This window comes from Notolepis coatsorum (assembly GCF_963971535.1).
Source record: "Notolepis coatsorum genome assembly, chromosome: 5".
Taxonomy (NCBI): Eukaryota; Metazoa; Chordata; class Actinopteri; order Aulopiformes; family Paralepididae; genus Notolepis; species Notolepis coatsorum.
In genome coordinates this window covers 143,093,507-143,197,989 of record NC_140169.1, presented here as the reverse complement: position 1 = coordinate 143,197,989, position 104,483 = coordinate 143,093,507, and the positions used below count along the sequence as shown (strand labels likewise).

The window sequence follows — 104,483 nt, the reverse complement described above, 5'->3', positions numbered from 1 at the left end:
CACATGAAAACTCATACTGGAGAGACACCATTTAGTTGTTCAGTTTGTGGAAAAGGATTCTCTGAGAAAGGACATTTGAAGACCCACATGATGACTCACACAGGAGAGAAACCATTTAGTTGTTCGGTTTGTGGAAAAGGGTTCATTGATAAACGGAATTTGGAGACCCACATGAGAAGTCATACAGGAGAGAGACCATTTAGTTGTTCGGTTTGTGGAAAAGGGTTCAGAACCAGAGGAAATTTGAAGAGCCACATGATTACTCATACTGGAGAGACACCATTTAGTTGTTCAGTTTGTGGAAAAGGATTCTCTGAGAAGGGACATTTGAAGACCCACATGATGACTCACACAGGAGAGAAACCATTTAGTTGTTCGGTTTGTGGAAAAGGGTTCATTGATAAATGGCATTTGAAGACCCACATGATGACTCACACAGGAGAGAAACCATCTAGTTGTTCGGTTTGTGGAAAAGGGTTCCTTGATAAATGGCAGTTGAAGACCCACATGATTACTCACACAGGAGAGAAACCATTTAGTTGTTCAGTTTGTGGAAAAGGGTTCAGACATAAAGTGGATCTGAAAAGACACATGAACAGTGGAAAACATTTAGTTATGGACTGAAAATACTGATATTGTAAGATATATGAGGTCATACAGGAGAAAAGCCATTTATTTGTAGAGATTGTGGGAAAGGATTTAAACAAAAGTCTCATCTGAAGAGACACGAGAAGTCATACTGGAGAGAAAACAGTTAGTTGTTCAGTCTGTGGAAAACTGTTCAGAGATGAAGGGGATCTGAAAAGACGCATGAGCAGTGGAAAACATGTAGATCCACAGAGAGCTTGACACCTCACCTTGAAGCTCATGGGTTATGGACTGAAAATACTCTTATTGATATTGTAAGATCTATGAGAGGTCATATAGGAGAGAACGCATTTATTTGTACAGATTGTGGAAAAGGATTTAAACAAGTCTCATTTGAGGAGAGAAACCATTTAGTTCAGTTTGTGGAAAATATTTCAGACACAAAAGAAACTTGGCGATCCACATGGGACATCATGCAGGAAAAACTGTTGTCAGTTTTGTGGCAGACTATTTAGTCAAAAAGGTACCTATAAAAGACTGGTAACTAATTTCAGTGAGAACCCCTGCTTGTCATAACTATTTTCATATTTTTCACACCAATTTCTATTTTCTGAGTCTTTAGTTTATAATAGAAGTCTTTGGTTAAAAGCCCATGACTTGATTAAAGGAGTACTTCACAGATCGTTCTGTTGTGAGCAGGACATGTGATAAACAGACATGTAACTCACCAACGTGTTCGTTGTCTCAGAGAGGAACTTCTCTGGGTGCCTGTGAGCTCTCGAGACACAGAACACGTTACTGAGTCACATGACTGATCATCACATGTCCTCCTCACGACAGAACCACAGGACTGAGGTTGAAAACTGGCAAAGTGTCTTTTTAAGGAACATCGTTCTCCTACACAAGAGCAGTAGATGTCAGGTAAACTGGCTCCCCCTTGTGGTTGATCATTTATTTACAGATCTACAGCCAGATCTACTGGATTATGCTTCAAGACCCACAAGTTAGTTCTAAAGTTCAGAATGTACCTGTTTTAACTGATTCTTCTTTATTTTCTAACAGGTGTTTCATCTTGTATATTTTAAATCTGCGGGCGTATCTTGACATAATTGTAAATAATGATTTCTGAGACTTAAATAAAGGTTTGAATGAGTGAATGAGAATCCTGTAATCAGAAGCCGACTTATTTTTCATATTCATCTCCCCATGTGAACTCCATTGTTACATTGCAGTCGACAGCAAAAGTGAAAACTAAGCTCTGTCTCAATACCTTCTCTTTTGACTATATTGTTTATTCCCATGTGATTAACTGAACTCCAGGTCTGAGTGGGAGGAGCAAGGCCTGCAGACTTAGAGTTGTATTTCTTTAAAAGCCATCAGCAGTTCCTTTTCCACGGATAGGTTAGACAGCAGTTCCCCATGAAATTAGAAGTATGAATCTACACTCAGTTTGATTTTCATTTTGAGGCACACTCTGATTGACCGCCTGACCCAAGAGGGCCTTGATGAATGAATTCCACTACAATTTCGGCTGTCATTTTGAGAAATATATATATATATTTCTAAATCTATTTTTCGAATAAGATTCTGATTGTTTGGGGCCTATTAAGGAAGGTGTGGCTTAATGCCTGATCGGTTTGAATCCGAATGGCATGATTATCTAATTCTGCAGTTATTTTGAGAACTTTTTTTTAAATCGATCTTTCAAATAAAATTCGTATTGGTTGGGGCCCTGAATTAGGCAGGGCCCTAAGTTCAGTGCTTGATCTGCCTAGTGGGCAGGACGGCCCTGGCTTTACCTGCTCATTTAGTCCGCGGTGAAGTGACCTGAAACCTTAACCTGGTTACCCAGCCAAGCGTAGCAGGCAGTGGTTTCATCAGGGAGGTCAGAGTCAACAATAACATGATAAAGAACTATAATAATTATAATATATAATTTACAGGAAGATTATATACGGTATGGATCTACAAAGTACATTTGACTCACCATTGTGTCCTGTATAATAGGGTTGGATGGTGCTCCATAGCAGAGAGCTGCATTGGCATCTGTTTCTACATAAAGCCATAATTGGAGATTGCCCAATTTATCTCACTTCTCTGCTGGAGTGGACGTCTGGACCCTATAGGACACGTTCCATTGACTGGCTCTCACACTTAAAGCACCTAGAGTTTGTACTGAACTTGGGAGATCTGCTTAATTAGCGTCTGTGCTCCTGACACATCATACAACAAACTCTAAGGCTCAATACTTTGGTCAGTTTAAATCCTTGATCACCAACTGTGGGAGCAAAATTCTAGGGTGAAATTAGTATCTGTATTTATTATCGTCTTTGTGCTTTGTGTTTATTAATGTCATTGTCATAATTAATTCCAATATGGAGACTTACCCGGTCTACTCCCCATGTTCCCCCTAACCACTCCTATAACATGGCAGGTAGTTTCAGTTCAGGTTGGCCCCAGGACACTTTTTTAACTGCTGCTGTGACCCATTGTCACCTCCATTTTATATTGTAAACGCTGAACCGGAACGTGCAATGTTACTCAGTCACTGTGCCTTGTATATATCTTTTATCCTTTTTAAAAAAATATCTATTTACCTTTTTTTTGCACTCGCTTTAAATTGTAAATTTTCTTTTAAGTATTGTGTGATTTTGTTTGAAGGGCGGACTAGCAAAGTAAGATTTTCATTGTACGGCAAACTGCCTGTTTAACTGTGCACATGACCATAAAACAATCTTGATTCTTGAAGGTGGAGCAGTACTGTATCGTTTTTGACTGCACTTAATTTCTAGTTTGTTAATTTGCCAAAACCTTTTTTGTTTTGTTTTATAGTTAGTAAATCCTGTTTATTTTATCCCTAGGATTGCCTTTACACCAACCATTCCACCATAATCTGTAGGGGTGTAACGATGCGACCTCACAACGATTAATTTCGATTATGATTATTCAGGCAACGATTCAATGCATCATGAAATCTCTTCATTTGACCACGATTCGATTCGATACATTTTCTATCAGTTAATTCCCCAAAAAAAATTGAATATACAAATATGGCTATGGGGGAACTGATTCACTCAGCATGAATGGACTATCGGTCAATAAAAACAATACACGCAAAGAAAACCATAAATGTTTTATTGATTTTCTTCCAATTAATTTAGATTATAATCTATTCTAACATTTTCAAATCGATGCAGTTGAATCGTCACATTAGAATCGATGCATTTTGATTAATCGATGCAACGCTACACCCCTAGTTATAACGGCACACTAGTCAACGGTTGCTCTTATTTGGGGAAATTGTCTAGAACAAAAAGGAGCTACATCTGTCAGGGTCGAGGAACAACTGATTTCTATTTCTTCTACTTCCCATGAACCGCGTGACTTACCATTTAGTGTTTATTTGACAGTGTGGTTTAGCACCAGCAGCGTTACAAAGTTGAGCCAGACACGACCGGAGCCAACTGAGTCAAAGAATAACACCTCAGGTAAGCCACGCCCACTTCCGGTTTCTATTTTACACTTTTCAAAACAAAAAACATAATTGAACAGAGATTCCATTCGCTGTAACTCAAACAGAGCACAACTAACTTTTTTCTTTTACTTGGCAAAAGGAAAAAAAACAGCATTTGAGCACAGATTTTATTTGGTTTTATTCATAAATAAAACGCCAAATGGCTGTTTTTACACTTCTTGTTGGAGAACAACATTGAAAAATCTATTGGACGTTTAATATTTGGCAAACGAGAGACATGGGTTTGATTGATGTGAACTCAACATAGATTGGACACACCCATACACCACCAACAGTCATTTCCTCCAAATCCTCCCAGCGTAAAGGCCCAATCGGTGATCCAAACATAAAGGAGTGGAGCCCCACCATCCAAAAATAAATAGAAATGGAGACAATTTCATGACGTAGTTGCCTTAGCTCTTGATACAAGGACTAACAAAATTGTGCATTTTTAAATATATTTGCAGCTGTACAAAGTTGTTTACCTTGGTAAAGTTAGCAAACACTTGTTCAAACTGTATGCAAATTTACCCCACATTTATACAGTCAACTCAGTTAAATACAGCTATAGCCCACTGCACTTCCGTGTTACATTGAGCTCATGGAGGAGAGAGCGGTGGGGAGAAAGTTTATGAATGTGGATGAGAGCCTTGACATTAAGTGGTTCTAGTTATGGCTGTGGGGGTGCTGGAGACATCATCCAATAGACCTTTATACGCCCGAGTCTCCAGGAAAACGGAGAGACCAATCCCCAAGTCGATCAGCACTTTTCTGCACCTACTCCCGAACTCTGCATGCGCAGATTGATAAACCTAGATCTGTGGACAATCCAGAGAGACTCCGTGGGCAATCTGCGCACGCAGAGTTTGGGAGTAGCCAGGTGCTGAAAAGTGACTATAGCTCGGCCCGAGAAAGTGCAGAACGACTTGGGATTGGTCGCTCCGTGTTCAGGAGATTCAGGCGTATACAAGTCTATTGGATCATGTCTCCAGCACCCCTTAATGCCAAGGCTCTCATCCACATTCATATACATTTTCTCCTCTATGATTTCAGAATACCGGAAGTGTTGTGGTGGTCTTATTTCAGGCGATCCTCTCGATAGCCTTTGTTGTGAGAACCTTCACGTCTATCAACACATTTCTTGTCATTGGAGGCTTGGTGATCATCAGCAGGACATCCCATCGTGCCCGTGGCCCCGTATTCAGTGCCCTGTCTGGGGGAGAGATGGACTCGCTCTGCCCCCTCTTCAGTGCCCTGTCTGGGGGAGAGATGGACTCGCTCTGCCCCCTCTTCAGTGCCCTGTCTGGGGGAGAGATGGACTTGCTTTGCCCCCTCCTCGCAGACGCCCTCTTCATTGCCTTGGCTGCTGCTCGTCATCTGTGAATGAGATTACAAGATATGTGTTCCGATACTGCTGCACGTTAGCCTAGCTTAGCGCAATGAATGGAAGCGGACATGGCCGGTTAGCCTTCGGGAGAGGTGTTAGTTGGACAATGCCTAGGCTAACCGGCCATGTCCGCTTCCATGCATTGTGCTAAGCTAGGCTAACATGCAGCCAGATTGCACAGAGAGAAAACTGGTATCTATCTTATTGTCTCTCTCTGGAGAAGACGGTAAGCTAATTTCCCAAAATGTTGGCGTGTTCTTTTAAGAGTTACTTTTATCCAAAGCGACTTACAAGTTCTGTACAACAAGTCAGCAGGAAGGGTACAACTCTGGCAGCTAAGGGTCAGTATGATTGTTTGTCAAACAGTGTTGAACTTGGGTGCTACAATCTTGAGTGCATAGTAGTAAATATATATTAGCATAGTAGGTAGTAATATAGGCAAGGTAGATTCCTTAGTAGAATGGTGCATGATAGTAAAAGGCAGTGCGACGGTTCTCCGAGTTAAACATCTGCTGCTTTTGGGGGACTGTGAATGGTACATTAATTAGCGATATTTCTTGTCTACTGTGAGAGACCAGTTCATTGACCAGTGTAGCAGCAGTGCAGAGATGTTCCATGTTAGTCTATATAACCTATTGTCAATGTCATAATTTGTCAAGTATACTATTATAAACTTATTGTTTGTGTCTTGTAAGCCCATATGGGCTGAGCATACACCTGTATGTAAGACACAAAAATAAAAAAAAACATCAAATCAAAATCCATCAAATGTTTCACAGAGAGCCTCGCCCTTCTAACCAATCAGAGGAGCTCAAAGGGAATTCCATTGGGAGGAGCACTTCAAGCGGTTGAATCCACGCGGTCCTCCTTCAATTCAGTTCAGCAATTAGAACCATATTGTAGACTAACCACTAAACAACCAATACTTGTTGCGCTTATTCCAAAGAAATTCCATACTGTGAGTCAGTGTGTCTGATATTTGAGCAAAATTCGAAGCAAAGCAAAGCTGTCACAAAAACAAAACTACTAACCTTCGTACAGTCTTTTACTATCATGCACTTTGCTACTAAGTAATCTACCATGCCTAATGACTACCTACTATGCTAATGTGTCTATACTACTCATTACTGTAGCACTCAAGTTTGACACCGTTTGGCAAACAATCTTATTTACCCTTAGCTGCCAGAGTTGTACCCTTCCCTTCCTGGTGACTTGTTGTACAGAACTTGTAAGTCGTTATGGATAAAAGAGTCAGACTAAATGTAAATGTAGTAGTAGTAGTAGTAGTAGTAGACCAGTGTTTTAATACTCGAGTCAGAGTCCTGGACTGATTTTCAGGACTTGTGACTCGACTTGGACTTGAGCACTGATGACTCAGACTTGGACTCGAGGATTGACTGCATTCGGACTCTGAATGCGCAGACTTGGACTTAATTGATTTCAGTCCGTTAGGGACATCTGCTATTGTAGGGCCGGCCCTGATAATCTGTGTAATAGTCTGTGAGGTTCCAGCGGAAACCTAATATCAAACCTAATATCAAACCTAATATCATAGGACGCTGGCTTCAGTAGTTTTGTTGATCATGTACATGTACGCTACCTTGTTGTCACGGCGATAATGATCTATGGCTTACTGGTATTTGGCAGCATCCAACCCAAGCAGGCCAGCCAGTTTGCGTGTTGCTTAATGACAGCGGAAGAGTGCAAGGGCGCTTCCGCATTCTTCGCCGCGCATGCGCATGAGGTCCTCGCTTAGTTCAGACGCCCTATTCAACACTGTGAATCCCAAACTCGAAACTCTGTTAAGCTCCAGAGAGAGAGGCTGAAAACCGCCAGTTCTTGCCCGACGGATGGGAGCCGAATCGGGATCCGAGTTTTCTGATGAATAGCCCCAAAACATGGAGGTCGCGATTCGCGAACGGCGCCGGCTTCGCTGACCAGAGCTCTCTCAGATTCAAAATTGCAGCAGCCTGGAACATACATGTTTCGGAACCAATGTGTAACTAGACAGTTACAATATAACATTTATATTAATTAACCCAGTTAATGCCTTAAGAGAAAGAGTCTGGTGGTCAATTACTACGGACATGTTGTGTCTTACTAATAATAACTAATTCCGCGGTCAATATAAGTCTCTGTGATACTTTCTGAATATGATTTGAGAATGGGCAGGGTTATATTAGAAGAAAGACAGTGTAAACAATATAATTAACTCTGAATATAATAATGACGAAAAATAAACAGGATACACAACACAACAAGGTGCACTACCCTGTTTATTTTTCGTCATTATTAATCTAGGTGGTGCGTGACATGAAAAGGCTAATGGTGGTAAAAAAAAAATTACAATAAAATGTCATACAAATCTTAGTCAAACCTTTAGTATTATGGATATTAAACATGCTGGCAGAGTATTGTCGTGAACATTTTAATTAAATAAAGAAATTCCCTATCCATAGTCGCCGTGGGAAGAGATAAAATAAAAAATTAAATCTGTGCACGGAGACCAGCAACAATTTTTTCTAACAGAAACCCATTGGGGGGTGCGCGAGCTAGGTCGGGAGGTGACAGGGGGTGCACGGCCAAAAAAGTTTGGGAACCGCTGGTCTAGGTTGATTGTCAGCTGTTAAAAGTAGACTGTGTTGTTTCTTAAAGGAACATGCCAACATTATGGGGAAATGTGCTTATTATTGTCTTCTCCAGAGTAAATGGTAAATGGTGCATTTATATAGTGCTTTTATCCAAAGCGCTTTACAATTTGTTCCTTACATTTTTTTACCCATTCACTCACACATTCACACACTGATGGTGGAGGCAACCATGCAAGGTGCCAACCTGCTCATCTGGAGCAATTAGGGGTTAAGTGTCTTGCTCAAGGAGACACGCTGCCGGGAGGAGAGGGAATCTAACTAATAATAATAATAACTTGTATTTGTAGTGCACTTTTTGTTCACTAGGATCCCAAAGTGCTACAGGGTTAAAACATAGTTACAAAAATAAATAAAAATTAATTAATTAATAATAATAATAATAATCAAATAAAATACAGAATAAAAATAGAACAGTTAAAAATATAGTATAAACAGAAAATTAAGAACAACAGCACAAGAAAAAGCAATCAAAGGCCTTTCGAAATAAGTAGGTTTTCAGGCCTGCTTTAAGAGAGACAGGTTAGTGTGGATTTAGTTTTTTTTTTTTCTTGGTGTGCGAAGGTAACACCAGGTGGCGGTAATGCACATTTAAAAGTTGATTGCCAACCGCTGTTATCAAAAGAAGAAGAAGAAGAAGAAGAAGAAGAAGAAGAAGAAGAAGAAGAAGAAGAAGAAGAAGAAGAAGAAGAAGAAGAAGAAGAAGAAGAAGAAGAAGAAGAAGAAGAAGAAGAAGAAGAAGACGACCAGCTCGGGCGCACACGTGACGTCAAACTAGTGCGCGTAAAAACATAGCACGCTGTCGCTGTGTGGTTTTAGCTTCGAAGCTAACTAGCTAGTAGCTCCGTTGATGCTTTGAAAAAGTCTTGAAAGTACAAATACTGAGCCAACGATCGACTGAGATGCAGCTGCTGAGAAAGAACCACAGAAGAGCATGAAGGAGATTGACCAACAGCTGGATGGTATGAAGCCTGAGATGAAGACACACACAACAGGTTTGTGATCTCAAGTTAATAATATGACCCAAGAACAACAAGGCGAGTCACTAGGACGGTGAAATATGCCGCCAGAAAGAAAAAGGAAAATGGACATAGGGACGTTTTTTAGTCAAAGGGCAGCAGAGACAAGTGATACAGGGACACAGGTAAGGTCTTACAATGGCTTAGTGATTATAACAGTGCAGTTCAGCATTCAGTAACCCATACATTTTGTGAACGTGTTTTTGTGATACTACATACATTCTGTTGAACACACACCTCAAAACCGTACCTAATGAAAATGGGCTCAATTGCAAGAAAATAATAGACAGTGATATTACATTTGATTCAGCATAATTTGTATGCAAAATATTGTGGTTCCCTGCTTTAGTCTGTTGACACATTGCTATACTAAATGCTTTTGTAGTCCTGTGTAGCTCAATGAAACGGATAACTTGTAAAAAAAAAAAGGCATCCACCAAATTGCATATTATAGAGTAGCTAAATCTGTAATGTTTTGTTTTGTTTCTAAGGAAATTTAAGTTGAACCAGGTCCACCTGCCTGTCATATAAGTGAATTGTACTATAGAAACAACTCACCAAAAGTGACTATTGCACAACTGATTTGACAACAAAAACAAAAAAAATCCACCAAGGGGGAAACCCCCCCTTCACCCCCACCCTCCCTCCTTGCCATACCTTGGCTTTTACTGAAACGACGCCTCAGGCCTTGGTTACACTGGGGGGAAACAGCAACGTTGTATTTTCGAATGATTACGTTTGCATGTCCAAGTTAAAAGGAAACACCGTTTTGGCCACTGACTCAGAGTCCTGGATGTCGTTGGACCATGTTCAGGGGTTGCCACTATATGGTCTCAAAAGCGCTTGAATTAAAATCGTTGGGTATTTGGTAACATTTTAATGACTTAGTTAACCAAGTCTTCTTTGAGGGATTAGAACAAAACAAGCTGGCTACTTAATTTGTATTGGCCTGTAGCTCACATCACCAAGCTGATGGTGAGCCCTCCATTGTTTTTGCATTGAAAACCCACAACAATTTCTGTCACAGGTAGGATAGGCAGTGTAACGGCACATTTTCTCCTTCCAATGTCCAGTTTTATCTTGCACGTTACTTCACAGGTAGGGTATGGGAGTGATCCTACGCAGTAGACACAGCGACAAACACAGATGGATGTCCAGTCGTGATTCCAGGTTTAGGTGTATTTATTGCGTTGAAGTTGCAGTTGCACATTACATTTATAATGCCAGTGTGGGTTCTGTAGTGATTCTCTGTTATTCTGTATTTCTTTGATATCTCTGTCTGCTTCTGGCTGCTGGTAAGAACGGTGTGGCTCCTCACTACCTGTGTCCTCCCTAATCACTGCACCTGACCCTCTAAATACATAACCAGTGCTGTCAAATCTAAAGCCCGCCACCAGGTGTCCAATAATAATATTACAAATAATAAATAATATGCCACCATCATAATGGCTCCTACAGGTAGTAATAATAATAGAACATAGAACAAAGTGCAACTAGTAAATAAATAGTGATAGCAGTAGTGAGTGGCAGGATTCAATCAGACCGTAGTAATAGTGATGGTGGTATACATGATCCAGAGTCTATGCAGTGTTTATTATTAAGAGTCCGATAGTCCTAACAGTGTGTGTTATTAAGAGTCAGATAGTCCTAACAGTGTGTGTTATTAAGAGTCAGATAGTCCTAACAGTGTGTGTTATTAAGAGTCAGATAGTCCTAACAGTGTGTGTGTTATTAAGAGTCAGATAGTCCTAACAGTGTGTGTTAAAGAGTCAGATAGTCCTAACAGTGTGTGTTATTAAGAGTGTGTGTGTTATTAAGAGTCAGATAGTCCTAACAGTGTGTGTTATTAAGAGTCAGATAGTCCTAACAGTGTGTGTTATTAAGAGTCAGATAGTCCTAACAGTGTGTGTGTTATTAAGAGTCAGATAGTCCTAACAGTGTGTGTTAAAGAGTCAGATAGTCCTAACAGTGTGTGTTATTAAGAGTGTGTGTGTTATTAAGAGTCAGATAGTCCTAACAGTGTGTGTTATTAAGAGTCAGATAGTCCTAACAGTGTGTGTTATTAAGAGTCAGACAGTCGGTACAGCAGGGCTCGAAATTAACAAAAAGTTAGTTCAAAAAGTTGGGAGCACCAGCAAAAATATAGGAGCACCCACCAAAATGTAAGGAGCACCAACAATATATATGTCATATTTTCTTTGATAAAAAAAAACGACAATATAACTACTGTAATGCAGTAAAACAGTGAAAGTAGCCTTAAACTATAGTATAGTGTACTGTAGACCTATAGTGTAGCGGTGTAGCCTATAGTTTAGACTAGGCATGTACCGGTATGACATTTTGAGGGTACAATAACCTTGGGCAAAAATACCACGGTATTCGGTACATAAAAAAAATCCCCCATTGAACAAAACTTATTACAGTGCACAATAAGCTTTTCTGTAAGTGTTATTTATGAATGTGTGAAGAAGAGTGTCTGTATTACACACAGAGGAAACTGTCTGACTACTTTAAAACTAAGTACAGAATATAAAATACTTCCAAATAAACATTCATGATTATGAATATGTAGGCTACATGTCAAAAGGGCATTTTGCTAATGTAATCTACTTGCAACGATGTGTGATATAGCCTAGTACTATTCTTACTGGATTCAACTTTGGATTCATCTTTTATGGTGGCTCAACATTATTCACACACGGAACTATGTGTTGGGGATAAGGGTTCCGCACGGACCATATTGTTTGTTACATTGCTGTCGGCAAACTAGCTCAGAGTGTCAACAGAGTGTTGACGTTGAGTTGATGTTAGCTGCCCAAATCCACAACAGCCAGGCAGCCAACCGTACAAAATACAGTCTCAGCCAATCACATCGATTTGTATTTTGTACAGTTAGTTAGCTCCACTCCATTGCGAATTAAAGCCAGCCAGCACAGCCCGTATTAGCTAGCTACAGTTGCTAGGTAGCCAACCGAAGAACGGTAGCTAGCTATTAACGTTATTAACGTTAGCCACAGCTGCAAAAACGAATTTCAATGATGTTATGAACTATCAGTAGCTAGCCAGCTAGATAACGTTAGACAACGCCTCGTGTATTAAACTAAAGTGAATAGTTTACTGGGCCATTGTTTAATGCTTCAGTGATGTTAAAAGAGGACCTGCACGCTTGCTATCTTCGGTGCGAACGAGACTGGTCTGTCACAAGACGGGTCTGTGAGGGGGAGGGCACTGCGAGCAGCGCGTGTGAGCATGTGTGTGCGTCAACTTAACCAATCTAAAATCAGCATTAAATGTAAGAACGTCAAGCTCACGTTTGATTGGTTAGAATGGTCACTGTCAACTCACTGGCACATACTGAGTGACAAACTAGCGAATGTACTTGCACGAATGCTCCCAATTATATTTTGAGGTCGCACAGATACAATTTCGGTCGCAATTTCAAGCCCTGTAACAGGTTATTAAGAGTCAGACAGTCCTAACTGTGTTTATTGACATTCCCGGCCATTGGGATCCGTCTAATCTCACTCTGAGGCCAGCTTTTCATAACAACGTTTCACTGTGCGTGAGGTTGTTTGTAGAGCTAAATCTATATTTTATATTATTGCTATGTGTCCATTGTCATTGTCAATTGACAGTATAAACCGTCCCTTCAATATGCCATAAAGAAATAATTTTTTCATCAATACGTTCCCATTTTATAGCGTCGTGAATATGAACTATATACCAGATTGGTCTAGGGTAATTCCTGCAAAGCTAGTTATAGGGCGCTAAGCTAATGACATTAAATCGATTGGCGTTTCGGCCCAAGCTACAGTTAAAAATAAAAATGCATATGATCGGTATCATGGTCCACCATGAATGCATGAAGGGGGGAGGGGGCGGGGGCGGGGGAAGTCATTTCTGATTATTGATTACCAATAACGGAATTCGTTATTACAACATGCGCTGATCGGGGGGTTGACTATGAGAACAAGGCCCGATCAGGCTGAAATTTACGTCAAATCGCTCTTACCTGTGGCCGGTTGGATTCCAAAAAAATTTCCCAGTTATTGATCGTCATCTGGTAGATCGATATATGTCCATTGGCTGATGCTATATTCCTTTACTGCATACTGAATTCGGTGTCGCAATAAGTATTCCAGGCGATCGGTTGAAGCCATAGCTTCAGGCTAACAGAAAAATTTACCCGGAATGAAAAAAAAGTTACACCAGGTCTGAAACAAGGATTACTCCATTCTCGAGACAGCACCACTACCAGGATCTGGCCGGTATTGCACTTTTCCGAATCCCAAAGGCATTTTCCAGCCAACATACAGCTCTGTGACATTGAGTAGGATATTAAAATGGAATAAAAGCAAAAATGAGTCAATAACGTGTATATATATGTGGTTGGCCCTTTAAGCATGGAGCCCAATAACGTATACATACGTGGTTGGCCGGGACAGTGTTAAGAGTCAGACAGTCCTAACAGTGTTTGTTATTAAGAGTCAGACAGTCCATCCTAACAGTGTTTGTTATTAAGAGTCAGACAGTTCTAATAGTTCTCAAGTTCACCAGCCGTTAGCTCTCCAGCATTTGGCAGCAGTAAGTGCCCAGGGTTAATTTAACAGACAGTATTTGGGGGAATTAGAACATTGTATTACAAACACAATGACCAGAGATCCACCTCTGCTTCTGCACCAGCAGGTGGGGGAAGCAAAAGCTGAGCATTGGTGCGCAAATTTCAGCACCACATAGAAAATGGACAGCTCCCCTGCACGCACACTAAGCGCACTAAGCACACTAAGCACTAAGCACACACTAAGCACTAAGCACACTAAGCATAAGCACTAAGCACACACACACTAAGCACACACTAAGCACACACTAAGCGCACACACACACTAAGCACACTCAGGTGCAACCAGAAGGCAAACTACACCTGCCCTAATATTTATTTGACTTGCCCTGGGCAATCGGGCAACTATTAGTGTCAATGGCAGATGTTCATCTGTAGTCTTGTCCTGTGTCTGAGTTTAGTGTTGGTCTGTTGCTGCATCCAGGCAAATTGCTTGTAGGTACTGTATACCACGTCATTAAATTAGGCAAGATAGAAAAATCAATGTTGATGAATTCATTAATGATCTAATTTCAGTTAACTGGGACCGATATCAAATCATCTCAAATGTTCATGAAGCCTGGGAATTCCTTCACACGGAACTAACCAGAATTATCGACAAACATGCTCCATTCAAAACTATCAAAGTCAAGGGTAGTCACCTTCCATGGATAACTTCAGACCTCATCAGCACCTTCAGGCAGAGAGATAAGGCATGGGTCACATATCGTAGGACTAAGGATCATGCAAACTGGGAAACATACAGACAGCTTAGAAATAAAAGTAAAATATTGACTCGGAATGCAAAATCAAATTATTATAAAGAATCTCTCAACTCTGATTTTAAAAACACTAAATAATTTTGGAAAAAAATTAAAACTATAACTAATTCATCTGATAAAAATATTCAATGTAATCCATTAAAAGTTAATAACACCATATTGCATAATCCTCTTCTTGTAGCTCAAGCCTTTAACCAACACTTCTCTTCAGTCTGTACTCCCACAATACCGGATCCTTATGTCATCTGTAACAATGCACCACCTTGCAACAGCTCCTTCTCGTTCACGAAAATCTCACCTATTGATGTTCTGAATGCCATAAAAGACCTCAAAGTGTGTAGTGGCCCAGGCCTAGATGGTTTAGAATAGGGATGCCCCGATCGATCGGCCACCGATCGTTATCGGCCGATACTCAGTATAAATATGCAATCTGTGAATTCCGATAATGAGTCATATTTGCCGATAGCGGAAACCGATCAAGCGAAGCTCTCACTCGCTGTCTGTCTCAGACACACAGGACCTGCAAACTGTCGCTGCTCCTCCTCCCTAGCCCCACCCGCCCCTGTGTAGAGTTTGTAAACACTGAGGACTGAGAGGAGGCTCCCCTGCTCGAGTCTGTAGTGCATTCGACCTGAGCTAACGTTAGCTACCTAGCTATCGTTACTGTTTAAACAAAATTACCCAGTCAACTATTCACGTTTAGTAGGCATTGTCTAACGGTATTTAGCCGGCTAGCTACCGATAGCTCCTGATATCAACAAATGATCCAGAAAGTCTAGTAGTCCATGTTCATACCTCCGTTAGCTTGCGTTAGCTTGCGTTAGCTGACGTTAGTTTACTGTTCAAAACGAAATGTCCCATTGAACTAGTTCTGTCTTAACGTCATCTAGCCGGCTAGCAGTAGCTACAGATAGCTCTTGATATCAATGTCTTATAACATTGATTTAATGCGTATTCGAGCTGAGGGCTTGCTGAATGTGAAATGACCAAAGAACCATAACGTTACCAATAGGGTCCCGCTGCAGCGCCGGAGAATCCTTTTTGGAGCTGGAGGCTACTAGAGTACACACAGACAGTGGAGCTGTTTGCAGATAGCGAGCATTTTGACTTAAACGTGGTGGCGATGTCTCGCAGATAATACAAGTACAAGTCTAATTATATAATATATATATTTTATATAAAAAAAAACTTTTTATATAAAATAATTTTTAATTTCTTTTTAATCAAAAACAATCGGTATCGGATCGGTATCGGCCGATATGGCTCACGACGATCGGTGATCGGTATCGGTGGCAAAAAACGTGATCGGGGCATCCCTAGTTTAGAAAGCAAATTTCTTAAACTTGCTCCTCACATTTTGATGTACCCCCTATGTGATCTCTATAATCTGTCTTTATTATCACATGAAATACCATCTATCTGGAAGCACTCAAAAATCACTCCTCTCCACAAAGCAGGCAATGTACTAGATCCCAATAATTACAGACCAATAGCAATTATCTGTTCCATAGCAAAAGTCTTTGAAAAGTTAATTTATAAACAACTGTCTAATTATCTCAGCAACAACAATATTTTATCACCTTCGCAATCTGGTTTTCGCTCCAATCATTCCACAACTACTACTTTATTAAAACTCACTAATGATATATTTTCTTCATCTGGTAATGGTAATCTCACTGGTGCAATATTTATTGATTTAACAAAAGCCTTTGATTTGGTCAACCATTATCTCCTATTAGACAAACTGTACGCTATTGGCCTCTCACGCAATGCACTACTTTGGTTTCATTCATATCTGCACAACAGAAAACAATGTGTTGCTATACAGGATGGTAGATCTGAATTGGCAGTACAGGAATGTGGGGTGCCACAAGGCTCAACATTAGGCCCGCTCTTGTTCTCAATATTTATTAATGATCTCCCCTCAATTTTCACAGGTTGTAATACTCAACTCTATGCCGACGACACAGTGATATTTATATACATCTCAAATTACCTTACCTCAAATTCAGTCAACACTGCAATAAAATTTCAATAAACTCGAATCATGGCTCTCGGCTAATAAACTTTTAATCAACAAAACTAAAACTAATACTATGCTCTTTGGGACCACCCGTAATCTTGCATCCAAAACCATTAATCAACCATTTAATATCACTTGTCTGGACGGTACACAACTGCATAGAGTTGATCACATTAAATACCTTGGTCTATGGCTTGATTCATAACTCTCATATAAATATCACATTGATAATATTGTTAGAAAAGTCAACTTTAGTGCTGGTGTTCTCTACCGCAACAGAAAATGTTTCACACTCCCTGTCAGAAAGAAACTGGTTCAGCAACTAATTTTACCCATCATGGATTACGCTGACGTAGTTTACCAAACTGCATCTAAAACCAACCTTCTTCCACTAAACACACTATTCAAGTTCAAGTTCAAGTTCAAGTTCTTTAATAGTTGTCATACAGAAGTACAGAATACTTTCATACAAAATGCTTCTTACTGTTACGCTCCAGAGACTGTGCTAGACAAGATAGTATCAAATAACATAATAACATAATATAGCATGAATTTAGAAGAAGAAAATTAGGTCACAGTGTTCGGTATAGACATATGTACAATGTTCTGAGTTACCATATAATATACAATACACAGTACTATGCAGTGTACTAATGTACAGTACTATCTAGTGCAAAGCAGAAATGGGATGAGGTACAATTTTAGGTACAATTTACAGTAAGGTGTACGAGTTGTAGTGCAATCCTTCATCCATAAATATAAAGTGTGGGGAGTGGGTGCTACAGTGTGTTTGTTTAAAGTGGGTGTGTGCTATAAAGTGTGTGGAGTGGGTGCTACAGTGTGTTTGTTTAAAGTGAGTGTGTGCGTGTGGATGTGTGTGCTATGTGCGTTTGGTGGTTGTTGTTGTGTAGTGTTCATTCATTGTTCGTTTAGCAGCCTGATGGCCTGGGGATAGAAGCTACTTCTGAGTCTTTCTGTGCTCGCCTTGAGACTCCGGTATCGCTTGCCTGACCGCAGCAGTTCAAAGAGGCAGTTGTTCGGGTGACTGGAGTCTTTAATGATTCTCTTAGCCTTGCCCTTGCAACGCTTGTAGTAAATGTTCTGGAGGGTGGGGAGCCCCCCTCCAATTGTGCGTTCGGCTGAACGTGTCACTCTTTGTAGTCTGCTTCGGTCTTTTGCAGTGCTATTCCCAAACCAGGAGGTGATGTTGCCGGTCAAGATGCTCTCTATTGTACATGAGTAGAAGTTCTTAAGGATCTTCTGGCTGACTTGGAACTTCCTTAGGCGCCTGAGGAAGTAGAGGCGTTGTCGTGCCTTCTTCACCACACTGTTAATGTGTGTGGTCCATGTCAAGTCCTCGGATATGTAGGCTCCGAGGTACTTGAAGCTGTTGACTCTCTCAACCGGTGCCCCGTCGATGCTGAGGGGGCTGTAGTCCTTGACCCCCGACCTCCTGAAGTCCACAATCATCTCCTTTGTTTTGCTGACGTTCAGGGAGAGGCTGTTTTCCTGGCACCATCCCGCCAGGACCTTGACCTCTTCCAGGTAGGCCCTCTCGTCGTTGGCAGAGATCAGGCCCACCACCACTGTGTCGTCAGCAAATTTGACGATTGTATTGCTACTCCGCTGAGCCACACAGTCGTGTGTGTACAGGGAGTAGAGGAGGGGACTCAGAACACAGCCCTGGGGGGCCCCTATGTTGAGGGTGATGGATGAGGAGGTGCAGTTGCCTGCTCTCACCACCTGGGGTCTGCCAGTCAGGAAGTCCAAGACCCACTGGCAGAGGTCATAGCCCAAGCCCAGGTCCCTGAGCTTGGCTATGAGTATGGAGGGGACTATGGTATTGAATGCCGAGCTGTAGTCGATGAATAGTATTCTCACATAGTTCCCCTGCCTCTTGTCCAGGTGTGATGCTGCTGTGTGCAGCACATGGGATATGGCGTCCTCCGTGGACCTGTTGGGGCGGTATGCAAATTGCAGGGGGTCCATGTTGATGGGGAGGGAGGAGCAGATGTAGCCCTTTACTAGCTTCTCAAAGCACTTCATGGCTATGGAGGTGAGAGCTACAGGGCGGTAGTCGTTGAGGCAAGCAGGCTTGGATTTTTTGGGTACAGGGATAATAGTGGACTTCTTCAGGCAGGTGGGGATGACAGCCTGTTCTAAGGACAGGTTAAATATGTCAGTGAATACTGGGGCCAGTTGGTCGGCACAGACTTTTAGGACGCGGCCGGGGATGCCGTCCGGACCTGCTGCCTTCCTGATATTCACTTTTTTAAAGGTCCGCCTCACCTCATGCTCTGTTACCCTGAACACTGCGCCTCCATCAGCAGCCGACCCCCCCCCCCCCCATTGCCGAGGCTTGTGAGCTGGTGTTGTTATTACCAGCATCAAACCTCGCATAGAAGGTATTGAGGTCGTTTGCTAAGGAGATGTCACTGTTCAGTTTGAGGGAGGCGCCTTTGTAGTCTGTCATCGTTTTGAGCCCTTGCCACATAGCTCTAGAGTCAGCTTGTTCAAACTGGAGTTCAATTTTATCCCTGTAGCGCCGTTTGGCCTCTGACACTGTCCTCCTTACGTTGTGTCGCGCCACCTTTTATCCCTGTAGCGCCGTTTGGCCTCTGACACTGTCCTCCTTACGTTGTGTCGCGCCACCTTGTGGTCATTCATGTTGCCTGTATTCAACCGTCTATGCAGATTTGCTCTTGGCTGCCCATATTTGACACACCACTGCACCATGTATGAAAATCTTAATTTGCCAGCTCCCACAGTAAGACGACAGCAGCACTGGTTACAGTTCATTTTTAAATGTATTCACTTCAATTATCCACAATATCTCAAACAGTATATGGACCATTTCACCTCTAGACATCAACTGAGACACTGTGCACAGCTATTTTTTAAAGTTCCAACAAATGTTACTACCTCAGTTGGCAAAAAATCATTCATGTTCAAAGGTCCATCTGACTGGAATAATCTCCCAGTTCATATTCGAGCTATAACATCCTCACAACTGTTTAAAACTGCGCTGTCCTCTCACCTTGAGATTACTTGTTCATGTTTCCACCAATAATAGTATAACAGATCTTTGAAGCAATCACTTAAATATGTGCTCTGTGTTTTGTTGTTTGTTTGTCTTATGTTCCTCTTGTTTGATGTTGTTTGAACCTGTTTATTATTAATTTTATCTTGTTTTGTGTTTGCTTCTTTTGTTTTGTTATGTTTAATACATAATAATTTATGTATTTTGTAAACTGTGGACCCCCTTGAAAACGAGATGGTTCATCTCAAGGGGTAATTCCAAATAAAGAATTTCAATATATAAGTGTTTCTGATTCTGAAATACACTTTTCCTCTCTAGACCCCCCACAGCTCTCTGTAGAGGAGGTTCCCTCTGAGCAGCGGGAGAGGAGCCCCAGTCTGAGCCAGGCGGAGCCGGTGTTCCTACAGATTAAAGAGGAACAGGAGGAACTCTGGACCAGTCAGGAGGGAGAGCAGCTCCAAGGTCTGCAGGAGGCTGATATCATCAAGTTCACTTTCAACCCTGTCTCTGTGAAGAGTGAACATGATGAAGAGAAACCTCAGTCCTCACGGTTGAACCAAACCCAGGACCCAGAGGCCCTGCAGATTAAAGAGGAACAGGAGGAACTAATTGAAGATCTAGAGGAAGCTGATGGCTCCAAGATGACCTCACACCCTGTGAAATATGAACATGATGGTGAGAATACTCTGTCCTCACAGCTCAGCCCAACCCAGGACCCAGAGCTCCTACGGATTAAAGATGAACTACATCAAGGGCTGGAAGAAGCTGATCTCTCCAAGACCACAGTTCACCCAGTGAAGTGTGAAGATGACCGAGAGAACGCTCAGCCCTTCCAGCCTCTTCAAACCCAGAGGGAGAGAAACAGAGAGGCTTACTCTTTACCCAGCACGTCAACTGAACAGATGAAAACAGAACCCGATGGAGAGGACTGTGGACTATCGGAACCAGCCAGTAACCTAGACCCAGCTGGTGATTTAGAACCAACTAGAGATGACCAGCTTCACTCTTCAGACTATTCTGGAACTGAGACTGAGGACAGTGATGAGTGGGAGACTGGTGAACCTCATCCAGGTTTACTGACATTGAGGAAGACACAGAGCAACAAAGGACAGAGTTTGTCTAACAGCAACAAGTTCAAGAGTTCGGTGGTTTCGTCCCATGAGGTGAAATTATCAAACAATATTCTATCTGAAAGTTTTACCTGTAAAGTGTGTGGGATATGTTTTTCTAGTAATAATTCTTTAGGGTCCCATATTAGAGTCCATCCTAGTGATTGTGGTTTTTGTGGAAAACATTTAGATCCCACAGAGAGCTTGAAACTTCACTTAACTTCACAAACTCACACAACATGTATTGTTTGTGGCAGGACATGTAGTACTAAAGGACATTTGAAGATCCACATGATGACTCACACAGGAGAGAAACCATTTAGTTGTTCGGTCTGTGGAAAAGGGTTCAGAACCAGAGAAAATTTGAAGAGCCACATGAGAAGTCATACAGGAGAGACATAAAGTGGATCTGAAAGGACACATGAACAGTGGAAAACATTTAGTTATGGACTGAAAATACTGATATTGTAAGATCTATGAGGTCATACAGGAGAAAAGCCATTTATTTGTAGAGATTGTGGGAAAGGATTTAAACAAAAGTCTCATCTGAAGAGACACGAGAAGTCATACTAGAGAGAAACCATTTAGTTCAGTTTGTGGAAAATATTTCACACAAAAGAAACTTGGCGATCCACATGAGACATCATGCAGGAAAAACTGTTGTCGGTATTGTGGCAGACTATTTAGTCAAAAAGGTACCTATAAAAGACTATGGTAACTAATTTGAGTTAGAACCCCTACTTGTCATAACTATTTTCATATTTTTCACACCAATTTCTATTTTCTGAGTCTTTAGTTTATAATAGAAGTCTTTGGTTAAAAGCCCATGACTTGATTAAAGGAGTACTTCACAGATCGTTCTGTTGTGAGCAGGACATGTGATAAACAGACATGTAACTCACCAACGTGTTCGTTGTCTCAGAGAGGAACTTCTCTGGGTGCCTGTGAGCTCTCGAGACACAGAACACGTTACTGAGTCACATGACTGATCATCACATGTCCTCCTCACGACAGAACCACAGGACTGAGGTTGAAAACTGGCAAAGTGTCTTTTTAAGGAACATCGTTCTCCTACACAAGAGCAGTAGATGTCAGGTAAACTGGCTCCCCCTTGTGGTTGATCATTTATTTACAGATCTACAGCCAGATCTACTGGATTATGCTTCAAGACCCACAAGTTAGTTCTAAAGTTCAGAATGTACCTGTTTTAACTGATTCTTCTTTATTTTCTATCAGGTGTTTCATCTTGTTTATTTTAAATCTGCGGGCGTATCTTGACATAATTGTAAATAATGATTTCTGAGACTTAAATAACGGTCTGAATGAATCCTGTAATCAGAAGCCGACTTATTTTGCCTCATATTCATCTTCTCATGTGAACTCCATTGTTACATTGCAGTCGACAGCAAAAGTGAAAACTAAGCTCTCTGTCTCAATACCTTCTCTTTTGACTATATTGTTTATTCCCATGTGATTAACTGAACTCCAGGTCTGAGTGGGAGGAGCAAGGCCTGCAGACTTAGAGTTGTATTTCTTTAAAAGCCATTGGCAGTTAATTTTCCACGGATAGGTTAGACAGCAGTTCCCCATGAAATTAGAAGTATGAATCTACACTCAGTTTGATTTTCATTTTGAGGCACCCTCTGATTGACCGTCTGACCCAAGAGGGCCTTGATGAATGAATTCCACTACAATTTCGGCTGTCATTTTGAGAAATATATATATATATTTCTAAATCTATTTTAAATCTATTTTAAATCTTAATCGATTGTTTGGGGCCTATTAAGGAAGGTGTGGCTTAATGCCTGATCGGTTTGAATCCGAATGGCATGATTATCTAATTCTGCAGTTATTTTGAGAACTTTATTTAAAATCGATCTTTCAAATAAAATTCTGATTGGTTGGGGCCCTAAATTAGGCAGGGCCCTAAGTTCAGTGCTTGATCTGCCTAGTGGGCAGGACGGCCCTGGCTTTACCTGCTCATTCAGTCCGCGGTGAAGTAACCTGAAACCTTAATCTGGTTACCCAGCCGAGCGTAGCAGGCAGTGGTTTCATCAGGGAGGTCAGAGTCAACAATAACATGATAAAGAACTATAATAATATATAATTTACAGGAAGATTATATACGGTATGGATTTACAAAGTACATTTGACTCACCATTGTGTCCTGTATAATAGGGTTGGATGGTGCTCCCTAGCAGAGAGCTGCATTGGCATCTGTTTCTACATAAAGCCATAATTGGAGATTGCCCAATTTATCTCACTTCTCTGCTGGAGTGGACGTCTGGACCCTATAGGACACGTTCCATTGACTGGCTCTCACACTTAAAGCACCTAGAGTTTGTACTGAACTTGGGAGATCTGCTTAATTAGCGTCTGTGCTCCTGACACATCATACAACAAACTCTAAGGCTCAATACTTTGGTCAGTTTAAATCCTTGATCACCAACTGTAGGAGCAAAATGTTAGGATGAAATTAGTATCTGTATTTATTATCGTCTTTGTGCTTTGTGTTTATTAATATATGTCTGTCATAATTCATTCCAATATGGAGACTTACCCGTTTATTTTTACTGAATGAAGCACATTCTCAGGAGGCTCATACAGCCAGAACCAAGCATTTCACTGTAATGTACATGTACCTTATATACCGATGTGACAAATAAAAAGCAAACTTGCTGAACAGAAGTCTCGGGAGAACCAGTAACGACAGCACTTACTTCCCGGAGACTGTCGCTCATCCTTCAAACAGGTGTCCCGCTCCGTCTCACATCCGAACTGTAACATGTGTTCCTGTGAATGAATGAATGAATGAATGAATGAATAAAAACTTTATTTAAGAGATTGCAGAATGGGTACAATACGTACAGCTCAATACACACAATTGTTAAGGGGATGCAGACCTGAGAAAGACTTTTGTCTTGTTTAGATCAGGGTCCCCCATTTTCAATTCATAGTGACATTTATGACATACACAACATATATGACATCATGACATTTATGGCATAGGGACATACATGATATACAGGTATATAGTACTGTTACATTTGTGACATATACGATATGCAAATATACAGTACTGTTACCCATAGATCCTGACAGAGTATATACATATGATGGGGAGGGGACTGTACATTAGGAGGGGGTGGGTGGGTGGGAGAGAAGTATACATACGGTGGGGAGGAGACTGGCTATTAGGAGGGGGTGGGGGGTTTGGACATTTACGGTGGCCAGTTTCAAATTGCAGCCTCCCGTAGGTGCTCTTTAAGAGCGGTTTTGAATGTGGGTAGGGATTCACATTCCTTTACAGCTTTTGGTAGGGCGTTCTACATTGATGTGGCATAATTGCGAAACGTGTTTAGTCCCTTGTTTGAGCATAATCTGGGTTTAACATGATTTGTTGAGCTTCCTCTGGTGTTGTGGTTGTGGTATTCACTGACCTTTGGGAAGTATTTTGACATGTACATGGGTATCTTAGTCGTATAGTGTATCTTGTAGACCAGGCCCATTGCAAGTTGCTGTACTCTGTTGTCTACTCTAAGCCATCCTAGGTAGTCAAAGTGGGCAGGGGTGAGGTGGGTTCTAGGGGTAAGGTCAAGTAGAAGTCTGACCAGTTTGTTTTGTGATGTTTGTAATCTTGTTTTTAGCGCCTTTGAGCCTTGAGGTGCTTTGGTACCATGAGTTGCAAGCATAGTCGTAGTACCCTTGAATGAGTGCTCCTGCCAGAGTCTTCAGGGTATTCTTGATTACCAGAGAGGAGATCCGGTACAAGAATCTAGTTCGTTGGTTGACTTTTTTTATTACCTTGGATGCCATTTTGTCACAAGAAAGATTTGCCTCTAGGATGGAACCTAGGTATGTAATTTCATCTTTCCTTGTGACAATATTGTCTCCCACTGTAACTGAGAAGCCGTCGGTCTTGCTGAGTTTGTTATTTGATCCGAAGAGAATGGACTCTGTTTTACCCAGGTGTAATGATAGTTTGTTGTCAGTGAGCCAGGTGCAGATTCTGCCAAGTTAGTTCTGAGCTGAGGGTTTTTTCAACCTGTAACTTGTTCTTGTCAGAGACTAGCAGGGCTGAGTCGTCCGCGAACAAGAACAAGTTGCAGTCACAAGCTGACGACATGTCATTTATTTGCATAAATTCAAATTCACTCTGCTTGATTAAGAAGAAATAAATAATCAGAATGCAGGATGTAGACGAGTCATGAGTGTTGAAACCGACAACAGACACAGTAGCGTAAAGGTGCAACATGGGCAATGTAGGAGCCACTCGTCTGGGAGGTTTATCGCTGAACAGCCATCGCTTTCATTCTTGAGGCCTGAGGGGTTGGACTTTGCATTGTGTTGAATGTCTAGGTTGATTGCCAGCTGTTAAAAGTAGACTGTGTTGTTTCTTAAAGGAACATGCCAACATTATTGGGAAATGTGCTTATTATTGTCTTCTCCAGAGTAAATGGTAAATGGTGCATTTATATAGTGCTTTTATCCAAAGCGCTTTACAATTTGTTCCTTACATTTTTTTACCCATTCACTCACACATTCACACACTGATGGTGGAGGCAACCATGCAAGGTGCCAACCTGCTCATCTGGAGCAATTAGGGGTTAAGTGTCTTGCTCAAGGAGACACGCTGCCGGGAGGAGAGGGAATCTAACTAATAATAATAATAATAAATTGTATTTGTAGTGCACTTTTTGTTCACTAGGATCCCAAAGTGCGACAGGGTTAAAACATAGTTAAAACAAAATAAAATAATAATTATTAATAATAATCAAATAAAATACAGAATAAAAATAGAACAGTTACAAATATAGTATAAACAGAAAATTAAGAACAACAGCACAAGAAAAAGCAATCAAAGGCCTTTCGAAATAAGTAGGTTTTCAGGCCTGCTTTAAGAGAGACAGATTAGTGTGGATTTAGTTGTTGTTTTTTTCTTGGTGTGCGAAGGTACCACCAGGTGGCGGTAATGCACATTTAAAAGTTGATTGCCAACCGCTGTTATACAAAACTGAAGAAGAAGAAGACCAGCTCGGGCGCACACGTGACGTCGAACTAGTGCGCGTAAAAACATAGCACGCTGTCGCTGTGTGGTTTTAGCTTCGAAGCTAACTAGCTAGTAGCTCCGTTGATGCTTTGAAAAAGTCTTGAAAGTACAAATACTGAGCCAACGATCGACTGAGATGCAGCTGCTGAGAAAGAACCACAGAAGAGCATGAAGGAGATTGAGCAACAGCTGGATGGTCTGAAGCCTGAGATGAAGACACACACAACAGGTTTGTGATCTCAAGTTAATAATATGACCCAAGAACAACGAGACGAGTCACCAGGACGGTGACTAACTCAAATGAAATATGCCGCCAGAAAGAAAAAGGAAAATGGACATAGGGACGTTTTTTAGTCAAAGGGCAGCAGAGACAAGTGATACAGGGACACAGGTAAGGTCTTACAATGGCTTAGTGATTATAACAGTGCAGTTCAGCATTCAGTAACCCATACATTTTGTGAACGTGTTTTTGTGATACTACATACATTCTGTTGAACACACCTCAAAACCGTACCTAATGAAAATGGGCTCAATTGCAAGAAAATAATAGACAGTGATATTACATTCAGCATAATTTGTATGCAAAATATTGTGGTTCCCTGCTTTAGTCTGTTGACACATTGCTATACTAAATGCTTTTGTAGTCCTGTGTAGCTCAATGAAACGGATAACTTGTAAAAAAAAAAAAAAAAAAAAGGCATCCACCAAATTGCATATTATAGAGTAGCTAAATCTGTAATGTTTTGTTTTGTTTCTAAGGAAATTTAAGTTTAACCAGGTCCACCTGCCTGTCATATAAGTGAATTGTACTATAGAAACAACTCACCAAAAGTGACTATTGCACAACTGATTTGACAACAAAAACAAAAAAATCCGCCAAGGGGGAAACCCCCCCTTCACCCCCATCCTCCCTCCTTGCAGTACCTTGGCTTTTACTGAAACGACGCCTCAGGCCTTGGTTACACTGGGGGGAAACAGCAACGTTGTATTTTCTAATGATTACGTTTGCATGTCCAAGTTAAAAGGAAACACCGTTTTGGCCACTGACTCAGGCTGAGGTTACACCTTTCGTATCATCTTCGTATTGTTTTCTTATACGCATCGCCGCGTATCGCCGCAACGTCATGCGCCTCGAGTCACACTTTCGTTTTTTTTTCGTTTTTGTCAGCCAAGCACACTGATGTAGTACACTGCCAAAGCAGTAGGTGGCAGTAGGTGGCAAACATGAAGGCAATTTCAACCAATCAGAACGAATGTGCCAATACACTTCCTGGTGGAAGCTCCACCAAAGAAATGTCAATAAGGCAGCCTATGCCGCGCCACCATCTTGTTTACTCAATGCAGCAATAATTTTCCAGCAAAGCCTAATAAAAGTGCAATAAACAAAACGGATACATTCACTGTGTGTTCTGCTTGTCATTTGTTGATGAAACAAAACTAACATCAACACAAGTGACCACCAAGAGCGGATAGTTTTAGTCTAAAAAACGCTCGGTAGCATTGTTAGCTGCATGCTAACGTCAATGGAGTATGCCATTATAACAATATAGCATTGTGGCTAGAAGCTAACGTTAGCTCACGCTACTTAGCCAGCAACAAAACTGATGATATCGCGAGCTATCAGTAGTTAGATAACATTAGAGACAACGCTGTGTGTATTAAACAAAGGTGAATAGATGACTGGGCCATTTTGTTTAATGCTTGTTAAGTTGAAAGAGGAACTCTGAGCTAACAGGGTCTGAATCCTGATAGCTCACGTTAGCCAGCTGCTCATGCTATCGGTAATGCTAGCAGAATGAATGGATGTAAACTTTATTTAACATATTGCATATGGGTACAATACAATACGGCTCAATACAAACAATTGTTAAGGGAATGCAGACTGTTGTAGCTTGGACTGGGGTCCTTATAACAATAACTTGACAACACATGGTAGCTGAAGCTATTTGGGACACGGAGCTCTGTCCCAAACACACACACTGTTGTCATTGTCACCGGAAGGGCACGCAGATGGTATCTACTGCGCATGGGCGTTTTCGCAACAACGGCTAGCGTGCTGACTACACGCTGTTGTCGACTCGTTTTTTTTGCGTATCTCCAAACGCAAACACAATTTTGCGTTTCAGCCGTATCCACAAAAAAACGCCAAAAAACGCGTTTCTGTGTAGATAGGACATCATACGTCGTCAAAAACGTATAAAAAAACGCCAGGAATACACTAGTCTAACCATAGCCTCAGAGTCCTGGATGTCGTTGGACCATGTTCAGGGGTTGCCACTATATGGTCTCAAAAGTGCTTGAATTAAAATCGTTGGGTATTTGGTAACATTTTAATTACTTAGTTAACCACGTCTTCTTTGAGGGATTAGAACAAAACAAGCTGGCTACTTAATTTGTATTGGCCTGTAGGGCTGGGCGATATAACGATAACGATAAATATCGCGATATATTTTAATAATCGATATCGAATATCGGAGAAAAAAATCGAAAAATCGTTTTTTTTTTTTTTTTTTACCTGTAACAGGGCAGTTTTAAAACCAGAGACAGTGGACAGACTTGTCTTTCTTGCCTGCAACTTAACGTAATGGCTTTGCTTGTCCAAATGACAATACTGACCAAATTCAGATTTCTTTTTCTCTTGTCCATTTATTTTGTTTGCTTTCTAATTTAAAATACATTTTGAAACCGTCTGTACACAGTAGGCTATGTGTGCTAGCAGAACTAGACTCCAGTGACGAGTCACAGTGCACATATGCGGTGGTTTGTCCACCAAAAAAGCGCCAAAAGATCGAAAATAAACTAGCAGAGCCAGAACTGTTCAACTCCTCTGGAGCCACAGCCAGCAGAGAAGCCGGTTTACTTTAGCTTTTAAACCAGCTGCAGCCTGAGAACTGGAGTGTGAGGGGATGTAACACTAAAGATGGCGGCAATGACAAAGAATTGCTGCAAAATAAACATACATCTGTTGTTAAAAAAAAAACAGTACTGTAATGCAGTAAAACAGTGAAAGTAGCCTTAAACTATAGTATAGTGTACTGTAGACCTATAGTGTAGCGGTAGCCTATAGTTTAGACTAGGCATGTGCCGGTATGACATTTTGAGGGTACAATAACCTTGGGCAAAAATACCACGGTATTCGGTACATAAAAAAAATCCCCCATTGAACAAAACTTATTACAGTGCACAATAAGCTTTTCTGTAAGTGTTATTTATGAATGTGTGAAGAAGAGTGTCTGTATTACACACAGAGGAAACTGTCTGACCACTTTAAAACTAAGTACAGAATATAAAATACTTCCAAATAAACATTCATGATTATGAATATGTAGGCTACACATGTCAAAAGGGCATTTTGCTAATGTAATCTACTTGCAACGATGTGTGATATAGCCTAGTACTATTCTTACTGGATTCAACTTTGGATTCATCTTTTGTGGTGGCTCAACATTATTCACACACGGAACTATGTGTTGGGGATAAGGGTTCCGCACGGACCATATTGTTTGTTACATTGCTGTCGGCAAACTAGCTCAGTGTCAACAGAGTGTTGACGTTGAGTTGATGTTAGCTGCCCGAATCCACAACAGCCAGGCAGCCAACCGTACAAAATACAGTCTCAGCCAATCACATCGATTTGTACAGTTAGTTAGCTCCACTCCATTGCGAATTAAAGCCAGCCAGCACAGCCCGTATTAGCTAGCTACAGTTGCTAGGTAGCCAACCGAAGAACGGTAGCTAGCTATTAGCGTTATTAACGTTAGCCACAGCTGCAAAAACGAATTTCAATGATGTTATGAGCTATCAGTAGCTAGCCAGCTAGATAACGTTAGACAAGGCCTCGTGTATTAAACTAAAGTGAATAGTTTATTGGGCTATTGTTTAATGCTTCAGTGATGTTAAAAGAGGACCTGCACGCTTGCTATCTTCGGTGCGAATGAGACTGGTCTGTGACAAGACGGGTCTGTGAGGGGGAGGGCACTGCGAGCAGCGCATGTGACCATGTTTGCATAATGTTTGCATAATTTTTTCATCAATACGTTCCCATTTTATAGCGTCGTGAATATGAACTATATACCAGATTGGTCTAGGGTAATTCCTGCAAAGCTAGTTATAGGGCGCTAAGCTAATGACATTAAATCGATTGGCGTTTCGGCCCAAGCTACAGTTAAAAATAAAAATGCATATGATCGGTATCATGGTCCACCATGAATGCATGGAGGGGGCGGGGGAAGTCATTTCTGATTATTGATTACCAATAACGGAATTCGTTATTACAACATGCGCTGATCGGGGGTTTGGCTATGAGAACAAGGCCCGATCAGGCTGAAATGTACGTCAAATCGCTCTTACCTGTGGCCGGTTGGATTCCAAAAATAATTTCCCAGTTATTGATCGTCATCTGGTAGATCGATATATGTCCATTGGCTGATGCTATATTCCTTTACTGCATACTGAATTCGGCGTCGCAATAAGTATTCCAGGCGATCGGTTGAAGCCATAGCTTCAGGCTAACAGAAAAATGTACCCGGAATGAAAAGAAAGTGACACCAGGTCTGAAACAAGGATTACTCCATTCTCGAGACAGCGCCACTACCAGGATCTGGCCGGTATTGCACTTTTCCGAATCCCAAAGGCATTTTCCAGCCAACATACAGCTCTGTGACATTGAGTAGGATATTAAAATGGAATAAAAGCAAAAATTAGTCAATAACGTGTATATATATGTGGTTGGCCCTTTAAGCATGGAGCCCAATAACGTATACATACGTGGTTGGCCGGGACAGTGTTAAGAGTCAGACAGTCCTAACAGTGTTTGTTATTAAGAGTCAGACAGTCCATCCTAACAGTGTTTGTTATTAAGAGTCAGACAGTTCTAACAGTTCTCAAGTTCACCAGCCGTTAGCTCTCCAGCATTTGGCAGCAGTAAGTGCCCAGGGTTAATTTAACAGACAGTATTTGGGGGAATTAGAACATTGTATTACAAACACAATGACCAGAGATCCACCTCTGCTTCTGCACCAGCAGGTGGGGGAAGCAAAAGCTGAGCATTGGTGCGCAAATTTCAGCACCACATAGAAAATGGACAGCTCCCCTGCACGCACACTAAGCGCACTAAGCACTAAGCACTAAGCACACTAAGCACTAAGCACACACTAAGCACACACACACTAAGCACTAAGCACACACACACTAAGCGCACACACACACTAAGCACACTCGGGTGCAACCAGAAGTAGGGATGGGTACCGAATTCGGTACTTTTGAGGTACCGAACCGAAACACGTCGGTACTACCGAGTATCGAATCAAGTGAGAAACCGAAAAAAAAATAAAAAAACGTTATTATTATTTTTTTACTTTACTTTACTTTTTTTTTTTTTTTTTTTTTTTACTTTTTTCTTTTCATGTCAACGTTCACACGCACAATATATGCTTACCTAGGATTTGACTTGATTCAACAACAAAGCAGTCGGAGCAATGACAAGCCGAAAACTGTTGAAATTGTAGTTATTTGAAGTTTGGATTTCTTGAGACTAAAGTACCGAAAAAAGGTACCGTTGGGTACCGGTATCGATTCACAGGTACCGGTATCGGTTCAAATGTGAAAGGTACCCATCTCTAACCAGAAGGCAAACTACACCTGCCCTAATATTTATTTGACTTGCCCTGTGTCGCATACTAAAGTCTATTGACTATATAAAACTTTTAATTACTGAATAGAGAGCCTATTAGGATGCTAGATCCTAATGTGAACCAGGTTAACTGTGTCCTGGCTGTAGAACCAGGTTAACTGTGTCCTGGCTGTTAGTAGAAACACTATGCTTATGGCAGATCAATCAGCATGGATTGTCTGTAAACTTTAATACATGGCAGTTTGGTTTGTTAGAACAGACTGTCTTCACTTGCTTATGGCAGATCAATCAGCATGGATTGTCTGTAAACTTTCACTTGCTTATGGCAGATCAATCAGCATGGATTGTCTGTAAACTTTATGCATTGTTGTCAATTGCCATATCTTGCTATGCTCGCTCATGCCTGTATTTTTTATGTCCGTTCTATTTTATAATTTTTATTTTATTTTATTTGTATTTTACTATTTTTAAACTGAATCATTTTAAACTATTTTTACTATTTGTGTTACTGAAAACTGTAAGCGGAGAGCCTATTGGGATGCTAGATCCTAATGTGAAACACTGTGATTCTACCTGTCTATCTTTTTATGCTCGCTTATGCCTGTATTTTTTACTGTTGTGAAGCACTTTGAACTGCAACCTCTGTATGAAAAGTGCTATACAAATAAAGTTATTATTATTATTATTATTATATAAAATATAAGCTGAAGCGGGCTGTATATGAAAACCAGCCCGCTCCAGTAGTGCACTAAGCACGGTCCCGGGCAGGTAAGAAAATAAACACAAGGCGCTTTTCAAAATAGTAAATTATATTTATTATCCTGTGGCAGGAATTCAAACCTATGTAACAAAGGGAAAAAACAACCCACAAACAATTAACAAACAGGGAGAAGGGTAATGGGAGAACAAACAAGGTAAGTATAATACAAAGTAAACTAAATAAGCGCCCACAGACGCTAACCAACCAGCCAGAGGTTGGTAATGAGAAACCCCCAGCAAAAGGTACCAAAGGTACAAGTCCACACTCAGTGGAAATAGGCCTAAAGCCAACAAGAGAATGCTCACTCCAATGGAGAAGTGGCGCAGAGGCCAACAATATCTATATACATATACTTAGTACTTAGTCCACACGAAGCAGTAGATAAGCACAGTATCGTTCCACAACAGTGGCAAACAATGGCAACCCCACTCCACTCTGGTCACTGGCAATTGACAGAATGAGGCGCCCCGATGTGTGTCATCTCCCATTCTATTATCCACCCATCTCCACTGCCTGTCTGAAGGTGCATCAATGGGGTGCAACCAATCCAATCAGGGAGATGAGTGGCATCTGCGAAACAGAAACAGGAGATTAGGAGATGACACAACATCACACATAGAAAACTACACATTACATATACTCACCTGATGTTACATGGTGTTAAAATATATGGCAATAATGATAATGAACTACCCACGTACGTGACACCTGGGCAATCGGGCAACTATTAATGTCAATGGCAGATGTTAATCTGTAGTCTTGTCCTGTGTCTGAGTTTAGTGTTGGTCTGTTGCTGCATCCAGGCAAATTGCTTGTAGGTACTGTATACCACGGCATTAAGTGTTTCTGATTCTGAAATACACTTTTCCTCTCTAGACCCCCCACAGCTCTCTGTAGATGAGGTTCCCTCTGAGCAGCGGGAGAGGAGCCCCAGTCTGAGCCAGGCGGAGCCGGTGTTCCTACAGATTAAAGAGGAACAGGAGGAACTCTGGACCAGTCAGGAGGGAGAGCAGCTCCAAGGTCTGCAGGAGGCTGATATCATAAGGTTCACATTCAATCCTGTCTCTGTGAAGAGTGAACATGATGAAGAGAAACCTCAGTCCTCATGGTTGAACCAAACCCAGGACCCAGAGGCCCTACAGATTAAAGAGGAACAGGAGGAACTAATTGAAGATCTAGAGGACGCTGATGGCTCCAAGATGACCTCACACCCTGTGAAATATGAACATGATGGTGAGAATACTCTGTCCTCACAGCTCAGCCAAACCCAGGACCCAGAGCTCCTACAGATTAAAGAGGAACAGGAGGAACTAATTGAAGATCTAGAGGAAGCTGATGACTCCAAGATGACCTCACACCCTGTGAAATATGAACATGATGGTGAGAATACTCTGTCCTCACAGCTCAGCCAAACCCAGGACCCAGAGCTCCTACAGATTAAAGAGGAACAGGAGGAACTAATTGAAGATCTAGAGGACGCTGATGACTCCAAGATGACCTCACACCCTGTGAAATATGAACATGATGGTGAGAATACTCTGTCCTCACAGCTCAGCCCAACCCAGGACCCAGAGCTCCTACGGATTAAAGTTGAACTACATCAAGGGCTGGAAGAAGCTGATCTATCCAAGACCACAGTTCACCCAGTGAAGTGTGAAGATGACCGAGAGAACGCTCAGCCCTTCCAGCCTCTTCAAACCCAGAGGGAGAGAAACAGAGAGGCTTACTCTTTACCCAGCACGTCAACTGAACAGATGAAAACAGAACCCGATGGAGAGGACTGTGGACTATCGGAACCAGCCAGTAACCTAGACCCAGCTGGTGATTTAGAACCAACTAGAGATGGCCAGCTTCACTCTTCAGACTATTCTGGAGCCGAGACTGAGGACAGTGATGAGTGGGAGCCTGGTGAACCTCATCCAGGTTTACTGACATTGAAGAAGACACAGAGCAACAAAGGACAGAGTTTGTCTAACAGCAACAAGTTCAAGAGTTCGGTGGTTTCGTCCCATGAGGTGAAATTATCAAACAATATTCTATCTGAAAGTTTTACCTGTAAAGTGTGTGGGATATGTTTTTCTAGTAAGAATTCTTTAGGGTCCCATATTAAAGTCCATCCTAGTGATTGTGGTCTTTGTGGAAAACATTTAGATCCCACAGAGAGCTTGAAACTTCACTTAACTTCACATGTATTCTCATGTATTGTTTGTGGCAGGACATTTAGTACTACCTCACATTTGGTCATACATATGAGAAGTCATACAGGAGAGAAACCATTTAGTTGTTCGGTTTGTGGAAAAGGGTTCAGCACCATAGGAAATTTGAAGAACCACATGATTACTCACACACAAGAGAGTTGTTCAGTTTGTGGAAAAGGATTCTCTGTGAAAGGACATTTGAAGAGCCACATGATGACTCACACAGGAGAGAAACCATTTAGTTGTTCGGTCTGTGGAAAAGGGTTCAGAACCAGAGGAAATTTGAAGACCCACATGATTACTCACACAGGAGAGAAACCATTTAGTTGTTCGGTTTGTGGAAAAGGGTTCAGACATAAAGTGAATCTGAAAAGACACATGAACAGTGGAAAACATTTAGTTATGGACTGAAAATACTGATATTGTAAGATCTATGAGGTCAGGAGAAAGGCCATTTATTTGTAGAGATTGTGGGAAAGGATTTAAACAAAAGTCTCATCTGAAGAGACACGAGAAGTCATACTGGAGAGAAAACAGTTAGTTGTTCAGTCTGTGGAAAACTGTTCAGAGATGAAGGGGATCTGAAAAGACGCATGAGCAGTGGAAAACATTTAGATCCACAGAGAGCTTGAAACCTCACCTTGAAGCTCACGGGTTATGGACTGAAAATACTCTTATTGATATTGTAAGATCTATGAGAAGTCATACTGGAGAGAAACCATTTAGTTCAGTTTGTGGAAAATATTTCACACAAAAGAAACTTGGCGATCCACATGGGACATCATGCAGGAAAAACTGTTTGTCAGTTTTGTGGCAGACTATTTAGTCAAAAAGGTACCTATAAAAGACTATGGTAACTAATTTGAGTGAGAACCCCTGCTTGTCATAACTATTTTCATATTTTTCACACCAGAGTCTTTAGTTTATAATAGAAGTATTTGGTTAAAAGCCCATGACTTGATTAAAGGAGTACTTCACAGATCGTTCTGTTGTGAGCAGGACATGTGATAAACGGACATGTAAATCACCAACGTGTTCGTTGTCTCAGAGAGGAACTTCTCTGGGTGCCTGTGAGCTCTCGAGACACAGAACATGTTACTGAGTCACATGACTGATCATCACATGTCCTCCTCACGACAGAACCACAGGACTGAGGTTGAAAACTGGCAAAGTGTCTTTTTAAGGAACATCGTTCTCCTACACAAGAGCAGTAGATGTCAGGTAAACTGGCTCCCCCTTGTGGTTGATCATTTATTTACAGATCTACAGCCAGATCTACTGGATTATGCTTCAAGACCCACAGGTTAGTTCTAAAGTTCAGAATGTACCTGTTTTAACTGATTCTTCTTTATTTTCTAACAGGTGTTTCATCTTGTATATTTTAAATCTGCGGGCGTATCTTGACATAATTGTAAATAATGATTTCTGAGACTTAAATAAAGGTTTGAATGAGAATCCTGTAATCAGAAGCCGACTTATTTTTCCTCATATTCATCTCCCCATGTGAACTCCATTGTTGCATTGCAGTCGACAGCAAAAGTGAAAACTAAGCTCTGTCTCAATACCTTCTCTTTTGACTCTATATTGTTTATTCCCATGTGATTAACTGAACTCCAGGTCTGAGTGGGAGGAGCAAGGCCTGCAGACTTAGAGTTGTATTTCTTTAAAAGCCATCAGCAGTTCCTTTTCCACGGATAGGTTAGACAGCAGTTCCCCATGAAATTAGAAGTATGAATCTACACTCAGTTTGATTTTCATTTTGAGGCACACTCTGATTGACCGCCTGACCCAAGAGGGCCTTGATGAATGAATTCCACTACAATTTCGGCTGTCATTTTGAGAAATATATATTTCTAAATCTATTTTTCGAATAAGATTGATTGTTTGGGGCCTATTAAGGAAGGTGTGGCTTAATGCCTGATCGGTTTGAATCCGAATGGCATGATTATCTAATTCTGCAGTTATTTTGAGAACTTTTTTTTAAATCGATCTTTCAAATAAAATTCTTATTGGTTGGGGCCCTGAATTAGGCAGGGCCCTAAGTTCAGTGCTTGATCTGCCTAGTGGGCAGGACGGCCCTGGCTTTACCTGCTCATTTAGTCCGCGGTGAAGTGACCTGAAACCTTAACCTGGTTACCCAGCCAAGCGTAGCAGGCAGTGGTTTCATCAGGGAGGTCAGAGTCAACAATAACATGATAAAGAACTATAATAATTATAATATATAATTTACAGGAAGATTATATACGGTATGGATTTACAAAGTACATTTGACTCACCATTGTGTCCTGTATAATAGGGTTGGATGGTGCTCCCTAGCAGAGAGCTGCATTGGCATCCGTTTCTACATAAAGCCATAATTGGAGATTGCCCAATTTATCTCACTTGTCTGCTGGAGTGGACGTCTGGACCCTATAGGACACGTTCCATTGACTGGCTCTCACACTTAAAGCACCTAGAGTTTGTACTGAACTTGGGAGATCTGGTTAATTAGCGTCTGTGCTCCTGACACATCATACAACAAACTCTAAGGCTCAATACTTTGGTCAGTTTAAATCCTTGATCACCAACTGTAGGAGCAAAATTCTAGGGTGAAATTAGTATCTGTATTGCCTGTTTTTATTATCCATCTGTATTTATTATCGTCTGTTTATTAATATGTCATTGTCATAATTAATTCCAATATGGAGACTTACCCGGTCTACTCCCCATGTTCCCCCTAACCACTCCTATAACATGGCAGGTAGTTTCAGTTCAGGTTGTCCCCAGGACACTTTTTTAACTGCTGCTGTGACCCATTGTCACCTCCATTTTATATTGTAAACGCTGAATCGGAATGTTACTCACAGTCACTGTGCCTTGTATATATCTTATATCCTTTTAAAAAAAAGATCTATTTACCTTTTTTTTGCACTCGCTTTAAATTGTAAATTTTCTTTTAAGTATTGTGTGATTTTGTTTGAAGGGCGGACTAGCAAAGTAAGATTTTCATTGTACGGCAAACTGCCTGTTTAACTGTGCACATGACCATAAAACAATCTTGATTCTTGAAGGTGGAGCAGTACCGTATCGTTTTTGACTGCACTTAATTTCTAGTTTGTTAATTTGCCAAAACCTTTTTTGTTTTGTTTTATAGTTAGTAAATCCTGTTTATTTTATCCGTAGGATTGCCTTTACACCAACCATTCCACCATAATCTGTAGGGGTGTAACGATGCGACCTCACAACGATTAATTTCGATTACGATTATTCAGGCAACGATTCAATGCATCATGAAACCTCTTCATTTGACCACGATTCGATTCGATACATTTTCTATCAGTTAATTCCCCAAAAAAATTTGAATACACAAATATGGCTGGGGGAACTGATTCACTCAGCATGAATGGACTATCGGTCAATAAAAACAATACACACAAAAAAATACATTTTATTTTATTCCGATTAATTTCAATAACATTTTCAAATCGATGCAGTTGAATAGTCACATTAGAATCGATGCATCGCTACACCCCTAGTTATAACGGCACACTAGTCAACGGTTGCTTTTATTTGGGGAAATTATCTAGAACAAAAAGGAGCTACATCTGTCAGGGTCGAGGAACAACTGATTTCTATTTCTTCTACTTCCCATGAACCGTGTGACTTACCATTTAGTGTTTATTTGACAGTGTGGTTTAGCACCAGCAGCGTTACAAAGTTGATCCAGACACGACCGGAGCCAACCGAGTCAAAGAATAACACCTCAGGTAAGCCACGCCCACTTCCGGTTTCTATTTTACACTTTTCAAAACAAAAAACATAATTGAACAGAGATTCCATTCGCTGTAACTCAAACAGAGCACAACTAACCTTTCTTTTACTTGGCAAAAGGAAAAAAAACAGCATTTGAGCACAGATTTTATTTGGTTTTATTCATAAATAAAACACCAAATGGCTGTTTTTACACTTCTTGTTGGAGAACATTGAAAAATCGATTGGACGTTTAATATTTGGCAAACGAGAGACATGGGTTTGATTGATGTGAACTCAACATAGATTGGACACACCCATACACCACCAACAGTCATTTCCTCCAAATCCTCCCAGCGTAGAGGCCCAATCGGTGATCCAAACATAAAGGAGTGGAGCCCCACCATCCAAAAATAAATAGAAATGGAGACAATTTCATGACGTAGTTGCCTTAGCTCTTGATACAAGGACTAACAAAATTGTGCATTTTTAAATATATTTGCAGCTGTACAAAGTTGTTTACCTTGGTAAAGTTAGCAAACACTTGTTCAAACTGTATGCAAATTTACCCCACATTTATACAGTCAACTCAGTTAAATACAGCTATAGCCCACTGCACTTCCGTGTTACATTGAGCTCACGGAGGAGAGAGCGGTGGGGAGAAAGTTTATGAATGTGGATGAGAGCCTTGACATTAAGTGGTTCTAGTTATGGCTGTGGGGGTGCTGGATGAATGAATGAAAACTTTATTTAACAGATTGCAGAATGGGTACAATACAGTACGGCTCAATACATACAATTGTTAAGGGGATGCAGACCTGAGAAAGACGTTTGTCTTGTTTCCATCAGGGTCCCCCATGGAGACATGATCCAATAGACCTTTATACGCCCAAGTCTCCAGGAAAACGGAGAGACCAATCCCAAGTCGATCAGCACTTTTCTGCACCTACTCCCGAACTCTGCATGCGCAGATTGATAAACCTAGATCTGTGGACAATCCAGAGAGACTCCGTGGGCAATCTGCGCACGCAGAGTTTGGGAGTAGCCAGGTGCGGAAAAGTGACTATAGCTCGGCCCGAGAAAGTGCAGAACGACTTGGGATTGGTCGCTCCGTGTTCAGGAGATTCAGGCGTATACAAGTCTATTGGATGGATCATGTCTCCAGCACCCCTTAATGTCAAGGCTCTCATCCACATTCATATACATTTTCTCCTCTATGATTTCAGAATACCGGAAGTGTTGTGGTGGTCTATTATTTCAGGCGATCCTCTGCATCCTCCCGATAGCCTTTGTTGTGAGAACCTTCACTTCTATCAACACATTTCTTGTCATTGGAGGCTTGGTGACATCCCATCGTCAGCAGGACATCCCATCGTGCCCGTGGCCCCGTATTCTGTGCCCTGTCTGGGGGAGAGATGGACTCGCTCTGCCCCCTCTTCAGTGCCCTGTCTGGGGGAGAGATGGACTTGCTTTGCCCCCTCCTCGCAGACGCCCTCTTCACTGCCTTGGCTGCTGCTCGTCATCTGTGAATGAGATTACAAGATATGTGTTCCGATACTGCTGCACGTTAGCCTAGCTTAGCACAATGAATGGAAGCGGACATGGCCGGTTAGCCTTCGGGAGAGGTGTTAATTGGACAATGCCTAGGCTAACCGGCCATGTCCGCTTCCATTCATTGTGCTAAGCTAGGCTAACATGCAGCCAGATTGCACAGAGAGAAAACTGGTATCCATCTTATTGTCTCTCTCTGGAGAAGACGGTAAGCTAATTTCCCAAAATGTTGGCGTGTTCTTTTAACACTTTGAATGCCACTCACGGCTTTTCTCGGGTTTACCCCCCGACCGTTGAATGCCACGTCACGAGTATACTATTTTTTTTTTTTATTAGCGATCTGAAATCATATTGCATTACGCAAGCCTACCGTTGAAGATCCAAGGATCGTCTCCCAGATGGTAAATCACCCTTTTGGAATGGACTCAATGAAAGTGAATGGGAGAATGGATTTCTGACTCCACATTTTACGTCTCACTGATGCAGCCGTGGTTACCAGAGTTCATTCTGGAGCCTCTGAGCCACGGCGAATATGGGTTATACTGTACACACGATGGATCAATACAATTATCGATTTTTTCGAATGGCGATCGGAAATTGGAATAAACCATTTGGATACCATCTGACCTCAGGTAAGGAATCTATGTTATCGGTGTTAGGATAATCAGACTCGTTTTCACGGATATATAAGCGTTTATGCGATATGGCTGTAAAAGCCATGAGGAAATAAGAGCAGCGATTATCAGCGTGCGTGCGCACACATATACTATCGATCATCTAGCGTTTATTTGAAAACGATTCATAAATAGGCCGACAAATGACAACGTTCTGGAATATTCCAGTAAAGGCGATTATCATAGACATGGGTTGTTTTTTCCGCGAAAACGGGTGATTTTCAAAATGCTATCAAACGGAAATGAAGCGATAAAAAAACAATCTGCCTTGACAATGTTGACTGGAAAATTATTCTTTGATAAGCGAAGGGCAGATTAGACACATAGCCATAATTCAAAACATAGATTAGGCGATATTAACGTTAACATTGGAGTGGATGGTGGCGTGCAAGGGGGTAAAAAGGAAAACACGGCGTGGCAGTGAAAGTGTTAAGAGTTACATTTAGTCATTTAGCCATTTAGCTAACGCTTTTATCCAAAGCGACTTACAAGTTCTGTACTTGATTGATTGAAAACTTTATTAACAGATTGCAGAATGGGTACAATACAGTACAGCTCAATACCAGTGGCGAATCCTTATGGAAGCCAACGGAAGCCAGGCCTCCCTATTAAAATATGAATTAATATCAAATATGAAATAAAAAAAATATATAATTTTTTTTAATATAGTTTACATTATTTTTAATCTGTTATAATTTTTTATTTTATTTTTTTTAAATGTCTCCCTCGTCTCCTTCTCACTCCCTCTAACACACTGTCAGACTCACTGTGCTCACTGCAGCTATAGAGGAGAGGAGGCAGGTCTCTTTCTCCAGCCTCAACCATGTGATTCATGTATGTAGAGTCCAAAACCGATCCTAGCCAATCAGATTCGAGCTGACTGCCACACCTTAAAAGTTTAAAATGGGGCTGTGAGCAGAATCATGAGTGTGGCATCCCCTCTGCACACCTCCCCTCTGCACTCTGAACATTGTATTAACCCGTGACTGCTCCCACGGGCCGAATATTGCCCCGATCCTCGCAAGATTAAATCCACGGGTACCTCTCGGCGTGCCGAAGCTTTTCCTAAATCACTTCCATCATCGAAAACGAGGGGAAAGGGTCGGCGTGATTTTAAAAACGCTGTATTAAGTGAGCCTATTATGGGATCCACGCGAGCTTTCTATCGTGGAAACATCTGGGCGTCCCGCAACTTTTACTCATTCACATGTAGCCCCGACAATGCTTAGAAAAGGAAAACCGAAAGCGTGGAATAAACTCGCCAAAACGGAAAAGTGTCCCACGGGCGCGCCGTGATTCCGATCCGCGTGAAAATATTCACGGCCATAGAGGAGACCGTGGGACACCTTTTTGCAATCGAATATGTGTCTCGAATTTGCTCCCATGCGGCGCGCAAAATCGTGCAAGGAAAAATCGGACCAAAAATGAACCAATGCTCCAGCAGTATTAATGACCCTGATGTAAACAAGACAAACGTCTTTCTCTGGTCTGCATCCCCTTATACAATTGTGTGTATTGAGCCGTACTGTATTGTACCCATTCTGCAATCTGTTAAATAAATAAAAATAAAGTTTGACTGGCCGCCGAGCCATACTGTAGTGTACATGGTGACTGCTTGACTTAAAAAAATAATAATTTAATAATTTTTTTTTAATTAATTTTTTTTGGCTTCCCCTGTTATTTTACCCACGCGACGCCACTGCTCAATACACACAATTGTTAAGGGGATGCAGACCAGAGAAAGACTTTCGTCCTGTTTACATCAGGGTCCCCCATTTTCAATTCATCAGGTACAACAAGTCAGCAGGAAGGGTACAACTCTGGCAGCTAAGGGTCAGTATGATTGTTTGTCAAACAGTGTTGAACTTGGGTGCTACAATCTTGAGTGCATAGTAGTAAATATATATTAGCATAGTAGGTAGTAATATAGGCAAGGTAGATTCCTTAGTAGAATGGTGCATGATAGTAAAAGAGTTAAACATCTGCTGCTTTTGGGAGACTGTGAATGGTAAATTAATTAGCGACATTTCTTGTCTACTGTGAGAGACCAGTGTAGCAGCAGTGCAGAGATGTTCCATGTTAGTCTATATAACCTATTGTCAGTCGTCATTTGTCAAGTAATTTGTCAAGTATACTATTATAAACTTATTGTTTGTGTCTTGTAAGCCCATATGGGCTGAGCATACACCTGTATGTAAGACACAAAAATAAAAAACATCAAATCAAATCAAAATCCATCAAATGTTTCACAGAGAGCCTCGCCCTTCTAACCAATCGGAGGAGCTCAAAGGGAATTCCATTGGGATGAGCACTTCAAGCGGTTGAATCCACACGGTCCTCCTTCAATTCAGTTCAGCAATTAGAACCATATTGTAGACTAACTACTAAACAAAAATTCTTGTTGCGCTTATTCCAAAGAAATTCCACACTGAGTCAGTGTGTCCGATATTTGAGCAAAATTCGAAGCAAAGCAAAGCGGTCACAAAAACAAAAAACGACTAACCTTCGTACAGTCTTTTACTATCATGCACTTTGCTACTAAGTAATCTACCATGCCTAAATGACTACCTACTATGCTAATGTGTCTATACTACTCATTACTGTAGCACTCAAGTTTGACACCGTTTGGCAAACAATCTTATTTACCCTTAGCTGCCAGAGTTGTACCCTTCCCTTCCTGGTGACTTGTTGTACAGAACTTGTAAGTCGTTCTGGATTAAAGAGTCAGACTAAATGTAAATGTAGTAGTAGTAGTAGTAGTAGTAGTAGTAGACCAGTGTTTTAATACTCGAGTCAGAGTCCTGGACTGATTTTCAGGACTTGTGACTCGACTTGGACTTGAGCACGATGACTCAGACTTGGACTCGAGGATTGACTGCATTCGGACTCGGAATGCGCAGACTTGGACTTAATTGATTTCAGTCAGTTAGAGACATCTGCTATTGTAGGGCCGGCCCTGATCATCTGTGTAATAGTCTGTGAGGTTCCAGTGGAAACACTCTAATATCGTAGGACGCTGGCTTCAGTCGTGTTGTTCATGTACGCTACCTTGTTGTCACGGCGATAATGATCTATGGCGTACTGGTATTTGGCAGCATCCAACCCAAGCAGGCCAGCCAGTTTCCCCCCTATGACATCACAAGCTGATGGGGAAATAAAACGAACAAGAATTAGTGACTAAAAGAGACTAAATGGGGGCTTCCGGTTTGAGGCGTTCTGGTGAGCAGCCACATGAAAGCGCTCCCGGTCAATGAATATCAAAAAAAGAAAGTAAAATAATTCAAAACGAAATAAAAAGTGAAGATTCGAGGACAAAAGAAAGAAGGAAGAATGAACACGAGGACAAAAGAAAGAAGGAAGAATGAACACGAGGACAAATGAAAGAAAAGCAACCCCAGATGAAGTAAATACACTGATGGAAAAGACTCAACACGAGGCAATGATGCAACAGGTAGAACAAGCTCGCGGGACGCGTCTATATTAAAGGCAGCCGAAGAGTGCTTCCGCATTGGCGTTTTGCGCTGATTGGCCGAGCGCGTGCATGCGCATGAATGTCAATGCAGAGAAGCTACAGGCTAACATACAAACTAGCTTACAAGCCAACATAGAGGCTAACCAGGCCACCACGCAGATTGGATTAGGAGCAATGTGGAGCATACAATGTAACACTGAAAAATCCAACGGAGGTGGCAATGAAGCGTCGGAGCTATGTAGAAATAAAGAAAATTCAGAAAAAGTGTCGCTGAGTGCTCTGCCCCGCGTGGGACGGACCTGGGATGTGGGGGAGCCCTGTTTCTGGGGGTGGATGGCGGGACCCTAACCCTACCCCGAACCCTAACCCTTATGGGGGTCTGAGAGGCTGAACGAGGCCATAATTATTCAAGGGGCCCATGTTGGTGCATTGTTGTGTTGTTTGTTTGTTTGTCTATAAATGTTAATAAAAAGTGTTTAAAAAAGAGACTAAATTATCCTCTTACATGTCTTGCATATAAAATCTATAATTACACTTGTGACATCATAACTTACTCTGCAGCGACTTCCTCCCAACTAGAAAGATTACATTCCTCCATGTGAGCCTGGCCTGAGCAGAGAGAGAGAGAGAGAGCGAGAGAGAGCGAAGGAGACAGAGAGCGACAGAGAGAGAGAGACATATGCCATGTGGTACGATATTTATGTCACACTAATTAATTACATTACATTGTCTTGGCAACAGGTATAGCTAATAGGTATTTCTCCCGTCATGCAAAGAAAGCATATTTGGATTAAATTGAAAGAGCGGTAAAGAGTGAGAGATCATGACCGTTTCCCACCTTGTCGGTTGGTTCTCCGAAGGCTATTCTACTTGATGAATCATAGTCTTCCTCCTCCTCCTCCTCTTCCTCGTCCTCCACCACCATTGTCTCACCACTGGAGAAATGGATGACCCTCCTCTGGGTGGGTTGAGCAAGACCACCGAAATCTGTCTCTTGAATGTCCGGGCCCTGACAGATGAGACGCAAGTCTTTACACAACCCTTCCTCTTTGTTTTAAAGTTGCATGGCGAGTCGGGTTAATAGCGCACAATCCTCCTTCAACGATAAGTGTATTTGCTACTAATAAAGGTGTGTGTGTGTGTGTGTGTGTGTGTGATTATTAGGACTGCATGACGGGATGTACTGTACATCTATTTGCCAAGGGATAGTCAAGAGAACGCCATGTGAATATATAAGCTTACAGTACCAGAGGTACCAGTGTTCCTCTCAGAATGCAGGAAGACTGACGGGACATTAGTCACTGTCTTGCTTTAGTTACTGGAGTCTCATGGCCAGTACACTCAGAAGGAGCTTCTATCCCCAGGCCTGGGCCCAGGAGTTCAAAACTTGTAATCCCCATCCGATTGGATCAGATTTGCATTCATTCATTTCAACTCATTATGAATTGAAAATGGGGGACCCTGATGTAAACAAGACCAAAGTCTTTCTCTGATTTGCATAGGGATTCAATGTTTTGAACTCCCGGGCCCAGGCCATCAACCCATCCATCCACACATATAGATGTAGCAGTACTGACTATCTGTATGTCATGTATGTCATATATGTCCTGATGAATTGAAAATGGGGGACCCTGATGTAAACAAGACGAAAGTCTTTCTCTGGTCTGCATCCCCTTAACAATTGTGTGTATTGAGCTGTACTGTACTGTACCCATTCTGCAATCTGTTAATAAAGTTTTCAATCAATCAATCAAACATGTGCACACTTCACTACAAACACTCACTTCAGACACTAAACACTACACGACATGTATCTATTTATTTGCACATCCATACCTCATTTTGCTTCTTTTTTTTGTACCTCATTGCCTGCATTTTTACTTCATCGTACTTTAGCTGTATATTTGTATAGTGTTGGGACTTGACTCTTTTACTTACTTTATTTTTTTTACTGAATGAAGCACATTCTCAGGAGGCTCATACAGTACCGTATTACCGACGTGACAAATAAAAAGCAAACTTGCTGAACAGAAGTCTCGGGAGAACCAGTAACGACGCGGCACTTACTTCCCGGAGACTGTCGCTCATCCTTCAAACAGGTGTCCCGCTCCGTCTCAGTCACATCCGAACTGTAACATGTGTTCCTGTCACATTCACTCTGCTTGATTAAGCAGCCACTCGTCTGGGAGGTTTATCGCTGAACAGCCATCGCTTTCCTTCTCGAGGCCTGAGGGGTTGGACTTTGCATTGTGTTGAATGTCTAGGTTGATTGCCAAGCCAGCTGTTAAAAGTAGACCGTGTTGTTTCTTAAAGGAACATGCCAACATTATGGGGAAATGTGGAGTAGCCTCCAGCTGCAGCCCTGGAGATTGTTCCAGATTGAGCAACTTCCGCCCGGTCCCACGACATTTCTCCCGGGACAGGACAATGTGCGCTGATTGGCGGAAAGTACGGAAGTATCTCGAAGTACGTCTGACGTATCTCGAATTACGTCTGACGTTTCTCTACGTTAGCGAACGTTAATTGAACGTTGTATGAATCATAAGATAGATAAATTCAGCAGCATGGGGAGGGGGGAGGGGAGGTACAGGTAGTAGAAGACATAGAGGTACAGGTCACATAATTATAGTACAGTGGAGAAGTAAAAATAGAATAAAAAGGCAGTGTAAACAATATACAATATTATTAACTCTAATAATAACACGCCTCGCGGGCTCATTATAATACGAGAGCCGTGGGTCTGCATTGTATAGAGCGGATCCCCCGGCCCCCCGGCCGTATTCAAGCGCTGGAGCGCTTTGCGATGGATCAAAATTAGATAGGAATCAAATGTATTGTCATCATACAGCACCTATAGCTATATAATGGAATAGACTGTATTAATATAGTAGTAATAATAGTAGTTGGCTAGTTGCGCGCTTCTGGCCACCTCCCGCAGTGCGCGCATACACACATACTGTATACAGTACGTGCAAAATTTGTTGTCAAGAGCCAATCGCACAGGTTGCCTCATCTCATCTGGCTCTGCAAATAAATCTAGAGTCTGAATATCATATATAGCCTGCTGATGATCTCTCTCGAGTCAAATCCATTCTGAGAACGGAATGCAGTGCCCGCGACGCGGGTCTTGATTGATTGATTGATTGAAAATTGTATTAACAGATTGCAGAATGGGTACAATACAGTACAGCTCAATACACACAATTGTTAAGGGTATGCAGACCAGAGAAAGACTTTCGTCTTGTTTACATCAGGGTCCCCCATTTTCAATTCATCATAACATATGACATACACGACATACAGATAGACAGTACTGCTACATCTATACATTTATGACATACCAGATTTGCAAATACAGTATTGTTTGTGATACAAAAAGAGTCCAGAAAAGAGAGTATATACATTTGACGTAGAAACTGTACATTGGAGGAGGTTGGGTAGGTGGGGGGGGACTGTACATTGGAGGTGGTTGGGGGGGGGGGGGTCGGGTAGGAGGGGTGGGTGGGTGGGGGACACTGTACAACTGTACAAGCAAAACTGTACATTGGAATATTGACAAACAACTCATTACAGAAATATTTCGCAATCATTACATTTGATAGCACCCCCTCGTATATTTTCTGTTAGGATCTCTGTTTAACAGTACTGTATATTTGCATATCGTGTATGTCACAAATGTAACAGTACTGTATATCTGTATGTCATAAATGGCATGTATGTTGTGTATGTCATAAATGTCACTATGAATTGAAAATGGGGGACCCTGATGTAAACAAGACGAAAGTCTTTCTCTGGTCTGCATCCCCTTAACAATTGTATGTATTGAGCTGTACTGTACTGTACCCATTCTGCAATCTGTTAATAAAGTTTTCAATCAATCAATCAATCAATCAAAGAGTATAAACAACAGTACAGGAATGAGAAACAGTCTAAATGGGTTTTAACATTTTAGTTTATTTCATGCGGATGTAACGGAGGTACCGCAGTCTATCCACAGTCACGAGGTACAAGTCGTGAAGTGGCTGTGGATGTTAAGCGGTACTGCAAGTAAACTCACTCCCCAGAGGCATCCAGACCCGGAAGCAAGAAGTGAATTCACTTCTTGCTTAGTGGTCTGTGATGCCGCCCGCCGGGCGTCCGGGGTTCAACTCCCACTCAGGGCGATCCCTTAACAGGGGTCGAATCGACTAAAAACACAACGCAGACAAGATCAGACCGGCTACACGGATATGATCTGTAATACCTGATCGGTACAATATCTACTAACCTGATCAATACAATGGTTAGTGGTTCTAGAAGTTTCTACGCATCATCTGATGATGACCGGATGGGCGGGGGATTGTTTATAATTCCGTGGGCAGCGTTAGATGATTCATCTAGTGTGGGTCATATTAGGGGTGGACGGTATGGTCTAAAATGTATATCACAGTATAATTTGAAGCATAGACGGTAACGGTATATATCACGGTATCATCGTTTTTGATAATTTTTATTTTTTTATTTTATATAATTTTTATTTTTTATAAAATATATATATTATATAATTAGACTTGTACTTGTATTATCTGCGAGACATCGCCACCACGCAACAAGCTCCACTGTCTGTGTGTACTCTAGTAGCCTCCAGCTACGGCCAGGATTCTCCGGAGCTGCACCTGGACCTATACTCGAGTAGCCTCGAGCAGATACGGCCAGGATTCTCCGGCGCTGCACCTGGACCCTATTGTATTGGTATAACGTTAGCAAGCCCTCAGCTCGAATACGCATCGAATCAGTGTTATAAGACATTGATATAAGGAGCTATCTGTAGCTACTGCATATATAACGTTAATACAACGCCTCAGTGAATTATTTAGTTCAATGGGACATTTCGTTTTGAACGGTGAACTAACTTGCGTTAACGTGAGCTAACAGGTAGCATACACGTCTCTAGTACTAGACTTTGTGGAGCGTTTGTTGATGTCAGGAGCTATCGGTAGCTGGCCGACTAGATACCGTTCGGTTAGACAATGCCCCATCATGTATTAAACTAAAAGTGAATAGTTGACTGGGTCATTTTGTAACGGTAGCTAAGCTAACGTTAGCTCAGGGAGACGCCGACAGCTCCCGTGTCCCGTCCCACTAGACTACTAGACCCGTGTTTACATGCGTGCGGTAGGGGCTGGCACGCCCACTGCGCGAAGCCTCCTAAATAACTTTTTCCAGTTCGCACATATCTATTATCTATGACTAATTCTATCTATTTTTAGGGGCAAATGCGATTGAAATAGTCGCGCTGTGGTTACATGACGTCATTGCTATTTTAGAGCTGCACTACCGGTTACACGGTATAGTCAAAATCCATACCGTAGAGCAAATTCATACCGTTTATACCGTATACCGTCCACCCCTAGGTCATATGTTCATCAGATCAGTTAGTATAGAAGACGTTAGAATATAACGCTGAATCTTACCGTGGCTTCCTCGCGCCGCTGGCAGATGAGCGTGGAACAGAATTTTTTCTATTATGGGATGGAGAAATGCCAGATCCATTTCCAGGTTGTATAATAGTATATACGTCCAAATCATGTTGTTTTTTCGAGTTATTTGCACCGATCGATGTTCACTGTGTCAATACGGAGTCTCTCTAACGATAGCGAGTGCCCGGACCACATATGGATGAGCACTAAAGGTTAATTTCCGGCTGGCGATCTGCCAATCGGCCACCAGATGGCGCTCTTGAACCGCTAGAGAGTTGAGTGGAGCTTTGCAGTGTGTCTCAGGGCTCCGGAAAGGAAATATGATTTCGATGACAGATTTTTGAAATATTGACATCAAAGACGAGTTATGGCGTCTTCGGCAGAATGAGCATGGCTAGGAATGACGTGTAAACTCGTCCACGGCGATCATAGTGTTAATAATAAAAAAAAAATACAGAATAAAAAAAAATATATAACGTAGTTAAAAACAGACAATTAAGAACAACAGCACAAGAAAAAGCAATCAAAGGCCTTTCGAAATAAGTAGGTTTTCAGGCCTGCTTTAAAAGAGTCCAGGTTCTGTGGTGTCCTCAGCTGGATGGGGAGGCTGTTCCACAGGCATGGTGCAGCCGTGCAGAAGGCTCGGTGACCCATGGTGCAGAGCCGGGTATTGGGGACCTGAAGGAGCAGGCTACCTGCCGATCTGAGGGTACGGGTGGAGGATTCTCTAGCGATGGTGGCGGAGGAGGAGACTTGCTAAACTCCAGGCCATCAGGGAAAACCCCTCCCATCCACTATAAACAGACTTGGCTGACAGGAGGAGCATGTTCAGTGCTAGGCTAACACTCCCTAAATGTAGCACTGAATGGCACAGGAAGTCGTTCATTCCGACAGCCATCAGACTTTACAATGCATCAATGTGCCTCACTGCATCACTGAGCAAGGGTGACAGTTACCATCTTCCTGGACTCTTACTTTTAAAACAACACTGTTCAATATTACACTTACTGTAGACTTATTATATATTATTACTGTATATTTTATTCTATTCTTAGGCAATTTGTTTTGTTATTCTTATTCGTGAGTTTGTTCTGTCTAAATGTTTAATGTGAGCGATTTGTAGTGTCAAATTTCCCTCGGGATGATTAAAGTATTTCTATTCTATTGTGGAGTTCCTGTAGGTAGAGGGGTGCGTGGAACTAGGAACTTCTGATTCCTACTAGACGACCGATCTACCTCCTGAGCCACTGTCGCCCCAGAGTCAGACAAGAAGATGGATACCAATTTCCTCTGTGCGTTCAGTAGAAAGCGCTCCGGCTGCAAGCTAGCCTAGCTTAGTACAAATGAATGGAAGCGGATACGGACCGGCTAGCCTAGCTATCGGCCAAAAACACCTCTCCCGGATTCTTAAACTAGGCTAGATGATCCGTATCCGCTTCCATTCGTTTGTGCTAAGCTAGGCTAGCTTGCAGCCGAATAGCTTTTATACTGAACACAGAGGAAATTGGTATCCATCTTCTTGTTCTTGACTCTGGAGAAGTGGGTAAGCGCATTTCCCATAATGTTGACGTGTTCCTTCAACTTACAGGCCTGGCTGCACAACACACAAATAATACACCACACACACGTGCATGCGACACAAATCTTTAACGTGACGATTCTGGTTTCTTTATTTCCATTTGAAACACATTTTCAATGAACGATACCATTGTTAGATGTAGAATGAGGACTTCACAGGCATGTACATTGTAATGACGACTGAACATACCACATCATTGGTAAACAAGTGCCTTGAAAAGAAGGAAAAAAAAGAGCGTAGAGCATTGGACCATGATCTGTGAAATTTGCATCTCTGTGAAATCCATTGTACCAAAATACGCTGTCGGTTTTAGTCACAATCAAATCAGACCGAATGGAGAAGGAGTATCTTAACTCTGCCTCCTTTGTCGTGGATCCTCATAGGGGGTTAATCAAAAACATCTCGAGTAACTGAATATATAAAGTGCAAAGGCATCACCGTGTGCTATGTAGAAAATTTACAATATCGGGTTAATAAGGGGCGGCTAAGTGGCACAGTGGGCAAGGCGCTCGCCACTAACGCAGGAGATGCTGGGTTCGAGCCCAGCTCTCGGCGTTGCTTCCGGCTTGGCTGGTCGTTCATACTAATACAATTGGCAGTATTAGGGGGTGGGAAAGCCGGTGGGTGGGGATCGGACGTTGTGGACAGCGACTCCCACAGGTCGGTTGGTGCGCCTGTACAGCAGAATCAGGAAGTATCGGGGGCAGCGTGAGCCTCCCACGCGTTACTCCTCGCCACTGAGAGATCGCGCTGTGCAGGTGAAAAGATGCGACGGCTGCCTCCTCGTGTACCGGAGGGGACACGTGATGCAAGGCTTCGTCCACATTGCAGCCGACCAGTGGGAGGCATGGTCTAGCAACATTCGAGACAGGGGAGGGAAGAATTGGATAATACGAAATTGGGATGGGAGAAAAATAGAAAAATGGGGAGAAGAAATATCAGGTTAGTAAATGACTGTTACGTTGGTGTTTTCAGACTTGTCCCGTCGCTCCAGCGGATGCTAGCTTGGTAAAGATATCGCTCCGAAAAACAGATAGATAAAGGTAGGCCTATATATCGCTGAACTAGATTAATACGTACACGGAGGGAGCGTTTAAAGGACAAACGTGACTTTGATCGCTCGACAATTCAGCTTAATCTGAAATCCCTTCAAATTCCACGTTCACCGATTACAGTATTACACCTCTGTCGACCTCGCAGGGCGCCTTTGTTGAACATCTCTTAAAACTCTTATCCATGACAGTTTATATGAATATACATTATATATAACAAATTTTTATTAATATGTCCCGCCCCCTTAAACACAGGCTTGATAGTTAGGAGTGTACCCAGTTGATCTGGTAATGACTTGAGGACAAGCAAGTCCTCGCCCCCCCCCCCCCCCCCCCCCCCCCCGGTCTCCAATTAATACACACCTGGGCGTCATCAGTATCTCAGCAAACGACAAGAACACTCTCACAGTAATTGAAAGGTTTATAAAGAGTACATATATGTATTGTGAGGGGGGTTGGGTATTTCTTCGATTGCGGCGCCAAAACCGATGCTTTAAAAACGATGCCGGTTCCTAAACGCTGCCGAAATCCATACTTTTCTTTCTTATAAATACCATGTAACTAAACACCAAATCACCTATTTAAACTTGGCGAATGGCATCTGTTGACCCATCGGGCCATCTATTTGTTTGTCTGTTTCCTTGTTGATTGACATTTCTATCTCTTAATTTTTGTTCCCTTCGCCAACACCGCAGACCTGTGCAACAGTTCCCATCAGACCTGAGCAACAGTTCCTATCCTTGAAACAGTGTCAAATCAAACCTTTTTCCTTTTTGGCTCGATTTAAAAACGTAATTTTCAGCTGTGATGCTACTTGGTTGCCAGAGAAGTTAATCAAACACGCGTCAAAACCGCCACACCGCCCTCACGCCAAGGTATGCGCTCTGAGACCGTTTCAAACATAGATATATATAAAGACTAGATGGTGCAAAGCGGAGTCTCCCGTGTAGTTCACCGGCGTCCATCTTACTACAGTTAACTACTGCTTTAAGGTGAGTGATCTGTACAAACAAAAATACTCTTAACTCGCTGAAATGTTGACGGATTTACAAACGGTTTGGTTTATTACAAACGTTATTAACGTGGCTATGATGCTTGGAATTTTTATTAAACTTTTTTTATTTTCATATGAAAGTCCATTATACGTATGCAGTATGATAACTACATCTCTGACGTTTTTAACAAACCAAACGGTTGAACATTTTGCAAGCTATGGTTATTTCAATAGTAGGCACTATAGACATTCATGTTATGAGTGGGCGTGCTACCCTGTAGCAAGATGGCCGCCATGTGGCAACGTCGGTCTCCGTTGGCCAGCAGCGTGGGTGAGTAATCTAGTCTTTATATATCTATGTCCTGGACGAGTTGAAATAACAAAAGGCTGCATTTGGTTGTCTTGAAAAAAAAAAAAAAAATCTCTTTTGGTCGATGAAAAGTTAAAAAGTTAACATGTAAGGGCGTATTTTGAAGGATTTTTTTTTTTTTTCTATCTTAACACTTTCAGTGCCTTTGATTAACATTGATTTACCCCGTTGAATGCCACCATCCACTTCAATGTTAGCGTTAAAAACGCCTAATCTATGTTTTAAATTATGGCTATGTGTCTAATCTGCCCGTCGCTTATCAATGACTCGTTTTCCAGTCAACATTGTCGAAACGGATTTTTTTTTATCGGTTCATTTTCGTTTTATAGCATTTTGAAAAGCCCTCGTTTTCAAGGAAAATATAAAGATTCCATGATAAAAGACATTTACTGGAATATTCTAGAATACACAAAAACGTTGTCATTTTTCGGCCTATTTATGAATAGTTTTCAAATAAACGCTAGATTATCGATAGTATATGTGTACGTATGCATGCTATAGACGCAAGCTGAAAAATCGATTCTCTTATTTCCTCATCAGCGATCACAACCAAACAGCCACATCACACATGGGGCAAAAGCTTATATCTCCGTGAAAACAGGTCTGATTATCCTAAGACTGGTAAAATAGATTCCTTACCTGAGATCAGATGTTATCCAAAAAGTTTATTCCAATTCCTGATCGCCATTCCAAATATCGATCACGCTTATTGATTACAGTGTTGATTCCTGTAAATACATAATCCAGGCTGATTTCTGTCCCGCGAGCAGATCCCTCTTGAGCATACTGCGCGCCAGCACAAGGAGCGAGTTGGCTCCCCCCCCAGAGATCTACAAATCCCAGGTCAGTCTAAGCGAGGAGACTCGGTTGATGAAATATGAATTCAGATCGCTAATAAAACAATAAAACGATATTTGTCGTCGTGGGCACCTAACGGGGGGGCTGATAAAACGAGATATGTCGTCCGTGGCACTGAAAGGGTTAAAGAGGAAGTAGTCACATAATGACTCTCCTTAGCATTCAAATGTATTCGATAATGGCACAAAGTGACTCTGGCTTCGACACGATGACAATGGGACAATGGAAGGCTGACGGGGGGGGGGGGGGGGGGGGGACTAGGTATCATCAGTCCTGATACTACTGCATATTCATGAGCATAAATGCAAATGTATAAAAAGTAAAACAGCATGAATAAAAAGGATACAAATCAAATAAAAAATAAAAAAAGTACATTTTCCAGTGGAGGTTTACTTTTCATGTAAAGGAAATGGGAGTCAGTCACTACATTGGGTGGTGTTGAGGCGTTGGGATGTCTGGGGGGCGGGGGTTTAGGAGAGGAGGCAGCCTGTGTCTTTCTGAGGCTTGAGGTCTGGCTCCTTCACCGGCTTCACCTCCTCCTCATGCTTCTTGACCTGGAGTCGGAGCAGCAGAAGGGGACACACAGATATTTAGAAACGTCCGAGTGTGTAAAACAAATCAAATCAAATGTATTTGTAAAGCTTGAAGTCACAAGGTAATCACAAGTCTTCCTGAACAAGTCAAGAAGAAACATCACAATAAATGCCCTGTTGTTCTGACCAGGATTATGCCCCGGTGATGCGAGCGCACACTGAGTCCGATGTATACAGCGAACAGGTCTATAACCACGAGTAGTATAAGTGTAAGTGAAAATGTACATTACAAATAAGGACACATATTACATATTCAAAAATGTATGCTTTTAATGTTTTCAGAAAATGTTTGCGTTCCCCTGCTGGGAAACTAACACAGGACACTCGCATGGGAGGCAAGGGCCTTTACTTCACGACTACCAAGACTACCCTAACCTTAACCACACTGTTTCTTTAAACTAACCATAACCTTAACCACACTGTTACCTTAAACTAACCTTAACCCTAACCACACTGTTACCTTAAACTAACCATAACCTTAACCACACTGTTACCTTAAACTAACCATAACCACACTGTTACCTTAAACTAACCTTAACCACACTGTTACCTTAAACTAACAATAACCTTAACCACACTGTTACCTTCTTACACTAACCATAACTTTAACCCTAACCTTAACCACGCGGTTACCTTAACCATAACAGTTGAACCCCAACCTTAAATCTTAACCATAACCGTTAAAACTAACCATCATCATAGTCATGCTGTGTTTGTATCAGGGTGTATCTTAGTCTAGTGGTGAGAGCTGTGTTTGTATCAGGGTGTATCTTAGTCTAGTGGTGAGAGCACTCGCCCGCAACCCCAAACATTGCTGGTTTGTCTCCTGGTTGCGTTGTTTCTTTTGGACTTTTTGCCAATACAAAACGTATACAATACGTCAAAATATAAATATATTACTTATGGCTAAAACATAAAGTACATTATGTACCCTTTTTCCTGTGGTCGATTAGTACTTTTCTGATGAGACCTTGTTGCAAATATTTAGTTTGAGTGTGTACAAAATTATCCAGGCATGCAAACCTTGCCCACAGGAAAATGTTCACTGATGATTTGATCTTTTTTTGTTTGAATACTTTCAACTAAACAGAACCAAATTCAACCAAGATACAATCCAGTGAGAATGAACCTTCTACCTGAACACGGAACGTAGCAACGTTAGAAAAAACATCCATTGAAAAGACAAAGCATTGACTACTATTGGACAGGTTCTTTTCAGCCTACATGTGTTTCATGAGAGGGACTAGGATCAGTTGTAACAGAGGTGATGCGAGGCCATTGTGTAAAATAGGCTTACATACTGCCTATACGTTTTTCGCCACCCTGTGGCCAATTATGGGTATTGCAACACATGCGTCTTTTCAGCTCTTTTTAAAATTATAATATCTTATATAACTTTCCGTAAAGCAATATCATCAGTAGGGGTATTTCAATATGGCCCAAGCCTAATACACGGCAGCACTTTAAAATGGACTTCCAGTGGAGTTCCACTAGTACCTTGTCATTCTTGGCCCCCTTGGTCAGGTCGAAGGTGGCGTAGACTTCAGGGCTACACTGCTCGCTGAGGGCCGGCAGCTCAAAGCCCAGTGGCTCAGCCAGACCGTAGCTGGCCTTTAGCTCCAGCTGGGGGGCCTCGGCTGGGACCTTGTGGAAGTATCTGGATGACATGGGCAAAACGGAGAGAGAAATGTGGTCACGTTTAACCCTTTAGAAAGTTTAGAGACACAATTATTATGTATGTATATATATATATGTGTATTGCTCATGCATGAGTTTCAAACACGGATCCGAGTTAATGATTTGTTGGAGAAATGCTTGTCAAAATGGCATCTGCGTTTTTTATTCAAATGGCTACTCCCCTTAAATAGGAGCCAACAACAAGGTTTTTCCATCTAAATGTTGCCCGAAGACTCGACTACAACCGTGTGAAATTGGATTATTCTTTCCGTTTGGGAATTTTTTTTGGTCTACTTTTTCTCCTTATTTTTCTCCCATCCCAATTTCGCCTCGCCAATTCTCCCCTCCCCTGTCTCGAACATTGCTAGACTATGCCTCCCACTGGTCGGCTGCAGTGAGGACCAAGCCTTGCATCACGTGTCCCCTCCGGTACACGAGGAGGCAGCTGTCGCATATTTTCACCTGCACAGCGCGATCGCTCAGCGGCAGGGAGTAATGCGTGGGAGGCTCACGCTGCCCCCGTTGCTTCCTGATTCTGCTGTACAGGCGCACCAACCGACCTGTAGGAGTCGCTGTCCACAACGTCCGATCCCCACCCACCAGCTTCCCACCCCTAACACTGCCAATTGTGTTAGTATGAACGACCAGCCAAGCTGGTAGCAACGCTGAGAGCTGGGCTCGAACCCAGCATTTCCTGCGTTAGTGGCGAGCGCCTTGCCCACTGCGCCACTTGGCCACCCCTCCGTTTGGGACATTTTAGTTTTTAACCAAAAGGCGATGGGTGCGCCGTCACCTATTAGGAATTCAATGCGGCCAAAGCGGTGTGAGCGTTCTCTGTTATAAACATTCCTCTCTCTGCTATTTACAATCCTCTCTCTGCTATTTACAATCCTCTCTGAGGCTCAAAAGGCCGTTTTCCATGATTGATTGTAGGTAGGTCAAGTAATTACAGGAAGTTGTTAAAGAAATTATTATTTATTTACTAAAAACAAACATTTTGACTTTTTTATGTTGTTGAGGATCTCACAGAGGTGCAATATGCTATTTAAATAAATATCGGCTCTACCACTGATAAAAAAAATAAATAAAAAATTTGGTGACGGCAGAAAAAGGTTTGACCTCAAGAACAAATTATTTGCCGTATCTCTCTTTCTCTCTCTCTCTCATGCAGATCCTCTTCCTCAATACCTCAGCACACCAGCTGATCTAACTAGTAGCTCAAGAACAGATTCCTTGCCACGTTTCTCTCGCATGCAGATCCACTTCCTCTTCCCTGCCCTCAATACTGGGCTAATATCTAATCAGTAGCTGGGGGGGGGGGGGTGATTCTCCCCCCTGGGCCCGCGCCAAGCTCTTCTTCTCACTCATTTCATCCGATACAGTTGGGCAGAGGGTTGTTATCGTCCCGAGTCTCCACATTGAGATACTGGGGGCGACAGGGGCTCTGGAGGTAGAGCAGTCGTCTGGTAATCCCGAGGTTCCCCGGTTCGATTCCCGCTCCGCCCGGGGCAGTGTGTCGAAGTGTCCTTGAGCAAGACACTTAACCGGCGATCCTACAGACAATGCATGTGTGTGTGTTCCGGTGTGTGTGTGTGTTGAGGATAATTGCGTGCCAATTAAAGACCTCTGAGCAGGTCCTGCATTATATTATTAACCCCTAACTGCTCCCGATGAGCAGTTCGGCACCTTGCATGGTCGGTCGCCTCCGCTGTCGGTGTGTGAATGTGTGAGTGAACGGGTAAAATGTGAGGAATTAAATTGTAAAGCGCTTTGGATAAAAGCTGTTATATAAATGCAGCTAGGGATGTCCCGATCCGATCACGTGATTTTCCGAAGATCGGGATCACATGATCGGGATCGGATCGGGAGCAAAAAAACGTGATCGGGACATCCCTAAATGCAGCCATTTACCATTATACTGTATATGTGGTCGAACCTGAAAAGCTACACCGGGGCTCACCCTGCTATACATCCTGTAGTAGAAGAAGGACAGCATGAAGTTAAATACACTCATCTAAAAAGGTGTCCTACCCGGTCACATTGTGGAAAACGGCTAACGGAAACTCTGAATCATAAATGGTAAATGGTGCATTTATATATAGCTCTGACTTTTATCCAAAGTGCTTTACAATTTTGTTCCTCACATTTTACCCATTCACTCACACACCGACGGCGGAGGCGACCATGCATGGTGCCGACCTGCTCATCGGGAGCAGTTAGGGGTTAAGTGTCTTCTTGCTCAAGGACACACATTGCCCGGGGAGGACCGGGAACCTTCAGACGACCAGACGACCACTTTACCTCCTGAGCCACACTGTCGCTCCCCTAGCGGCATGCACATGGAGTCATGCACATTCACGCGTGCTTTTCATACGGCCTGCACCCGAGTGTGATAGTGTGTCAAAGTGCAGGTCTGTATGCAAACGGCCTGCGCCTGTGTCTGCATCTGTGCCTGTGTCTGCATCTGTGTCTGCGCCTGCGTCTGTGTCTGCGTCTGTGCCTGCATCTGTGTCTGCGCCTGTGCCTGCATCTGTGTCTGCGTCTGCATCTGTGCCTGCATCTGTGTCTGCGCCTGTGTCTGCGTCTGTGTCTGTGTCTGCGCCTGCATCTGCGCCTGTGTCCGCGTCTGTGTCTGCATCTGTGTCTGTGTCTGCGCCTGCATCTGTGTCTGCGCCTGTGTCCGCGTCTGCATCTGTGTATGCGCCTGCGTCTGTGCCTGCATCTGTGTCTGCGCCTGCATCTGTGTCTGCGCCTGCGTCTGCATCTGCGCCTGCATCTGTGTCTGCGCCTGTGTCTGCATCGGTGTCTGCGCCTGCGTCTGTGCCTGCATCTGTGTCTGCATCTGCGTCTGTGCCTGCATCTGTGTCTGCATCTGTGCCTGCGTCTGCATCTGTGTCTGCGCCTGCGTCTGCGTCTGTGTCTGCATCTGTGTCTGCGTCTGTGCCTGCATCTGTGTCTGCGTGACTCACATGAAGCCGTTCTCCCGCTCACACTTCTCCAGGGTGATCTTGATCAGGCCCCCCAGCTTCAGGAAGAACAGCTGTTCGGAGGGCTTGGCCGTGCTGCCCGGCCCCTTGGTGTGACGGTACTCTTTACACAGGGCCTCCGCGCGGGAATAACCTGCACACACAGCTCCGTCAACATGCAACATTGAGCCATTTCACCCTTTCACTACCACACTACCAAAGGAGTTTAAGTTTATTTGGTTCTCCATTCTCTATTCTTCCTGGGGTCCATAACACGTCAAATACAGTTACAGACTTTATACACTCACAACATTCACATGGCATGCAGACAATTAAAACAACAATAAATACTCCTCATCAAATTTATAATACAATACAACAATACCTACTCGTAATTATTCATAATACAATACAGCATAATATACTATTAGGGTTAACCCTTTCACTGCGACAATACAGACGGTTAACCCTTTCACTACCACACGACAAAGGGTTAACCCTTTCACGGCGACAATACAGAAGGTTAACCCTTTTCACTACCGTCTGTAGTGTGGTAGTGAAAGGTTAACCTTCTGTAGTGTGGTAGTGAAAGGTTAACCTTCTGTAGTGTGGTAGTGAAAGGTTAACCTTCTGTAGTGTGGTAGTGAAAGGTTAACCTTCTGTAGTGTGATAGTGAAAGGGTTAACCTTCTGTAGTGTGGTAGTGAAAGGGTTTAGCTGACGCTTTTATCCAAAGAGACTTAGCGACAGGAAGGGTACAACTCTTTCAGCCGAGTAACAATGTTCATCAAACAGTGTTGAAACTTGGGGCGCTACAGTGTTGAGTGCAGAGTAGTAAAGACATCTTAGTACAGTAGGTAGTAATATATGCAAGGTCAATTATTTAGTGGAAGAGTGCATGATAGCAGAAGACAGTAAGAAGGTTAGTCTTTTTCTTTTTCAGATATTGATTGAAGAAGTGCGTTTTTAGTCGACGGCTAAAGATTAATGGTCGGGTTTCGGCTGTCCTGACTGTGGTGGGAAGTTCGTTCCACCATTGTGGAGCGAGGACCGAGCATAGGCGGCTTCTCTTTGATGACCCCCCCCCCCCCCCCCCCCCCCCCCGATGGAGCTCGGATAGGATATTCAAGATATTTATTTGTCATATGCACAAGTCACACCGTACAATGAAAATCTCACTTTGCTAGTCGCCCCTTCACACAGAATCACAAAATAGACTCCGACTCTTAAACTAGAATTATAAATATTAAGAAAAAGTTTAATTTAAAGGGTTCATTTGTTTTATTCCAAGCAGCTGACATGCAAAACATTTACATATCATATGTTGGGATGTTAGATCCTAATGTGAAAAACTGATTTTATATGTCTGCACTTTCTGCTAATTTTACCCTCGTTATTATTTTACTTACTTTTAATTTTATTTCTATGCGCTACTATCCGCTGGGTGCATACTTTATCATGCTTTGTAACAGATTACAGAAATTCAAGAAGCCTATTGGAACGTGAGGTTCTGATATGATTTTGATTAATATATCTGCATACTATGACCATTATCATGTTTTGTAACAGATTACAGAAATTCAAGAAGCCTATTGGAACATGAGGTTCTCATACGATTTTGATTAATATACCTGCATTATTTTATCCCACTTTATGCTTTGCTCTTGCTGCTCGTTTTACACTGATTTTATGTCTTATTTCTTACTGATGTAAGGCACTTTGAACTGCAATCCCCTGTATGAAAGGTGCTATACCAATAAAGTTATTATTATTAAAGTCAGAGGTATGTCAGAGGTACTTACACTTTTCCGCTTCCTGCAGGGATCGAATAGCCTCCCCACACTTGTCGCTTGCCAGAAGAGTCTGTCCGTGGTAGCAGTACGCCTGTCAACAGGAAGGAACTCGTTTCACGATCATCATCACCATTGATTGATTGAAAACTTTATTAACAGATTGCAGAATGGGTACAGTACAGTACAGCTCAAAACATACAATTGTTAAGGGGATGCAGACCAGAGAAAGACTTTCGTCTTGTTTACATCAGGGTCCCCCATTTTCAATTCATCATAACATATATGACATACATGACATACAGATAGACAGTACTGCTACATCTATACATTTATGACATACCAGATTTGCAAATACAGTATTGTTTGTGATACGAAAAGAGTCCAGAAAAGAGAGTATATACATTTGACGTAGAAACTGTACATTGGAGGAGGTTGGGTAGGTGGGTTGGGGGGGTGGGGGGGACTGTACATTGGAGGTGGTTGGGGGGGGGGGGGGTGTTCTTTGAGAGTGTTTTTGAAAGTGGGTAGTGATTCACATTCCTTTACAGCTTTGGGTAGGGCGTTCCACATTGATGTGGCATAATTGCGAAACGTGTTTAGTCCCTTGTTTGAGCCGAATCTGGGTTTAACATGATTTGTGGAGCTCCCTCTGGTGTTGTGATTGTGGTATTCACTGACCTTTGGGAAGTATTTTGACATGTACATGGGTACCTTGGTCGTGTAGTGTATCTTGTAGACCAGGCCCATTGCAAGTTGTTGTACTCTGTCGTCTACTCTAAGCCATCCTAGGTTGTCAAAGTGGGCAGGGGTGAGGTGGGTTCTAGGAGTAAGGTCAAGCAGTAGTCTGACCAGTTTGTTTTGAGATGTTTGTAATTTTGTTTTTAGCGCCTTTGAGGTGCTTTGGTACCATGAGGTGCAAGCATAGTCGTAGTACCCCTGAATGAGTGCTCCTGCCAGAGTCTTCAGGGTGTTCTTGTTTACCAGAGAGGAGATCCGGTACAAGAATCGAGTTCGTTGGTTGACTTTTTTTATTACATTGGATGCCATTTTGTCACAGGAAAGATTTGCCTCTAGGATGGAACCCAGGTAGGTAATTTCTTCTTTCCTTGTGACAATATTGTCACCCACTGTAACTGAGAAGCCGTCGGTCTTGCTGAGTTTGTTATTTGAACCGAAGAGAATGGACTCTGTTTTGCCCATGTGTAATGATAGTTTGTTATCAGCGAGCCATATGCAGATTTTTGCCTAGTTCTGAGCCGAGGGTTTTTTTCAACCTGTAACTCGTCGTCCGCAAACTGGAACAAGTTGCAGTCACAAGCTGACGACATGTCATTTGCATAAATTAGGAACAGTAGCGGTCCTAGTATGCTTCCTTGTGGAACACCACAGCTCACTGTGAGGGGGGGGGGATAGGGTACCGTTTACCTCCACCATCTGTTCTCTCCCCTCCAGGTAGGATTGCATCCAGCTCACTGATAAGACTATCAAAACCAATTGCTTTTAGCTTGTCAATCAGAATGGTGTGATTGACAGTGTCGAAGGCCTTTTGTAGGTCCAGCATGACCATGCCGCAGTATTTGCCCACGTCCACCTCTTGTTTGATGTGGTCGTTTAAATAGAGAAGGCATGTGTCAGTGGAGTGGGATGTTCTGAAGCCAGATTGGAATTCGTAGATTCGATTTTTTTCCGCAAGGTATTTTTCGACCTGTTCGTATAAAAAATTGTCCATGACTTTCGAGATGGAGGTAAGGATAGAAACAGGGCGGTAGTTGCCTGGGTCTAATTTACTGCCTTTTTTGTGCAGGGGTGTTACTCTCGCAATTTTGAAGTCCTTGGGGACGTGTCCCTGTTTTATGGAGAGGTTTATTATGTGTGTGATGATGACTGGGGTGATGGCGGCTGCTGAGTCTCTGAGGAATTTGGAGGGGATGTTGTCATGGCCAGTGGCCTCTTTAGGTTGGAGGGCGCTCAGTTTTTTGAGTACCTCATCTGTTGTTACCATTTCCAGTTTGAAGTCGTCTTTGTGGACCCCTAGGTTCTTGTAGTATGCTACTATGTGTTCTACCCCATAATGCCCTGAGTGGGAGGGTAGTTTGTTTACCAGTGTTGTGGCTATGTTTGTGAAGAAAATGTTTAAGTAATTGGCTACATCCAGCTTGTCTGTGATGAGCGTGTTGTCCGTCTTTATGTTTATGTTTGAGAATCTGGTTTTAAGTTTTTTACTGCAGCCTAGTTGATTTTTGAGTCATTTCCATCACCATCACCCAAAACCACTACCACATGTTTGCTGAAACCGCAAAGAACCCCAGGCTATGCAGCACTCTCTCACAGTCTGAAGGACACCACAAACCGCCTCGGCCAGCCTTTCCTGCCAGTAGCCATCATCAGGCTACACAACCATGGGCACGGACTGCTGCCAACTGCTGGAGAACGGCTGGTGATCTTGAGAACTGTTAGGATTATCTGACTCTTAATAATAAAGACTGTTAGGAGTATCTGACTCTTTTTAATAAACACTGTTAGGACTATCAGACTCTTTTAATAAACACTGTTAGGACTGTCTGACTCTTAATAATAAACACTGTTAGGACTATCAGTCTCTTTTTTAATAAACACTGTTAGGACTATCCGACTCTTTTTAATAAACACTGTTAGGACTATCCGACTCTTTTTAATAAACACTGTTAGGACTATCCGACTCTTTTTAATAAACACTGTTAGGACTATCAGTCTCTTTTTTAATAAACACTGTTAGGACTATCCGACTCTTTTTAATAAACACTGTTAGGACTATCAGTCTCTTTTTTAATAAACACTGTTAGGACTGTCTGACTCTTAATAATAAACACTGTTAGGACTATCAGTCTCTTTTTTAATAAACACTGTTAGGACTATCCGACTCTTTTTAATAAACACTGTTAGGACTATCCGACTCTTTTTAATAAACACTGTTAGGACTATCTGACTCTTGATAATAAACACTAGGACTGTGACTCTTGATAATAAACACTGTTAGGACTGTCTGACTCTTAGTAATAAACACTGTTAGGACTGTCTGACTCTTAATAATAATAAACACTGCACACTCTGGTGCTTATTTATTGTCTGGCATGCCGTTGACTAGAACAAGTCATCGTTTCGCTGATCTCTTTAGTATTGAGAAACTTCATCCTCTCACCAGGCTCCAACACAATCCAACAGGGAAAGTGTTTTAGCCTCCAGAAACCACAACCCTTTTCCAAAAACAGAAAGCTCACAGTATGACGTGTCTTCATGTGTTCTACTGAGGAAACGGTTGCGAACCGTACGTTGTATCAACGGTTATGAGCACTCGCATGATGGACGGGTTCACAGAGGCACGCAAATAATACAGTTCAAGTGAACTCGTCCTTTAAGAGGTTAGAATCCTTAGGTGGCCGAGCGGAGATTGCGTTCGTCACCAACCCCGGAGCTGTGAGCTGGATTCGCCTGTTCAAATCCAGCTCACAGCTCCGGGGTTGTCACCAGCTTGGCTGGCCGTCTGCACTAATACAATTGGCTGTATTAGAGGGTGGGAGAAGCTGGCGGGGTGGGTCCGGGTGGTTGTAAACAGCGACTCCTACAGTTCGGTCGGGGCGCCTGCTAAGCGCGGATAGGACTTGAGGGGGATAGTGTGGTCCTCCCACACGCTACGCCCTCTCGATGAGAATCCGCGCTGCCAGGTGAAAAGAAGCGGTGATTGGCTGGACGTGTGTCGGAGGAAGCACGTGGTAGCCTCCACTCTCCCAGATGATCTGACTGTGGGGGGTAAGTGCGCAGCGACCAGGAAGGGACTGGGAATTGGCATACGACTAACATCGGGATGGGAGAAAATCGGAGGAAAATGGAGGGGGAAAAAGACCAATAAAAAAAAAGGGGTTAGAATCCAAGAGGTAATTTCCTCACATTTTGCCGACTCAAAAGATCTGACACATACAGGTACATACAAGTGTTTGTTTCTACAGCGATGAACATCGCAGATAATAGTTATTAATATGGACTGATTATAACCTACAGTAGCAATACATGTAAGTGGCGAGTGTTGCTTTAGGAGAGACGTTCAGGGGGGGGGATGCCTTTTGGGGTCTCGCGTGAGAGTTTTTAGTTTGTTTTTGGCTGGAGTTCTGGAGTAACAGAAGAGAGAATGAGAGCTCATGTCCCTACAGTTTTGTACCAAAGTATCCCAGCTGACGTTATCGGATATATTTACCCTGGCTGCTCGCCACTCGCCGAATTAATACCCACAACAAAGTTATAACGGATCTCCCTTTGGCTTTCCGGTTAGCTAAGCTAATCCAGGAGTAGATAACAAACGAGTGTGGTTACACTATAAGTAACGATAGCATCTGTGGATACGAGCCAAATGCAAACAGTATAAGCAAATGTAGGCAGATACCAGCCGATAATAATCTGCTTCCCGATATAGTAGCTGGGCGGCAGGATTACACACAGTGGACTGAGTGTTTGAGGCTACGGCGGGATGACCAGGGACAACTAGGGACAACCAGGGACAACCAGGGACTCACGTAGGCCATGTAGAAGTGCTGCTTGAGCTGGAGGTATTTTCTCCACTTGCCGCTGCTCTCAGGCTCCAAGGTGTTGAGCGTATGATCTGTGGAGACAGACGTACTGACCCTTAATGCACCATTATCAATGTAAAATAATTGTATTTTATAAGAGTTAACACAGAGAGTGTTTACATAGTACATACACACATTATTATAATTTGAGATACTCAAGTACTTTGGAGTTGTGCATGTAGGCCTAAACATATCACACTAACGTACATATCATCTAACCGGTTACTAGCTAGTGTCTGGAATATTTGTACATGTAAACATACTCATCTAACCAGGCTACTAGCTAGTGTCTGGAATAGTGTACATGTAAACATACTCATCTAACAGGATACTAGCTAGTGTCTGGAATCTTTGTACATGTAAACATACTCATCTAACAGGATACTAGCTAGTGTCTGGAATCTTTGTACATGTAAACATACTCATCTAACAGGATACTAGCTAGTGTACTCCTTGAGTCAATAAGTTGTATTGCAAAACCTCCAACACTGACCGGCTTTTTGATAGAAGTTTGCCGTCTCAAAGGCCAAGGCAGCGATGAGGGTGGCGTTGTGCTTCAGTTCAATGGCTCTGGCGATGGTCACTAGAGAGAGAAGCCAAATGTAAATATTATGACAGTATTATTTATACGACACGGCCACGGTGTCATTTGCTCGTAAGCGGTCAGTATAATGGCATCAGCTCTGGAGGTACTGCAGACCCCCGAGTCAGTACATAAAAAAGCCAGAGACGGTGTGATATCAGAGATGGTTCACTCACATTAAAAGGGGCACTTCACCAAAAAAAACAATGCTGGTATACTTTGCACATAATCTCACACACGCATCCAAAAACTCTAAATAGTTTTGCACACATTCCTTTAGTTCGACACTTATTGAGAATGAATGAGTTTGAACATGGCCACCGGTGATGTCAGCATTGTGTCGATTACAGCTCCATGAAATTATAATTTTATTACATCATTTCATGGAGCTGTAATTAACAACGCAAGGAGTCAAAGCCCCCCGATGACATCACTGGTGGCCGTGTTCAAACTCATTCACTTTATGATTTCGGAACAGTGTTGACTTGGGAGTCAGAGGGACTGGCCTAAGCAGAAGCTGTGTGTGTACAGTACAGTATACAGTAGTGTGTGTACAGTACAGTGTGTATACAGTACAGTGTGTGTGTACAGTACAGTGTGTATACTATACAGTACAGTGTGCATACAGTACAGTGTGTGTACAGTACAGTGTGTATACAGTACAGTGTGTATACAGTACAGTGTGTAATATACAGACTAGTAAAACAAACTCTACCACCTTCTAGGGCTGGGCGATTAATGTCTTCTGCGATTTTGTCTTCCCACGATCATGAAAACAAGACTATCTTAATTTGTCTTGTGTTGTAAATGCAGTGCACCCTTCCTTCACATCTGTGCGCTCCGCCCCCCCCCCCCCCCTCGAAGCCCAAACAGTCGTTTCAGCTGGTGTTGGTCATATGCCTGTCTTGTGGTTAGCTGGTCATAACGCCTGTCTTGCCCGTCAAGGCGATGACGTCCGTTGTCGTTTTAAAGCCGTTGTAGGACAGCATTCCAGGTCTGCGATATTTCATAGATAAAATATGCTTTGTGTCTATAGGATTGTTGGTAGGCCACCTCGGCCCAGTTCACCGTCACGGAATGCTGTCCTAAACGAGACTGGGTAAGCCTAGTCAAGCCTAGTCAAGCCTAGTTAAGCCTAGTTAAGCCTAGTAAAGCCGGCCACGACACTCACGCATGCAGATCTTTGGACATTAAGTTGTATCAAATACTTGCCAGTAGTGTAGTGGATGCAAAGCTAGTAGCTTTACTTACTGAGACCCGGTGGTCAGAGTTCTGGCCGGGTTCTGAGCGAACCGGAAAGAAAACAGGATCTTGAAACCAAAAGGTTTTAATCCACACCACAACATGCAGGCGGAAGGGATCCCTATTTCTAATATAAAACCACCGTCCTCCACCACTATGGCTTCTGCAAACACTTTTGTTACTCTACTACGTGCCGGAGCCGTTTCCCTGGTAACAGCCGTCCCAAAATGCTGGAGGAATGTGGTTTTGTTTTTGAGGCGGCTAATCCTTGGTCTGCATGTTGTGGTGTGGATTAAAATATGTTGGTTTTGTGACCACGTTTCTGCCGTTTGCAGCCCGCAAGATAGCCTAGCTTAGTACAAAAGAATGGAAGCGGATACGGACCACTAGCCTAGCTTAAAACTCCGGGAGAGGTGTTTTTGGCCAAACAGCTAGGCTAGCTGGTCCGTATCCCACTTCCATTGATTTGTGCTAAGCTAGGCTAGCTTGCAGCCGGATAGCTTTCTACTGAAAGCACAGGGAGGAAATTGGTATCCATCTTCTTGTCTGACTCTGGAAGAGACGGTAAGCTAATTTCCCACAATGTTGGTGTGATAGGAAAATATTATCATGTCTATAGATCTGTGTTCAAATACATATTCTATGTCTTACAGCCTTGACTAGTTAATATGATCAACTAGTATACAGCTCAGACACTAGGACGACAGTCTTAACAGTGTCTCTTCTTAACAACGACCAAGGTTAGGAGATATGACATTTGGCCTATTCTCCAGTTTCTCCAGTTCTAGTGTGAAGACATAACAAAGCCCTAGAGCCAATCTTTGTTTTCATTCTCTCACTAGGGCATTGGTTTTGTTTACCTTTCTTGTCATATCTATCTATCTTATGTACGTCATGTCGATTATGTATTTATGGTATGTTCTGACCAGAGCTCTTTCTCTCATGTGTCTGATTGTAAACTGAGCTCTGTGGCCGCAGAAATATACGATGTTCTATATTTTCATTATACAAATTGATTCGTCTGATTTTTTTTATCCTCTTTTTCTCCGCCCGATTTTCTATTTTTCTCCCCATCCCAATTTAGTCGTTATGCCAATTACCCCCCTCCCCTACCTGGTCGTTGTGCGCATGTTCCTCCTACTGGTCGGTACAAGGGAACCCTGAAGTCAACCGCATGCTTCCTCCAACACATGTGGAGACAGCCAGTGACTCTCTTCTCACCGGCAGCGAGGACTCTCATTGGTGAAGCGTAACGCGTGGGAGGTCACGCTGCCTTGACCATTTCCTGTCTTTCGCTGAGCAGGCGCCCAGACCTGACCTGTAGGCATCGCTGTCCACAACGCCAGATTACCACCCTCGACTTTCCCTCCCCCTAACCCAGCCAAACGAGTTAGTATGACGATCTGCCCAAGCCGCAGGTAATGCTGACTCCGGGAGTCGAGACCGCAGCCTCTTGCATTGGTGACGAGTGCAATCTCCGCTACGCCACCCGACCGCTACTGTTTGGCTCATTTGAATATTCCACAACATTGGCGTGTTCCTTTAACACATTCACGGCCATTGGAATTCCCCAGATAGCTATAGCTACGCCAGCTTTCCATTACACTTTCACTGTGCGTCACGTTGTTTGTAGAGCTAAATCTATATTTTATATTATAGCTATGGATACAATATCATGGTCATTTGACAGTAAGAACCTTCCGTTCAAGATGCAAAAAAGAAATAATTTGTCCATCCATACGTACCCGTTTTATACCGTGGTGAATATGAGTGTTATTTCGGAATGATCGGGGCTAATTTCTGTGAGGCTATTTATAAGCCGCGACGTGTATTATACCAAATCCATTGGCGTTTTGTCCCTACACACGCTACAATAAAAAAATCAAATGCATATGATCGGTATTATGTTTCATCATGAATGCATGAACGGGGGGGGGGGGTGTTTCTGATGAATTGATTGCCAATAACGGCATTCGTTATTACCACAACATACGCTGATCAGGGGGATGGCTATGAAATCCTTGCACGATCAAGCTGAAATTTACGTTAAATTGTCCTTACCTGTGGCCGGTGGGATTCCAAAAAGAATATTCCAATTATTTGATTGCCATCTGGTAGATCATGTCCATTTGGCCTACGACATAACCCACCACAGCATAATGAATCGGGGGTCCCGAAAACCATTAAATGCGATCGGGTGAAGCCCTAGGTTCAGGTTAGTAGAAAAGAGCGTCCGGAGCGTTTTCAGTGTGGCACCCGGTCTGGAACAGGGGTTACTGCATTCTCGATACAGCACCACTAGCAGGATCTGGCCGGTACTGCACCTTCGGAGTCCCAATATGCCTTTCCCAGGCAAAATACAGCTCTGTGACATTGAATAGGGTATTAAAAGCGAATAAAAGAAAAAACAAGTCCGTCAACCGCTGGCTCCCAATAACGTATATATACGTTGTTCTGAAGGATCAGATTAAACCGAATATATATATTTATTTATATATATATATTTAATTGTATTTGTATATCCCCTGATATCCCTTGTATATTCCTTGTACAATATGCATTGAATATCCCTTCTAGTCTACTGAACATCCCATAATAGTCTCCATTCTACCATTGGACGAGACCTTGGTGCCAGGTCGCCATACCCCTCAGACCAGGTTCAATCGTACCGCTCAACATGTATGGACAAGTCCTAGTTCCGCGTAGGAATATGTCTACCGCACCACTAATGGTACTATTTGTTCATAGTGCATATATATACTGCGCTATTAAAGTAGAACTTTCTTTTAGTCCAGTTCATTACCCTCCAACAGAGTGACAGACGCAAAAGCCTCCCCGCGAACCACGTGTGGGCAGTAAGGCCAATTCGGCCCAGTATCGGCATTGAGACATCGTGTATATTAATATTTGAATAGTCATATTTGGCACTATATCGTCGAGTTGGACGTATTCTATTAAGCTAATAATAGTCTATTCATATATAGTGCCTCGTGCGGTAAGAGTTCTATAGTAATCAGCACCCCCATCGTTTCGGGCATCAGCTGGACGCTTATCCAGGGTGGTTGACCCCACGTGAAGCTGCACCCGAGGAGCTCCAGGCCAAAGAGCGAGTGGACCTGTATATTGGATTATTCTACCGACGACGGCTAGCCTTCCCCGGCTTGGATTATGCTTTGAGTACTTTGATTATTCTATGGATAAAGGCCAACACTGCGGTGTGTTGGAAATACCCCCCCCGGAGAGGACGACAGGTGAGACGGCGCTCTGCACAGTGAGGTCGCCTCACGTCTCTCCGTCGTGGACCGGAGGACGCCGGCCACAGAGGGTCCAACTGCATTCATCTGTGGATCGAGGATCGTTGGGCACCGTGTCGCACATCTGTGGACTCTCCCAAGATACCCTCGGCCAGACGGGATCCAGCCAGTGACTCTCTAACCCCCCCCCCCTCCAGCTGTCCTACAAGCAGTCGGAACCTTCCCCTAGTGTATCCAGCTATATAATCATTCAAGTATCATTGCTATTGTTCCCTAAATATTCCAGGTTGTATATTTGCTTCCTGCGCAATCAGAGATTGGACATTCGATATTGATCTACCTACGAATACTCATTTGCCATAAAAGTGCATACTATTTCAAATCATAAATGTAATTAAGTGATCGTTGTACATACCTTTTGCTATGTATTAAAACTCAAACTTTCGATTTGGTACATTTGTGTTGGATCCGTTTATCAGGTGGGAGTGTTCAACATATTCATACCTAGTACTGGGTGGCCAGAGTCTAAAGTACAAGAGGTAGTGGTAGTAAGTATCATATCTAACCATACAGTCAGGGAATTGTACCCCTCAGTTACAATTGGTCCTTCGAGCCGGAGGGTAATCAGTGTAATATTAATATAGTGTTATTAATATTAAAATGGCCTATGATGAACACTCCACGAAACGATCCTCCTAACCAACAACGCCCGCGGCTCAAACGACAGCTCCCTCAGTACCTAGAGGCTTACGCTGTCAGTCAACAACCTAGTCTTCTACCAACAGTAAACGCGGTAAAACTAGAAAGTAAAATTATGTCTAACCCTAACGACCAGGCTACCCCGACCATAGAGGCCCCTATAGGTTCTAATGTAACTGACCAAGCTCACGGTGGGGACCAGGGGGAACCAGACATGACTTTACACCCCGCCAATACCGAAGAAGTAGTCCCCGACAAGTCCCGGGAGGAAGACAACACTACCGAGAGAGAACTCGGCACGGAAGAAGATGAGGAGAGCACCGTGGAGATAGAGCTCCAAGACTCCGCACGGAGTACCCCAAGGGACGGCTCCCCTATACAACCGTCTTCTCCCAGCGAGGCAGAGAGGACACTACAGCAGGCATTCCTCGTCAGCCTGAAAGCCTCTACTGAACGCGATAGACTCCAGGGTGAACGCGATCGATTGCAGATACAGCAACGGAGCGAAGAAGAGCACATACGCCTGGAAATAAGACGCATTCAGATGGAAGAGAATATGGCAAGAGACCGGGCCGACGCCCAGCGCGCCGCCACCGGTGCCCAGAGAGAATCGGATCTCACCAAGCGCAAAGCCGAGCGCGACAGAGCACAAGCGCAACTAATAGAACAGCTGATCAGAAGGACAACACCCCCTCCCTCCACCAGAGGCTCCAGGAACTCGTCTAGACATCACTCCAGGGCGGCATCCCCTAGCCGAGTAAGCGACCCTGAACTTGACAAACAGACGAGGTCTATACCCCCCGCAGACCCCCTTCCCCAACCGGTCCAAGCGAGACCCAGCCACCGGGAAGGAGCAGCATACACTGCGGAGAGGCTAAATCAGAGACTACAAGCCCTGGATGACCTAACGGAAGACGAAGAGGAAGAGGAGGAGAACCACGCCCGACGACAGCACAGTACTCTACCGGACCAGGAGGTCCAGTACAGCCCAGGCTATACCCCCGCGGAGCTGCGCTACAGACCCCCGACGCTATTCACGGGTGAGCACGACGCACGACCCGCACCGAGGAACAGCACCTGGACCAGCGGGCCATGGTACACAGCCGGTACCAGCCCACGCCAAGGAGCAGGAGGAGACTCGCCTAGGAGGCCTCTCCCCCAACGCTCGCCGATGTATCAACAATCCGCGTCATACATTGGCACACCTATGGTACCAGACTTCACCCAGGAGAACCGGGCCCAGTATACGGAGCTCCGCATGTGTCTGGAGACAATGTTGGTGGATGTCATTGATGAACGCCATAAATACGCGATACTACTGAAGCATTTAAAGGTACCCCGCGCGCACAACATAGCGCTCGCCTACGCCACTTCCACGACCCCATACACCGCAGCGCTGGTAGCGTTGGACCAGAGATATGGACGTATATGGGATTACGTGATCCAGGAGATCAGGCACATCGACCGCCTACCCCCAGCAACAGACAATCGAGCACTGGACGACCCGTCCATCAGAGTGCAGTCCCTGGTAGGGATGCTGGGAGCGCAGAGGGAAAAGGGTAGGCATGAACTATACGCCAACTCAAATGTAGAGAGGATCTTGGAGAAGCTACCGCCCGCCCGACAGGAGCACTTTAGGCGGCAGAGAGACCACCGAGACCCTAATGGCCCCGAACCGAACCTCCTCGATCTAGCCGACTTCCTAGCCAGAGAAGTCAGCAGCCTGCGGCTAGATACATTCGGACGGAGCACCCCTGGCTCCAGAGAAGGAACCAGACGACTAAATGATGGAAGAAGATCGGTGACTGTCATGCACCAATCGGAGTCAGTACCGAGCAGTAGGAGCCACAGTACCCCCTCAAGAAAGGAGAAGTGGAAGATAGTGTGCCCCTACTGTGAGAAAGAACACTGGCTAGCACAATGTGACTCATTCCCCAAGATGAATGCGGAGGAAGCGAGTCAATGGATAAAGTCCAACAGACGCTGTTTTCGCTGTGCGCGATCACACATGGCAGCCGAATGCCGCTTAAAGAAAAAGTGCAGTCGGTGCGATGGAGCCCATCTGGACATACTCCACGACAGTAACAGACGGCGGCCTCCACCCGCACCATCAAGCAGCAAAGCGAGCGTCATGTACATCGACCCCGCCAGCAGCAGTGGAGCCCGAGTGCTCTTAAAGGTAGTACGTGTGACATTGAGCTACCAGAATAAAGTCCTGGACACTTACGCCGTCCTCGATGACGGGTCAGAGAAGACCCTTCTGCTCGCGTCCGCTGCGGCCCAGCTAGGGCTGCGGGGAAGCGAAAACCAAATGACAATTCGGACAATAAGAAGAGATTTGAAAACGATAAAGGGCGAGAATGTCTCATTCTCTATCGCAGCAAGCGGCCAGCCCGAGCGACGGTACAGGATTACAGACGCTTTCACCAGCCAAGAAATAGGACTGTCGCGGTACACATACCCCGTAGCCAAGCTGATGGAGAAATATGTACATCTACGCAAGCTACCGATCCCACTCATAGACGGTGCTACCCCGACACTGTTGATAGGCTCCGACCATGCAGACCTCATTGTCCCGATAGACCGGGTTCATACCGGACCCAGAGGCTGTCCTGCAGCAGTCGAGACCCGCCTAGGATGGACTCTCCAAGGCCCACTCGCCAAATCTCTCAACCGAACCACAGCCACTAGCTGTCTCCACTCCCGAGTCACAGAGGGAGACACCGCACTCCTGCAGCATGTAGAGAGGCTATGGACCTTAGAACAAATGCCCTTTAAGAACGAAAAGAAAGACATTCGCTCTAAAGACGACATCTACGCCATTAACCTCCTCGAGACGGGAACAAAGAGAGTCCCAGTCAGCGGCGTGTTGAGATACGCCACGCCACTCCTGCGGCGGGAAGGGATGCCTACCTTTCACGCAAAGAAAGACGCCACAGAGCGGTACCTACTAAACACAGAGCGGCGCTTAGCCAAGGACCCCGCCCAAGAAAGTGTATACCGCACTGAGATTGAGAAGCTCATCACAGCGGGACACGTCACAAAGATTGACATTAAAGAGGCCGACCAGACGACTGAATCGTGGTACGTGCCCCACCACAAGGTTCATCACAACGGCAAAGACCGCATCGTGTTTAACTGCAGCTACCAGATCGGATCCCAAAATCTGAATAAAGAGCTATTGCCCGGTCCTACACTCGGCCCCTCCCTACTAGGCGTACTACTCCGCTTCCGCCAGGACAAGGTGGCTATCAGCGGGGATATCAAAGGGATGTTCCTGCAGGTGAGATTAGTAGAGGAGGACAAGCCCCTGTTGCGGTTCCTATGGAGAGAGAGGCCAGGAGATGAGCACCCAGCCATCTACCAATGGGAAGTCCTCCCTTTCGGAACTACATGCAGCCCATGCTGTGCTACATTTGCACTACAGAGACATGTCGCAGAGGACCCAGCAGCGGACGAAGAGGTCCGACACAGTGTGAAGAACAGCTTCTACGTAGATAACTGTCTACAAAGCGTTTCGACCCAGGAAGAAGCCGAGGCTCTCCTACTTAAACTCCGCGCCTCTCTGATCAAAGGCGGCTTTGATCTCAGGCAGTGGGCCAGCAGCGATCCGCACGTACTGCGCAGCCTCTCCTCCGCGGACAAGGCAGCGAGCAGCGAGACCTGGATGGCCACAATCCCAGGAGAAGCCCAAGAGATGACACTAGGACTAGTGTGGCGCTTCAAAACAGATTCGCTCCACTATAGACACAAACCCCTGACCACGGAGCAGGGAAGGTCGACGGCAATACCGACCACCAGACGGAGTGTGTACAGAACACTCGCCCGACAATATGACCCGTTAGGATGTATACTACCGTACACCACCAGGGCAAAGATGATTGTACGAGCATTGTGGGACAAGGACCAGGGCTGGGACGACCCCATTCCCGCACACCTTGCATCCACCTGGAGAGAGTGGGAGATGGAACTCCACTCACTCCCAGGCGTTAATATACGCCGAAGCTACTTCCCACCCACGGTGAGGCCAGAGACATGTAAAATGGATCTACACGTCTTCAGTGACGCCTCCGAGGTCGCCTACGGATCAGTAGCCTACTTGCGGGCCCAAGAAGAGGGGGGAGAGATCTACACAGCATTCATCCTCGCCCGCTCGAGAATAGCCCCACGCAAGCAACAGTCTATCCCACGTCTAGAGCTCTGCGCAGCCCTCGCAGGAGCGCATCTAGCCACGCTCATCCAACGTGAGCTCACCATTCCGGTGCATAGAACAATCCTGTGGTCAGATTCCACGACAGTACTCGCCTGGATCAAATCGGATTCATGCAAATACAAAGTCTTCGTGGGAGTCAGAGTCACTGAGATTCAAGAGTTAACCGGAGAGTTAACCGGAGAAGCAAACTGGCGCTATGTTGATACAAAACACAACCCAGCTGACGTCATCACCCGGGGAATGTCCCTAGATGACTTAACCCGTCGTAACATCTACAGTGACGGACCAGCATTCCTCAAGCTCCCGGAAGGAGATTGGCCCACGCCCACCCCGAGGGAAGCAAGTGACGAGGAGGCTGAGAATAAGAAACCTATGTTCTGTGGATTGAGCACTGTTGTCTCCGCAGACCCCAACATAGACGATTGCATTACCATAGAGAGTGCGCAGCAACGGACATTCCTGCGGCACCACCCAGAGATTCAGTCCCCCGCTGATATGTCAGCAGCTGACTACGAGGAAGCAGAACTGCTTCTACTGCAACGAGCCCAGAGAGACTCGTTCCCCGATGAACTAGACTGTCTACAGGGAGGAAAGCCCGTCCCATCAGACAGCAGATTGATTCATCTGGCCCCCGAGAGTGACACACATACCCTCATCAGAGTGGGTGGTCGCCTGCGGAGAGCCCCCAATTTACCGGATGACATTAAGTACCCGATCGTATTGAACAGCCGACACAAGGTCACAGAGCTGATTATAAAGAAATACGACGAGGATGTACACCACGCAGGAGCAGAGAGAGTCTTCGCGGAGATCAGACGTCGTTACTGGATACTTCAAGGAAGAGAGGCGGTGCGACGCTTCCAGCGAACCTGTCTAGACTGCCGAAAGTGGCGCGCGCAGCCCAGCATACCACGGATGGCTGACCTACCTCCATGTCGCCTCCGACTCGGCGACAAGCCATTCCACTCAACAGGCATGGACTGTTTTGGCCCGCTGCACATAAAGAAAGGAAGAGGCACCGAGAAGCGGTGGGGTATTGTATTCAAATGCATGACCACCAGAGCGATACATATCGAGCTCCTTCCGACCATGAGCACAGACTCATTCCTTATGGCCTTCCGAAGATTCACATCACGGAAAGGAAAACCGTCTACATTATTGTCCGATCACGGGACAAACTTCAAAGGCGGAGAAAGAGAGCTGAGGGAGAGCTTCCAAGCTATGGGCCCAGAACTTAAGACCCACCTCGCTCCAGCCCAGATTGACTTCCAATTCAACCCCCCAAACGCACCCCACTTCGGTGGAACTTGGGAACGAGAAGTACGTTCTATAAAGACAGCCCTGTACGCAGTACTTGGGGCCCAGACTGTGGCGGAAGAAGTCCTAATGACAGTCCTCACGGAGATTGAGGGAGTATTGAACTCAAAGCCCCTCGGTTACGTCTCCAGTGATGTAGCAGATGTCGACCCAGTCACCCCCAACACCCTCCTGATGGGGCGGCTAGATCCCGCGTTACCCCAGACAATGTACCGGCCTGAAGAAGCGAACGGCCGACGAATGTGGAGGTACAGCCAAGTATTAGCCGACAAGTTTTGGAGCAGTTTCCTACTGCACTACCTACCGTCTCTACAGACCCGCCAGAAGTGGGTAAAAGAGAGAGACAATTTGACGGAAGGAACAGTCGTCATGATTATTGACCAGTCACTACCCAGAGCTATGTGGCCGGCTGGCCGCGTAAGCAAAGTGATCACCGGTGCCGATGGCAAGGTCCGAGCAGCCGAAGTACTCGTCCAGGGGCGCATTTACACCCGTCCTGTGGCGAGGCTCATAGAACTGCCCCGACTCCCAGACACAATCGATGATGACCATGACCCTATGACTTTGTGAGTTGACTGACCCTTACAGCGAACCCTTGAGTGGTAGACAGTGCGGTTAATCTGTCTCTGCTTAACTAATTAGGTTGGGACCAATTAGGGGGCGGCTGTTCTGAAGGATCAGATTAAACTGAATATATATATTTATTTATATATATATATTTAATTGTATTTGTATATCCCCTGATATCCCTTGTATATTCCTTGTACAATATGCATTGAATATCCCTTCTAGTCTACTGAACATCCCATAATAGTCTCCATTCTACCATTGGACGAGACCTTGGTGCCAGGTCGCCATACCCCTCAGACCAGGTTCAATCGTACCGCTCAACATGTATGGACAAGTCCTAGTTCCGCGTAGGAATATGTCTACCGCACCACTAATGGTACTATTTGTTCATAGTGCGTATATATACTGCGCTATTAAAGTAGAACTTTCTTTTAGTCCAGTTCATTACCCTCCAACAGAGTGACAGACGCAAAAGCCTCCCCGCGAACCACGTGTGGGCAGTAAGGCCAATTCGGCCCAGTATCGGCATTGAGACATCGTGTATATTAATATTTGAATAGTCATAGTTGGCACTATATCGTCGAGTTGGACGTATTCTATTAAGCTAATAATAGTCTATTCATATATAGTGCCTCGTGCGGTAAGAGTTCTATAGTAATCAGCACCCCCATCGTTTCGGGCATCAGCTGGACGCTTATCCAGGGTGGTTGACCCCACGTGAAGCTGCACCCGAGGAGCTCCAGGCCAAAGAGCGAGTGGACCTGTATATTGGATTATTCTACCGACGACGGCTAGCCTTCCCCGGCTTGGATTATGCTTTGAGTACTTTGATTATTCTATGGATAAAGGCCAACACTGCGGTGTGTTGGAAATACCCCCCCCGGAGAGGACGACAGGTGAGACGGCGCTCTGCACAGTGAGGTCGCCTCACGTCTCTCCGTCGTGGACCGGAGGACGCCGGCCACAGAGGGTCCAACTGCATTCATCTGTGGATCGAGGATCGTTGGGCACCGTGTCGCACATCTGTGGACTCTCCCAAGATACCCTCGGCCAGACGGGATCCAGCCAGTGACTCTCTAACCCCCCCCCCCTCCAGCTGTCCTACAAGCAGTCGGAACCTTCCCCTAGTGTATCCAGTTATATAATCATTAAAGTATCATTGCTATTGTTCCCTAAATATTCCAGGTTGTATATTTGCTTCCTGCGCAATCAGAGATTGGACATTCGATATTGATCTACCTACGAATACTCATTTGCCATAAAAGTGCATACTATTTCAAATCATAAATGTAATTAAGTGATCGTTGTACATACCTTTTGCTATGTATTAAAACTCAAACTTTCGATTTGGTACATTTGTGTTGGATCCGTTTATCAGGTGGGAGTGTTCAACATATTCATACCTAGTACTGGGTGGCCAGAGTCTAAAGTACAAGAGGTAGTGGTAGTAAGTATCATATCTAACCATACAGTCAGGGAATTGTACCCCTCAGTTACATACGTGGTTGGCCAGGAATGTGTTAAGATAGATTCATGCACACACAGACCCTGTTTAAACAGGAAAAGTTGAAAATGTAGCTACCTTCCTGTGCCTCGGCCTGGCACTGGATGATGTACGCGTCCATCACTCTGGGCTCCAGGTCCCGCCCCTTCTCAGCCGGGGTGATGAGGCGAGGGATGAGGACATCCTTTAGGAGACAACGAGGTTCAGATTAGATTTTCAGGATGCATCGCTATCAGTGTTGGTATCAGATATAAGGCCCACAGCAGACCATAATAAGGTGCTGGTATCAGATATAAGACCCACAGCAGACCATAATAAGGTGCTGGTGTCAGATATAAGACCCACAGCAGACCATAATAAGGCGCTGGTATCAGAATTTAGTTTAGTTTAGGTTACGATTAGATTTAAAATTCTTTATGTGTTAAAAATGTATTGATACTACAGAGCTCTAATTATAGATGGTATATATTCTAGACAGGTTTGGCTCAAAAAGACACGTTGCTCCATTCTAAACATTCTGTGGCCGGCCTCCTTTGTTGGTATATATATATATATCATCATTGTATGTAGTTTAGTTTGACCTGTAGAAAACGCTTTCCATCAACATAATAAAAGTAAGTAATACACAACATAAGAGTATTGATTAGTATTGATCAGGAGCGGCACCTCTTAATGGGAAGGTTCGCGGTTCTATTCCCGCTCCTCTCGGGCAGCGTGTCGAGGTGTCCTTGAGCAAGACACTTACCCCCTAATTGCTCCCGATGAGCAGGTTGGCACCTTGCATGGTCGCCTCCACCGTCGGTGTGTGAATGTGTGTGTGAATGGGTGAATGCGAGGCATAAGTTGTAAAGCGCTTTGGATAAAAGCGGTTATACAAATGCAGTCCATTTACCGATATATAGTATATTGGATTATTGCAACAATGTATAATATAATAATTGATTCCCTTTGTATGATCTGCTATTCTCTACTAGCATGTCTTTTTTTTTACCATGCATATCTTGTGTCTCATCTATTTTTTTTCCCGATGCCTATTTTATTCTATTTTATTATTGTATTATTGTATTTTGCACAATCAAGAAGAATTGTGATTCTTGAGAAGTCGCCTATTCTCAGCCCTTGCCCCACAATGGTGGAATGAACTGCCCACCCCAGTTAGGACAGTCGAAACCGTCCAATCTTTTGCCGTCGACTAAAGACGCACTTCAACCATTATCTGAAATTTTAAAAAAAATTGTTTAAATCTAACCCTAACTAACCTTACTGTCATGCACTTATCCTAATAAACTAACCTACACTGTAGCACGCAACACTTTGATGAACATTGTTACTCAGCTGATAGAGTTGTGCCCTTCCTGATGGCTTGTCGCTTTGGATAAAAGCGTCAGCTAAATGACTAAATGTAAATGTAGGTAGTAGTATAGACATAGTAGCATAGTACATAGTAGATAGTTAGTAGTATAAAGCCAGAGAAGTGAGACTCAAACCTGTGACGTCATCAGGTGTAAAGAGTCGCTCCACACACAAGGACAGGGAGACTCTGTGGACCCACGTCAATTTAGTTCTCTTTTTCTACCCAAAATTTGTTTTATTCCACGGCAGTGCTGTCTGTTCTAAAACAGGAAATGTAGCCATATTCTCAGAACAGATTTATGAAGACGGGAGCATAGTTCCCCTTTAACCCTTTCACTACCACACGACAGACGGTGTCAGACGACGGTGTCTGTCGTGTGGTAGTGAAAGTGTTAACCTTCTGTATTGTCGCAGTGAAAGGGTTAACCATTTGGTAGTGAAAGGGTTAACCCTTTGTCGTGCGGCAGTGAAAGGGTTAACCTTCTGTATTGTCGCAGTGAAAGCATCAACCCTTTGGTAGTGTGGTAGTGAAAGGGTTAACGCCGGCACACGTTCCATTAGTCTGGAGTGCAGTGACTCCTTACTTGAAGACATTACAGGTGCGTCGCAATAAATTACAACATCGAGGAAAAGTTATTTTATTTCAGTAATTCAATTCAAAAAGTGAAAATCATATATTATATAGATTCATTACACACAGGGTGAAGTATTTCTTTCAATTTTGATGGTTGTGGCGTACAGTTAATGAAAACCCAAAATTCAGTATCTGAGAAGATTCATTTTTTAAATCCTCTCTTTCTCCGATTTTTCTGTTTTTCTCCCCATCCCAATTTAGTCGTTGTGCCAATTCCCCCCCTCCCCTGCCTGGTTGTTGTGTGCATGTTCTCCTACTGGTCGGTACAAGGGAACCCTGAAGTCATCCGCACGCTTCCTCTGACACGTGCGGCGACAGCCAGTGACTCACTTTTCACCTGGCAGCGAGGACTCTCATTGGTGAAGTGTAACGCGTGGGAGGTCACGCTGCCTTCCTCAAGTCCTGCCTCCGCTGAGCAAGCGCCCAGACCTGACCTGTAGGCGTCGTTGTCCACAACGCCAGATTACCACCCTCGACTTCCCTCCCGCTAACTCAGCCAAACGAGTTAGTATGACGATCGGCCCAAGCCAAGGCAATGCTGACTCCGGGAGTCGAGACCGCAGCCTCTTACATTGGTGACGAGCACAATCTCCGCTACGCCACCTGACCGCCCTCTATCTGAGAAGATTTGAATTTATATATTAAAAATATATATATATTACAGAAATGTCAGTATGAAAAGTATATGAACTCAATACTTGGTCGGGGCTCCTTTTGCATGAATCAATGCGGCGTGGCGTATGGGGGGCAACCAGTATATTTCCTCAATACTAATAATTTATTGAGATGCGCCTGTATAAATCTTTATCACCTTCAGGTTTTTGAATATCCCGGCAGCGGCCTTCAGGCTCCTGTGAACGTCTTTCGCCTCTGGTTCCGTTACACTGGAGAGGAGACAAGAGCGGTGGATCCCATCAGTCGGTCTATTTGAATTTTGAATTTATTCACACACACGATACAATACAATAAATATCATCATTATGTAGGGCTGTCTTAAATACTTCGAAGCTTCGTTCGATGGACATGGGATTCGAATATGAAAAATATGATTTTTGATTTTTTTGGTGCAAAATCAGCTCTGCCTCTCTTTGTTAACTACAACAAGCAATGCTGTTTGTTATTTAAGATGAGGTCAGACTCGGCACTGACAGATTTGTGTTCATTGTGCTGCTTTTATAAAGCCTCAAATGACGGCTTACAATATTTCATGAAAGCAAAGTGTTTTGTTTGTCTAAGATTTAAAAAGGTTTAAACTTTACAGCACTGACAAAGTTGAACAAAGTGCTGTACAAGTTCTCAAAACATAAAAAAGAAAGTTAAAAAAATATATATTTAAAAATTATTTTTTTATTTCGAAGCTTCGAATTAAAATCGAATCTCGGCCCCGAAGCTTCGAATTCCAAAAAGAAATCGAAGGTCAGCCCTATCATTATGGTATCATCATCATCATCATCATCAGAATTGTGTAGTGTGCCAGGTCTCCCAAGAAGCTATTTAAACCTTTTGGCAAACAGAGGCAAACAAAAAATATAACATGGATAGGCTTACATACCTACCTACTTACATACATACAACATAAATACATAAATACAGACAAATAATATTCCCAAGTATGGTTACTATTTAGAGATATGATTTGAGTAAATCCTCTTTCAGTGATTTTTGTAATCTAATTATTTTTTGAAATTCTATCATGAATTTCACCCCAAGTGCTAGATGTCGTATTATGAGATGAGGTCCGACTGTTATATACAAGCAAGTCTGGAATCAGAAGGTATGCCAGTCTGGTTATGAACATGTATGAGCTCATAGGAGAGAGGAGAGAGTGAAAAGCAGAGTCTGTCTCCGTCTCGTCAGCGAGTGACCTGGAGACACGTGGGGGTAAAGTTGACAACATTGGAGAATCAGCACACGCTTGTCAGGGGTCTGGTTATAGTCGATATTAGCGTCAAACATCAAAAGACCCCGTTGGAAACTGTCAATACAGGTAACGTGAGCAGGTTCAATACAATCAGAGCGAGGGAGTGGAAAAAGAGTCATAAGAGTTTGACTAAAGATGTACCACTACATGACACAGCAAAGACTCTGAATGTGTCTCTCTGCAGAGTATTAGACTGAGACAACAGGGACCTGAATCTGTCTCTCTGCAGAGTATTAGACTGAGACAACAGGGACATGAATCTGTCTCACTGCAGAGTATCAGACAGACAACAAGTACCCGAGTCTGTCTCTCTGCAGAGTATTAGACTGAGACAACAGGGACCTGAATCTGTCTCACTGCAGAGTATCAGACAGACAACAAGCACCTGAATCTGTCTCACTGCAGAGTATCAGACTGAGACAACAGGGACCTGAGACTGACTTACTTCTCCTTCCCTGCTAGTCTTGAGGCAAACTTGGTGTACCAGAGCGCCACGTTGAAGGCCATGGAGACAAGTTCAAAGATGGCATCCTGCTGGGCACTGGGGACAGACGAGACAAGAAATGTTGTTACAACCCAAGTGATCGACAATAGTTACCAGGGTGGAAATTCAGCACAATCCATACAGTATATAACCAGTTGATGATTTGTTCATACTGTATTTTTGTTGACATATAACCAGTGGATGATTTGTTCATATATAACCAGTTGATGATTTGTTCATACAGTATATAACCAGTGGATGATTTGTTCATAATATAAACAGTGGATGATTTGTTCATACAGTATATAAACAGTGGATGATTTGTTCATAATATAAACAGTGGATGATTTGTTCATACAGTATATAACCAGTGGATAATTTGTTCATACAGTATATAACCAGTTGATGATTTGTTCATACTGTATTTTTGTTGACATATAACCAGTGGATGATTTATTCATATATAACAAGTGGATAATTTGTTCATACAGTATATAACCAGTGGATGATTTGTTCATAATATAAACAGTGGATGATTTGTTCATACAGTATATAACCAGTGGATGATTTGTGCATACAGTATATAACCAGTGGATGATTTGTTCATAATATAAACAGTGGATGATTTGCTCATGTATAACCAGTGGATGATTTGTTCATTTATAAACAGTGGATGATTTGCTCATGTATAACCAGTGGATGATTTGTTCCTGTATAACCAGGCTGGTGGCAGAAAGGTCAGCAGTCGCTGCACCTCACAGTGCATCTTTACCTCGGTGTGTTTCCCTGTAAGGTGTCGGTCCACTTGAAGTTCTGGATGAAGCGCATCTTGTTCTCCTGCGTGGTGCCGTCCAGGGACGCAATGAAGCCTTTGGCGTCGCAGAAGCAACCGAGAAACCAGCAGAGGCTTGTTAGTGGCAACAACAACAGGGTCAAACATGTAATGTTAGGAAACAAAAGACACATAGGGAGCATTAGTTTAAAGGACGATAGATGGATAGAATAGAATAGAAATACTTTAATCATCCCGAGGGAAAAATCGCTCACAGTAAACATTTAGGTGGACAAAACAAAGTCACGAATAAGAATTAAAAAAAGAATACGCCTAAGAATAAAGAATAAAATAAGCCTAAGAATAAAACAATAATAATAAAAAACAGTCCGGGATTTACATTTCCTATATACATTGTAATATAAAATATACAGAAATCTACAGTAAGTGTACAGTAAGTGTAATATTGAACAATGTTGTTTTAAAAGTAAAAGTCCAGGAAGATGATGACTGTCACCCTGTGCTCAGTGATGCAGTGAGGCACACAGTGATGCGATACCAGTGTTCTTAACATGTGGGCTTACAAGTCATTCTTGCCTTGATACAATAATGAAGTCACAGTAAATATGTATCATCTTTTACCATTACTGAACAAAATGTGTTATTTTATGCAGATTCATCACTGCCATTGGCTTCCAGTGTATCTGAAAGTGTGTCTGAAAACACCACATAAACCCATTTCACTGAAATCCTCTGCCATCACCTTAAAAAAGCAATCGGAGAAAGAACTCTCCCATTGGTGATGTAATTTGGATGTGAAATCTGACATCAAATCAATGGGGCTGTGACTTGGTGAAGCCATAAAAATGTTTGTGTGAACTCTTAACACACGACAACCGGTATTAAACGGTGACACTGGGCATTTCACAAGATGACACTCAATATCTGCAGAGAGCTTTCATTGATCTTTAACGTTATGCTAGCCGCTGTGTCTGATCGTTTACTTATTATTTCATTTTCAATGATTAGTATCCATTTGTTGGACAGACAGAGTTCACGTTAGGTTCTAATTAAAAAATAAACCAATGGACAGTAATACCTAGTTCCCCCACTTTTCTATCTGTTCATATTTTTTTTTATGTGGGCACTGATATGCGAAAATGAATTAAATGGGGGCGGTGGGCAAGTAATGCACTCGGTAACACAGACTACCGCAGCAAGCTTAATTCTAGCATTGCTAGAAAGTATGAACAAGAATTAAAACTTGGGGGGGGGGGTCATTTGGCTGCAAGAGCTCACATAGACATTTTATGGCATCTCAAAGTCAGAGCCCTATCCATCATGTGAAGCAGACCCAGATTTTACATCCCAGTGACATCACACCGATTGGAGGGTTCCCTCTAATTTCTAGCTTTAGGAGACAGTGGTGTATGTTCACACAAATACTAAATATAAAAAAAACTGGTGACATTCCCCTTTAAAACACTATGAACGCCTGCTTTCTACGGGCGTCAGTGAGACGCTGACTTTTGAAATCAATATTTCATACAGAATTACACTGCCAAACATATTGTGATGATAACGTGTCTGGTCATTCAGCCCAGCCATGGTCACTGTGGTGGGCCAACAATAGGTGCTTTGACTACAGAACAGGAGACAGAGGAGAGTAGCAGAGTTCACGCTCGGCTGTAGCAGAAAAGCACCTTGTAGGAGGGAGAAGTAAGCGTCTGTGGCGTTCTTCATGATCTCTGCATTGCATGTGAGATCGGTAAACATCTCCAGCAGCCTAGCCCTGGTCGTCCTCAAGTCACTGCATGACAACAACAATCCATCAAAATTATTAATAATCTTCACTACTATAGCACAGTGTGTGTGTGCGTGTGCGTGTGTGTGTGTGTGTGTGCGTGCGTGCGTGTGTGTGTGTATGAGCAGATAGGGGTTCACAGACTTGCTCAATAACAGGGTTGGATGGAAACATTGGCAGTTGCGGGGAAAGCCTCTTATCTTTAGATTATGGGTGTGTCTCTCTCTGAAATAGCCTTTGTGATATTTCATAATGTCACCACACAGCAAGTGGCTATAATCTAATGAAAGTCACAGCCACCTATTGAGCTGTTCTAAAAGCTATTATATACAATGGTGGTAGGAAAATGCGTAACATATTTGGTAAAAACTATGAATGGATACATTGGGTTGCTAGTACTGTAGACAGTAAATATGTCATATTCACAAGTCAAAGCCATTCTTTGAGGGATCTTAAGACTATTAATATTAGGTTTCATATAGTTAGATATTCGTCCATCATACGACAGTGATATAAGTAATCGGATTCTGATCATAGTCCATTCTGATAACATTGCAGGGCATGTGTAAAGAAATGTCACATACTTGCATATTTTATTTGCTGCAGGACTTCCAGCAACTCCATAGAGGTTAAAGGAAACGGGCGCCGTTGCCTTCAGCGGGTTTCTATGAAACCAATGTGCCATCCTGAGCTGTGGATGACGAAGACGCACCTAAAAAAAAACTGGGACAAGAGATGATATACAATAGCTCAATGAAAGACGGTATGCAATTAGAAACTGGCCCCTACAAATGTCCTAAACCAGTTGTACAGTAAATTACCAAGTATGGCTTTGTCAGTATTCCAATGTACAGTGTCCCCCCCCCACCCCACCTCCAATGTACAGTGCCCCCGCCCCCCACCCAACCTACCCAACCTCCTCCAATGTACAGTTTCTACGTCAAATGTATATACAGTATACACTCTTTTCTGGACACTTTTTGTATCACAAACAGTACTGTATTTGCAAATCTGGTATGTCATAAATGTATAGATGTAGCAGTACTGTCTATCTGTGTGTCATATGTTATGATTAATTGAAAATGGGGGACCCTGATGTAAACAAGACGAACGTCTTTCTCTGGTCTGCATCCCCTTAACAATTGTGTGTATTGAGCTGTACTGTATTGTACCCATTCTGCAATCTGTTAATAAAGTTTTCAATCAATCAAACAAACTAGCTCAAATTAGCTAGCTAGGTTTCACAGCCTGTATAGTGTGATGATGACCGGTCACCGCCCAACTAAGCACACTGTCATAACGTTAGCGATCTAACCTTAACTTTAGTTAGCTAACTGCAAAGATACTCCAGCTTGCTCTGACAGTAACGTCCCCTACGTTAGTTACATGTCTGGCCTGTGATGGCTAACGTTAGCCAGCAAGTACGTTCAAGCTAATAGTGTTTACTTTGTTGGCGTATTCGTGGTTCGCTCATAAAGCATGCTCTGACTTACCTCGTCAGTTAACCAACGAAATCCTGACGGTATTGGGAACGTAATTACAAGTATCCTACATTAAATGTCGAAGAATCGACCGAATTACATGCAATGTAAAGTGACAGCAAGCTAACGTTAGCAATGTAGCGTCGTTGTTATGTAAACAACACGGACTGAAGCCATCGAACAGTCTGGCATCTAAACTAGCGTGTAGTTAACGTGCCAAAGTAAATAGTTGTTGAACGTAATAATGTAAAAGAAGATGTTTTAAATACCAGATTATGCTCTCTGGCCTTGAGATTTGACACCTCCTTTGGGAAAGTCTGACAAAACCTGACAACAATTCACTTCCGGAAATAAACCAGTCGGATTCTCACCAATGACGGCATAGTATTCAGTCACGTGATTTTTCTTCTTCTTCTTCTTCTTCTTCTTCTTCTTTTTTACCCCCAAAGAAATGTCACCGATCTGAGATCAGGTTTGTTTTTTATCGGACGTCAGAGTAGGTGTAGCTCTCTGATCTGAGACTTACTCGCCTTGGCTATTGTAACAAAAACATTTGAGTAGTAATAATAATAATTGGGGATGCTCGATATTGGCTTTTTTACCGATACCGATATAGTCCAACTCTTAATTTCCGATACCGATATCAACCGATATCACATTTTAATGTCGATATCGGCCGATAATTTCTATGAAATGTAAAAAAAAAAATATATATCGAGATATTTTCAGATATCACATTTGAATGCCGATATCGGCCGATAATATCGGACATCCCTAATAATAATAATAGTAATCATGGTTAAATTATTTTTGGATTATAAAAATATTTATTGTTTATAAAGACAAACACAATAGAAAATCAACCTCTTTTATTCCCCCCCCCCATTTTGGCAAACATTGAGTGGCATTAACAGGAAATAACAACTATTTCAAGTGATGAACAAAACACAAACAATATTGACAGGTAAAGGGTTTTGGTCAGACTCTGAACAACTATGTACAAACTAAAACGAGTACCCACAAAACCCACACACACACATAGCACTAAAGTAATTTTTTAACAAAATATATCTCTGTGAGACTGCAGAAACCAAATAATAACCATATGTGCTCCTAGATAATAGATTGTGCTTCGCAATTAAAGTGGGAGAGATTTTTTTTTTATCACGGTATACAAAATATTATATTATCAAGGAGACCTAATTAAAAATCTCTGGAAGGCACATTATGCTCACAATTATAAGCACAAATCAATAGGTCAATAGGTATCCATGGATCCCAAACAAGAACTGAGTACAAACATAATAGTACTAACATAATACTAATGAATGACGCTGAAATGTTGTCCATTATTCATTTAAAGATTAGCTGTGAGGAAGTAATTTGGTTAGATAAAAAATTTGAGGTTTTACCATCAATTACGATAACAGAAAAATAATCTCCACAAATCCAACACAGCACGCCCCATTCTCATTCGTCTAATTAGCAATATTTTAAAAACATTACTTGTATTGGTACTCTGTGTTGTAAAGTACTCATAGTACCCGTACTGGTATTTGGTCAACAAAAAATGGTTAACAGTGCACTCGAAACACATCTTGGGGTGGGGGGGTTATAAGAAAAAAGCAAAGGCACATTTGGTCAAGTTTCTGTCATTTAAGCTAAAGATGTCCCATTAATTAAAATGTATAATAGTACATTTAACATGAGGCACATCTGAATAAATGTCACTACAAAATTGTGCTAGTGCTATACGATTGCACTCCTATTTACAAACCTTCAAATAATTTATTCTCATTTACTGTCTGTATCCCTGCTGTCTTTTAACACAGGATGTGCAAATCTGGAACGTCGGGACCGTGCATGGCGGTGTCAGCGCTTGCAGAACCAAACTCTTGACCCCGAGGAGGAGCACTAAAAAGGGCACCTCGCGCCCGTCAGGAAACCGCACGCGCACACAAACGGTCAAAATCAATATCGGCCCACTCTTGTTGTTCCAGCGAGCGGTGCGATTCGTTGAGGTGTTACCAGGGCTGCATGCTGGGAAGATAAACGGGGACATATCACAATTTTCACCCAAATCTAAGAGTTTAAAGGGAAAATCCACCCTAAAATAGAATGTGCACTGCACACCGTTACTTCTATAATAGTGTACAGCTCAGTTTCGAAATAAATTGAGGACGACGAGTCACTCCCTTTAAGTCGAGAGAGAAAGAGACAATACTCCAGTGATGATGTCATCGTTAGACACATCCTGGAGCTGCTCTTTAGAGAGTGAATAATGGAGCAACTCCTAGGACACTATGACAGTAACCATGGTGATTTCAGCGAGATATGGTATGGGTTCATTTCCTGATTTAGAGCCGTACGCCCTGTATTTGAATTAAAAAAAAACTAGCTTAAAAGGAGAATTCCATGAGCCTGCAAAGTCGGTCACCAAATAATTTTCAAAAGGAGCACTCCTTTAGTTAGTTATCTGTGTTTACAAATATTTACTTAAAGCTGCAGTATGCAGTGATTGGCCAAAAGCAACAGCTCCCTGCATCAATAGCCGGTCAAGAGGTTTTTGACCTCCCTGGCGTTCCCGGGGTCGTGTCAGAAAACCCAGACCACCGCCGCGTTCCTCGTCAAAGAGGCTGCACACACAATGTGCAAAACCACCTACTGCTCATAGGCTGGGAATGATTTTTTTTTTAATTCAGCTTAAAGCGGCCTGTGCCAGTCTGTGGGAAACCTTTGTTACGCCTGTATGGGCTTGACATGTAATGCAGAGTATGCCCTATATTTCTGCTGGGCATGAACTCTCTCGCCAATTTCTCTGAAGTTGCCTACTGCATTGACTGTCCAAGATAATTGGAATAGCACACATGCACATTGTTTTAGGGTGGATTTTCCCTTTAAGAATAAAGTACTGTATTGATCAAATAACCGATTGTGATACGATTTCAGATAGTCAGTTGCAATATGAATTTTTTTTTTTTTTATTAACTTCAGTCTACCAGACCTTTTAAAGGTTTCTGAAAGTTTCAGTAGCTGTTGCAACAGTTGATTGTGGGAATCTCTGTTATTGCTTCTCATTCTATGTATCTCTCTGTGTGTACATTATTCAAATGTATTTAGAAAATGTCCACATTGCAGCCACTGCAGCAACACAGTGATATCGCAATATAAAAGTGATATATTGTTCAGCCTCGGAAGTATAGCCTCTAAAATAGTTTCAACGATATACATTCAGAGTAACACAACGTCCCATTGTGTGCATCACCACACGCGCACCAGTAAGGTCAACAGTCAGCTGTATAAGGCAGCATTGGCTCATCTGTAATTGAACAAGATAAAAAAAATAAAACGCAAAGGATTGTCACATATACGCATCTCTAATAACCGGCGTGTAGGTTTGTGCATATCGCACGTGCATCGCCGTCGATCCCCGTCTCACCGTACCGTACAAAGCACGCGCGGCGGCGTCCCGACTACGTTTCGCTCGAGCGACGTAAGGTTCGATATTCTACAAAACACCGGATAGTCATGATATATATATATCTGTATATCTGTATGTTGTGTATGTCATAAATGTCATGATGAATTGAAAATGGGGGACCCTGATGTAAACAAGACAAAAGTCTTTCTCTGGTCTGCATCCCCTTAACAATTGTGTGTATTGAGCCGTACTGTATTGTACCCATTCTGCAATCTGTTAATAAAGTTTTCAATCAATCAATTTTCAAGTCGGAACACGTTTTTTTACGAGAGCTTAGCGAAAAAGACGCCTGGTTCTTGGCAAACCGTCTGACCGCGTTTCATCTGATGCGTTGCTTCTCCGACATCGTTGACTTTTCTTTGTGTAATGAGAATGTGGGGGGGAAACGAGGAAACCTGAAAACACGAAGGAGACCGCCAGGGGTCGCGCCTACAGCGTCTTTGGCGACTGTGTAGCTTTGGTGAGTCAAGAATGGTTCAGAAACGGAGCCGTACATCTAGCCGTACATCTAGTACACACACCAGACATCCCCAGGCCTCGTCCGGTCCTCACCCTTGGAAGACCTCGCGGAATGAAAACATAAAACGCGAGTGTAAAGCCAACACACTGCCGGCTCGGGAAAATCCTGAAAAGCAAAATGTATGAATGGCACGTTGAATATTTCTCCCTTGAGACACGAGTGAAGGAATTTTACTCATACGACAACTTCACATGTTAAAAAAAAATATATATATATATATATAAAAAGCCTATAGTTTAGAGGCGCTTGGCATAGTTTTTACACAGCACGTGATCCCGGACATCCCCCCACCCCCCGTTCTTCATGTGCGCCTTGTGCTCCACCGCCTCCGCCCCGGTGAGCGCCAGCGACGGCGGGAAGAGGCCGCCCTTCTTGGCCATCTGCAGCGACTCCTCCGCCTTCTGCGCCGCCCACTCGGGCCGGCACTTCTTCTCCTTCTGGTGCAGCCCGCAGTTGCCGGTGTGGAGCACCCGGGACCCCTGGGCCACCAGCACCTTGAGGGGCCTGGAGATGCACGTGCCCGACAGGTGCTGCAGGGTCCAGTCCCAGTTGTAGTCGTCGTAGGTGCAGAAGTCGTCGCTGCAGCCCATCAGCTTGTAGTACACCTCGCGGGAGACGCCCATGCCCATGTTGTGCTTGGTGGACATCCAGCCGGCGGTCGACACCTTGCCGGACAGCCGGGGGAAATCCGTCAGGGGGTTGTGGTTGCCCAGCGCCAGCATGTCACAGTCCGGGCACTGGGTCTTCCGGAACGCCGCCATCTCCTTGTAGAGGTGGTAGAAGTCGGGGAGGATGTAGTTGTCCTCCTCGAGGAAGACGGCGAAGCCCCCGTAGCCCTGCAGGGCCTGCACGCGTTCCCACACGAAGTGCATCTTCCACCACCAGTGGTGCTTGGTCTGGGTGATGGAGGCCTCCCGGTAGTGTCCGTAGGAGTCGGGGTGCGCCGCGTTGAGGCATCCTGTTTTCAGCGCCTCGTCCTTGGACGCGTCCCGTGGGCAGTCGCGCTTGTCCTGCCCAGGAAACTCGCCGGGATACAGCTGGGTACTGAAGGGGAAGTGGATTTGCAGTACCTTGCAGAACGTTATCCCTTGCACAATGGCATTGATTTCCTCTGAGAAATAGTCGTGGCTGAATATCAGGAGAAAGCCTTGGACCTCGGCCGCTTTTCCCAACGACTTGATGAGTAATCTGAGATATTCGGGCCTATTGTGGACCTGCACGACCAACACTAGCTGAGGCTCCCCGGGAAACGCATCGGCGTTGAGAATGCATTGCTTGTAATTGGCACTGAAGACGGATTTAGTCAATTCTGCCACAGAACCGAATTGAAATTTCGACATGTCACCACCGCACTGTACCGCGGCCGGGGCGGCGTTACTGGGCCTACTGCTCGCGTCGTTATGATCGGACACGATTAATACACGTGTAGTGAACATGAGAGTCGCCACTATAAAGGAAACACCCAGAAAAATGAGCAGATTCCTTTTGAGGAGTCGAAACCTCATTTTCGCAATGTAAAAAAATAAAAAATAAAAAAAATAATTCAGACTTTTTGAATGCAAAGTAATGGCTTTTTTTTTAGAGTCACCTCGATATGGACAGCAGCGACTTCATTGCGAACTTTATGTCGTTCTTCGCCACTCGTAATGTATGTAACTCGTATATCTCCTGCGGCCCCCCGGGGGGTGTGAAACTCACAGAACCGCAAAACAATGAGGTGTCAGAATAACAATGTCTTGACTTCTTCCTTCCTTTCAGCCCGATTCGACTTATGTTGTGGTTCCTATTGTCTGCGTCCCAACTCCGGCATTCTTCTGCACCACCCGGTACCTGCTGTGTGGACGGTTAAAAAAAACACAAAGTTGGTTTTTCACAATAATAATAACACAATGTTTCCGTAATAATGATATGATCGTTATATGTCGACTTACCGAGCAGGGTGTCATGTGTCACGGACTGCGCTGCTCCAGGAAGAGGAGAGCCAGCGCGACGGTGAGCCATCTTTATGGTACAACACGGGTGACTTATTGACTGCTGACGTGTACAACCCAGCCAACGGGAACCAATAGGGGATATCTGCAGAGCCGCAAGCCCAACGTCTGGGCGGGGCTTCGGGGCGTGTACTAGGTTTGAGGCGGGACTTCGGGGCTTGTACCTTGTTTTGTTGGGCGGGGCTACATAGTGCTTGCGGCTCTGCAGATATACCCTACTCACGGGAACAGACAGGGCTTCCTCCTGGTCAACGAATCAGCTGCCTCTACCTATAGTTGTGTAATACGAGAAAGGAACCCAAGTGCAGGATGAATGAATGAATGAATGAATGAAAACTTTATTTAACAGATTGCAGAATGGGTACAAATACAATACAGTACGGCTCAATACACACACAATTGTTAAGGGGTTTGATTGATTGATTGATTGATTGATTGATTGATTGATTGATTGATTGAAAACTTTATTAACAGATTGCAGAATGGGTACAATACAGTACAGCTCAATACACACAATTGTTAAGGGGATGCAGACCAGAGAAAGACTTTCGTCTTGTTTACATCAGGGTCCCCCATTTTCAATTCATCAGGACATATATGACATACATGACATACAGATAGACAGTACTGCTACATCTATACATTTATGACATACAAGTTTTGCAAATACTGTTTGTGATACAAAAAGAGTCCAGAAAAGATAGTATCCATTTGACGTAAAAACTGTACATTGGAGGAGGTTGGGGGGGGGGGGGGGGGGTTGGGTAGGAGGGGGGGGGGGGGGGGGGAACACTGTACAACTGTACAAGCAAAACTGTACATTGGAATATTGACAAAACCATACTAGGTAATTTACTGTACATTGGAGGGGGTTGGGTTAGGACATTTACAGGGGCCAGTTTCTAATTGCAGTCTCCCGTAGGTGTTCTTTGAGAGTGGTTTTGAAAGTGGGTAGTGATTCACATTCCTTTACAGCTTTGGGTAGGTTGTTCCACATTGATGTGGCATAATTGCTAAACGTGTTTAGTCCCTTGTTTGAGCCGAATCTAGGTTTAACATGATTTGTGGAGCTCCCTCTGGTGTTGTGATTGTGGTATTCACTGACCTTTGGGAAGTATTTTGACATGTACATGGGTACCTTGGTCGTGTAGTGTATCTTGTAGACCAGGCCCATTGCAAGTTGCTGTACTCTGTCGTCTACTCTAAGCCATCCTAAGTTGTCAAAGTGGGCAGGGGTGAGGTGGGTTCTAGGAGTAAGGTCAAGCAGTAGTCTGACCAGTTTGTTTTGAGATTTGAGGGTTGCATGTAGACCAGAGAGACGTTTGTCTTGTTTACATCAGGGTCCCCCCCATTTTCAATTCAATTCATAGATAACTCCCCCAAAACGCAATGGGTTAGCCCTGAACTGAAGTTTAATGCGAGGAGGGAAAGGTCCCACTTGGGAAGCAATTTCGTGTTTTACCTTTTAATTTATTTATAGGCTTACTCTTTATTATCCAAGCTCAAGTAGCTAGACTAGCCTACTTGCAGGATTCCCCCTGCTCGGATTTGCATTGTGACCTATTGTGCTCCCAATTCAGGTTTGACAGGTCGAAGTGGCTCTTTTGTAATCGGGGGTTTGGCTGAGGCTACAGAGCCTACAGTCATGCACTCTACTGATTATTCCCCCCCCCCCATTATTTTTCTAAGCATCACCCCCAAGCAACTGAGCAGACTGTGTTATAATCTAACTGATATGGCATAGCTATACTAGACCCTCATCTGCACGTTTGATTACACTGTTTACTTTCTCATATCTTATCTATATTCAGAGTTGATTATATTGTTTACACTGTTTATTTTTACATTTATTATCATTTTATTGCCTATATTTACATCTTTCTACTATCGCCCTGCCCATACCTGTATCTCCCCTCCCCCATGCTGCTATGACACCCAACATTCTGTGTCTTATCCTATAGCTGGCTCCTTCCTTTCACTCAACAATCTCTACTTCTCTACTCAAAAGATAAAAGTTGGTACAGTGGTATTGTTTTCCAATACCCAGTTATATTCTAGACTACACACGTAGAAAGACCCTGTTTAGTTTCCCCTCTCTCTCTCACTGTTTCTGAAAACAGGATAATTACACAGAATTATCAGAATCTGCACCTGGCTCGCTGATAACAAACTATCTTTCCTGTGACAAAATGGCATCCATGGTAATAAAAAAAAAGTCAACCAATTAACTAGATTCTTGTACCGGATCTCCTCTCTGGTAAACAAGAATACCCTGAAGACTCTGGCAGGAGCACTCATTCAAGGGTACTACGACTATGCTTGCACCTCATGGTACCAAAGCACCTCAAAGGCGCTAAAAACAAGATTACAAACATCACAAAACAAACTGGTCAGACTTCTACTTGACCTTACCCCTAGAACCCATCAAACCCCTGCCAACTTTGACAACCTAGGATGGCTTAGAGTAGACGACAGAGTACAGCAACTTGCAATGGGCCTGGTCTACAAGATACACTACACGACCAAGGTACCCATGTATGCCACATCAATGTGGAACGCCCTACCCAAAGCTGTAAAGGAATGTGAATCCCTACCCACATTCAAAAACGCTCTTAAAGAGCACCTATGGGAGGCTGCAATTCTAAACTGGCCACTGTAAATGTCCAAACCCCCCCACCCCCTCCTAATAGACAGTCTCCTCCCCACCGCATGTATATATTCTCTCCCCAACGTATGTATATTTCTCTCCCACCCACCCACCCCCTCCTAATGAACAGTCCCCTCCCCTCCCCATCATATGTATATACTCTGTCAGGATCTATGGGTAACAGTACTGTATATTTGCATAATTCGTCGCCTTCTTAAAATAGTGGCCTAAGTCATAATTTCTCATTTTCAGGAAACATAATAAACTGAACCATATATAGAATATATCATATTTATTACTAATTTCACACAAAAAATTTATGACAATAGAAGACAATTAACATAAAAATAACGATGTCTATCAATTATGTAACATAAAAGGAATAAATTACTTAGGCCAATTTACGAACATGCCGTTGTGACTTGAGCCATTTTAAACCTGACTTAGGCCATATTACTTCTTGAGTAAGTGACTTGGGCAAAACGTGTCACTTTTTTTATTCCATTTATTTGACAGACAATGGGGAAGGATAAGCCACACTAGCAGGGCACACAGAGACTCAGGAGAGAGGGCAGTTTGGCCGTGGTTGGCCCTTTAAATTCAATAAAGCAAACTCAACAGTTACAACTCAAATCACTTATGAGGGCCGACGTTTCACTCTACTGGTTAAAGTTGCTTACTCGTGAGTAGTACGTTCGTTGATAAAGAAAAATACTGTCCACAGCCGCTCCAGTGTAAAACAAAGATATCCAAAATGGTTTATTTCTCTTCCACAGCGAAGTCTTTCTTTACAGAAGTGGTTAGATATTTTCCTAAATATTCACGTTACTACTACAAGGTAAGAAAACTGTATTTCCCAGTCTCCAAAATCACCGCCGACTTGACACATGAAAATTCCTCCACACTGGAAAGCCGTAAATCAACTTGCCGGCTCTTTCCACAGCAAAGCGGTAGGCTTGGCACCTTGGTTGAGAAATGCAGGCTTCAGTCTATGTTGTTTAGTCTATCTGTTCAGTCCTGTTCAGTCCTGTTTCAAGCTACACACTGCCTGTTCTATGTTCTAGAATGTTTGGTTATGACATCATACGGTGACATCACCAATGTTCCAGAACGTTCGATCATGACATCATACTGTGACATCACAAATGTTCTAGAACGTTCAGTCAGACATCATACTGTGGCATCACAAATGTTCTAGAATTGTCTATTATGACAAATAAGATGGTTCAATAAATCCAATCAATATTCCTACTGCCATTTCAATGTAAGGTTATAAAAATAAACATTCATATAATACAATAACCTAAATATATAGCTTTGGCTCCTACATCACTCTTGGCTAAATCAAACATGCCAGGTGAATCAAACACTGAGGAGGCATGTTCCTCTCCTCACTTCTCCCCCCAGCTCTTCTTTACTGGGTTTTTATTGTAGTTAAATCACTCAAAATCAAACAAATGGCAGGAAAATCAAACACTGGGAGGCATGTTCCTCTCCTCACTTCTCCCTTCAGCTCTTCTTTGCAGAGCTATTGATTGATGCCTATTTATGTGGCAAATTATCGAAGTGATGACACTCGGTGGGCATGACATGTTTCATGGACTGAAGGTCCTGAAACTTCCTCTCTGTGATTGGCAGAGCATGTGGAAACATTCTAATCCATGTCATCAGCTTGTTTGGCACCTTGACCCTCTGTGGCAGTGCTTCCCATGAGTTCTCCGAGAATGATAGCTTGTAATGGACCTTGCCATCACTGCTAAACTGAAGAGCCCGCAAATTATATACAGTCGGATCTCCAGCTTTTTTGCCTGGTCTGATGCTGAGGATGTAAGAGCCATTCAATTTCAGGATTTCATCATGCTTGACCACCTTCACATGGTAGGGTGATGGTCTGATTCTTGCAGTCTGGAGTATGATCACGTAGTCTCTCGGGGTGATGATATCCGTAATAATTTTACGTTCAATGGTTATGGTACTATGCATGCTGTCACACTCTATTTGTATGTGTCCAGCAACAAGGTACTTCTGTGTTATTAGTACCCCATATTTCCTGGCAAGCTCAGAAAATGCATTCGCCACATTTGCATTGCGGTTCTGATGACCACAACCATCGCTCCACACTACTATCTCCTTGATTTCTGGATGATATTTGATCAAACCTTCAAAATGGCGATATTGAAGGTGTGCGAATACTTCGCTACTGAGATCGCCCTGAGTCTCGTCCCACATGTAGCAGTACCCTTCCTTTGATTTCAAGTCATAGAGGGTAAAGTTATGGACCTGCAGTTTTGTTTTGTAATACAGGCAGCTGGCTTGGGTTTTTGGACACAGCAGCACGGCTTGCAAGTCCATTGTCCAAACGGACTTCTCATTGTTTGCAGAATCCTTGTCGTGGGATTTATCTTGTCTTGCTTCATCTTTTGCCATCACATGTGCATCATATTTGGCCTTACTGATATTACCATGCTTGAATGAAACACAAACATCACACTGATCTTTTCGAGGAATGAATACGGAATACTTCCCTTCATGGAACACATCTGTAAAATGCCGTATCCCAACGGCCTTCACTCCAGCAGTTGCAGCTGCTTGTTGATATTCCCGATGTAGTTGGGAGATGGTTGTGCCTGGGTGAAGGAACTTCTTGTCTTTGTAGGTCGCTGTGCTTCTGCAGTAATGCAAATCAACAGTGGGTAGGTCCTTCAACCAGTCCTTAAGGAAATCTGTGAAGTCAGTTTCCAGCTTTGCATGCTTGCCACTCTTAGGTCCAGATTTAGTTGGCGGGGCTGCTGCTTGTCTGTCATGGTCGATGGTGTCTTCATTCAGCCAGTGTCTAATGGTTCTTTCATGGAGACCAAGTGTAGAAGAAAAAAGTGCCTGGCACAATTTATGACTCGTTCCATCCTGAAGTTTAAGTTGGTAGGACAATGACACATTGCGCCTGGATTCTTCAGCAACTTTCCTTTGCTTTATGGCGACCTTTGTGACCAAAGTTTTGATGTATAATCGACGTTCTTCCCAGGTGTTCATCGACCAAACATTCTGAAATATCCACTGCCTCTGTTCTTCTGTAATGGATTGGCAGTCTCGAGTCTTGACTCGTTGACAGAACTTTGAATTGCAGGGAGGACCCTTAGCCTTCGCAGGTATTTTGTTGCCACCTTTGCCCGTGTATGGCATTCATTTGAGACGTTTCTGCTTGGATTCATTCACTATTTTGTGTTTGTAATTAAACTATAATTTGTGACAGTAAAAGACTAAATAACTACACAACATGTATAGCCTGGCCTATATTATAGTAAACCTTATCACTTACCAATAGGGGACGAGCCCTGAATCATGGAAATTACTTCATCCAGACTGTAGCTTTTCTTGCTTCTCGAAGCATCTGCCATCTTGAAAAGTTGTAAAATTGCCTAAGTCGCATGTCTTGTGACTTAGGCAAAAGATAAAACTGCCTAAGTCACACTCTTGACATAGGCAATATTCTTCCAGGGTAGAAACAGCATGATCCTTTCAATTAAGGATGTAGGCGATTGTACCAGAGGGTGGCCAGCATCATGAAGATATGAGTTAGGCAAAAAAAAAAGAAAAGAAAAAAAAATGACTTTATTTTAAGAGGGTGACGTATGTCACAAATGTAACAGTACTAAATACCTGTATGTCATGTATGTCCCTATGCCATAAATGTCATGTATGTTGTGTATGTCATAAATGTCACTATGAATTGAAAATGGGGGACCCTGATGTAAACAAGACAAACGTCTTTCTCTGGTCTGCATCCCCTTAACAATTGTGTGCAGTGTGCGAACCATACCATGGTCTTCGGGGGAGCTCATTATATTTTGGGGGGGGGGGGGGGGGTCAGCAGCGCTGCGCATGCTTCACAGGGAGGACTTTACTGTGACGCTTGCAATGCTGACATAGGCTATAGGTATGAGTAACGTTACAGAACCACACATAGTACACACCACACAGGTCTGCATGCATGCATGATGAAGACACACATATTGAAATCATACCTGTCCACCCTCCCGTTTTTCCAGGGATTCTCCCGTATTTCAACCTTCTCTCCCGCCGTCCTCCCGTTAAAATAGTTTCCGGTATTTTTCCAGTTTTTTTTTATTTATACAAAATGGCTGCAATTCCGCTAAGTGACAAGAGGTGGCAGCAGTGTAGATTAGAAAATTAGCACAGGAAGTCAGACCAGAAAAGGGTTGCCAAGAAAACTGTCACTCAAAGTGGGGTTGTTCCCGGAGAGCTCACTCTCGGCTGTGGTTTCTCAGTGTATAATGTATGGTGCTCTCCCTCAACATGCGAGTAGGGTGAGACAACACCATTCTTTAGTCCAAATAATACCCTACTTTATACTATATTATTGTCATTAGTTTAATGTAAAGTCAGTCTTACATTGGCACTGCTTTAACGTTGCATTTACCCATAATCCATTGCTGTATTAGACCCATGTGCCAGTATAACTTTTGTAAAGTAATGAAGCGCAAATGTAAAGTTAATCAATACACAATGAAACAATATCTTTATCTCTATCTTTATCTATATCAAGGACCACAATGGAAATAAGTCTCGACTTTTTTGTGTAGCATCCTTGACGTTTTTCTGGAATCTTGTATTTTTTTTTAAATGTCTAATCAAATCAAATCAAATATCACATGTCAAAACTACTTTAATAAAACAAGATTTCCGTTTTTCCTTTCTACTCATTCATCCAAAACAAGACAGCAATTCTACTTCTGCATGCACCGGGAGAATTGAGCTCATATCACAGATTTGGAGTTGATAGAATGGACATTGCTGTTCTTTACGTGCCCCCCTGTAACACTTCCCCCGGTCCTGTGGGACCAACCGGCAACCCTCCGCCCGGTTCGGTTGGTCCAGGACTCAGACACTCACAACCCCCCATCAATACCCTTCACAACATAACATTGGCAACCGGTGGGCTGAGCCAGATGTGGCAGATCTGGCATCAGCTCACACACCTATACTTAACATTCTCATCTGCCATTTATATTTGTTATGTTCTTTGTCTATGTTGTCATTGTTGTTTCCATTGTGTTCGTTTTGTGTTCCCCTGTCTGTGTTTTGTAAATATGTTTTACTCTCGTTTGTCTCAGTTTGTACAATTGTTATTGTTCCCCCTGTGTGCTCTGTATTCTGTTAGTTCTGTCTACCACACCTGTGTCCTGTTAGTAATTACCCTCTGTGTCTAATTAGTGTTTGTATTTAAGTGTTCTGGGCCAGCATGCACTTGCTGGTTCATTGTTAAATGTTACCTGTGTTTGTCAGTCATGTATTGTATCCTGTCTTGTATCCTGTCTTGTGAAAGTAAACACTGTATCGTCACCACGTCGACTCCTGTCTCATCTCTCATCGTATTCACTCTGCTACCTGGGTTCACCATGCAGAAGAAGCACACTCGTAACACCCCCCTTCCCACGGTGTATATAGAAAGAGACAATAAACACAAAAGTAACATAGGACACAATATACAACACACAGGACTATGTACAATATAAACAGTACCTACAATTAAATTAATGAATGAATTAAATAAGAGGTAAAAGAGAACTTAGTGTAAATATTCCTTAATTTGTGTCAACGTTATAAAAATCCTATTGTATTCAACAAATTAATTATGATACACCACAATGTGCCCTTTCTATCTATTCTAAATCTATGGCCTTGCGATTCCACGGCTGCGCAGTGCCGACAAGAGCAGGCGTTCCATCTCCTCTACAGAAACACTGACACTTCCATTCATTTAATGCAGGGATGTACACAGCATTTCACTTTTAACCAGGTATCTGATTAATTTAATGTAGCAATTAGTAGTTCACCCAGTCCTTGGGTACATACAGGTTTTGACCAGCAGATGGCAGCGACGAGGCAGCTCAGCAGAGAGCAGCAGGTCAACAAACATCCTAACAGAAAATATATACATACGAGGGGGAGGAGACTACATTGGGAGGGGGCGGGGCGAAATCTCCAGTTTTTTCAAATCCCAATGTTGACAGCTATGATTGAAATACACATAGAATAGAATAACCCCTCTGATCCAACACTAAAATTCACACACAACATTCCTATTTACACATAAACACACGGATGAACCAATACCGAACAACAAGTCAACGACCAAACACATCGAGTCTAACATTATTATAGGCAAATGCAACATTACCACAATAATACAGTTACTGTAATTAGGAAAAGAAGGTCTTACCTTAACACAGAAGCGACCACACAGGCCTGGGATCAGCTGCCTGCGAGATGCGTCCTCACTTGCTGTTTTAAAGTGGCGCGCTAAAGCAGGGTAGTTATTCCAGACTGCTTTTACAGTATTAAAATTACTCGCCACCCACCTGATGGTGAAGATCTGCCCAATTCTCAAAATCTGCATGATGTCACAGAAGTCGTCCCCTGCTGCAGGTTGTTAGCGTCACAGAAGTAGTCCCTGCAGCAGGTTGTTAGCGTCACAGAAGTAGTCCTGCAGCAGGTTGTTAGCGTCTGCATGTCACAGAAGTCGTCCCCGCAGCAGGTTGTTAGCGTCACAGAAGTCGTCCCCGCAGTAGGTTGTTAGCGTCACAGAAGTCGTCCCCGCAGCAGGTTGTTAGCGTCACAGAAGTCGTCCCCGCAGCAGGTTGTTAGCGTCACAGAAGTCGTCCCCGCAGCAGGTTGTTAGCGTCACAGAAGTCGTCCCCGCAGCAGGTTGTTAGCGTCTGCATGTCACAGAAGTCGTCCCCGCAGCAGGTTGTTAGCGTCTGCATGTCACAGAAGTCGTCCCCGCAGCAGGTTGTTAGCGTCACAGAAGTCGTCCCCGCAGCAGGTTGTTAGCGTCTGCATGTCACAGAAGTCGTCCCCGCAGCAGGTTGTTAGCGTCTGCATGTCACAGAAGTCGTCCCCGCAGCAGGTTGTTAGCGTCACAGAAGTCGTCCCCGCAGCAGGTTGTTAGCGTCACAGAAGTCGTCCCCGCAGCAGGTTGTTGGCGTCACAGAAGTCGTCCCCGCAGCAGGTTGTTAGCGTCACAGAAGTCGTCCCCGCAGCAGGTTGTTAGCGTCACAGAAGTCGTCCCCGCAGCAGGTTGTTAGCGTCACAGAAGTCGTCCCCGCAGCAGGTTGTTAGCGTCACAGAAGTCGTCCCCGCAGCAGGTTGTTAGCGTCACAGAAGTCGTCCCCGCAGCAGGTTGTTAGCGTCACAGAAGTCGTCCCCGCAGCAGGTTGTCAGCGTCGCCAGCAGTCAATAAAAAATGGTCTGCGATTGAAGAAGTAGATGCTCCTACCGGTTCCTGCTCAGTCGAGTCCATTGGCTGCTTCAGTAGATGCTCCTCCTACCGGCTCCTGCTCCTCGAGTCCATTGGCTGCTTCGCCTTCTTTGTAAAAACCAAAATTGGTTAGAAGGCTTACTTCTTTGATTTTTCGTTTAACTTTCGACATTATCCTGAATACCTGTATTTTCTTTCTTTTAAAAACGGCGGGTGAAGTTTGATTTGTGCCTGCAGGCTGCAGCGCCGCCACGCTCCGAATTGGTAATTGCAAGATTATTGTCAGTATTTTAGAGACCCCCCCAAAAATTCACAAATCATGTTTTCAGGGGAGCTGATGTCTCATCTATAGGGAAGCCACGGCTCCCCTAGCTCCCCCATGGTTCGCACCCTGATTGTGTGTATTGAGCCGTACTGTATTGCAGTGGTTCCCAAAGTCGGAGTCGCGACCCAAAGGTGGGCCGCGAGCAGCCACAGGAGGGCCGTGAGATAATTAAAAAAATAAAAATAAAAGAAAATCTTTTTTTTTTTTTTTTTTTTTTTGTCAGGCCACTGAACTTAGAAGCAGGCCAGGACAGTGTTTCTAGTTGTATTCTAAAATTCTATTCTATTGTATTCTAAAATGTGACTATATGGTTTTATATTAACTTAATAAATAAACAAAAACGAAAAATCTACTTATTTCAACGAACATTTCAAACTAAATAACAGATTATGCACATAAAACGCTGAAAACAACCGAAGCAACAATAGTATTTTAATGAGGCTATTATTATTATCATTATTATTTTGCAACAAGTTAGCCCTCTCATAAATAGCACATATAAATGAATAACTAACTTGAACTAACTTAATAGGATTGAAGTGATATTTGGCTTAAAAAATCGGCCGCCTGACAAAAAAAAAAGAAAAAAAAGCCTGACGATGTGCATTGGGCCGCGGCTCTCTGACGCCTTATTTTCTGGGTCCCGGCCTGAAAAGTTTGGGAACCCCTGCTGTATTGTACCCATTCTGCAATCTGTT

The 104,483-nt window shown here is 43.2% G+C and overlaps 3 protein-coding genes across 5 annotated transcripts; all 3 read right to left on the bottom strand.

Moving 5' to 3' along the window:
- Nucleotides 1–37,827: 37,827 nt before the first annotated feature.
- LOC311229061 (protein FAM177A1) lies at nt 37,828–45,968 on the bottom strand. Of its 2 annotated transcripts, none has more exons than XM_084315071.1 (5): nt 45,841–45,968; nt 44,612–44,782; nt 44,328–44,382; nt 43,350–43,444; nt 37,828–39,599 (listed from the first exon to the last, which is right to left on the bottom strand). In XM_084315071.1, exons 1-5 carry the CDS (start codon nt 45,859–45,861, stop codon nt 39,405–39,407), a joined length of 537 nt encoding a protein of 178 aa, XP_084171197.1. In that variant the 5' UTR covers nt 45,862–45,968; the 3' UTR covers nt 37,828–39,404. The 2 variants fall into 2 exon arrangements, with proteins under 2 accessions (XP_084171197.1, XP_084171198.1); XM_084315072.1 differs by lacking the exon at nt 45,841–45,968 and adding an exon at nt 45,712–45,812.
- A 4,909-nt stretch (nt 45,969–50,877) lies between these two features.
- brox (BRO1 domain and CAAX motif containing) lies at nt 50,878–87,905 on the bottom strand. Of its 2 annotated transcripts, none has more exons than XM_084314744.1 (13): nt 87,812–87,905; nt 86,646–86,784; nt 85,961–86,067; nt 84,258–84,354; nt 83,447–83,542; nt 81,892–81,964; nt 79,172–79,277; nt 66,205–66,294; nt 65,658–65,743; nt 61,123–61,204; nt 59,325–59,475; nt 56,176–56,335; nt 50,878–54,639 (listed from the first exon to the last, which is right to left on the bottom strand). In XM_084314744.1, exons 2-13 carry the CDS (start codon nt 86,744–86,746, stop codon nt 54,556–54,558), a joined length of 1,233 nt encoding a protein of 410 aa, XP_084170870.1. In that variant the 5' UTR covers nt 86,747–86,784; nt 87,812–87,905; the 3' UTR covers nt 50,878–54,555. The 2 variants fall into 2 exon arrangements, with proteins under 2 accessions (XP_084170870.1, XP_084170871.1); XM_084314745.1 differs by lacking the exon at nt 87,812–87,905 and adding an exon at nt 87,555–87,641.
- A 491-nt stretch (nt 87,906–88,396) lies between these two features.
- Nucleotides 88,397–96,964, bottom strand: LOC311228628 (alpha-1,6-mannosyl-glycoprotein 2-beta-N-acetylglucosaminyltransferase). The gene is made up of 3 exons (XM_084314553.1): nt 96,862–96,964; nt 93,475–93,804; nt 88,397–93,376 (listed from the first exon to the last, which is right to left on the bottom strand). Exon 3 carries the CDS (start codon nt 93,046–93,048, stop codon nt 91,780–91,782), a length of 1,269 nt encoding a protein of 422 aa, XP_084170679.1. The 5' UTR covers nt 93,049–93,376; nt 93,475–93,804; nt 96,862–96,964; the 3' UTR covers nt 88,397–91,779.
- Nucleotides 96,965–104,483: the final 7,519 nt, after the last annotated feature.

Coding starts and splice junctions, on each gene's coding strand:
- LOC311228628 (XM_084314553.1), bottom strand. CDS start 93,048: ATGAGGTTTCGACTCCTCAAAAGGAATCTGCTCATTTTTCTGGGTGTT.
- brox (XM_084314744.1), bottom strand. CDS start 86,746: ATGGCACATTGGTTTCATAGAAACCCGCTGAAGGCAACGGCGCCCGTT. Junction 81,965..83,446: donor AGACTAGCAGGGAAGGAGAA/GTAAGTCAGTCT, acceptor TCTCCTCTCCAG/TGTAACGGAACCAGAGGCGA. Junction 56,336..59,324: donor GAGCGGGAGAACGGCTTCAT/GTGAGTCACGCA, acceptor CATGTCATCCAG/ATACTTCCACAAGGTCCCAG.
- LOC311229061 (XM_084315071.1), bottom strand. CDS start 45,861: ATGAGCGACAGTCTCCGGGAA. Junction 44,383..44,611: donor TCGGAGAACCAACCGACAAG/GTGGGAAACGGT, acceptor CTCTCTGCTCAG/GCCAGGCTCACATGGAGGAA. Junction 39,600..43,349: donor ATTATCGCCGTGACAACAAG/GTAGCGTACATG, acceptor TCTCATTCACAG/ATGACGAGCAGCAGCCAAGG.